General features: G+C 35.1%; 2 protein-coding genes and 1 long non-coding RNA gene across 4 annotated transcripts; 1 reads left to right on the plus strand and 2 right to left on the minus strand.

Annotated features, from left to right (window-relative positions):
* The first annotated feature begins 12,582 nt into the window (after positions 1-12,582).
* LOC127543499 (uncharacterized) lies at positions 12,583-14,057 on the plus strand. The gene is made up of 2 exons (XR_007949244.1): positions 12,583-13,113; positions 13,614-14,057. It is a non-coding gene; the product is annotated as an uncharacterized LOC127543499 (long non-coding RNA).
* A 15,391-nt stretch (positions 14,058-29,448) lies between these two features.
* On the minus strand, positions 29,449-97,467 carry SMAD4 (SMAD family member 4). 2 transcript variants are annotated; one of them, XR_007949242.1, is made up of 13 exons: positions 97,349-97,467; positions 73,192-73,575; positions 72,384-72,558; positions 72,031-72,060; positions 68,521-68,733; positions 64,867-64,986; positions 64,657-64,773; positions 63,851-63,901; positions 48,491-48,674; positions 47,271-47,439; positions 33,789-33,927; positions 33,188-33,299; positions 32,237-32,333 (listed from the first exon to the last, which is right to left on the minus strand). XR_007949242.1 is itself a non-coding variant. In XM_051969623.1 (12 exons), exons 2-12 carry the CDS (start codon positions 73,438-73,440, stop codon positions 32,122-32,124), a joined length of 1,659 nt encoding a protein of 552 aa, XP_051825583.1. In that variant the 5' UTR covers positions 73,441-73,575; positions 97,349-97,466; the 3' UTR covers positions 29,449-32,121. The 2 variants fall into 2 exon arrangements, 1 of the variants encoding a protein (XP_051825583.1); XM_051969623.1 differs by lacking the exon at positions 33,188-33,299 and having other exon boundaries at positions 29,449-32,333; positions 97,349-97,466.
* Positions 97,468-115,322: 17,855 nt separating this feature from the next.
* On the minus strand, positions 115,323-138,991 carry ELAC1 (elaC ribonuclease Z 1). The gene is made up of 4 exons (XM_051969627.1): positions 138,901-138,991; positions 132,164-132,328; positions 118,914-119,381; positions 115,323-117,967 (listed from the first exon to the last, which is right to left on the minus strand). The coding sequence occupies exons 2-4, from the start codon at positions 132,318-132,320 to the stop codon at positions 117,486-117,488; spliced, it is 1,107 nt and encodes a 368-aa protein (XP_051825587.1). The 5' UTR covers positions 132,321-132,328; positions 138,901-138,991; the 3' UTR covers positions 115,323-117,485.
* Between the last annotated feature and the right edge of the window lie 5,188 nt (positions 138,992-144,179).

Below are 144,179 nucleotides of genomic sequence, written 5' to 3' on the forward strand. Positions count from 1 at the left end.
ACTAGGTGAAGGGGTCTCAGAAAACACAGGGCTGGGGTGATCACTCTGTTGAAATGGCTCTGGACCCCCAGGTCCCTTTCCAACAATCTCTTCTACATTTTCAGTAGTCCTACAATGTAAACTCAGATCTTCCCCACTGATGGATTCTACCAATTTTATAATGCCCAAGGAGTAAGGATTACAGCGATTACAGACTATGACTGGTCTCTTTCTGATTTCTCAAATAAGATATGATTCAAAGTCATCATTATGAACATCTATTATTGTATTTGGCTGAAATACAGGGCTGCCCATAGATCCTACTGAGTGAATAAATGAAAAAAAAAAGCACTTATTAAATGCACCAAACACTGTTACTTGAGCTAGGGATATAAATTCAAAAACAAAGAAGTTCCTGTCTTCTTCTTCTTCTTCTTCTTCTTCTTCTTCTTCTTCTTCTTCTTCTTCTTCTTCTTCTTCTTCTTCTTCTTCTTCTTCTTCTTCTTCTTCTTCTTCTTCTTCTTCTTCTTCTTCTTCTTCTTCTTCTCTTCTTCTTCTTCTTCTTCTTCTTCTTCTTCTTCTTCTTCTTCTTCTTCTTCTTCTTCTTCTTCTTCTTCTTCTTCTTCTTCTTCTTCTTCTTCTTCTTCTTCTTCTTCTTCTTCTTCTTCTTCTTCTTCTTCTTCTTCTTCTTCTTCTTCTTCTTCTTCTTCTTCTTCTTCTTCTTCTTCTTCTTCTTCTTCTTCTTCTTCTTCTTCTTCTTCTTCTTCTTCTTTCTTCTTCTTCTTCTTCTTCTTCTTCTTCTTCTCCTTTCTTCTACATTGCTTAGATTTGCCCATCTCTTGGAGAGAGCCATCGGAACTCAGAGAGAGGAGTTTGATTGTGGATCACAACATGGTATTTTCACTTTTTTGTTGTTGTTTGCTTGCATTTTGTTTTCTTTCTCCTTTTTTTCCCTTTTTGATCTGATTTTTCATGTGCAACATGATAATTGTGGAAATATGTATGGAAGAGTTGCACAAAGTTATCACTTGCTGTTTAAGAAAGTGAGTGGGAAAGGGAGGGAGAAAAAATTTGGAATACAGGGTTTTGCAAGGGTGAATACTGAAAACTATGCGTATGTTTTGAAAATAAAAAGCTTTAAAAAGAAAAAAGATTTGCCCATTTCTGCCCTTTCACCCTTCCCTCTTCAGATTCATCCTTTAATAAAATAATTTTTTTAAAAAAGGAAAAAATAAGTAAAACTGATAGATACATTGAAAAAAAATGACGTACAATATTCCATATCTAAGGACCCAGACATCTACAAAGGACTAGGTGGGAGGTAAAGGGACACAGGTGGTTTCTCTTATCTCTTCTTTGGGACCAAGCTTGTTCTTTTTAATTTCACAATCTTCACTTTTGATTGTCTTAGAGTAATTATTCTATTTACATTGTTGTCATCTCCCTTTATTTCACTTTCAGTTCATTTACAACTTTCCATTCTTTTCAGTATTCATTACACTCATTGTTTCTTAGTCCATTATATTCAAGTACCCTATCTATGAGTATTTTTGTTGTTTCTCATTCTTGGCTACTACCAAAAAATGCTGCTTTCTGGTTTTTCTGGTTTTCTGGTATATATAGAATCTTTTTTTTTTAAATAACTTTTTATTGATAGAACCCATGCCAGGGTAATTTTTTTTACAGCATTATCCCTTGCATTCACTTCTGTTCCGATTTTTCCCCTCCCTCCCTCCACCTCCTCCCCTAGATGGTAAGCAGTCCTTTACATGTTGAATAGGTTACAGTTATATATAGAATCTTGCTTTTTATCAACAATTTCCTCCTAGGGTATAAACCTAGAAATGAAAACTCTGATCAAAAGGTATGGACATTTGATAGCTTTATTTATGTAATTCCAAATTACTTTCCAGAATAGTTTTACTAGTTTATAACTCTGTCAACAGATAATTGGTGTCTATCTTTCGAAAAAAGCAGAAAAACTGATAATTCTCTCTCCCTCTCCTTCTTCCTTCCCCCTCCCCCATCTCTCTGTTTCTCTATGTCTCTGTGTCTCTGTGTGTTTGTCTCTCTCATCTTTGCAAATTTCCTGGGTATAGGCTGAAATCTCAGGTTGTTTTGATTTGCATTTCTCTAAATATTAGTGTTTTAGAGCTTTCTTTCATATGAGGGTTAAACTCCTCTTACAATTATTCTTTTATTTGTTCATGTCTTTTGACTCATTATCTTTCCCCCTAATCACCCCCTTCCCACTTAGGGACAATACCATCCTCCCACTCCATCAGGCAAAATAAAGAGTTATCCTGGACTCCTCACTATCTTTCACCACCCTTATCCCATATCGAAGCTGTTGCCAACACCTGTGGATTTCATCTTTTCAATATCTTTCCAATATGTCCCATTCTCTCCTCCCATAAGCCACTATTCTAATGAAGGGTCCTATTACTTCATGCAATGATTATTCAAATAGTCTGTTGGTATTTTTCTTTTTCTTTTTTTTAATTGAAGCTTTTTATTTTCAAAATATATACATAGATAATTTTCAACATTTATCCCTATAAAACCCTGTATTCTATTTTTCCCTTCCTTTCCCCTCCCTCCCTCCCCCAGTCAGTAAGTGATCCAATAGATATTAAACATGTGCAATTCTTCTATACATATTTCCATAATTATCTTGCTGCAAAGAAAAATCAGATCAAAATGGAAAAAATGAGAAAGAAAACAAAATGCAAGCAAACAACAACAAAGAGTAAGAATGTTATGTTGTGATTCACACTCAGTTCCCACAGTCCTCTCTCTGGGTATAGATGGCTCTCTTCACAAGATCATTAGGACTGGCCTGAATCATCTCATTGTTGGAAAGAGCCACGACTGTCAGAATTGATCATCTTGCTATTGCCATGTACAATAATCTGGTTCTGCTCTTTTTTTTTTTTCATAGTCACTGAATTTTATTTTTTTATTTTTTTTTAATTTTTTTTAAATTTTATTTTATTTAATAATAACTTTATATTGACAGAATCCATGCCAGGGTAATTTTTTACAACATTATCCCTTGCATTCACTTCTGTTCCGGTTTTTCCCCTTCCTCCCTCCATCCCCTCCCCAAGATGGCAAGCAGTCCTATATATGTTAGATATGTTGCAGTATATCCTAGATACAATATAAGTTTGCAGAACCGAACAGTTCTCTTGTTGCACAGGGAGAATTGGATTCAGAAGGTAAAAATAACTCTGGAAGAAAATCAAAAATGCAAATAGTTCATATTCGTTTCCCAGTGTTCTTTCTTTGGGTGTAGCTGTTTCTGTCCATCATTTATCCATTGAAACTCAGAAGAAATCCACTTCCATCAGAATACATCCTCATACAATATCATTGTCGAAGTGTATAATGATCTCCTGGTTCTGCTCATTTCACTTAGCATCAGTTCATGTAAGTCTCTCCAAGCCTCTCTGTATTCATCCTGCTGATCATTCCTTACAGAGCAATAATATTCCATAACATTCATATACCACAATTTATTTAGCCATTCTCCAATTGATGGGCATCCATTCATTTTCCAGCTACTAGCCACTACAAACAGGGCTGCCACAAACATTTTGGCACATACAGGTCCCTTTCCCTTCTTTAGTATTTCTTTGGGATATAAGCCCAATAGAAACACTGCTGGATCAAAGGGTATGCACATTTCGATAACTTTTTGGGCATAATTCCAAATTGCTCTCCAGAATGGTTGGGTTCGTTCACAACTCCACCAACAATGCATTAGTGTCCCAGTTTTCCCGCATCCCCTCCAACATTCATCATTATTTTTTCCTGTCATCTTAGCCAATCTGACAGGTGTGTAGTGGTATCTCAGAGTTGGGTTCTGCTCATTTTTAAGGAGATTTTTCTAAAGTGCAGATCTGACCATGTCACCCGCTAATCTGTAAACTCCAAAGATTCCCCACAGCTTCTAGGTACAGGGGTCCTCAAACTATGGCCGTGGGCCAGATGCAGCAGCTGAGGACATTTATCCCCCTCACCCAGGGCTATGAAGTTTCTTTATTTAAAGGCCCACAAAACAGAGTTTTTTTTTTACTAAAGTCTGGCCCTCCAACAGTCTGAGGGACAGTGAACTGGCCCCCTATTTAAAAAGTTTGAGGACCCCTAGGAGGAAGCCAAAAATCTTGTTTTGCATTTAAAGCCCTCATAATCCATCCTTTCCTACCTTTCCAGTCTTCTTACACCTTACTCTCTAGCATATGCTCTTTAATCCACTGTCACTGTCCTCCTGGCTGTTCCATGTAAAAAAAGTTTCATCTCTTCATTCGAAGGCATTTTCTCTGGCCGTCCCTCCATTCCTGGAATAGTCTCTCTCCTCATCTCTGCCTACTGACATTCCTAAATTCCTATAAGTTCCAACCAAAATACCATCTTCTACAGGAAGCCTTTCCTAACTTCTCTTAATTCTAATGCCTTCTCTTTATTATTTCCTATTTTCCTGTAGAAATCCTGTAGATATCCTGTAGCTTTTCCTGTAGATTGTATATAATTGTTTATATGTTGTCTTCCCCATTAGCTTGGGAGCTCCTTGAGAACAGGAACTGCTTCCTCTTGTAGTCTCTAATTTTATGTCATGCTAACACTTAGTAGACACTTAATAAATGTTTAGAGATTGATGGATTTTGACCATATCTTTTTGGGAGAATCTCTTTTGACTATTTATGTTTAATAGCTTATATATCAAATTCTTATTAAGGAGATTTGATACAAAGATTTTTTTTCCCATTTGACTGCTTCCCTTCTTTTCTATATATATATTAATACATCTAAGATGTTGATCCAAAACTTTTCACTTTCATGTAATCAGAATTATTTATTTTATCATTGGTTTAGCTAAGAATAACACATTCTTACCTATAGTTGTGAAAGATATATGATCTACTTCTCTTGTAATTATTTTATGGTATGATCTTGAATATTCAGATCACTTGTACAATTTGAAATTGTTGTCATATGCAGTATAATTTGTTGGTTTAAGCTTAATTTTTGTTATTCTTTTTTCCAAATTTTCTAGAAAATATTATCAATAAGGACCTTTTTCCCTTGGGCAGTTTATGTTCTCAAGCTTATCTAACATTGGGTTACTGAGTTCTGATTTTCCCTTGAGTTGTCTGTTTCTTTGATCTACTTTTCTGTTTTTTAACTAGTAGCAAAAAGTTTGTATGATTGCTCTTTTATAATGTAACTTGATATCTGGAAGTACTATTTCCCTTTAATTCCTACCTTTTTTTTCCCCTCTTGATATTTTATATCTTTGGTTTCTTCAGGTGAATTTGGTTATTATTCCTTTAAGCTATGTGAAAGATCCCTTTGGTAGTTTTATTATCATAGCATTAAAAGGTAAATTGACTTTAGTAGTATTGTCATTTTTTTATATTGGCATAGTTCAGCCATAAACATTGAATATTCCTCCAGATATTTAAGATGTTCATTATTTTTAGGAGTGTTTTATAAATGAATCTGTATAAGTATTAAGGATGCTTTGGTAAGCTGACTCTCAGTTTATGCATTTTGAAAAAGATTTCTCAATTATTTGTCCTCCTCCCCCATCATCAGTTTTTTATTCTAAAGGAATATAATCCAAGTCCCAAAGACCATTGATTTAAGCCTCTTCCTCATAACAAATATCAATGTCCTGTACCTGCATAAGGGATGGGTCAGAATTAGTGAGATTGAGATAGAAAACTATTCATTCTCTTGCAAGTCTATTCAATTATTTGGGGGGGGCAGTTTTTTGGGAGGAGTTCAGTCATTTTAGGTATTTGAGGCTTCCAGTTTTGATGAAGACAATGGAAGATGCCCAAAACCCACTTTATATTGCTGAGGGAAAAAACTCTGGGAAGAAGCCAACATAAAAATAACTAGCAGTCCTCCATGATGTCTCTGTCCCTAACTTGCTCTGTCCCAGCGAACTTAGAGCTGAGACTCTTTCTTGGTTAAACTGTTTTACGTTGATCCCAATCGAAGAGCTCCTCTACACTGTATGGTGTAATATATATTCTCATATGAATACTTTCTCTGATTTCTGTTTTGTTATCAACTTGGATATTTTTTTTAAAAAACTTGTTAGGTATGCTTATTATGGAATTGGGGCGTCTGGTGGGAAGGAAACTAGTCTTGGATATAAAGCTAGGTGTGCTTCTCCCCAAATTAATGAAATAGTAACTAGAAATTAGCTGAAGGGGTTGTTGATCCTTAGACTAATAATACTGAAGGGAACAGACCAATATAATTCTAGCTTGATACCTCCTCTTCTAAGGAGAACTACTATGACTCAATCTCCTGCTTCCTATTCTGGCAGAAAATGGAATCTCCCTTGGAGAAAAGGAGGAGGGAGGGTAGAAGAAGCTAGAAATATCTATTCTCCCTCCTTTCAAAATGTACAACAATACCCTATTGCCACAAGAAGTAATGCCTTCATTACATAAAAATGTGATTAGTTTTTAGGGGCATATATTCTAATGAGTGTGAGGAGGGTGTGAAGAAGCAACATACAATGGGGATAATGGCCAGGGAAGGACACTTTGGTCCTGAAAGATCCAAAGGTGAGTAGAAGTATTGGGATTGATAGGCTACTTTCAGAAATTGTACCAGAACTGATGTGATCATATTTCCAGAACTGAAAGCGTAGGCAACTGGTTGTCTTTAAACAAAAATTAGAGTAAATAGGCTCTGGATGAGGACCTGAGCATCTCTCCTAAAGTAAAAATTGTCATCTAATTTAGCTGCTCATAGGTCCCTTTTGAGTCTTTTTTAGGCCCAGACCATATTGTAGAAAGTTGAGATTATAGGATATCCCTTCTAGTTAAGTGAGTGGCACCCTTTCCCCAGTTTAAATTTCTCTGATTCCTGCACTGGTAAAAGTTATTGGGCTTCCTGGTCCACTCCTTAGTTCTGGAGGATAGATGATCTTTCATATCTTCTGTATGATTCTTTTTTGACTTTTAAAGTCCATTGCAACCTGCCTCCAACCTTCCAGACTCATTATATATTAATCTCTTTCTTATATTTTGCAGCCTGGCCAGAATAGTCTTCCCTAAAACTCACACAATATTTCATTTTTTCTCTCTAAACCTTTGCACTTCTGGACTCTATACCTGGAATGCACTCCCTCCTCAACCCTGACCTTTGGAATTCTCCTCTTTTTGCATGCACTTCTACATAAAGCCTCCCCAAAACCTCTATTAACTGCTAGTGCCCTCTCAAACTCCCTTTCATTTAGTTTTTGTGTATTTATTCTCTTTATAGTTATTGTGCATATAAATGCATATACATTTATATATGTGGTTGTTGTCTACCCCAATAGAATATGCATAATAATTGTTTCTTCCTTTTTTTTTTTTTAAGTCTTTGTGCCCTCAGGACCTAATACAGTGCCAGTCTATAAGTGTTTAATAAATGTTTGCTGATTGATTCTTTTTCACATCTTTCCATAAATGTTCAATAAAAAATTGAACCAAGTCTGGAAATTTTATTCTGACTCATTTAATGTTTTTATAGGTCTCAACATAACCCTGGGATTTTTGCTCTACTGCCTCCTGCTCTTTCCAGATAATCAGCCCATCTCCCTTTCTGGTCATGAGTACCTTTGATAATGTTGTTTTTGTGTCATTTTTCAAATAAGTTTCTTGAAATAACAAGCCACAAGCCCTTACATCCATTCTAGGTCTTTTCATTGCCTTTAGGACACCCTAAAGTTTCCTCACAATCATTCTGAGGTCTGTAGTCTCACTCACTTCCCATTGTTGCAGTCTTATCATTTCTCTACTCACATCTCTTATCAGTGCCCCTTCCCCTCCTCTCCACTCACACAATCACCCTCCTCCTTCAAGGCCCTCATGGCCTCTCATCTGGACTACACAATAGCCAATCTCCTTAACTTCGATCTCTCTGCATGCCTAGATCAGTCCTTCATCCAGTAGCCAAAGTGCTTTTCCTCTCCTATTAGAATGAGTTCCTGGAGGACAGGAAATAGAGTTGGGTTTTTTGGTTTTGGGGTTTTTGCCTTTCTTTGTATTTCCATTGCTTAGCATAAAGCCTGGCACACTATGGGTGAGCAGTTAATAAATGGTGGTCTCCTGATTGTCAACCAACCAGTATCCCAGGTAGTTCAAGAGCCTCAGTTTTAAAACCAATATTCTTAGATGTTCACAAATAATTTTTTAAAACAACTGTTCCCCCAGGAAAACCACAGGTCTCTTAAGTTCAGAAACCTCAGGGTGTAGTCTACCACTTCATTTTACAGAGTAGGAAATAGAAGCCTAAACAAGTTAAGTAACTTGGCCAGGAATAACCAGGTTATTAACTGGCAGAATCCTAATCTGAACCCAGATCAGCTGACTCCAAATTCCTTGATCTTTCCATTCAGGACCTATTATTAATATTCCAGCTTAAATTTCTCTGACTCCTGCCTTCTTCTCTCTTAGACTGGTGAAAGGTAAGGGCATTCCCGGCCCCCCTCCCTAGTTCTGGAGGGCAGCGGCTTTCCCAGACATGGCTCTGATGGAGCCAGGGTGCCCCATGCACTGGCAGGCTTGGGACAAGAACAAGAGAAAGGGAGTCCTCGAGTCCTGGGGTAGGCTGTCTTTGCTTTCAGAGGCAGGGCGCTCATGTAGCCAAAGCAGAGCAGGCTCCGGTCCCCAAAGAGAGAATCGCCCCCAAATCTGAGCACAGGATCAAAAAGCATTTCCCTGGGAAACTGAAGCTGGTAAGAAATTACGCAAAATGCGTGAGAGCGGGCTCTTGCTGAAGTCGAGCGAGCTCCCAAATGTGGAAGGACTTTGGGAGAGCCGGGGCAGGGGCAGGGTTAGGACCCTCTGATGTGGCTGCTCCCTAGAGGTTCCCTCACTCAGGGCGGCCTCCGCCTGGCTAGTAGCAGTTACCTCTCTTCTTAGAAGTCCCGGGAGGGCTTCTCCTCTGACCGGGGACTCCTGGTCCTTGGATAAGGTCACAAGTCCTGGTCCCAGCGGTTATTCCCCACCTCTCTCCCAAACCCTCCTCAGTGCGACCGGCACAGAGACTCACTACCCTTCCTGAGCAGCTGTCGGTGTCGGCTGACAACATTTCCCTGGAGCCCACCCGCCGTCTAGATACTTGATAGCCGCGCGTCCGGGCCAGCCGGGTCTGACGCTCCAAATCCGACTGATTAGAGCTGTTTCCCAGCGATCCCCTTTGGGGCCCTTTGATTTTTCCCTCTTGCCCCGCTCAGTGATCTGCTCAGCAGATGCTTCCTTGTCTCCTTTTTATTTTAGATTGATCGATGTGCTGAGTTTCAACAGCACAGTCAGTTCCTAGGAGGCTCCAAACAATTCTTCCCAGCGGAGCGCGTTCCCAGGAAAACGTTTCGTCCATCGTTAACAGAAGGGGGGGACGCGCCCCCTAATGGTAGTAGCGCTGTGCTAACCATCATTGTCTCAGGGTTTTATTTCTTCTCCCCTTTGGCTTCGTACTTACTAGCTGTGTGACCTTGGTCATTCCACCTCTGTTTGTCTCCGTTTCTTTGACTGTAAAATGACTATAATAAAAGCGTCTACCTCCCAAGGTTATTTTGAGCCTCAAAATGAAAATATAATCCAATGAAATAATAGCCACATAATAAGTGCTACAAAATACTAGTTCTCCTCCTCCTCCTCCTCCTCTCCTCCTCCTCCTCCTTCTCCTCCTCCTCTTCCTCCTCCTCCTCTTCCTCCTTCTTCTCTCTCTGAATTCTTCATGTTCACTATCCGAGGTATGTATCTAATTATTTCCAGATTTCCTCCATTAGAATAAGAACCCCTTAAGGGCACGTGAGTCTCCAGGTCAGCACAGTGCCTGTTAAATTGTTGTTCAATTGTGTATGACTCTTCATGATCCTGCGGACCATACTTTCCATGGATTTTTCTTGGCAAAGATGCAAACAGATATCAAGTGGTTTGCCCAAAGTCACACAAGCTAATAAGTATCTGATGTTGGATTCGAACTCAGGTCTTCCTGACTTCAGGCCTAGCACTCTTCACTGAGACAGCTAGCTTCCATCCTGGCAAACAGTAAGTGCTTAATATGTGCTTTTTGATTGATTGATTGCTCACTTCCAGCTGGGGATAATTGTGGAGTTTTTGATGGAAGAAGTCACATTTTAGCTGGGTCTTAAAGGACAAACAGTATTTTTGGTGGGGAGGAGGAATCAAGTGAGGACACCTTAGGCATTTGGAGCAAGGAAGGGAAGGGAGAAATTTTTAAATGTTATTAAAGATCCATGGGTGACTTATTAAAGATCCCTGAAATAAAAGGTTTTTTTGTTTGTTTGTTTGTTTGTTTTTAAGGCTAGAAAACTAGAGCAGTGCCAAATTGCAAAGGGCTAAGAAGTCTGCCATTGACTGGATCTGATTCCTCCTGATTCTTTTATTGTGTCTCATCAGGGCTTCAGCCTGTCTTACCCAGATCCTGACCCTCAGGAAGCTTACAATGGAAAATATGCAATGGATTCAGGAAGATAGACAGACTAATGAATTGATGAGCTCAACCCTTCTGGAAAACAACTGGAATTACCTGAGAAAAGTCATTTAGCCCTCAGACCTAGCAGTCCTAATACTAAGAACATGCCCAACAGAGTTTAAAAAAAAAAAAGAAAGAAGTGTATATAACATTCATAGCATAATATTCCCAGCACCTAGAAATACCTGACTCATAGTAGGCACCAAAATGTTGTTGATAGCACTTTTCAGCAGCAACACAACAAACTTTGATAGCTGTCCATTCACTGGTGAATAGCTAAAAAAAAATGTAGTATGTAAATGAAATAGAATATCATTATGTAATAATAAATAATGGGGAAGACTTGCATGAACTGATGTAGAGTGAAGTAAGCACAACTAGGAGAAAATGTACACAATTTCTACAAAAATATAAAGGCAAAAAAATTCTAAAAGACAACTGAAGCCAGAACAATTGTAATGGCCAATCTGGATCCTGGAGATCATCCCTCCTTTTATTAAAGAATTGGGCAAATGAAGGGGCAGAATGTTTCATGAGATATCTGATAAGATATGGTTTATTTGTTGGTTGGTTTGGGCTTAACTGTTTTTTGTTATAAGTAAAGGGTAAATTGGAGAGAATGAAATTGTTGGGAAAGGACTGTAGTCTAAAAAGCAAATGGCACCCAACAGCATTTGTATTGCTTGCCTTCTTAATGAGAGAGAAAAAGAGGGAAGAAGGGAAAGAATTTCAAATCATATGGCCCATTGAAGAATTTTCTGGTTCTTCTTTTTTTTGTGTGACCTAAGGTATGTAGTGAATTTCTGAAGCAGAATTTTAGTTGAAGGATTTTCTTCTCTCTTTCAATCACCTCAAGCTTCTGTAGGCTCATCCAGGGAGTAACCTTGATCACTGACCCTGCCTGCTGATTACATAATTGAGGAGCAGGGGTGCTGAGAATATGCAGATCTTGAAACATTTTTCATTGTTTATAGTTTTAGTGAAAAACTTATCTATAGATTTTTCACTAAAGGTGAAAAAGTAAGTTATTCACCTTATTAGTTCAAATGTGCCTTCTATTTATTGTGCATGCCCTTTGATCTAGCAATACCACTTCTAGATCTGTATCCCAAAGAGATCATTATAAAGGGGAAAGGGACAGTTATATACAAAAAATATTTATAGCAGCTCTTTTTGTGATGGCAAAAATTGGAAACTGATTCCATTTCCATCAATTGGGGAATGGATGAACAAATTGTAGTATATGAATGGAATGGAATGCTATTAAGCTATAAAGATGAACAGGTAGATTTCAGAAATACCTGAAAAGACTTACATGAACTGACTGAAGTTCATGTGAGAAGTTTCATGACTGAAATGAGTAGAACCAGGAGAACATCATACACAGTACCAGCAACATTGTGTGATCAACTGTGATAGACTTAGATATCCTCAACAACCCAATGATCTAAGACAATTTCAAAAAACTCCTGATGGATAGTGCTATCCACATCCAATGAAAGAACTGTAGAGTCTGAATGCAAATCAAAGCATACTAATCTCATCTTTTTTCTTTGTTTTTTGTTTTTCATGACTTTTGACTTTTGCTCCATTTCTTCTTTCACAACATGAATAATGTGGACACATGTTTAACATGATTGTATATGTATGACATCAGATTGCTTACTAATGCAGGATGTGAAGTAGAAAGGGAGAAAAATTTGAAAATCAAAATCTTATTAAAAATGACTGTTGAAAACTATCTTTACGTGTAATTGAAAAATAAAAAACAGTTTACTAAAATAAAATCTCATGGTTCCCTAGACACTTATAATTATGGTATTATGAAAAGAGATACTTCCAAGGAAAAATGGTTTCTTGTTGTGGCACTGCGAATACAGAATTGTCATTTGACAATGACAAATTATCTCAGTTCTCTCCAGGTCCTGTTTTCTTTTTTTATTACATAAGGGAGTTAGTTGAACTAGATAATGTCCCAAGTACTTCAGGGTCTAAAATTCTGTGATTCCTATTGATTCTGCATATATTCTTTTTGGTGAGAGGGCATATTCAAGGCTCCCAAAATCTTGAAGAATGAATTATTTTACTACTAAATCTCCATAGAGTTGAGACATGTTCAGGACATAAGAGTCACTAGCTTCTCACTTTAGTGTCTCTACTGGGTGGAGTAGGAAGGGCCCTTCTATCCAGACTGATGCCCACTGATCCTTGAATTTATTTTTTTCAATCTCCTTATTCCTCCCTAAGTACAACCTTCTATCCTTTCTTTTTTCCCTCCTTCCCTTTCTTTCCTCATTTCCTTCTTATCCTTCCTTCACATCTCCAGATCCATAACCTTCCTCATCCTTTCTTTGTCCAGGAATATCCTGTCTCCCTCAACCATCTAAGAATTCCAGAGTCATCAGAGGGCTGGAGCTTCAAAGAATGATCATTGCTGATGACACCATACCTCTTTTCACTTGAGACATCTCATTAAGATTTGCTTGCTAATCAGAGAAAAACCTGAATTGGGAACAAGGATATAAGCAAGACCATCCTGATTTCCAAAAGAATACAGACTATAATTGTCCACCCTTCAAAAGACTTATAGTCATTATACTTGGTGCCTATACAAAGGTAAGACTTACTCCCCAAACTTTGTAGTTTTTCAACTTATTCTAATTACAATACCTAAAATCATTAAAAAAAAAAAAAACTTACAAAACCCATTTCTCCATTAGACTGAAAGTATTTACAAGGTGTTTTTTTTAAGTTTGCTCCTTAGTTTGTGAAGTTGTCCCATTTTTGTCCTAAATTTGTCAGTTTCAAACTAAAGGGAAGTACCTCTTCTAGTAAGCTAACATGAATTGTTAATTATGCTCACCCTTCTACCCCCACCATCACCCCCACCCCTTTAAAGCCTTCTCCAATTTTATAGACTTTCATACTATTGCAATAGTATTCTAGCCTTATGAATTGGAGAATCATCATCATTTTAGCCTGAATTCAGAGCTCAGACTGAAATACCTGTGAATCCCATAAGCAAAGGGACCACCCAAAACCCAAGAAACACACAGAGCCAGACACCATCAAGCACTCTGACTACCCCAAGTATAACTATCTTCTGTCTCTTACAGGGCAAAGGAGCCACCTGAAGCTGAGTTCAGCCCTCATGGATTCCTTTGGAACCCCAGGAAAACAAGAAGAAGGAAAGGGGAAGGGAAATTCCAGGGCAATGTGTTTATTTTAGGCCCCTATCTTTGTTCCACTTAGGTCTGCTGCCTGACTTCCTAGAGGCTCATCCATAAACTGTTTTTTTTAAAATAACTTTTTATTGACAGAACCCATGCAAGGGTAATTTTTTACAACATTATCCCTTGCACTCACTTCTGTTCCTATTTTTCCCCTCCCTCCCTCCACCCCCTCCCCCAGATGGCAAGCAATACATGTTAAATGGGTTACAGTGTATCCAAAATACAATATATGTGTGCAGAACGGAACAGTTTTCTTGTTGCACAGAGAGAACTGGATTCAGAAGGTAGAAATAACCCGGGAAGAAAAACAAAAATGCAAACAGTTTATATTCATTTCCCAGTGTTCTTTCTTTGGGTGTAGCTGCTTCTGTCCATCTTTGATCAATTGAAACTGAATTAGCTCCCTTTATCAAAGAGATCCACTTCCATCAGAATACATCCTCAAACAGTATCATTGTTGAGGTATATAATGATCTCCTGGTTCTGCTCATTTCACTTAGCATCAGTTCATCCATAAACTATTAAGACCTAGAAGGTTGATGGACACAGTTGCCATCTTTAATTATTAACCTACACATATCCATGTCCCCATGCAAGAGTTTGTCTCACTTTTATTATGAAGTGGATTCCCAACTGGCTGCAAGGGAGGACCACTGAATGGGAACCTTTTCAGTGAAAACTGAAACCTTTACAAGGTTCCATGTATTGTTGAACGTGTAGGGTGAGGTTCTCTTGGGTTTATATACCTCTTTTTCCTCTTTAATGAAGTCAAATCAAGTCAACAAAGATTTATTAAGGCTTACTATGTGCTGGGTCCGATGATAAACATCAACAATCCTTGCCTGCTAGGAGCTTACATTCTAATGGGGAAAAAATAACACATAAAGAAGCCGAAAAACAGAGAAGGCAAAGGTACCCCTGTTGGGGAATGAAAAAAGTCTGGACTGTAGGAACAGACCTGGAGAAGAATGAATACATGGCTTCCTTGGGCATTCTCATTAAAATAATCAAAGAAAACAGGAATAAAGACCTCAGCCCTCTGGGAGAGCCCAGAGGAAGGAGTTTCAGGGCCACTGGCTTTTGTGATCCTTTTAATAGCTCCAAGTTTCCCATCATCCCCATATTAAATATAATAATTGAATATTAACTTGGAGCACAGGCAACCTCTGCTGACAACCAAAAACAAGAAACATTTCCTAGTGTTTAAAAAAAAAAAAATCAAACTCAACTTGGCCTTGAAGACCTTCCAATCTGTTTTCCCCACTTCAGCTCAGGACTCCTTTCTCCCCACTCCCAACATATTATTTATTTTTGCTTTTATACAGGATGACTTGCCATCCCCTGCAAACACATCCTGTACATTACTGCCTCCTAGACTTTGCTCCAGAATTGTTTCTTCTTCCTGGAATGATTTCTCCCTGTCCCATCTACTTGTCAAAACCCTATTCATCCTTCAAGGTTCCCCATAAAAGCCAACTTTTCCCAAAGCCTTTTCTGATGGCTATCCCAAATCTCCCTGCAACCTCTGTGCAAATTGATGATATAGTGTCTCTTTCTAGGGCATGTATCACAGAATGCTCTACTATTGCCCTTATTTTGCTCAAATTCCCCTATTTGACAGTAATGTTTTCCTTCCTCTCCAGGTTTTGCCCTGACTCTCCACACTTTCTCCATCATGCTAAGACATCCTTTTCATTCAGGAAGTTTACGCTAATCTTGGCCTTCTCCCAAGCCCTTGTGTCCCCTTCCTCTGGTTGATCTGTTTCTCCCAGAATCTCCATTTTGAGGAAAGTGTCTGAACCAGCCTTTTTTTTTTTTAAGATTTTTATTTTCAAAACAAGCACAGATAATTTTTCAACAATAATCCTTGCATAGCCTTGTGATTCATATTTTTCCTCTTTCCCCCCACCCCTCTCCTAAATGGCAAGCAATCCAATATATGTTATACATGTTAAATCCAATATGTGTAAACATTTATACAATTCTCTTGTTGCACAAGAAAAATCAAATCAAAAAGGAAAGAAAATGAATAAGAAAACAAAATGCAAGAGAACAACAACAAAAAGAATAAAAATACTATGTTGTGATCCACACTCAGTTCCCACATCTTCTCTCTGGGTGTAGATGGCTCTCTTCATCACAAGATCATCAAAACTGGCCTCAATCATCTTGTTGGAAAGAATCACGATCATCAGAATTGATGTTGCCATATATAATGATCTCTTGGTTCTGCTCACTTCACTCAGCATCAGTTCATGTAAGTCTCTCCAGACCGCTCTAAAATCATCCTGCTGGTCATTTCTTACTGAACAATAATATTCCATAACATTCATGTACCATAACTTATTCAGCCATTCCCCAGCTAATGGGCATCTACTCAGTTTCCAGTTTCTTGCCACTACAAAAAAGAGCTGCCACAAACATTTTGGCACCTACAGGTTCCTTTCCCTCTTTTAGGATCTCTTTGGGATATAAGCCCAGTAGTAACACTGTTGGGTCAAAGGGTAGGCACAGTTTGATAGCCCTTTAGGCATAATTCCAAACTGCTCTCCAGAATGGTTGGATTCGTTCACAATTCCACCAACAATGCATTAGTGTCCCAGTTTTCCCACATCTCCTCTAACATTTGTCATTATTTTTTCCTGTCATCTTAGCCAATCTGACAGGTGTGTAGTGGTATCTCAGAAGTGTCTTAATTTGCATTTCTCTGATTAATAGTGATTTAGAGCACCTTCTCATATGATTAGAAATGGTTTTCATTTTTTCATCTGAAATTTGTCTATTCATGTCCTTTGACCATTTATCAATTGGAAAATATGAGCCAGCCTTTTTTGCCCCACCCTTTTTTCAGCTTCTTATTGTACGTTGTCTTCCCCCATTAAACTGGTTCCTTGTGAGCAGGAACTATATTTCTTTTCTGCTTCTGTTTGTATTCTCAGTGCTTATCATAGAGCCTGGCACTTAATAAATGCTTGTTGACTTGACTTAACCTTGACTCCATGATGACAGGGACAATTTCTTTTTACTTTTTATGGTTGGAGGGCATGGTACAGGGCTATATTGGTAGCCTGATAATTTTTTTTCCAGAATTTAATTTCATAGTGCCAGTCCTAACCCTCAAGGAGTTACATTCTAATTGAGCAAACAAGATATACACATGGCTATGAAACAATTATGTGACCAGACCATATATAATCAAATGTTGCTTAGCATGATACAGCACCAGAATCTTGAAATCATCTTAAAAGTGGAGACCCTGGGCCCTTTGTTGCAAAGAGAATTAAGGCTAAATTTGCAAAACAAGACACATTTTTGGACAAGGTCAATATGGGAATTTGTTTTGCTTGTCCATGCATACTCATTCCAAGAGTGGTTTTATTTTTTTTTTTTCCCCAATAAGAGCAGAGGGGATAGGATAGTGGAAGAGAGAGAAAAAAATGCTTGCTAATTGAAAAAAAAAAAAACTTTTAAAAGACAGTTCAGGGTGAAAGAAGCCATCTCTAAGAAGGAAGGAAAACAAGTCATCCTCCCAAATCCTCTCAAGTTAGCAAGTCTCAGAGGAACTATTGAATGTCCCTTCCCTGGCTTAATGACTCTCTGCCCAATAGTTGACAAGCTGGGTGAACAGTTAAAAGCCTCACTGACACATTTGCCCTTTGTTTCAGAATCAAAGCTGATGTGGAATTGTAGTAAATTGTTGTCAGCTTCCGGGGGAAAGCTTGACTTAACCACTGAACAGACAAGGCTGTGACTTGGGGAATAGAGTGAGGGTATGCATTTCCATTATTCAGGGTCAGTCTCTGGGCAGAAAATCACTCTCCGGGTGTGTCCAATCATGGCAATTAGCCTGGCATGGAACCAGCACAGGGTGGGGAGGATCCTAAGTGGCTCACTGAGAGGCAAGGAAGTCATGTACATGAAATGAGATGTAATGGAGACCCAGGAGTATCCCAGGCAGTGCTTTGTCATGCAGAAGAGGCTTAGGAGCTTGTGTTCCCCAGGGTCAAGATGAGGTGGAATAAAAGCACTTTGGAGAGATGATAGGTCATTCCTGTACAGCCTGTAACTGGCTCTGCTGGCTAATGCCTTGATGAAGAGGGGCTTCTTTGGCTGGCTGCAGAGACATTTAAAAAGGCTTATCATTTTCTTCTACTTTCTCTTGTCCTCATTTGTTCCAAAAACAACTTTTATTAATGTCCTTCCCTCATGGCATCCAGTAAAAAACAAATACAGAAAGGCTGCAGGGCTTGCTCCCCTCGGAGGCTGTGGGCCTCAGGCCTTGACCCTTGTGTTTGTGCTTCTCCTGTTCAGATGGAGGGAGAAGACTGAGGTTTAGTTCCAAAAGCTCCAGAGAACACACCAACATTCCAGCACTCCAGAGTGAGGGGGGCCCTTTCATGCCCTGGCATTCCAAGCGGGGTTTTCCAATCAGCCTAGCACCAATGCCCCAGGGAGCAAGGAGTGACCATCAGGACCTCTTCTGCCCAACGGTGGTTAAGCAGAGATGTCACTTTTGGACATGAGCTTGAAGGAACCAGTTTTTGTGGGTACTGACCTGAAACATAAGCCTTCTCCCTAGAGACTGAGGTGGATTAGAGGGAGTACCTCCTTCCATCCCTCCCCAAAGTTTTGGAGAAAAGGTATGTTCTTGCTGTTTCTGAAGTAAATATCCTTTTGTAAAAGCCATATGATGTTCGATAGTTAAATAAAAACTGGAGACTAGTTACTGATGGCTTACAATGGGGAGAACACAGCTAATGGAGGCTCCAATAATATCATTAGAGAAAAGAAAATCCCACAAATCATGCATGGAACCCTGAGGGGCAGATGTAGGAGCTGGACTCTGAGAGAGAGACACACAACAGATTCTCCTCAGAGGGAATACAAATTCACAATTTCAGGATCTAAAGTTTTCTCATTTATTGAGTATTTATTGAATCCTTGCCATGTGCCTAGCACTGGACTAAGTGACCAAGGGAGAGAAGTGGTCTCTGCTTCCTAGGATTTTATACTCCAATTTTAACACCCATGAAAATGTGCTATTCAAATCCTGAAAGTGAAATATTAACCTAGGTTTAAAGCTAAACTAGGAAGTACAGAATGTGGGTGCTTTATGAATTTAGAGAGAGACAGAGAGAGAAAGAGGAAGGAAGAGAGAGTGAGAGATTTGAGAGATCCGTGGACTGAAATAGCAGGAGAGACTACATTCAAGACAAAGGACCAAACTGGGCTTAAAGAAGCACAGCATTAATATTTCCATGTCAGTGGAACATTATAAAAATACATAAAGAAGAAAAAAAGGAAGTTCAGAAAGGGACACAAGCAGGACCGAGTTGGAATTACAATGATAAAATTAATATAGACTTAAAACAAGCTGTACTTAACAGATTCTTTTATGCTTTTTTGTATAAGGAAGTGTTCATGATTATTAATATTATCAAGTTCATAACAATAAAAAAAATTAATTTTTAATTGCTGATTGTATTCCCCAGTAGAATATAAGTTCCTTGAAAGCAAGAGATTTTGTCTCAGTTTCTTCATCTGTAAAATGAAATGTTGTACTAGGTAATGCCTGCAGACCCTTTCCCCCTTCTAAATCCTATGATTCACTAGCCTCACTTTACAGAATCTGAGGCTCAGAAAGGTTGTGACTGACCTAAGATCACAGGGCTAATGAGTGTTGGAACTGAGAACCAGATCCTCTGGATCTCTGAGAATCTCAAAGAGCCATTTGCAGTAGATTTTCTAGGTAATATGGAGTTAACTCAGTTCTTGAGCAAGGGAATGGAATAGTGAAATCGGAAGAAGATGGAATAGACTGCTCCAAAAACAATCAAACATTTATTACTGTTTGCTGCTGTGTGCTAGGCTCCACACTGGGCACTGAGGATGTGAAAGTGAAATAGCTTTTATAAGGAGCTTATGGATAAACCTGGATTTAATGATGGCCAAAGAGGAGCCCAGTTTTACTTATTAGTGAATTTCATCAGTTAGGAAGTGTCCAGACATGGCCCCTGGGCCAGGTGGGCACCCAAAGCTCTTTGCTATCCCAGAGAAGCTGGGGTCCCCAGGGGAAAGGTTGTGGGGCAGGAGATGGGGGAGCAGGGAGGGAGGGAGACTAGCTTTTTTTCCTTTAGTTCCTCTCATCCTCTTCTTTATCTTCTTCCTCCCCAACTCCCATCCCATCCAAAAGACAATGTAGACAGTTTGGTGACAATGGCAAGAGTGGGGAGGTAGGCAAGTAAAGCAAAGAAAAACCCTTCATTGGGAGACAAGGACAAGATATTTGTGCATCCAAAGCATAGGATTTAGTGGGAAAGAGACAGACTCAGGATTCTCTGAGGATAAAACTGGGTCAGGATAGTCAGATGACCCAGATGTTAATCCTGCTTCTGTTGCTGTCTGCATGACCTTGGGTAAGTCACTTTAATGAAATCCCACTTTCCACAGGAAGCCTTTCCCCATAGTGCCTTCCCTTTGTTGTGTTCCTATTGGTCCTATATGTGGCTCACTTGTAGATGGTTATTTGCAAGTTGTCTCCTCCTTTAGTCTGTGAACTCCTCAAGGACAGTGACTGTCTTTTATCCTTCTCTGTATCTCCAACACTTAGCACTTAAGACAGTGGCTACTTTAATTAATGTTTATTGATTAACTAGATCCCTCTGGACCTCAGAGTTCCTAATTTGTAAAATGAAGAGGTTAGCCTGCTCTAGCATTTCTAATGGCCCTTCCTATTCTAAACCTATGATCTCACAATCCCACCAAAAGCATAAGTTAGGCATCCAAGGGCAAGGCACTTGAACGCTTTCTGCCTCAATATTCCCAACTGTAAAATGGGGGTGATACTTGCAGTAGAACTGCTTCACAATGCTGGGAGGCCTTAAATGAGATAAAATACGTACTTTGCAAAACCTTATAGTGTTGAAGAAATAATAGCTACCATTATTATTGCTATCCAGTGTTAGATAGGAGGTATAACTAGTCACAGACTGCACAAACATATTTACCCTATGGAAGGCCTGGCTAGGACCTGTTTAGTCCAAGGAAGAAGAAGCAGAAGATAGTTTTGGTCACAGAGTTTAGCCAGAGGAGTTTTAGGTCTAGGGCTAACCTTTGAAGTTGATGCTAAGTCTTCAGGGAGGGGAAAGAGCAATGGAACACAGATCTCTTGACTATTTATTATATTTTTATTAACATCTTTTTTTATATCACCTTCCTCTTCCTAGAAAGAAAAAAGATTTAAGAAAAAGATCAAAAGCGAGAAGGAAAAAAGCAGTTAGGCAAAACAGACCTAACACATTAACTGAGGTCAGCAGTATATTTAATGATTTACCCCATAGTCTTCCACCTCTGCAAGGAAAGGGAAGGGGACTAAGTTTTCCTGCTCCCTTATCAAGTATCCCTTTTAGCACGTCTGCCCCCCTTTCCTATAATCACAGGATCTAGTCCAATTCCTTCATCTTACAGAGGCAATTGAGGCCCATAGAGATCAAGTGAACACAGGGAGTAAATAGCAGGCTAAGATTTGAATCCTAATCCTCAAACTCCAAATCTCGTGCTCTGGACAACATGGTACACAGCCTCTATCCTCAAACAAGAGCTTAATCCTGATCTTCTTTCCCAAAGGTTATAGATTTAAAAGCAGGATTAAATTTTTACCTCTAGTCTCCTGATCACAAAAAGAATATGTGACTTAATAAAGCAAAAGGTTGCCTCTGAGATTTAAAGCTTCTCCCTTTGGTCAAGCGTGCTGCCTAGACCTTCAACATCCATCTACTTTAGAGAAATAATGAGAGCATGAATAAAATAGACTCCATTACAAGATACTCAAGAAAGATTCTACTGTATATCTCAGCAAAAAAAATCCAACTGTATAAAAATACAGATAGCAAGAAAGGCACAACTGAAAGACTTTTTTTAGATTCATTGCTCAAAAGGCCAGAATAATAGGGATGGTTTTCAACATTTTACAGGCCTTTAACATTTACTTCTTATGACCCAGGGCCCAACCACCAATTTAGCTTTCTGGACCAAACTCTTACCCTTATCAGGCTTCTTTCAGTAAGTGTTACTCATCCCTCCAGGTTCCATATTATGGAGCAGATTTAAGAATCCAGAATCTAGAACTCTAGATGTTACTTAAACTTTATTCTTGGTCAATTCAAATTCTCAAGTTCCTCTTGTCCAGAGTAAGCTGTGTCAAGCACTTTAAAATATCTCATTTGATCCTTGCAATAACTCTGTAAGGTAAATGTTATTTTTATCCCCATCTTACAACTGGGGAAACAAAGGTAAAGAGAGGTTGCCCAGGGTCACACAGCTAGTGTCAGGTATTCTTGACCCTAGACCCGGAGTTTTATCCACTACACAACTCAGGTGCCTCTATTCCCTCATATAAAATTATAAGTGTTACTTCTGCTTTTTTTTAGTTCACCTGAAGCATAATAAAATTATGTTTAACTCATATTTTAATTGTGTGAATCAGTTTTCAAATACATTTCATATATTGGATTCTGCTATTCTCTTCCATTTTACAGGTGAGCTCATCCATATACTCTTCCACTTAGAGTAGGTTCATCCACTTCATGTCCACAGTTATGATTAATTGTGTATACTCCTCCCTGCTATCATCTAGAACTTTTCCCTTTTTGCTGCCTTCCCTCTGTTTACAAAAAAGGTAGTAAAAAACTTTTGATCCATTATTGATCCATAAACCAAAACAGTGTTTCTGCTCTAGTGCTCCTCTTTCCCCCTTGCCTAGCTCCCAATCAGAGATTTTGTTTTTCTTTGCTTTTAATTCCCCCTTCCTGTTCCACTCTGTTTGCTTATAGTTAATCCCTCACTTTTAAACCTGTCTTCCCCATCTCATTCTCTGCCTATTTCCCAGTTGAACTGAATATATTTCAACACTAGATATGGTTTCTATTTCTTTTTCTGAGATGGGACTGTTTAAGATATTTACTTCTTCCTCTGTTAGTTTGGGCAAGCTATATTTTTGGAGGTATTCTTCTATTTCATTTAAGTTGTCGAATTTATTGGCATAAAGTTGGGCAAAGTAATTCCTAATTATTGCTCTAATTTCCTTTTCGTTAGTGACGAGTTCTCCCTTTTCATTTTTAAGACTAACAATTTGATTTTCCTCTTTCCTTTTTTTTAATCATATTTACTAAGGGTTTGTCTATTTTGTTGATTTTTTTCATAGAACCAGCTCTTAGTTTTATTAATTAATTCAATAGTTTTTTTACTTTCAATTTTATTGATCTCTCCTTTTATTTTTAGAATTTCAAGTTTAGTGTTTGACTGGGGGTTTTTAATTTGTTCCTTTTCTAGCATTTTTAGTTGCAAGCCCAATTCATTGACCTTCTCTTTCTCTATTTTATGCAAATAGGCCTCTAGAGATATGAGATTTCCCCTTATTACCACTTTGGCTGCATCCCATACATTTTGATATGATATGAAAACGATATTATCGTTTTTTTGGGTGAAGTTATTAATTACGTCTATGATTTGCAGTTTCACCCAATCATTCTTTAGTATGAGATTATTTAGTTTCCAATTATTTTTTGGTCTACTTCCCCCTGGCTTTTTGTTGAATGTAATTTTCATTGCATTGTGGTCTGAAAAGAATGCATTTACTATTTCTGCCTTACTGCATTTGAGTTTGAGGTTTTTATGTCCTAATATATGGTCAATTTTTGTATAGGTTCCATGAACTGCTGAAAAGAAAGTGTATTCCTTTCTGTCTCCATTACATTTTCTCCAGAGATCTATCATATCTAACTTTTCTAGTATTCTATTTACCTCTTTGACTTCTTTCTTATTTATTTTGTGGTTTGATTTATCTAATTCTGAGAGTGCAAGGTTGAGATCTCCCACTATTATAGTTTTACTGTCTATTTCTTCTTGCAGCTCTCTTAATTTCTCTTTTAAGAATTTAGATGCTACCCCACTTGGTGCATATATGTTTAATATAGATAGTGCTTCATTATCCATGCTACCCTTTAGCAAGATATAGTGCCCTTCCTTATCTCTTTTAATCAGATCAATTTTTGCTTTAGCTTGATCTGAGATCAGGATGGCTACCCCTGCTTTTTTGACTTCACCTGAAGTATAGTAGATTTTGCTCCAACCTTTTACCTTTAACCTGCATGTATCTCCCTGCTTCAGGTGTGTTTCTTATAAACAACATATTGTAGGATTCTGGCTTTTAATCCATTCTGCTAATTGCTTCCTCTTTATGAGGGAGTTTACCCTGTTCACATTTATGGTTAAAATGACCAATTCTGTATTACTTGCTATCTTGTTAACCCTTGTTTATACTTTTCTCCCTTCTTTCCCCTTTCCCCCCTTCCCAATATTAAGCTTGTGAGCACCACTTGCTTCTCACAGCCTTCCCTTTTTAGTATCCCTCCCCTGCCTTAGAGTTCCTCCCCCCATCTTACCCCTTTCCCTCCCAGTTTCCATATTCCCTTCCGCTTAGCTTACTCTTTCCCTTTTCACTTTTCCCTTCTCACTTTTCAATGAGGTGGGAGAAGTTTCACCATAAATTGAATATGTCTAAAATTTTTCTCTTAAAGCCAATTCTGAAGGCAGTAAGATACCCACTATATTCATCCCCCTCCATTCTTTCTCTCAGATATAATAGGTTTCCTATGCCTCTTCATGAGATGTAGTACCCTCACTTTACCCTTTTTCTGGTACAATGTCCTTTGCACACACTAGATGTGGTTTCAATCCTTCTTTGATTCAGATAAAAACAAGATTTATGTGATGAATGTTCCCCCATCCCTTCTTCTGGGTTTGCATAGTTTCCAACTCATTTTGTGAGAATTTGTGAGAATACATTCCCTCTTCTTTCCTTCCCTCTCTCCCTCCCTTTTTTCTTTCTTTCTTTTCTTCCTTCCTTCCTTCCCTCCCTCCCTCCTCTTCCTCTCTCTCTCTCTTTCTAAAAATGATATTTAAACAAGCCAAGACTATTTCATTTATGAGGAAATTGAGGAGGATCACATAGCCATTTTCAGAGGCAGGTCCTGAACCAAGTGTCCTGACTCAAAAACTAGCTCAAAATCTGCTACATCAAGCTGTATCTCAAAACACAGTAAAAGCATTACTACCAGCAGCATTACATCCTGTCTCTTTGAACTCCCTCTTTGACCCCTGAATATATAAGGGTTCTGAGAGGATATTTATTCTTCCCATTTTAAAATATAAGCACTTCATCACTGTGCAGCCCCTTTCCTTCTAAAATGCTCAAATGCATTTATTCTAAATACCCAAATTTATTTTTGTTTTCTTCTGAATCCTGTAATTGCACTTCAAAGATTCTATTCAGTTGCAATCTCTTCTTTGGAAATATCTGCAAGTTTTCCATTTTCCCCCCTGTAGAATTATACTTACTTTTTCTAAGTAAGTTATATTTGATTTGTAAGCCTTTATATTTCGTCTTTGGGAATGTTATTCCAGTATCTCATCCTTCAAATTGGTAGCTGCTAAGGCTTACATCATATTAACTGGTTTCTTACTGTTTTAACTTTTTTCCTCCATCCTTGGAATATTTTTTTCTTTAACCTGAAAGTTCCTGACTGGTTATGATGTTACTAGGAATTTTAATTTTAGGATTTCTTTCAGGATGATTACTTTGCCATCTAGTTCTCAGGGATCTGGGCAGTTTTCACTTATGATTTCCTGAAATATGGTATATAGAATTTTTTTGGTTATGACTTTCAGGTAAACATTATTCTTAAGACTGTTTTCTAAGTCAGTTTTTTTTTTTTCAGATTACATTCTTATGCCTTTTCATATTGATCTTGCTTTAATATTTCTTAATTCATGAAATCATTGCTTTAGTTTGGTCCATTCTAATTTTCAGGAAGTCTATTTCTTCATTTAGAACTATTCTAATATTTAAAAAAATCTTTTGGCCTTTATCTTCCAGGTACTCTTGTGGTCATATGTTCAGGTCATTCTTTCCTTTGACATTCTAATTGGATTTGTGGAGTTGTTTTGGCTTGCTTCCTTGGACTTTTCTCAATCTATATTGCCTTGAGCATTTTCTGTTTTCTCCTATCTTCAGACTATTTCCTGAGTTAAGATTCTGGTCTTTCTTAAATCTTTGAATCATTTGGGCTGGCTCACCTAAATGGCCCTGATCTCTGAAGGAATTCTTGGCTTTTGACAGTTTCCTGATAGTTTAGTGTAAGTTATGGTTTCAGCCTTTTTCTCTATAACTTCCTCGTACAAACCTATCATCCAGAATTGGCCCCAGCCCTTTCTATGATCTTGATAAGCTCCAAACAGATGGTACCAATTACATTGATAACAGAGTTCCTGAAAACAATCAACCAAAAACACTTCAGTGCTTTACTTTCCAGGACTGACAGTTCCCTTCTCCAGTTGTGGCTGGGGCATGGGCTTCTTGGATTCTGAAATGGCTCTGCTACTACATGGGCAGGATGCTTTGGCACTGATCTAGTCCTGTGACTAATGGTACGACTGAGCTGCTTTGTGTTCTCTGCCTGTCATCCATCTTGACTTGTCTCTGCTCAGATCCTCTCCAGGTTTTCTTGCTCAGTTGTGGACTCAATGGGGATTATAACTGTTTCTTTGCCTTCCTTTCTTTGTTCCTTCTGGGGCATTTTTAGAGTTTTACTGGTCTCTGTGGGGGATGAGGGAGAAGGATCTGAGCTCCTCTAGTCATCTTAGAAACTGACCTCAGAATATCTAGATGGATGTCACTAACATTAAAAGTCTCAAAGCATAATGAATTTTAATTTAATTTGTTAAAAACATTTGTTACCACTGGGGAAAGAATCATAAAATCGACAAAAGACAAGTATGTAGTACCTTCAAAAAAAAAAAAAAAGATTCAGGATTGCTTATTTCAGATGATGGAAAAAAATCACAGTACAAAAATTTAAAGATTCAGTGGAAGCCTTTTCTTGGTGTTATTTCTTATATGTACATGTGCCCATACCCTGAACTGTTAAGGCATGTAGTTGAAGAACTAAAGGCCTTTTGTTTCCATTAGACATGAGCTCCAGGGTGAGGACTGTCTGTGTATTCCCAGCACCTAACATGGTGCCTCACATATAGAGGCACTTAATGCTTATTGAATGCCAGGTGAAGAAATGGCAAGGCTAATAACATCCGCATGCTATTGCAAGAACCAAGCAGCAGAGGAAGAATAGGGACTTTAGCTAATGAGCCTAAGCTCCACAACAGGGAAACTGAGGGCCAAAGAGAGAAAACCATTTGCCCTCGTCTCACAGTTACTGACGGAACCCATTGCCGAACTTGTGGTTTACTGACTCCTCTCCACTCCCATTGCCAACTGACACTAAATACCAAAACCAGATCTGAATGAAGGAGAGAGGCTTCCTTAAGTGAACAGTTTAAAGTGCCAGAATTTCATCAGCTGGTCTTATATCTCAACATAGGAACTCAGTCTGCCTTGGCACATCCTAATATCTCCCCCCCAATAACACATTATCAATGGTCTTTTCATGGAAGGACCAATGTTGATGTTTGGGGGAGTGAGGAAGGGGGAGAAAAGAAGGGTTTTGCACACACTGGAAAGGGACAAACCTCTGCTTCTTAGACGCTGAGCTGAGGGAGAGGATAAGACTTGATGTCTCAGACACCCATACCCACATACTCTACCCCCTCCCATTTAAAACCATAATGGTTTCTTTGGCTGGTTAGTGTTCAATTTTTCATGTCTTTAGCAGGTTTAGCAGCATCACTTTGACACAGAAGGAGCAGGGTTCTTCAAAACACTCTGTATTTCAGTGGATTAGTGATTTCACTAAATATGGTCACTCCTTTCCTACAGTTCAGATTATAAGATCTTCTTCTATCTTATGCAATTCTTATCCATATTTTCAGGTAAATCCTATAAGGGGATCTACCCAACATGCCGAAATCCTTCCTCTAGATCCTGACATCATTGGAGCTTTAGATGATCCATCAGATGAACAGGCATCCTTTTCCAGTCATACTTGTCCCCAATAACACTGTCCTTTCTCCTGTATTGTCTTCCCTGTCAATGTAACTGCATATCACTCATGCCTATCATGACCCTCTCAATTTTGATTTTTGGAAATTGGCATTTCATAATTCCAAGTCACAAAATGTCACTGGAAGAATACTGATGCAAAAACAAAACAAAAACAAGTCGTTTCAGGAAGATCATTAAAACTAAGGCACAATTTCTCAAACCCAATTAGTACCTATGATGTCCAAGGCTCAGTGGTAGGCATTCTCTCTCTCTCTCTCTCTCTCTCTCTCCCCCCTTCCTCCTACAAAACATCACATTGAGGAAAAAAAATAAACATACAATACCATTGCATTTCTCAGGAAATCACTGCATGACAAGCTTAGGTGATATAGAGAATAGAGAGCGAGGCTTAGAGAGCCCCAGACACTTACTACTTGTGTGACACTGAGCCCCTGCAACTGTTAACTTGTGTGCCTCAGTTTCCACAACTGTAAAGTGGGGATAATAATAGCAGCTACTTCCTATGGTTCTTCTGAGGATCAAATAAGGCAATGTTTGTATAAAGTGCTTTGAATAACAGCTAGCACAAAATTATAAATGCCTGTTTCCTTCCTACCTACTTAGAACACAAGTGAGAACCTGCAAGAATAAGAAAATGGACCCAAGATCATAAATTCTATGCACTTTGTTTAAAAAAGTCTTTCAAGCCATTCAAGCCTATTTACTCTGTATGTTGCATGCAGGCAGGTTTTTTGTGATTCCTGAGTCCACAGCAAATCTGGAACTAGAAACATATTGAAAGCCAGAGAGAAAAATTATAAAACTGGCTTACGATCTCAAAATCCTACCATATTTTTGGTACAGGAACAAACAGCTTCATCTACCCATGACAAACCATTCTATTGCAGCCCTATGTAATAATTCATATTTATAATATTGACCCAGAGCCGTTAAAAAAAGATTAAATTATGTTTTACACTTTACATTTAGTGAGCCAAGAAATGTTTAACATATTTCCATTTTCCTTGGCTAAAAAATATTTTTAAATGTAGTGCTTATAAAAAAAGTCATAGGATCTTCCATTAAATCCTCTGATTCTAATACTTCATCATGGAATGGAGTTAACCCTGAATTCTTTAGGGCTATATCAACGGAGCACAAGCTCTGGCAGAATGGCTTTACCTCGGGACTTAATGTCCCAACTGAAAAACACAGAACTGAAATTCAGAGGTCTTAGCACCATTTGGTTTTCTCCCAGGTCATGAATTTTTTCAATGACAAAAATTCACCACTAAAGTGAGCACTGAAGAGTTACAAACTGCTTAAGGGCAAGTAATGCCCTCAAGGACACTGATGAAAACAGATCTTTAAATATTGACTTATGAATACACCAGCAACAAATTTATAGATCAGTGATTACTGTTCTAAATGACATAATCTGTGGCTATAGTTGTGGTTTTCTGGTTTTTTTTTTTTTTTTAATCAATAGCATTTTGGAAAAATGATATAACTTGTCAGGGAACAATGAATAAAGCCAGAAGAAAATAGCCTACTCACTATAATTTTTCAAACTACAATTTAAGAAGTTATAAGCTATATGTAGCAAGTTCAAAATCTTTAGCAAAAGGAGAAGAAAAAAGAAAAATACTGGTTTTCTCAGCCCTGTGTATTATCCAGTATATTTTAGACCACCCAAAAAAGTTCCTTAACCACAAATGGAGCTGTAATTGATGTTTCTTTTTATTACTTCCGATATAATTTGCTGCAATTCAGTAAGTTCATTATTATCCAAACTCCCTGTGGTATTTAAGAGAAAAAAAAAAAAAACTGGAAATAAATCTACCACCTGAAGTTGACAAACATTTAGCAGTAAACCGGATAAGTTAATTTTGGCCCCTGGGGAAAGGGTACAATTGGGTTAGCTAAGCTCAGCAAGTATTTATTAAATACCTATCCATGTGCTAGAGATCTGCTAAGCACTGGGGACAATGATAAAGGAAAAAACAGTCCCTGCTTTTAAGGAGTCTATAGTCTATCAATGAATGAATGAGAAGTTCTAATAATCATCAATGATAAGTTCCCCACAACAGGGACATTACGAGTCTGGAAGACTTGTTCTACTTCCACTACCTATCCCATTTCTCAAAATAATTATGAAGGCCCAAGAAGTACAAAATAAGGCAATGGATATAACGGCCACACAGAAAGGCCTTAAGCAAGACTATCTATTTCCCAAAACTATTTGAAAAATCATTTTTCTATATTCTTAAAACTACAGTAGGAGGGGACCTAGAGTCTTTATTTTGATAGATTAATAATAGGCACTAAATTCTTCTTAGGCATAAAGTAGAACCTAAAAGTAGCCCCCTCCTTTATAAAAGGATTTGAAAGCACTCTTAGAGACAGAATCTCAATGCTGCATGAGTTTTGTTTTGTTTTTTTAAAAATACTTTGCACACAGAAAGTGCTTATTATATCATGCTGTATGTCTATTATACTTTTTAAGATACATAGCTCACAGGCTTATGTTAAAATTCACAAGATTACTAATATGTTGTTTAATAAGGAAATTAAATGAACAAGAAGTTCAGAGAAGAGAGATATGGCTAAAGTAAGAGATGTTGACATTTAAAGAGGTTTCTACAGACTGTGGTACTCTATACCACTCTTGATTTGTAAGACAATATCAAACAATCTGTTTATAGCCTGCTTGTTTGTTAAGTTTATAGGGGCTGCTTAAACAAAAAAGTAAAACAAAAGGACCTAATGAAATCTGTGAGTGATACTATATTTTATTTCACATTATTTATCTTGTAGACAACCAGGCCTATTTCTGCTACTGCAAAAAGTTCACAGAAGATCTTGAACTTCTACACAATAGACATAACGAACAGTGAAGAAGTCTTGTATAAAGTATTAACAACCACGGTTGCTTATTTACTACTGTATTTTTGCCTGTCATTTAGTAGAAAAATGATTTACCATTGAATTAATGGACTTGAGTGCAAAAAATTTTTTTAAAGCAAACCTAGATTCCAATTTTGTATACTGAGATTTTCAGAGTTTTATTTATACTACTAGCTAGATAAAAAGCATACATATTGTGTCTGTTGTACAGTCAATACAATTGCAACTTTTTCTACTTAAATTCTCTATACAAATTCATTGCCAATTGATATGGTCATTGATGGCATAGGGCTTAGAATAACCAAAAGGTATAAAAAGCAAGTTTGCAGTCTTGCCCCAAGATACAAAAACTGAATTTCAAACAATGTCATAACATACATGATTTAAACTGTATACGAAAAATCACACATCAAATCAAGTACAAAAATAGTTAAACTACCCATTATGAACAATTGTAATGTTTCCATTATTCTGCACAGTATTTAACACAGATTTTAGCAGTTTCCAAAATACTAGTTATTCATTATTTAGTTTAAGCATCATCAGCTTTGCAGAACAGTGTGACATTTAAGTGGAGTGATAATACTCCTTTTAGTGTTTTAAAAATACAAAAGTTTTCCCTATGAATTAATGAAGGAAAGCAATTCCTGTCCCAGGCTTTTTAGTAACCAGACCCAATGCCCAGAAATTTAAAAAGAACATAGCTACTATCTTCAAAAGGGCAGAGAAATACCTCTTGTTAATCACAGTTATCAGACAAGAGCAAAAATGTAATTTAAAACAAGTTTTTGTCTAGCAATAAGGAATTTTCAAATATGTACATACATATTTGCCTTGGCAAATGTAAAATTGAAGCTGCAATCTAAAATGTGAATTAAAATTTTGTCTTCACTTGTTCAAGTTTCCAAGAAATTATTTTGGGAAGAGGTTACTGTGAAATTTTTGTGACCAAACTTCCTTAAATGCAGAGTCAAGTTGCTCTTAATATTATCAACTCACCCACATGGCACAGTATATTTGATTAAGATATATGCTTAACAGTAACCACTCACATACAGAATGAGATAGAGGTGAATTACCTTTAAAAACCTTCTCTGCATTTAAACATTAGCAATGATGAATTTATTCTGTAGAATAACATCTATAGATTATGTATATAGGTTTTGCACACAAAAGGCTCTAAGTATGTGCTAAAGGTTACATTTTCCAGCACTGGAATGATTCCTTCATATATAGCTAGTGAGGACTTCATCTGGATATGTTTTTCCCCTAACTTCAAGCTCCAAGTCATGTCTCATACCTGAACAAGTTTCTAAATGGGGGAAATTTTTAAAATCCAGTTTCTGTCTGCTAGGAGCAAGGCAGCAAACATATTTTCCAACCTTTTATGAAAAGATTAAGCAGAACAAAAGTAAAATATATCTTCAGGTTATAAACAAGAGTATTTTACAGTCCACCATGCTGACACTTGGCCACAGCACAAAGACCTCAATCTAATGGCTGTGGGTCTGCAATAGGCATGGTATGAAGTACTTCATCTAGGAGTTGGAGGGCACGGTGTAAATGAATCTCAATCCAGCAAGGTGTTTCTTTGATGCTCTGCCTTGGATAGTCGGGGCCCCAGCCTTTTACAAAGCTCATCCTGAGTATGCATAAGCGGCGCAGGTCATCCACGCCAATCCCAGCAGCTGCCGACAGACCTGACAGGAGAGAATGCAGTGTGTCAGATAGACAGGTTGATTTCCCCCCTCCTCCCCACATTCCAAGTTAAGTAAAATGACCAGTTTTTCTTCAGTATCTGCTCAGCATACAATCTCTTTGCCAAAGTGCCAAAAAACAACTGGAGACCTTCAATTGACAAAAAGGGTCTGAAAACACTTTGGGCTGAGGTGGCTTGATGCTCACAAGTGCTTCTAGTATCTACCTATATAAAATATCAAATGACCACAATCTAGAAACACTCCCCCTAACTTTGTCTTTAGAAGTGGAGGTAAAAGTGGAGACAACTCAAGTTTAGGCCACAGTAGTACAGATAATGGGGCTGGTTACAAGAACCTTAGTGTCTACATCTATCATTAACATAGCCTAGTTGGAAATAAAATACAGGGAGTAAAGAGATTGTTTCTATTTCTGGTTCCACTAGGATTTCTTTGACCCGAGATAACCTCTGTGCCTCAATTTCCCAGTAAATAAAGTGGACAAAGTGTTACTATGTTATTTAATGGGGGTGTTGGAATGAGAATGAGGATGTTGGTAACACATCTGAGATCTCTGGTGAAAATATTTTATGTCATCAACAATTACATTGATGGTTTTGATGCCTGAGGAATTAAAAAAGCCAAACTGTCATAATTCAAAATTAAATGCTAGCTAGCACTGAATTCTAAACTGAAACTACAATGGAGATTATTCTACATCTCATTTTCAAGTCAGAACATATATAGTCAATCAGAACCCATCAATATAACAATGAAACTAATGGGAAGAATTTGCATGTACTGTAGAGAAACCTGCAGGGCCACTGCAGTTTTCTTAGCCAGTGTGATTTGCTTACCACACTGAAGAGGTTAAGAACAGGGGTTGAATGAATCACTAGTTATGCCTTCAGACGTGGAAGATGGTGCCACGTGTTTCCATCATAAAAGTCTATAGTCAGCAGTTTAACTCTGCAGTAAAAAATTCCCCATCAGTGTGAAACCTGGCACACAGTTCAATTTTACCCTAAAATTAAAAAAAAGTTCTACACGTTATCAAATACCACCCTCACTCAGTTTTATCTCCATGCTTAGAATAACTTAACAATGAAAAAAACCCTGAGAGGTGCCTGATTCTGAAATCAGGTTTCACTTTCCTGCTAAAATAAAAAAAAAATCGCAGCCCACCCTGATAGAGCCTCTGGCCTGGTTTAATAGGAAGGGAGCACAAAAGGGTCAATGTGATAGTGCAGTAATTTTTATCATTTTGACCCCACTCTCCTCTTGAAATTAAGAAAAAATCAGTTACCATATAAAAAATTTGTAAACAAATTCATGTTATTTTCCTTAAGTATTATAATCCCAATAAGAAAGGTACTCATCACTTAAAGTAGTTTACGAGGACAGAATGCTAAGCAATTAGCCTTTTTTTTTTAAAGGGCAAATCAAAAGGCTACTTACTGATGGCAGGGGCTATTCCACCTACTGATCCTGGTCCGGGGATATTTCCTGCTACTGCTGCGGCTTGAGCAGCTGCTGCAGCTTGTGCAGTGGCAGCTTGTTGTTGCATCTGACGATGGCACTGACGTAAATCAAATACCTTTTGAAAAAAGTACAAATTTTGTATTACTGAAAATAGCAAGAAAAGGTATTTTAAATCAAAGCTAGTACATCTTTATACCATCTTAAATTTATACCCCTAATTGTTTGGAACATAATATGTAAAAAATATATTTGGTCTTTTATCTTGAAAAATTGGTATAAATTTACTTAGGAGAGGTGGTGGCCCATAATTCTTGTGTGTATGTTCCCACCTTTAAGTTAGCTCTAATCCTCCTGGATACATATTCTTATACTAAGAGGAATAGAGGGAGAAGGGAAAGGTATTCTCTCCCCTTTTGTTCTTCCTTTCTCTTGGCAGCATTAAAAAACATATTCAAAAAACCCAATAAAAATGGGTTAAAGATAAAACCAGTTCAAGTAAGTCATAACAAAAAACCACAATGGCCCTTTTTCCAGCCTAAGATCATAAAGGCAGGTGGCTAGAGGAGAAATTGTAGAACAGACCTGTAACTCTGTCACTCAAACCTAGGATATAAGATTGGAGTATATTTTTAAAATTCCCCAAATATTGAGTTATTATATAGTTCCAGGGACATCCAAGACACAGACTAAGAAGAAGAAAATAATTCCAAAACACCTATGTGCAAAGCAAAAAAAAAGAAAAAAAAACCAGCTTGGCCAAAAGGCAAATACAAAATCCTAGAAGAAGTGAATCATGGTTTTTTTTTTTTTTGTTTGTTTGTTTTTTTATTTTTAAAGATGTAAATATAATAAGTGTGCTAAAATAAATAGTAGAAAAGAAATTAAAACAATGGAGTAAGGGCTCAGGAGACTTAAGGAGATTTGTACTAACAAGAAGCAGCATGTGCCAGGCAAACCAAACCAGTACCAGCACCCTGACCACCATCTCCCCTCAGATAAAGACAACCCAGGACCCTGAACCCAAGAGCTCTGAGAACAGCAATCCTTCTAGTTCATTGGCCTCCACCATCTACCTGGGAAGCAATCCCTATGGAACTTCCTGGCAATTGCTCCTGCAGAGGCTATAGCTACTGAAATCATAAAGCAAATTCTTGCCACCAAAGTTCTTGGTACTATCAAATAACTGAATATCAGTAACTAATATGATTTTATCAGTGTAAATGATATGAAAGATGATGAGCTGCCATCTGTTTTGCTGCCATATGCTGAAGACCATGGGACTTTTCCATCCAACTTGCAAATGAAACCAACCACTCAATGTGCTGTCTCTCCCATCAGCATATGAGCCCCTTAAGACCAGGGGACTATCTTAATTTTCTTTACTTGTACCTCTACTGCTTAGTACAGTGTTTTGTATATACAAACTTTTTGATTTATAATTTGTTCATTCATTTAATCAATAAGTATAAAAGCTTACCCAAGTAAACAGATGCTTTGAATTTAGAACAGACCAAATAGAACACAAAGGCTCAATAGGAAATATTAAAATCAAAAGTTTGAAAAAAGAAGGAATAACAAGACATTTCATCAAAAATGATTGGCCTAGAAACCAGATCAAGAAGAGATTGTTAAAAACCACTTGATTTATTCAAGTTACACACCGAGTTAAAGCCATGACTAAAAAAGCAAAACAAATAGAAAAAGAAGATTTCAAGAAATTATAGACAAAACTGATGTGAAGTGACTATATTCCCCTGTCAGGAAGAAGCCCAACCAGCTATTATTATCAAATATAATCAAATTCCAAGACTATCCTATTTTTTATAGAGTTATTGCTGAAATGGAACTCTTTTGTCTATCCCTCAAACCTTGGTGCATCTTTAAACAACTTTTGAGATAACTTTAGACAGGTCTAGGACCTGGTCTGCTAGATATACTCAATATGGCTCCTTGATTCCCCTATTTTTGAGCTCCCTAGGACTTCTTTGACCCTCCCTCTGAGTTCCTGCCTTTATGTCTCTGGTCTCCCTGAGAAACTTCCAAGGCTATATTTTCCCTATAAAGTATCTCCTTATGATGAAGACCTTTACTAAATTCTTTCTAGGACTAAGCCTACTATGAGGTTACTCTCTCTCTCTCTCCTTCCTTATAGTACCTTCCTTTAATGGCATCTTTATCCTTACTCTAGCCAACTTTGATTAGTCTGCTAAACTCTTCTATGGATCTAACTTGCCAATCAATGGCCTACACAAGCCTCATGGCAATATTTCTTTAATGGATTCTTCCAAACTCCTTTCCTTTGTAACTCTATTGCTTTCCCAACTCTATTTCATATTTGCCATTTCTGGTGCCTATTTCATCTCTTATTTTATCTGTAAACTCCTCGCCTAAATAAACCTTTCTTTTTGGCAAAGAAAATGGCCTTTGTGAATTTTTCACATGTTTATTTTGAACTAGGCAATCCCAATATCATCAAAATTATCCAAACTTATTAGAAACAAGAGGATAAAGTAAAACTAGAAAGAATTCAACAATCAAAACAGAAGTCAAACATTATCCTCAAATCTGATGATAAAGAATGCTACCTACATGTTGACAGAAAGGAGGTAGAGAAAATATGCAGAATAAGACACATTTCTGGACATAGGCAATAATGGAATTTTTTTTTTTACTTGATTCTGTATATTTGTTACAAGGATTTTTTTTTTTTCTTTTTCCTCCTTGCCATGGGGAAAGAAAATAAATGTTTGATAAAATTATGAAAATTGGAAAAAAAATTTTAATCCACTGATAACTTTCTAAAAAACAAAAACAAACACACTAAAAAAACTCAAAATGAAAACTCCTAGGAATATTAGAGCTAAAATCTAGAGCTTCTAGGTCAAAGAAAATATACTACAATCATTCAAAAAGGAAGAGATCAATATGTCAAATTAACAAGCACTTATCAAACACTTACTATGAACTTGGCACTAAGAAAGCACTGGGAATACAAATACAAGTAAAAAGCCAGTCCCAGAGTTTTTGCATTAGAATGCAAAAAAGACAAAATATAAAAGAAAATTAAAGAGGAAGGGGACAGCAGGTTCAAAGAGTCAGGAATAAAGCCTAAAAAGGAATTAAGAAATAAATATATCTTGTTGGGAACAATCAGAAGAAAGCACAATAGGGGTGAGAGATCTTTCAGACAGGCAGTTGGGAGAAAGAAGTGAAGATCAAAACCCAGTGAGGAATGTGAATATTTTGATATACAATCAGAAGAGTATATAAAACACTTGAGAACCTAGGTAGCAAGATACACATAGGAATTATATGAGTACAAATACCAAGCACCATTTACAAAACTATAGATCAGAATGATTGGAGAAATATTAACTGCTTGTTTATTGACCAAAGAAGGGTGAAGAGAACAAATATTTACACAGTGCCTGCTACTTCTAAGAACTAACTATTCTAAGTGCTTTCCAGATTTTATTTCATTTAGTTAATACACCATGCAAATATAATTTTAAAAAATCCAAAATTACGTAAATTAATTTACTTATCCAGCACCGTGCCAAAACATAGGATTACTTTACAGAACTAGAAAAAAATAATAATGAAATTCATCTGAAAGAACAAAAGGTCAAGAATCTCTAAAGAAATAATGAAAAAATTGGGGTAGAAGTGACCCTGGATGTACCAGATTTCAAACTATATTACAAAGCAGTAATCACTAAATAATTTGAAACTGCTTAAAATATAAAGAGGATCATCAATGAAATAGATTAGATATATAACATATTAAAACAAACAAGCCAGATAAAATTCAGACCCCAACTACTATTCCACCAAAAATTGCTGGAATGGCTAGACAAAAGTCTTGTAGAAATCAGGGTCAGACTAACTTCTATCACCACACACCAACATAAACACCCACATGACCTGAATATAAAAGATGATAAATATCATAACCAATTTAGAGGTACAGAGAAGAAATTATCTGAGATTGATGGATAGAGGACTAGTTTATGACCAAACAAGGGACAGAAACAATCAAAGAAGTTAAAATGTATGTTTTGGATTATATAAAATTTTAAAATTTCTACACAAAGTCAATCCAGCTAAGAGTAGAAGGCAAATAGTTAACTGATAAAAATATTTTTGTAACAAATTTATCTGCTCAGTGTGTCATTTCTAAGATATAAAGAACTGATTCAAATGCTTAAGAGCCATTCCCCAAATGATAAAGTCAAAGGATAGGCACAGGCAATTTTCAAGGGAAGAAATCAATAACTATATGAAAAAATGTCCCAAATTATTAAAATTCTAGAAATGCAAATTAAAGAAATTCTCAAACCCCACCTCATGTTCATCAGATCAGCAAAGTCAACAACCCCTAAAAAAAAGAAAATGGAATGTTGCAGGTATTAAGGAAAATAGGCACACTGATACACCGCTAGAGTTGTGAATTTGATAAAGCCATTCTGGAATGTCATTTGGAACTATCTAAAGAAAGTTTGTTAAGCTGTGCTTAATTGACCTAATGATGCCATGCATTTACCCTAAAAACATTTTTTAAAAGAGGAACAAGATATAGTATAAAAATATAACAGCTATTTTACAGTACCAAAGACCAAGAAGTTAAGGGAATAGGGACACTTACCAAATGCCGAAAGAACTAATTATGTCATATGACTATAATGGAATATTGTATCATGAGAAATCACAAAAGGGGTGGTGTCAATGAAACCTAAGAACACTTGTCTGAAATTATGCAGAACTGAAGTGAGCAAAACTAGGAGAATAATTTATACAATAACGATAATATATAAAAACTAATACCTCTCCAATTGATAATTGGTCAAAGAATATGAATACACAATTTTCAGATGAAATTAAAGCCATCTACGTCATAGAAAAAATATTCTAAATCCCCACTGATCAGAGAAATACAAATTAAAACAACTCTGAGGTACTACCTCACACATTTCAGATTGGCTAGATGATAGGAAAAATAATGACAAATGTTGGGAGGAAATGTGGGAAAACAGGAACACTAATGCATTGTTGGTGGAGTTGTGAACTGATCCAACCATTCTAGAGAGCAATTTAGAACTATACCCAAAGGGTTATCAAACTGTGACCTTTGATCCAGCAGTGTTTCTACTGGGCTTGTATCTCAAAAGGATCTCAAAGGAGGGAAAAGGATACACATGTGTGGTGACAAAGAATTAGAAAATGAGTAGATGCCTGTCAACAAAGGAACAGCTGAATAAGTAATGGTACATGAAAGTAATGGATTATTATTGTTCTATTAAAAAATGATAAACGGGCTGATTTTAGAAAGGCCTGGAAAGATTTCTATGAATTGATGCTGAACAAAAAAAGCAGAAGTGGGAATACATCATACAAAGGAACAGCAAGATTATGCAAAGATCAATTATGATAAGACTTGGTTTTTCTCAGTGGCTTAGTGATCCAAGGCAATCTCAATAAACTTTGGATGGAAAATGCCACCCACATCTAGAGAGAGAATTATGGAGACTGAATGTAAATCAACAAATGCTAAGTTCACTTTTTTTCCCCTTTTTCCTCTTGGTTTTCCCTTTTCTGTTTTTTCTATTTCAATATGATTCATAAGGAAATAAATTAAAAATGAATGTACATGTATAATAAAAATGGCTTTTTTATATATAACTAGAAAAAATAAAAATTAACAAAACAAACAAACTTAACACTACTGAAAGGCTAAGAATTTTGATCAAAATACTGATCAACCATGATTCCAGAAGAATGATGATGAAGCAAGCCACCTACCTCCTGAACAAGATGATGGATTCACTGGCAGAATAAGACATACTTTGGAGATGGCCAATGCAGTAATTTATTTTGCTCAATTATGCATTTTTTTTTTTTTGACAAACATTCTAACAGTCGGGGAGAGTGGGTAAGGAGAGGAAGAGAAAAGTGATTTACAGTTAACTGAGACTAAAATAACATCTGATTTTTAAATCCCCCCAAAAAAGTTATTTTGGTGTTTCTCCCCCACCCCCACAATAACGAATGATTTATGGTGAGCCTTCAAAACTGTGCTGCCTAGACTCTCTTATAATAAATAACATACATTTACTAGGGTATAAGGCTATAGTTAGACTAGGAGTCATGGAACAAAGCAAAAGTCATGGATCCACTGAACACTTAATTCCATTACTTATCTACTTACTAATAAATCACCAACTAATGTTCATTAAAAATTCCCAACTCGGGGGCAGCCTAGTTGGTGCAGTGGGTAGAGCACCAGCCCTGAAATCAGGCTGACCTGAGGTCAAAAATCTGGTCTCAGACACTTAACACTTCCTAGTTATGTGATGTAATGACCACATTAACAACCAAGGTACTTTTTAATCAGCCGGAGTCAGGATCAGCAAAAGTCCTTGATCTTTATTCTTTGTGGAAGTGAACGGGAATGATGAAAAGAAGTGCGAGGAATCGTGACACAAATCCGGCCAGCAGAGAGTCTGGGTCTCTCACTCCACCTCCTATAATCTCCACCCAATCTCCTATACAACAGATCAAACTTGCACAAAGAGTGGGTCGGGCCATTCTTTCTCCAAGCATATATTAATAGAGTATTGTCCAATTGGTAACTAGCCTTAAGTGCTCCAGCCTCAGTGCATCTGCTCAGGTTCAGCCCATTACAATGTGACCCTGGGCAAATGACTGAACCCCAATTGCCTCAGCAAAAAAAAAAAAAAAATCCCAACTCAACAGTATAACCTTCCTTCTCTCTACCCTAATACATACCCATAGTAACATCATTTTGATATGCTAGATCATAATTAAAAGGGAAGTGGCAGAGGCAGAAATTAACCTTGAAAACAAAAGATAACATATTTTTTTCCAGACTTATATTGAGTTAAGAAGCAAAGTGTTAAAATATAAATAGAAACTTCTTCATTCTATATCCATAATGGATATGTACTTAGTTTGGTTTTTTTTTTTTGTTTGTTTGTTTTTTGGTATGTACTTAGTTGACTAACTTCAGTTACAGTATCACATATACAAAACCCATCCACTTCATAGTTGCTACATTATTAGGAAAGAACCAAAGTAAACTAGATAAAATCTCCCTTCCCCACCTGAGTTTCCAATTCAGGTCATTTATACACACACATACACACACACACACACACACACACACACACAAATAGTCTTCATATTCCCAAATGTGCAAAATCACAAATCCTCCCACTGTGTAACATCTCTCTTCAAGACATTCCTTTTCTAGAAAATGTTCACTAATAAACCAGTGAAATAAAAGACACAAACTTTTATTATATATTCATATATTTTCTGCTATATAATGTTCACTCTAATTCCATTTTTCTCTGCTTCATAATGAGGTTGAATTCATGTTCATTATAATTTCATTTAATTTCAAATACATAATTAGTTGGCAGAACCTCTGCAGTGATAGAATGAAGCATCCAAGACATTAAGTGACACATGCTAATATACCTGTCAACGGCCTTAATAACATTACTTTCTTGTTTTTCCCCAAAATAAAATGTGATTTTAGTCAAAATGAAAAGCAGCAAAACTTAGTAAATCCCCAAAACTAAAAGAACCTGATCTAAAACCTCTGGAAGAGACAATAAAAATAACATAGGTGACTTTATCAGGTTGCTAATTACACTTGGTTTCACAAGTTGTAAACAATTTTAGTGTTTTAGCCTAAATCTACCATGATATCAATAATGAACGAAGTAACTACAATGATAAAAGTTGGTGACTGAAGTACTGATAATCAAATGCAAGAATATCAGTAATGCTTTTTCTCTGACAAGAGTTATTTCTTAAGTTAAAGACATCAAATCCAAAAGCCTGACAATTCTTCCCAACTACATTGATGGGGGGAAAGTTGCTCTCTTCTGTCAAATTTTAATTCATCCCTTATATCATAATGGATTCCATCTGCAAATGTTAGAACATATTACTAAAGACATCATTAAAATGCTACATTCCATTACTGATAATTTTTAGTTATAATTTAGAATAACTAATAACTAATAAATAGATTTTGTCATGGGACTAAAAATACTTCTGAATAGTTTTGAATTAATAGGCAAACTTCATTTGAACTCCCTTTGTTTGGAAAGTTTCTAATTAGCTCTGAGATGTAGATAAAAGTAACCATCTCTGTCACAATTAAGTGTTTCATAAATATCACCAATGACTAATGTTGGTTGATTTCTCCCCAGTGTTTGAATTTAAGTATTTCCTTAAAAAAACAATCTAGTGATAAACCTTTATGCCAATGCTTTCATAAATCACAATATAAACATTAAGACATAAAAACCTAAACTCTCAGTTTAAAAAATGAATTTAAAATTTAAAAATTTCTACTGGGAAGTGTAAAGGCATTCTACTGGAAATATGAACATATGATTCAAATGCCTACTATGCCCAAGGCACTTAGACAGTAGATATAGAAATTCAATACTAAAAAGATGACAACCCCTTGTCCTTAAGAAAGTTATATTCTACTTATATAGACAAGTAATATACATAAACAAGTACAATACAAGGATAGGCGTGATGCCAGAAAAAGAAGAATTCAAAGTATTTTAGGATAGTAAAAAAAGAACACTTTCTTTTGAGAAAAAGAGGTTGGAGAAAATGTGGGAGAGTCAAAGCCAAATTATTACAAAGTGATGTTGTGTTGCTTGTTTTGCAACACTAATTTTTTTCTTTCTCTTTAAATTTAATAAGCATTTATTAAGTGCTTTTTAAGCCATATTTAGTCATTGGGCTAAACTCCAAGAATACAAATGCAATCTAAAAGTGCCTGCCCTCAAGGAGCTTACATACTAATGAGGGAAGGCAATGCAAAAAGCAAAGGTGAAAAACGAGATGATGGAAAGATGAAAGATATCATCAAGCACAGCTACATGATAGGGAAAATCCAGTCAGGATCACAACCTAGAGAAGAATGAAAATATGGTGAATTGGGTGTCCTGTGAAACAAATTCTAGGAGGAATCAGCCAATGCGAAGAAGCAATAGGCCATATTCTAGTCCCATGTTCAACTTCTCCAAAGGCCTCAAATAATGCACTGATAATTCTATTTCTGCAGAATTCCAGTAACCAGTCTTAATTAGCAGTTCGTGTTAGATTACTAGTGCTTATTAAATATACATTTCCATCCTCGTTCCTCCCAATTCCAACTATATAATTTCCTGCAGATGTTCCAGCTTGGCATATCTAGTCATTATGCTATGGAGAAATATAAGTGTCTCATACCTAGCACTCTTTCACTGTTGACATTCAGCACTAAAGAGGTTTGATGAAATCCTAAAGAATACAGAGAATTTCAGTCAGCTCTCAGGATGAATTTTCAGACAGTAAAGATTGGTCTGTTTTCAAATGATTTACAAAAGAAGTTCTGAGGTCATAATTTATGTTAGGTAGCAATGGAATGGCGGCTAGGATATTATAACTAGGAAGCAAGCAAGCATTAGGCCTCCAGTTTAGTTGAGGTACAGGTTGATTTGGCATTAAAGAAAATATCCTAAATGATTCTTCTTTTTTATAATCCTGTTTCAGAATTCCATGATAAAGTCCTCAAAATAGGTCTCCCCTGGTAAGAGATTTATATAGATGCATCTCTCTCCCTTTGTTTGGAAAGTTTCTAATTAGCTCTGAGATGTAGGTAAAAGTAACCATCTCTGTCACAATTAAGTGTTTCATAAATATCACCAATGACTAATGTTGGTTGATTTCTCCCCAGTGTTTGAATTTAAGTATTTCCTTAAAAAAACAATCTAGTGATAAACCTTTATGCCAATGCTTTCATAAATCACAATATAAACATTAAGACATAAAAACCTAAACTCTCAGTTTAAAAAATGAATTTAAAATTTAAAAATTTCTACTGGGAAGTGTAAAGGCATTCTACTGGAAATATGAACATATGATTCAAATGCCTACTATGCCCAAGGCACTTAGACAGTAGATATAGAAATTCAATACTAAAAAGATGACAACCCCTTGTCCTTAAGAAAGTTATATTCTACTTATATAGACAAGTAATATACATAAACAAGTACAATACAAGGATAGGCGTGATGCCAGAAAAAGAAGAATTCAAAGTATTTTAGGATAGTAAAAAAAGAACACTTTCTTTTGAGAAAAAGAGGTTGGAGAAAATGTGGGAGAGTCAAAGCCAAATTATTACAAAGTGATGTTGTGTTGCTTGTTTTGCAACACTAATTTTTTTCTTTCTCTTTTAAATTTAATAAGCATTTATTAAGTGCTTTTTAAGCCATATTTAGTCATTGGGCTAAACTCCAAGAATACAAATGCAATCTAAAAGTGCCTGCCCTCAAGGAGCTTACATACTAATGAGGGAAGGCAATGCAAAAAGCAAAGGTGAAAAACGAGATGATGGAAAGATGAAAGATATCATCAAGCACAGCTACATGATAGGGAAAATCCAGTCAGGATCACAACCTAGAGAAGAATGAAAATATGGTGAATTGGGTGTCCTGTGAAACAAATTCTAGGAGGAATCAGCCAATGCGAAGAAGCAATAGGCCATATTCTAGTCCCATGTTCAACTTCTCCAAAGGCCTCAAATAATGCACTGATAATTCTATTTCTGCAGAATTCCAGTAACCAGTCTTAATTAGCAGTTCGTGTTAGATTACTAGTGCTTATTAAATATACATTTCCATCCTCGTTCCTCCCAATTCCAACTATATAATTTCCTGCAGATGTTCCAGCTTGGCATATCTAGTCATTATGCTATGGAGAAATATAAGTGTCTCATACCTAGCACTCTTTCACTGTTGACATTCAGCACTAAAGAGGTTTGATGAAATCCTAAAGAATACAGAGAATTTCAGTCAGCTCTCAGGATGAATTTTCAGACAGTAAAGATTGGTCTGTTTTCAAATGATTTACAAAAGAAGTTCTGAGGTCATAATTTATGTTAGGTAGCAATGGAATGGCGGCTAGGATATTATAACTAGGAAGCAAGCAAGCATTAGGCCTCCAGTTTAGTTGAGGTACAGGTTGATTTGGCATTAAAGAAAATATCCTAAATGATTCTTCTTTTTTATAATCCTGTTTCAGAATTCCATGATAAAGTCCTCAAAATAGGTCTCCCCTGGTAAGAGATTTATATAGATGCATCTCTCTCTCTTTCTTTCTCTTTCTCTCTCTTTTAAATTATAGCTTTTTATTGACAAAACATATGCATGGCATGGCACTGACCAATGCAAAAACTTTAGTTCCAACTTGTCCCCTCCTTCCTTCCACCCCCTCCCCTAGATGGCAGGCAGTCACATACATGTTAAATATTTTAAGTATATGTTAAATACAATATATGTATACATATTTATACAACTGTCTCGCTACACAAGAAAAACCAGATTTAGAAAGATAAAAATAACCTGGGGAAAAAAACAAAAATGTAAGCAAACAATAACAGAAAGAGTGTAAATGCTATATTTGTAACACTAATTTCAAGTGTGGTATTCTTTTTACCATACTATATTACTTCCCAAAAAAGCTCCTAAATATCTAGAGAATTAGTTATGAAAAGGAAGGAATTTGAGGGTAGAAAGAAAATTATGACTTCCTGTTGGTAGATTCTAGTTAGTATGACATGCAGTTTTAATTCACTATTGAAGGAATTATACATAATACTTGCTGATTTATTTGGTCTAAAAGATTGAAAAACAACATTGGTACTAATAATTTTAAATGAATCAAAGGAGAGGGATCAAGAAAAGACCTGTGATTTCACTAGTATAGAGAAATTTCCAGCTTAGTCTACCAATCAATGCACATTATCATGTACCTTGCAATCTACAGTCTTAGAGTTTCTACAGAACCAAGTGGTTAGGTGACCTGTTCATAGTCACAGTTAATATGTGTTAAAAGCAGCATTTGAACCCAGGTCTTCCTGGTCTCAAAGCCACCTCACTATCCATTACATTAAACTTCCTCTTTGTGAAACAAATGAGGATTTGTTTATTAAATTATTTGGAAATATGGATTGCCATATATATATATATATATATATATATATATATATATATATATATATATATACACACATACATACAAACACACCCCTTAGGTTCTATTGTCCAAATATTGTTAATAAATAAAATGCAACTGCTTAGATTTTGTGCAAGATACTTTTTTATTCTTGACTAATAAGTTGAAGAATGGACCGAATACATATTTGCTTAAGTATGTGAACTTTTTTTTGTCAATTAAAAAAAAAAAAAAAAAAGGAATAGTGCTCTTTTTGCATTGTGCATTTAAAATGAAATACTTCCTAAAATTTATTCACTGCTAATAAGAAAAGCTTGGGATCGCTGTAAAAATGGTCAATCACAGTGCTGATGGATGTCTATCTTTAGATAAAGTGCCACACTCTGGGTATTCAAGTATGATACTTTTGCTCAAACATTAAACAAAGCTTTCACTTTTATAGCAATTCAAAAGTGTAATTTATACCAAAAATTAAACCTTAATATAAAAAATGTAGTTACTGCAGAAATGATCTATCATTACATAAACCCAAAATTTTAATGACACAGTAGGTTATAAGCAGACCCCTAAGAATGTGGCTTGTAAGGACCACCATTTCTACACTAGACATGTTTGACTCAGTTAATATGGTACCTTAAATAACTTCTCAGAAACTAAAGAAACCTCCTCAGTCACTTTTAATCAGCATACAGTAAAACATCACTAAATTCATAAAAATAGTCACAATTTGCTAAAAAAAAAATCCTACAAATTATTAAATTATCATTCTTTTTATGTGAAATGGATATTATTAAATGTGAATGAGGTTCATCTATACAAAAGTTAGTAAAAACAGGGAAATTTACAATAGGCCTAAATTACACAATAATGAATCAAATATAAAATTCCTTTAACATACAAGATGCTGAAGACATATTGAAAGATTTTTAATTTTTTTCAGTCCTTAGTTTGAAATATAATTTTAGACTACATTCCCATCACTTATAAAATACTAAAAATTTGTGGGAAAGAAATTTTTAACTTTTTTTATTCAATGAGAACCAATCACATAAAAATTGTTTTTATTTTTACAAACTCCAAATGAATATAACTGGAATTTATAAGGATCCACTGCATTTAAATATTTTTTATAACTAATAAGTTTCATGTTACCCTAAAGTATAAATTTTGTAAAAGTATCAACTACCAAGAGCCTGTTAACAGAAGAAAAAAAATTACTAAACAATTAGCTCACAATTGCTTCTACAAAAATCACTACATTCTCAGAATATTAAGCATTACTTTTGTAATAAATCCACACTTATTATAAATAAGCAGAAAAACCAATTCATTTTCTATGTAGCCCAAATTCTTGTAAGTGGTAACAATTTTAAAAAGCAATAAGTCCACAAATTTTAAAACGCTAACCTTTATATATGCACTTGGATAAATTTTATGAACAGCATCTCCTGGTGCTCTTCCAGCCTCTCGGTCTAAGTAGTAACTCTGCACAAACACTGCATGATCACTGAGGCACCTAACCCAAACATCACCTTCACCTTTACATTCCAATTGCACACCTTTGCCTATGTGTAACCTTAAAAGAGAGAAAAGAAAATTAAAATTTAATGTTCTTGCACATTTTACCAAAATTTGTTAACACATTTAATTAATGATTCTTTTATCTTATTACTGAGAAATTATTTCTCATATTAATAACCAATTATTATTGAGATTAAGATTTTTTTCTTCTATTTTCTCATACAGAAATTAAACCCCAACAATATTAATGCAGCTAGCCTTTGAAGGCCATTACTAACTTTGCTCCAAAATTTTCCCTAGACAGACCATCTTACTTACATGGAAATGTTAACTCCACTTAACTAGAAAAACCTTACAAAAATAATCTAAGCTAAGTGAATTCCAGCCCATTGTGAATTCCAGACTTGAGGGGGTACAGTTAGGCTGGGGGGCAGATTTTGCAAAGTTAGAGAATACATTCCAAATATTCATATGGACCCTCTGTGCCCAATCAATGGCAGAGCATTCTGAACTACATTTGGTTTGATCAGTCACTGATCAGACACACTGTAACTTAACTCTCAGAAAATTTGGCCATTTGGTCCTCTTCCAGAATGAAAGACGCAAACCACCACCACCACCAAGCCTGGGGGTGGTGTAAGAATAAAGAGCAATATAATCAAAGTAAGTTTGCTTCTCATTATAATATCCATTCTCTTACTGTTAATCAATAAGAATTGTTTCCTCCTTTGCCCCTGTTAGGAAAGTTCACTCTTTCAAGAGGCCTTTAAAGAGGTCTTCCCTTTACAGAGAAGGTCAAATGACCATCCTTCTAATAATTATTTACTAATATAATTAACAAAATGATTAATTACTCAGAAATTCTGTCTTTTGAACTTTTTATACATCACATCCCATCACTTAACCTAATAAATTAAACTATAGAATTACAAATTATTTAGCCACTTAATGACAGAACTAAAATTGCAAAAACAAAAACAAAAATTTGCATTACTCCTCTCACTACATAAAAGCCTATATAATCTATATAGGATCATATGCATTAGAAAAAAACATGACCAATTTTTACTTTGCCCACACATTCACATTCGTTTTTGTCATGTTACCTTGCTCTCTCAATAGCTTCAGTTCTGTGCACGTTGGAGAGCTGACCCAAGCAAAAGCGGTCTCCTCCAGATGGGTCCACATATCCATCGACAGTAACTATTGGGCAGCTTGAAGGAACTTTAAATGTCTCTCCTACCTGAACATCCATTTCAAAGTAAGCAATTGAACACCAATATTCAGGAGCTATAGGGAAAAGCAAATGGAACTTGAACATAAGAGATACTGGAATGACTTCCACATCCACGAAGTAATTATGCCTAAAACTCTTCCTTAGAGCTTCTAGACTACTATAAAATTCATTCAAAGGAAGGAATATTAATAGTACACAACAATGTGGGCATTTTTACCTCTTGAGATTATTAACAAAAAAAATTTTTTTTATTTCCAAGCATGATTTTGTACAATTATTGAGCAACCACTGTGTATAGAGCACCACATGTGCTATTCTAATAAAAACTGCTCCTTAGAAGACTGTCCATTGATGGGTTGGAGTCAAAGGTTTTCCATATGGGTAACCTTCTTAGAGATTATATTCCATTGGCTCATTCTTCAAGAAACCAAGATCACCTTCCTACAACAATGAGGAATCAGAATAGGACTCTGTTGCAGGCTAATACCAATAGAGTCACAACATATAAATTCCAACTATCCAGGATTGAAAAATTGGCATTTAAAAAAAATGATCTATCAATAGGCAATAGAGATGGGAGATTCTGAAGGTGACTTTGATGTTAAATACACAATGGCTAAATGTGATCATACCTTTATTGAGGTTTGTTAGATAACCTCAATTAACTGAGAAATCTGTTAACTGCTAAAAGACACAGGGATGATTGAATGATAGGAGGAAAAAGCTTTATACAAGGTCTAGTCAAACTCCTCATCAATTGATAGTCAGCATCTAAGATCAGCAGTCTCAAGAACTATTTGAACAATTTTGGAACAATATCACTGAGTCCACTTCATCATAATTATTAGGAAATCTTTCATTATACTGAGCTGAAATCTACTTTTCTGTTAACATGGAATCCACTTGCTTAGTTATGCTCTCTGGATTCAAAGAGAGCAAAAACTATTTCTTCTATCCAAAAGATACCATACTTCCTATAACTAATGGAGTAATGGGATGTGTAATTAGAGAACCTGAATTTGGATGCTAACAATGTTTCTTGTTGGCTATGTGATCTTAAGGAAGTGGCCTAGTTTCTCTATGTCATATTTCCTTTATTAGGAGCTTCCACTGAACTACAAGGAACTAGTAGGTTCCTTCTACCAAAGAAATAAGTCTTCTCTTATCCAAGATAAAGACTCTCATTCTAACACCAGTCTTGTTTAAGTTGTTCAACTGATCTTCACATAACATGGTTTTTATCCCTTTTGTATCCTAATCATCCTCCTCTGGAAGTTTGAAAATATTCTCCTTACTGTTGAATATTATCTTCTACAGGCTTATAATAGTCAGCTTTTTTTGATAGCAAAATCATGCTATTACTTATACTAAGCTTAACATTAAACCCCCAAAGTCTCAGATGAACTTTTAAGTTGGGTTCTTCTCACCTCACACTTTTGCAGTTGATTTTTTTTTCTAATATGAGGTGTTTTCCAGGAAGGAGTTAATTTCATTCTATTGTCAAAAAGGAATAGCCATTTCTCAGAAAAACTTGATAGTAAAAGGTAACTCGCATCAGAACAAATTTCAAAGGAACTGACTAAGAATGTTTTACTATTGATGAAGTACAAGAAGTCATAAAAGTGTGGAGTCATCTGGAATGAATTCACAGACTCAAACCATTTTCAAGTCAAGGAATATAGCTTTATTGTGTTATTTAGCAAGCTAGCAAAGTTCTTAAAGAACTCACAATTAATAAGAGAATGGTGAGATCTTTTATAGAAAAGGATCCTAATCAATGTATGCTAATTATGCTGATGTATGCATCAGCAAGGTTACAGATCATAATAAGTACAGATTAGGTTTATGTGAGATAGCCCTTGATTTTTGACACATATAGCTTGACCTACTAAATACATATAGTACCTGTGGTGCCAATACAAGGTACCTCTGTCTGTACAAGACAATTCTGTCAAAACAAGAAATTCTGCAGAGTCAGTTTGTTTCCACATAAAGAGGAGATAGGAGGAGATAGTATTCCTCCCTGGATCCACTTAGATGCTGGACTACAGTCAGGGATTTAGTATTTTGCTAGGGTTTATTCATTCTATCAGTATGAACACTGTTTGAAATAAGCAGAATTTAGTAATCTATTAATTTCATAGAGCTCCGCACAGTTTGCCAGGATTTCTAGTTTAAGTGATAACACAATTCAATTCAAATGTCTACCATGTAGAAAGTACTGAAAATACAAGGACAAAAACAAAACAGTATCTGCCCTCAATAAGTTTACTACATTCACAAGGGAAAATACAACCTGAAAAAATTTGATAAACAAAGTATATAAAATAATACAAAATAATTTCAAAAGTTTTTATAACTGAAGGACAATCAGAAGAAGTAAAAAAAAGTAAGAAGTGGCACCTCAGGTAAAAGTTGAAAGAAGCTAAGAACTTTAAAAGGAAGAAGGGAAAGGAATACATTCCAGGACAATCTGCTCAGATGCTATTTGAGTTGAGTCTTAAAAATGGTCAGAGAAAGTAATAAGAAAGAGGTGAAGAGGCATAGTATTTCAGACATGGAAATCAATCAGTGATAAAGAGAAATGGGAATATCATGTGCAAAGAATAAAACGAGGGTTTGCTAGTTTAGGGCTTCTTAAACTTTTTCCACTCAAGACTCCTTTTTGCCTGAGAAATTTTTATGTGACCCCGGGCACATAGATATATAAAATAGGTATACAAATGAAACATTTTTGTTTAAGAAGCTTTGTGCTACATCTTAATGGAGAGAGAGAGAGAACATACCCTTTTGTGTGTGTGTGTGAATATGCACTGTCCACCCTAGAACTAAGGAATGGGAGAGGAAATCCCAGAACTATAATTTACCACTTTTGATGTTCCAAATAAGAATTCTGGAAAAGAAAGGATATATATAATAAAAAGTTATTATTGTCCAGAATCATTGTTGCCTCACTCTAGTCCTAAAAAAGAACTTACTGTTAAGCAGCCACACTCCCAGCACTTCACTGAGTGATAACTCCAGCAAATGCAGATAACAAGGGAAAGGGGAGAATAGTCAAGGTGGGAAATTTTTCCTAATCTCTCTGACAGAGAAGGTGAAGATATATGCAAATAAAAGCAAAACTATGCATTAAGAGACTACAAGCTAAAATTCCAGAAGACAATAATTATGCAACTGATAAAGAAATGTAGAACTCTCAGCATAAGAAAAACCTGGGAAAACAAATAGCTTATAACAGAAGATGGAAAATTTCACTCAGGAAGTAGGTAGCCTATAAAACAGAATAGAGAAAAGAAAACTAAATAGTTTAATAAAAAATATTAAAACAAAGTCAAAAACCAAAACAATTAAAATAAATGCGTTAGCTATCAAAAACTTTCCTGAGAAAGAAAATTAGGAAAGAATTTTAAAACCACCAACTTCCTTAAGGATTGTGACAAAAGAAAAAAACTGGAACTACAAAGCAAATCCACTTGAAGGAAACATCAAGTTTAACAAAATCAAAAATGTTATTGTCAAACTCCAGAACTTCCAAGTCTGTGGGAAAAAAATATAAGCAACCAACAAAGACCAAGTAGCTAGGAAGTATAGTAAAAGATAACACAAAACTATATAGCAAATATAAGATACAGCAAATATATGAGAATATAAGCACTAATTATACTAAAGATTACACAAGACTATATAGCAAATATAAAGCTTGAAATTAGATACAGTAAATGGAAAAGAAAAAATCTAAAACTAAGATTAACTCATCCTATTATAATCAATAAAAAATAGATTTCTCCAAGAGAATGATAATTTTGAAGCACTCCTGTGGGGGGATGAGGGGAGAGAAAGCTACACAGAAAATGCAAATTCAGAAAATAATAGAAATCTAAAATAGCAACTTGGAGAACTAAAAAGTGATCAATTCCCACATTCTATTAAAAGAAAAATAAATTATCACTTCATAATCTCACTATCTTCAAAGATCAGAGGAAACAAAACCAAAAAGATCTAGTTGAGTTTTATGTTTTTAACTTAATTTAATGTTAAGAGAAGAAAAAAAAGAGTAGAGGGAAAAGATATATAGTAGGAAAAGACTGAGGAGAGGAAAAGTGAAGGAGACGGCAGGGAAGGAGTAGTAATTTCATGATCTCCTGGTCAAAGTTAGGGATAATTGTGAATGAAGAAAGTATAGGAAAAACCTGGAATTGAGCAGCAAGACAGATCAGTGAGTTTTAATAAGGTATAAGAATTGAGAAAGGCATCAATAAAAGTAAAATAAATCAGTAAACATTTATTAAGTGCCTACTACATGCCAAGCACTTGAGTTAAGCATTAGGGATACAAAAAAAAAAAAAAAAAAAAAAAAAAAGCAAAAGACAGTTCTTGTTTTCAAGGAACTCATAATCACATAGAGGAGACAACATGCAAATCAATATATACAAATAAATTGTATTCAAGAGTAATAGAAAATAATTGATAGGAGGAAGGCACTAGAAATAAGAGGAGTTGGGAAAGGATTCCTGTAAAAGATGGGATTTCAGTGGAGACTTAAAGGTAGCCAAAAAGTCAATAAGCAGAGTTAAGGAGGGAAAGCATTATTGCAGATATGCAGAACAGCCAGCAAAAATGCTTAGAGCCTAAGGATGGAATGTCTTATTAGTGGAACAGCCTGATGGCCAATGTCACTGGCTCAAAGAGTACATAGAGGGAAATAAGGTGGGAAAAAAAAAAAACCGGAAAGGATAAAGGATTTAGGTTATGAAGGGATTTGAATATTAAACAGAGTATTCTGTGTTTGATCCTAGAAGCTATAGAAGCTACTGGAGCTTATGAAGTAGGGGGAATAACATGATCAGATCTGCAGTTAAAAAAAATTATTTTAGTGGCTGAATGGAAAAGAGGGAGCAGAGGCATACAGACTCATCAACAGGCTATTGCAATAATCACTCATAAGATAATGAGGGCTAGAGTAGTGACAGTGTCATTAGTGAAAAGGGGAGCAGATCTGAAAGCTGTTACAAAGATGAACCTGAGAGACTTAGAAATAGATTGGATATGGGGGTGGGGAAAGAAAAGGAAGAGGATGAGGGACAGCACTGAGTCAAGGATAACTTCCAAGTTGTAAGCCTGTGACAGTAGGATGACAATGCTGCCCTTTACAGTAAGAGTGGAAAGGAGGTAGGTGGGTGGATGAATAAAGGTTTAGGTAAAAGATAACAAGTTCTGTTTGAACATGTTTAGTTTAAGACATCTACTAGATATCCATTTTGAGATATTCTAAAGTTAGTTAGAGATGCAAGATTAAAAGTCAGCAGAGACTTTAGGCACAAAAAAGATAGATTTAAGAACCATCAGCATAAGGATGGTAATCAAATTCATGGAAGCTGATAAGATTACCAAGTGAAGTAATATAGAGGGAGAAGTTCTCTCTATATATAGTAAGGCGTCCTGAGGGAAATCTATGGTTAAAAGGTATGATCTGGAGAAGCAAAGCAGACCAAGAAAGAGCAATCAGAGAGGAAGGAGACTAAACCAGAAAGAATGGTGTTCCAAAACCTAGAGAGTAGAGAGTATCAAAAGCAGAAAGAGTGCTCAGTAGTATCAAAGGCTGCAGTGAGGTCATGGAGAATAAGAACTGAGAAAAGGCCACTAGATTTGGCAACTAAGAAATTACAGATAATTTTGTAAAGAGAAGTTTCAGTGAAATGATAAAGTTATAAGTCAGACTATCTGGGTTTGAGAAAAGAGTGAGAGGAGAGAAAGTAGAGACACCTATATAGAGAGGTTTTCTTGAGATGTTTAGCTACAAAGGAGAGAAGAAACATGAGGCAACAGTAAAGGTAGAAGGATCAAATGAAGGTTTTTTTTTTTAAATAATAGAGGATACATAGGCATGTTTGTGGGCAGAAGAGGATGTTACAAAAAGAAAAAACAAAGTCAAGAATCAATGATAAAAAGAGGGAAAAGAGAATTGAAATTACATGATTCAGATGACAGATTATTAGTACCAAGTTCATTTTCTTTCTTCCCTCATATTTGTTTTAGTAGAGAGAAGTCATAAAATATGCTTTTCTTATAACATAGATCTAGAGCAATAAGGTACCTCAAAAGCCAATTCACCTAATTCCCTCATTCTGTAGACAAGGACATTGAAGCCCAGAAAAGTTAAATATCTTCCAAAAGATTTGACATGGAAATTGAAGAGAGATGGGAGTTAGGAATCATGGATTAGATCATAAGCCTGAGTGACTCTGAGACTGGTGGTGGGCTCAAAAGTAAAAGGAAATTATGTAGTTTCAGAAAGAAATATAATGGGTTTTATTTTGATATGCTGAGTTTGACATATCTATAAGACATCTAGTTCAAGAGAAAGGATAGGGTTGGATAAACAGATCTGAAAATCATGAGCACAGAGTTAATTCTTAAAGAAGAAGAGGGCCTAGGACAGAGCTTTAAGGTACACCGATGGTTAGTTGTCATAACATATTAGAAGAACCATCAAAGGATACAGAAAAGGGACAGTCAAAGGTGGAAGGAGAATCAAGAAAGAGCAATCTGCAAAAACCTAGAGAAATACAAGAAGGAAAGGGTGATCAACAGTGTTAAAGGCTGCAGAGGTCAAAAAGATAAGAACTGAGAAAAAGCTATTGGCAACTGTTGGTGGCTTTTTCATTGTATTATAAAGCTAACCTGGAGGGAAAAAAAAATAGACCCAAACAACAAAAACTATAAATGTAAAATAGATGGAATTTGCTCATGGAACAGGAGAGTGGCAGAATGGATCAGAAGAAAATACAAAATGTTTAAAAATGATTGTACATGTATAACCTATAGCAGATTACTTGTTGTTTGAGGGATGAGGGAGTTAAAGAAGGGAGAAAAAAATTGAAACTCAAAATCTTACAAAAATGAATGCTGAAAATTATCTTTACATGTAATTGGAAAAATAAAATGCTATTCATAAAGAAAATCCAATACAATATTGTTTATTAAAAAAACTTAAAATAAATATTCACAAAATTAAAATAAGCTGTTATAATAGTCCCTATAGACCCACATGTGCAAAAATGTGTGTGGCAGCCCTTTTTGTAGTGGCAAGAAACGGGAAACTGAGTGGATGCCCATCAGTTGGAGAATGGCTGAATAAGTTATGGCATATGAATATTTTGGGATATTATTGTTCTATAAGAAGCGATCAGCAGGATGATTTCAGAGAGGCATTGGAAAGACTTACATGAACTGATACTAAGTGAAATGAGCAGAACCAGGACATCATTGTACATGGCAACAAGATTACATGATGATCAATTCTGATGGACATGGCTCTCTTCAACAGTGAGATGATTGAGGCCAGTTCCAATGATCTTGTGATGAAGAGAGTCATCTACATCCAGAGAGAGGACTGTGGGAACTGAATGTGGATCACAACATAGCATTTTCACTCTTTTTGTTGCTGTTTGCTTGCATTTTGTTTTCTTTCTTATTTTTTCCCCCTTTTTGATCTGATTTTTCTTGTGCAGCAAGCTAACTGTATAAATGTGTATATGTATATTGGATTTAACATATTTTTAATATATTTGATATAACTGGATTACTTGCCATCTAGGGGAGGGGATGGGGAAAAGGAGGGGAAATTTGGAACACAACAAGGTTATGCAAGGATCAATGTTGAAAAATTATCCATGCATGTATTTTGAAAATAAAAATCATTAATTAAAAAAATTAAAAATATATAATAGTTCCTATAACATCTCTGTTAATATAAAAAAGCAGGAATAGGAACCATGATTTCAAAAAAGCTGATTTGAAAAAAAAAATGTTTAAAAAATTAAATAAGTTCAGAAGCAAATGATAATTGTGTGGATCTGATGCCATGAGGACAGTTCTTAGTTCCAGTCTCTATCTCAGGATTTAGCTTGCAAGAGAATAACTAGAACAGGAATCCCAGATCAAAGGAGAATCCACAGTTCAGATATGAAGTTGCAGAGCCTCTTAACAGGTTAACAACAGTCAAGTTCTGGAGTAATCTCCTAAAACTTTCAAAACTTTCAAGCATGATAACCCCAAACCTGAGTAAGGAAAAAGGGAAGGGAGAAGAATTTGCCCTGTATCATATACTTTTAGAATACGGAAAGCTTACAGGTAACAGTAAAACAAAAGCTCAGCTAAAACATTCCCCACAGAATGAATCAGTGCACAGGCTCAGCCTAACACAAATTCTAATGTCAAGAAGTTGGAAACACAAGCAAAAAAACAAAAACAAAACTATTATAGCAAGAGGGAAACAAAAGGCATAAATCCAGAAGAGAATGACTTGGAAAAGAATTACAAGCAAAGACTCAAAAGAAAAATCCAGTAAATGACATTAATTTAATCAGAATTCTAAAAAAAAATAAAAGTTTTAAAAAATCATTTTAAAATCCAAATGAGTATGATAAAGGAAAGAATGAGAAAAGCAACAGCATTAATGGAAGAAAAATATGAAATGCCTGTTAACAACTTGAAACAAGAGATGCAAAACTTTACCAAAGAAAACACCCTGAAAATTAGAATGATTCATATAGAAGCTAATGAATCAATGAGACAATAAGAAACATTTTTAAAAACTCAAAAGACTTGGGGAGGGGAAAGAAGAAAATGCCAGGTAGTCAAGGAAAGTCAAGGAAAATAGTCAAGTTTAAAAAAAAGGAGGTGGCCTGGAAAATAATCTGTTAAAATTCATCAGACTACATACATCCCATGACCAAATTAAAAGTGCAGATATCATTTAAAAATTAAAAAAAAAAAAAAGAGCCCAGATTTTTTTTTAAAGCAAAGGACAAAGGAAAAGTGGGAAAAAAAAATTTATCAGTCATTTCATAAAACAAATTCCAAAATAAACACTTCCAGGAATATTACAGCAAAAATCCAGTTTTTCCAGATGAAAATAAGAATTCATGTACCAAGGAGCCACAGTCAGTATCACATAAGATTTAGCTAGCACCAATATATAAAAGCAAAAAGCTTGATATACTATATTCTGGAAAGTAAAGGATATGAACTTACAGCTAAGAATAGTATGCTAAACAAAAATAAATATAATCCTATAGAAGAAAAATGACCTCTAAGTATTCCTGATGAAAAAATTAGAGCTGTATAAAAATGATATGTAAACACAAGTCAAGAAAAGCATAAAAAGGTAATCAATCATGAGGAAGCAATGATAAAAGAGTATAAAATAAGCTAAGGTGCTTACTCTTATATGGAATACATATCTCTCCCCTCAAAATTCTATCATCATGGTAGGAAAGTTTTTGGGGGAGGAGAAAGAAAAGAAGAGGGATTAGACAGTCTAATTGGACATAAGACCTGAAAGTGATTTGTTATTGCTTAGTTGATCTTAAAGGAAGAATGAAAAAGATGGGACATGTGGGAAAAGAGGAAGAATGAGAAAAATTATATAAACAGGGTATACAAGTAAAAGTCTATTCAACAAGGAAGTAGAGTGAGGAGTGGGTCTAAACCTGAATTAGTCAAGGAGTTAAGAATACACATACATACACACACAGTTAGGTTCAGAAATAAATTTCACCCATCAGGGAAACAGGATGAAAAGGAGTTAAGAGAAAGAAATGTGTGGGAGAAGTAAGAGACTAGGATAGATTAAGGGAAAGATTAGTCAGGTGCAAAGTAAACATTTAAAGAGAGGGTAGGAAACAAAGAGAAATAAAATATAAGAGAAGTGTGGAAATGAGTTCATTAAGCACCTACTATATGCCAGGCACTGTATCAAGTACTTTACAAATATACCATTTGTTCCTCTCTGACTTAGGTGTTATTATTATTCCTATTTTACAGTTGAAGAAACTGAGGCAGAGAGCTACTAAGTGTTTGAAGATGGATTTGAACTCAGGTCTTTTTGACTCTAGGTCTAGCACACAATTAACAAAAACATAATTAACAATTATAATTGTGAATGTGAATGGGATGAACTCACACTCAAAATGCAAGAAGACAACAAAATGGATTAGAAACTACAATTCAGCAATACGCTATTTTTAGGAACCATACTTGAAGCAGAAAGATACATAGACTTAAAATAAAAATCTGGAACAGAACTTATTATACTTCAGTTCAAGTAAAAAGGGCAGGGGAAGCAATCATGATCTCCATCAAAGCAAGAGAAAAATTAACTAAAATAGAAACTTTACCAAAGAAAACTCCCTGAAAATTAGAATGGCCCATATAGAAGCTAATGAATCCATGAGACAATAAGAAACATTTTTTAAAATTCAAAAGACTTGGGGAGGGGAAAGAAGAAAATGCCAGGTACATCATAGTCAAGGAAAAAAAAGGGAGGCGGCCTGGAAAATAATCTGTTAAAATTCATCAGACTACATATATCCCATGACCAAATGGGTCACGAAAAACTACATTTTTCTGGCAAATACCATAAGCAATGAAATAATACCAATGCAGAATATGTGCACAGAATGGCAAAGCATCTAAATTCTTAAAGGAAAACTTAAATGATTTATAGGAAAAAAACAGTAAAATCTCTAATGAGATTTAGTTTCTTCTTAAATCCGATCAAATCTAATCCCAAAATAAAGAAACAAATCAAAAACAAACATCTGAAGAACCTAAACAGAATACGTATTTCTCAGCTATGCAAATTTCATAAAAACTGATCATATAATAGCACATAAAAGCCTCACACAATAAATGCAAAAAATAAAAATATAACCATAACATGTAATAAAATTATATTCACTAAAGGATTTTTTTGAATTGGAAACTGAATTGAAAAATTGAAACAAAGATTAAAAATTAATAGAAAATAAAATAGCCCTAATGAGATCAAAGAACAAATAATAGAAACAAAAAATGATAATAAAAACAATGAGACAACATGCCAAAATTTTGGGGATGCAGCCAAAATATCAATGCCAAAATTTAAAGTTAAACATTAGCAAGCAGAGTAATATAGAATATAATAAAAATTACTTACACATATGTAACTTGTGACAAAGCTAGATTTATACTAGGAATGAAGAGTTGCTTATATATTTGGGAAATTAGATATAATTAACCCCCCAAAACCTCATATGATTTTACCAACAGATACAAAAAAGACTGACAAAATACCTCCCTTTTCTGTTAGAAATACTAGAAAAGGATAGAATCTTTCCTTAAAATGACAAGCAATCTCTAGCTAAAATCAAGAGCCAGAATTATCTATAATGAGAATATGTTAGAGACTTTTTCAGTAAGATTAGAAGTAAACCAAAGGTTTCTAGTATCACCATAACTATTCAAAATGTTGTGCTAGAAATGCTAGCTATAGTAATAAGAATATAAAAAGAAATAGGAGGAATAAGTATAGCCAATGAGAAAACAAAATTATCCCTTCTTAGAGTTGATAAAATGTTTTACTTAGGGAAGCCTAAATAGTCAATTACAAAACTAAATTAAAAAATTAACAACTTCAGGTAAATTGTAGATTGTGAAACAAATAACCACAAATTCAAGAGAGATTACATTTAAATTACACACACAAATAGTATAAAGTATTTGAAAGTCAGTGTCAAAATTCATATAAGAATAATATGAACACAGTTAAAAAACAAGTCTTTATACAAATAATGACAGATTTAAATAACTGGAGAAATACAAATCCTCATGGGCAGGCCAAGACAATTAGAAAAAATTAACAATATTACCTTAATTAACTTACTTATGCAGATCTATATCAAATAAACTACCAAACGATTCTTTATAAAACTAGGGGAAAAAATGACAAAATTCATCTGGAGAAACTAGACAAGAATGAAGAGAGGGGCAAAGTCATTTATATAACCAGAAACTATGCTAACCATTTTCTAAGTATTATCTTCATTTGATTCTCATAACATTGGAACATAGCTACTGTTATATCCATTTTACAATTGAGGAAACTGAGACAAACAGAAGTGCAGTGACTTTCCCAGTCACACAGCTGGCAAGGATCTGAGGTATTATTAAGTCCAAGCTCAGCACTCTATCCATTGTGCCACCTAACTACCTCCATTATCTCTCTTAATGAAATGACATAATAAAAATAATATCAAGTAAATTAAAGGAAAAAAAAGGAAGATAGCCTAGCAGTGTTGAATTTTAATTTATTCTATAAAATCATAACCATCAAATCAATTTGGGTAAGAAACAGAGTAGTTGACATGACATGAAGAAAACAAGCACAGGAATTCCCATCTATTGGGGGATGGCTAAACAAGTTGTGATATATGACTAAACTATTATATTGTCAAGAAGCAATGAAGTTGATTTTACAAAGAAAAAAAAAAGAACACTTACATGAGATAATGAAAACTGAAATGATCAGAACCAAGAGAATGCTCTATAAAATAACAATACTATTCAAAAAATAAAGGTGAACAGCTAAGTTATTTTGAAAATTATAAATATTTAAAATCAAATACAAAGGATTTATGAAGGAAGATGATAATCATCTCCAGAGAAGGAATAATGGTTTTACACATACACATATGTATGCACACATGTGCATACCTGCATTTGTGTCTAAAGAGAGGGGGAGGAAGAATAATGACTTTCTCTAGTGAGGCTAGTAGGAAGGGAGGGAGTCAGTTCAGAAATTAAAACATAAGCAAAAAATTTTTATTTAAAATAAAATAAAATGTAACCTGCAACATTTCTAAGTGAGCTCAACCCAAAGTATGAACAATTGAAAAATGAGAGAGAAATGAAATGAAGGCAATTAGGGAAGGTGGTATTTATAGTCACATAAAAAAATGCTCTAAATAATTATTGATCAGAGAAATTCAAATTAAAACAACTCTAAGGTACTACTATATACCTCTTAGATTGGCTAAGATGACAGGAAAATATAATGATAAATGTCGGAGGAGATGTGGGAAAAACTGGGTCTCTAATAGATTGTTGGTGGTTGTGAACTGATCCAAACATTCTGGAATGCATTTTGGAACTATGTCCAAAGGCTATCAAACTGTACAGACCCTTTGATCAGCAGTGTCTCTACTGGGCATGTATCCCAAAGAGATAATAAAAAAGGGAAAAGGACCCACATGTGGAAAAATGTTTGTAGCAGCTCTTTTTGTAGTGACAAGGAACTGAAAACTGAGTGGATGCCTATCAGTTGGGGAATGGCTAAGTAAATTGTGGTATATGAATGTTTTGGAATATTATTGTGCTATAAAATATGATCAGCAGGATGATTTCAGAGAGAACTGGAGAGACTTACATGAACTGATGCTAAGTGAAATGAGCAGAACCAGAAGATCATTGTACGGCAACAACAAGATAATACAATGATCAATTCTGATGGACTTGGCTCTTTTTAACAGTGAGGTGATTCAGACCAGTTCCAATAGACTTGTGATGGAGAGAACCATCTGCATCCATCTAGAAAGAGAACTATGGGAACTAGATGTGGATCACAACATAATACGTTCATTTTTGCTGTTATGGTTTGCTTGCATTTTGTTTTCTTTCTCATTTTTTTTTTGATCTGATTTTTCTTGTACAGCACAATAAATGTGGAAATATATATAGAAGAACTGTACATATTTAACATATTCTGGATTACTTGGTAGGGAAAGGGGTGGAGGGAAGAGAGGGAGAAAAATTTAAAAGTTTTGCAAGGATGAATGTATATATATTTTGATTATAAAAAGCTATTATTTAAAACAAAAGTTTCCTAAATAGAAGTTTCCTTACAAAAGAAATATAAAAGAAATCACAAGTTCAGTCCAAACCAACAAATAAACAACAAATAGTCAAAATCCAATTAAGGAAATGAAAGTAACTTTATGGCAGGTCAAGTTGATCCTGTGTGACCACCACAAATCCAGTTGCTCAAAAGAAAAAGCAAATCTTCACAGAAATCAGATGCTTTATCTTAAGTTAGATCACTCAGATAGACAATTTAAGATGTTCACCATGGCTCTTTTCAATAATGAGATGATTCAGGGCAGTTCCAATGATCTTGTGATGAAGAGAGCCATCTCCACTAAGAGAAAGAACTGTGGAAACTGAGTATGGATCACAACATAGCATTTTCACTCTTTTTTTTTTGTTGTTGTTTGCTTGAATTTTATTTTCTAATTTTTTAATCTAATTTTTCTCATACAGCAAAATAACATATATATATATATATATATATATATATATATATACACACACACACACACACACACACACATATATTGTATTTAACATATACTTTAACATATTTAACATATATTAGACTACCTGCCATCGAGGAGAGGGGGTGGGGAGAAAAAGAGGAAAACTGAAACATAAGGTTTTGCAAGAGTCAATTTTGAAAAATTATTCATGCATGTTTTGAAAATAAAAAGCTTTAATAATAAAAAAAATAAGATGTCCACAAGTTGGCTGTCTCAGGGAGCTAGCAGTTTATCTAAAGTGAAGATCTTGACACAGAGACTGAGTTAGGGTTGTTACAGTACAATAATTCCGGTTCAGAATTTGCACCACTCAAAATATTTACTTACATTTACACCTCTTCAAAATGAAGCATTTTCATTTTAGTTAGCAACAATATCTACCTAGTAACACTGATTCAGTGTGAGGACCACAACATAGCATTTCCATTCTTTCTGATATTATTTGCTTGCATTTTTGTTTTCCTTCTCAGGTTTTTTTACCTTCTTTCTAGATCTGATTTTTCTTATGCAGCAAGATAACTGTATAAATATATATACATATATTTTATTTAACACATACTTTAACATATTTAACATGTATTGGTCTACCTGCCATCTGGGGAGAGAGTGGGGGGAAGGAGGGGAAAAGTTGGAACAGAAGGTTTTGCAAGGGTCAATGTTGAAAAATTACCCATGCATATGTTTTATAAATAAAAAGCGATAATTAAAAAAAAGCAATACTACTGTGAACTTCATCCATACCTAACTTGTCACATATTTACTCATCACAATTACTTTACAGAAACCACTTTATACTCTTTTGAATTAAAATGTGAGTCTAAAATGCACCAACCCTTGCATATAGTAACAATTTATGTTAACTAAGAAACTATTCCTTTACCAAAGTAAAAAAAAAAAAAAAATCATTAACAAAAGGCAGATAAGTAAAATTTCTTATTTATCTCTGAGTCTAGTCACAGATTGATTGTGTAATATATCTGCATCTTTTAAAAGCCATAAAATTAACTAAACATATTTTAAAATATACTTACCAGGATGATTAGAAATGGGAGGTTGGAATGCAATCTCATTGTGAACTGGCCCTGGAGAAACAATAACAAAATTCCCATACCATTAATTTTCCCTGTGATCTAAAATTGTGAATAATCCTTCTTTGTGTATAACTCATAGACCCAGTGCATCATCCAAGAAATGAATTTGTTTCATTATTGAGTAAATATTTTAAGAGATTTAAATTTTGTTCCTTTATATTTTCTCTAATGACTATCACAAAGAATGATTCAAATAATATAAATTAGTTCTAAATATAAATTCACTGACTATTAAGAGATCAACTGCCAAAGCTTTTAAATATTCACATTCTTGTAACATTAATCCTAACTACTCCTCGAGGTCTCACTGATATTTGGTTGAGAGCTTTGCTAGAAATGTGCTTCTTAATCATATCTATGTTCAAGAATATATCTTGGCAGTCCACATCTGAAATGTTCGTTCTATGTTGATGACTAGTAAGGCAAGCACAGCAGCTTAGCCCCTAGTACTCCAGGATCTTACAATCTAGTTGTTAATGTGTAACATATAATTTATGAAAAAGACAAAGACCAATAACAAAACAATAAAATGAATGGAAATTAATATAGTGTAAATAACATTATGTGTTGATACAGGACATGAATTTAGAACTACTAAAAATAAGTAATGCTTACAAGAAATGTCAAAAAGTAATTATAACAAAATTATAAGCATTTTAGTCATTAAAAAAAAATCCCACGACTGAGCAATTAAAGTTAAGAAAATATCCTGTATCAAAACAAACAAAATTTTCAAACCAGCTTACAGTAATGTCCAGGATGGGGTGGCATAGGCGGATGATGCTGAAGATGACCATTTTGGTGGTGAGGTATATTAGGCGTATATGCTGCAGTTCTACTTCCAGTCCAGGTGGTAGTACTGTCTAAAAATTAAGATCCAGAGGGATTAACTTAGATAACTACCTATTTTCTGAAGAATATGAAAGTTTTTTTTAAAATAGTAACAATGTACATACTATGATGATAAGTAGCTGGCTGAGCAGTAAATCCATTCTGCTGCTGTCCTGGTTGAGGTCCTGAAGCTATCTGCAAAAGTCCTTCACTATGGCTGCCTGTCAATATACTGGTAGGCTGACCTAAATAAACAACAATTTTTATTTTTACAAGACAAAAATTATTTGTCACTGATTTTCTAGACTGTATAAAAGATGTATTTTTAACACTATAACTTCAGAATAAAAAGTTCTACTGATAATCACCACTATAAAAACAGGGAAAGAAAACCCTTAGCAATCAACTGCTGTTTTGACTATTTAATAAAAGAACAAAAATCTGAAATAATCCATAAGTAAAACATTCCTTGTGTCTGAAGTAGGATAAAAGAGAGTTTTACATTATATAACATTTGGAACAATTTATGGTGGCCTATTTATTCAGAATGCTTTTAAAAAAAAACTATTGCTATACAGTCCAAATGCCATAAAAATCCTCCCAGTCCCTCTTTTATCCACCATACCTGATCCATTCTGATAACCCCTCTAGAAGCTCGCCAGCTTGCTCCTTGCTCCACACCTGGCCATCTGTTCCAGTTTCCTCAGGACTCTTCTGAATAGAACTCCAAAGTCCCAGGATCAAGGAAACTATGTACTGAGTTGCCAATTTTCCACTTTGAAAAACTGACAAAAATTAACTCTTCTAAAATTCTGATTTTGCTTTGTTTCAGAGTGGTTGGGTAAACTATGAAAGAATATTAGGAGGATTAAATATACTGCTGGTACTGGATTAATCATTATGGCATAGTTTGGTGTTAGCACTAAAGTTGCAGAATTAAAAATTACAGGTAAGTAGAAGAAGTTGAGCTATAGGAAAGGAGCTAAGCTTTTGTAATCAGTGGACTTAGAGGCTACTAAGACCTATATAGCAAGGTTTTGGTGAGAGATAAAGAGAACTATTTCTAATGGGAGATAAGAAAAGGTAGAGAGAAAAAAGATCAAGATTATGAATCATAGCTTACTCTCCTACCAAGAGCCTACTAATAGCAGCTGTTGTTTAACTACACTACTAAATTTGACTACACCAGACTATTTTAAGTACTGATATATGCATTTAAAATTGAGAAAAAGAACCATCTTTTTTTTTCCATTTCCTTTTTTTTTTCAGGAATTTTACTGTTTCTGGGTTTAAAGCAGTCCAATAAAAAGACAACTGTATCCTTCCAAATCCATTTCCTGAAAATCTGTCATTTTCAGTACAGATTTTTTCCATCCTAAGCATCCTCATCCTAGATGATGGTAATTGTAATGCTGAAGAACTACCAAGGATTTCCCTTTCCCTGCCACCAAAAAAATGGCAATGGTAACTGTTTTCTCTCAAAAGAGAGAAAGAATAATTCTCCCCAAAAGAAATATCTTCCCCAGCAAAATACAACTTATTAACTTAAGGATCTGCTTATTACATTGAAATTTACTACCTAGTTTATTAAAAGATAAATAAAGATTGTCTTTGAAACATACACATATATTGCAACTTTTGGGGGACATTTAAAAAAGGATGTAAAAATGGTTTAAAATTTCAATCAAGAAAAAAAATCTATTTTTCCTATGTGAGTAGTACTTTAATTCTTTTAACTTCTTACCTTGTAGTATTTTCTATTCAACTAAATCAGAGTTCTGTGAAGTTGGAGAGAATGAAAGGCCCCCTTGTTCAAAGTGTCAAAAATGCAGGCTCCTTCATAATGCCACAAATCACAGTCCCTCAACCCCAAGTGATTAAATTCACAAGGTAAAAAGAGGAAAATATTCTTTGTATAAAATGAAATTATATTAATACCTCTCCTTTAAGTAAAGAAATATTTTAACAGTCTGAATAAAAAATAAAAATCAGTGAGAAATTTTTATACCCAACTGGGCAAAAAAGCTACTTTGTTCCCTTCCAAAGCTCAATTCTTCAACTACTCCCAATGGAAAGAAAGAACATTAATAATAATGACATTAACTGAAGTTGATATTTAGAGAGAATCAAAATAACTAAAAAATTTATTTTCAGATTATTAGCAAAAATTTCTCTACTGCTTGTGGTCTGGGATGTTTTATTTTAACACTATTTTTAAACATATGAAAGAGATAATTAGCCTCATGGTCCTTTTTTTCCCCCTTATTTATCTACAAGTTCCATAAAAATGCCTTTTGTTTTAAGATTCAAATGAGTTTCTTCTTCATCCCTTATTTGCTATATTTCCTACAATTTTTCCTTACTATATTCACCAATTTAAGTATGAAGCAAGTGGTTTCAGGGGAAAAAAAACCTATTTTTAAAAATGTGAGCAAAAGTAACTATTTCTCACAAAATGAATTGTTTTAGTCTTCAAGCAGAACCAAGCTACTCCACATCTGAGTTTTTTATGTTTCAATAATTATAATTATAATAAGCCAAACCTCAAAAGACCTCCTGGAAAGCAGAAACTATTTTTTGTTTTTCTTGTATTCCAAGTTTTTAGCAATGTGCCTCGTACATAGTACGTTAATAAATGCTAGCTGACTGACAATAATTAAGGATGAATAAATTCAACTTGGAGATTTTCTGAATTTATGAGATTTTCTGAATTAGGTAAGTCAGATGTGGAAGTGGAGGCAGAATATTACATGATGTATACTGTTTTTAAAAAACTTTAGTGCTACTATTCTTTCAATACATAGCAATCCCACTATATCAGCAAATTGGTAGGCTTGCTAAAGAAGGAAGCAAATTCAATGTTATGTAAAAACTCACAAGTGCAACATTTTTAATTACAAAAATCAAATTTTAAAAAAATTTTTATGAGCAATCAAAGAATCACTCTCCCGACCAGATGATGGCCTTTAACAAAGGGATAGATACTATATTTAGATGAGGTACTTTTTTCTTGATTCTCTACCTGCCTGGCAGCAAAGCATTGTGGGCATACAATTAATAATGATACTAACTAAATTCAGAGCAGCAATAATAAACTTAATTTAAATTACTTTAGCCATTTCACCATCATTTATCATTTCCTATTCTTAAAATAGGATTAGTGTAAGTACAGAATTATATGTAAAGAGACTTTTGCTTTACATTCAATTTCATCAGAAAAAGAGGTACTTATATTTCAATAATCTGTCAAAATCATCTAGTTTTTTTCTCAAGTGTGTTTTTTGAGAAGAGCTGAGATTCCAATTAATATGTATTACTGAATATTCATGATTTTTCCCAAATAATAATAAGCAAATTAGATCATTGACTATTCAATGTTCAATGTTAATATTTCTATAATATAAATAACATCAAAACAGTTAACAGCTTTGAACAATAAAAAAGTTCTTTAAAAGAATGTTTAAAATCTTGAGACTTGTTAATACCTTGCCTACAACATTATATATTATATTAATAGTGTCATTAACACAAAGCTATAATTCAAATAGAGTCTTACTAATATTTACAAATGTCTTTGGCTATATTATACATTTTACTTTATTTTCCAGGATCAATCTGTAGACTAATGAACACGTTAGATGGGCAAGTGCTTATTAAGGATACCATGGCAGTTCTTTCATTTTAATTTCTTAGATTTCATATGGAAAATCTGATTACATAAAAGTAGTCTAATTTAGGTAATTTTTACTTTCTAATTCTACATTTTGTATATCACTCACTTGTGGAAGCCACAGGAATGTTGGGAAAGTTAGTGGTGCTGGTAGTATTAGACTCAGATGGAGCTAACATGGCTGGGTTGGTGTATGTCTCTGAAGATGCACGGTTACTTGGTGGATGCTGTATGGTCTGAATTGAATGTCCTTCAGTGGACAATGATGGCTGTCCCTCAAAGTCATGAACATATTCGTCCTTCACCAACATACTTGATGGAGCTGTATTAAAAGTTAAACAAATTCAAAATCTATCAAAACAGCATAAGCATTTTTAAAAACCCATTAAGTTCCTTTGGTGAAAATCCTAATCCCAATTGGGAACCATCTTAAACTCAGGAAAAATTACTTATTTACTTATTATTTTGGATATGGAAAGGCATCAAGTATTATCAATGTATAAACTATTTGCCTGATCTGTGGGATATCCGAAAGCTTCTTACTGCCTTAAAGATAAGCACTGTAGGCTGTGATTTTAGCACTAAAATTATTTTTTTTTAATTTAATTTTATTTAATAATAACTTTGTATTGACAGAATCCATGCCAGGATAATTTTTACACAGCATTATCCCTTGCAATCACTTATGTTTCGCCTTTTCCCTTCCCTCCCTCCTCCCCCCCCCCAAGATGGCAAGCAGTCCTATATATGTTAAATATGTTGCAGTATATCCTAGATACAATACATATTTGCAGAACCGAACAGTTCTCCCGCTGCACAGGGAGAATTGGATTCAGAAGGTAAAAATAACTCGGGAAGAAAATTAAAAATCGAATAGTTCACATTCATTTCCCAGTATTCCTTCTTTGGGTGTAGCTGTTTCTGTCTATCATTTATCCAATGAAACTCAGTTAAGTCTCTTTGTCAGAGAAATCCACTTCCATCAGAATACATTTAGCACTAAAATTATAAATAATATTAAAACAATTTTTATATTCCAGAGCAACAAAAGAAAGCTAGAATTTAACTAACTAACTGACTTGCAACTTCCACCATAAGAATAATATGCTTAATTGTTATAATGGCACAAGTCAAAGTTTGGGAAAACATTTTTTCTTCGTCTAACTGGTAAGCCCAATTTTTCAAGCCACATTCAGAAAGAGAAATGCATAGTTTTAGTACTTCATTTTATTACTTGCTAGAGAAGACAGGTAGTGTTAACACCTAATATCTCTTATGTTAAATAAAATTCCAGATGAATAACTTTTTTAAAATTCTTAAATTTAAAAAACTTCAGATTATCACTACTGCAGAGATGTGCTGGTGCCAGGTCAACCATGGAGCCAAATGTTAAATTTTCAAACATGAGCATTCATAAACCAGGACTTGGTTTATTGTTCTGTTGATTGTCTAGACTTAAAAAGTGATAAAGAATATGTCAATAACGCAGACTAAAATTAAACGTGATAATTAGCAGAAGCAATTACTAAACATTTACTAGCACACTGTCTGGGGAATCATATAGCCCCTATATAATAGAGAGGTCAAACTATTATTTCTTCCTAAAAGTTAGATAGACATGATAAACTTATGTATGGTGTTATGAACAATACAATGAAAAACAGCTCTCTGGATGAATGTTCTTTTTTTTTTTTTAATGGAGCTAAAAGGGCTACCTAGTTTTTGATTCTTTAGATTACATTTCTCATACACATTCAGATTTAAAAGTTTTTCTTTTAAAATAATAAAATATAAAATATTTGCCCTATTTTTCCTCTCAGAGTCATTGTTTCCCTATCAAGAATTTTCTCCACACTAAAATCCAAGAAAGGAAAAAATGGCAGTCTGTATCAGTAAGAAGATTGCAAAGGAAATTAAGGATACTTTGAGGGGTGGCAGATCTGGATCTGTTACTACTATAGAAAACAAGTGCACTCATAGTTGCACTGTTATAATTTTCTAAGAGGAGCATGGATAGCATAGTATCACAGATCTGTAATGTTTTCACCAGATTTCCCCTTCGATAATTATAAATATCACTTAAGTATAGTAGAACATATCAGCTAGATAGTACTGCTGAGCAAGTCATCCAGTGAAATCTCAGTGGAGAAGGTAAATGGAATTGTTTTTAGACTTCTTTGTTGAGGTCAGGAAGATTTGTATGTTCAATGAGGAAGAGTCCCAGAAGGCAACATTCAGAGGACCAACACTAGAGGGAGACAAAGTACAGTGTTATCAAGAATAATTTGAGAAATGCCCCAAAACTTCTTGCTCCACAAACTAAAAATAAAATTTGAAGAGGGATGTTTATGTCCTTCTACCTATGATCCTACACCATGATGGTGGGTAGAGAATAGATTTGAAAAATCTAAAGCATATAACTTCAAAGTTACTGAAGTCCTACACTGCATCTGCAATGGGTGACATGGAAAAGAGTTGTCACCTGGTGAGTAAAAAGGTTAAATAATCCTTAAAGGAGATGAAAGGACTTTAAAAAAATATATACAAATATAAAATTCCTAGAGAGGCAGACCAGTATAAGTGAAGGTTGGAAATAGCAAGATCTAGCTTCTAGTTTTACCTTTGACACATACTAGCCATGCAACTATGGGCAAATTACTTAAATTCAATGTCTCCAGTTAACTCATAAATTACAGATGAGTTGCTCCACTGAACAGGTAGAGGAAGTTTCTGCACTGGAAGTTCCCTGTATCAAAAAAATCAAAGGTACAGATCCTTCCTCCCAAAAGACAAGTAATCATTTATATATTAAGTATTTTAAAGTACATTTTCCCCTTCCATAACAGTCCTATGAGGTAAATTAATAGTCATTATTACAACATTTGATAATGAAGAAGTGAAGGCTCAGAGAAGAAAAGCAATACACTGCTACTAAATGGCAGGCAGGACTTTAAATTACATCTGATTCCAACTCTAGATCTCTCCTATTTCAAAAGAGATAACAATGAGCCACTATCAGGACAGAATATAGTTCTGAATTACCCATACCTGCCCAATCTTCCGTCAAATAACAGTATATATTTGTATCATGAAATGAATCAAAAAAACAATTTATTCACAATATGTTAAGAATTATACTAAATGATATGAATGCTTCTCAAGGAAGAAGTTTAATCCTCAAGTATAAAAAAGTTTATTTGTACAAATTTACCTGGTCCATGTGACCATAACATCATTAGCAACAGGTGCAAAAGCAACCAATCTTCAGTTCTTAAAGCAAAACCCACTTGCCAATCATATAATGACTCAGTGATTCCTTCTATAACTCTAGGGAAAAAAATAACCCATCTGTATTTCAATTTTCCTACCTATAGGAGAGGTGGGTGTGCTGATAAAGGTTTAACAAAGAAAAATGTGCCCAGGATATATTTTTAAGTTTAATCAGCATTATTATTGTTTTCCTTAAGTCTAGACACCCAGCAAAACAGTAAATCAATTCCTGGTTTATAGAATTTGTGGATTTCACAAAGGTAAATGCTCACACTAAAAATTTATCTATAGTCAAATTAGGAGGGGGACTATAGAAAGCAGAGACAATGATTAAAAACAGATTACCTACCAGAACTTTGCAATGTCAATCCTGAGAGATCTTAATTTGAAAAGAGGAGAGGACAATAGAGAGGGGAAAAAAAGGAGAAAAATATATTATCACCATGGAACAAGACAATAAATTTAAAAACCCACAATCATGTATTACAAAATTGACTAAATATATATTCAACTATAAATACTATAAAACAATCTTATTTTGAAAAGTTTTTAAAATATTAAATACATGGATTTATTTGAAGTAACTAAACATTATATAAGAACAATTTTTTTATTGGATTCACAATTGGGATAAACAAAGTTATCCCATGCTCTCAAATCTTTCGATAAATAATTCCATTAGTAAAGGATCGGTCTACCTACCAATGCCAGGCGATACAACTCTTTCATAATGATATGGATTCACACAGACACTATCACATTTTAGATCAAAAGCGTACTGACAGTATTTCACATGTTTAAGTTCATTTTTGTGAAGATCAGGCCACCTCCAGAGACGAGCATATATCACATGAGGGAAACCTTTCCGACCAGCCACCTAAGGAAATTTTAAAATAAGACCATTTATAAATGTATATTATAAATGTAAATTGTCTGAAACCATCTAAAATACTGAAGTATAAATTCAAGAAGATAATAGATTCCATAATGCTCCTAGAGAAATTTTAGGTTTAAAAGACTGATTGTGATAGTCTACCTCTAAAATTTGAATGGTAAAAATTCACTGAATGGTTACAAGAGATCATGCAATAAGAACATCTAATTTTATTATCTCATTAAATAAATTATTTACAAAATATATTTAAGACTATGGAATAAACTCAATACTAAGCTCCTTAGCTTATAAATTAAAGAGAAAAGTTTTCTAGTTTTCAATATAATTCAAGTGCTAGATGCATGTCATACTTTAGATAACATTCTAAGATAGTAAGATATACAATAAAGAAAAGCAAGTTGGTTTTTTTTTTAAGTCAAAATTCGGTTTAATTTATAGTATTAAAGTATCTTTTTGAATATATTCTTATAACTTTGTCTTTCAGTAGAATAGTATTTGAAGTGGAAGAACCAAACAATTTATTCTGCACTCACAAATACATCTCAGAAAGAAATAACAAGAATAGAAAATCAATCATCCTAAAAAACAAGAGTAAGATTGTTGTATTAAACTAACCTGAAGCCTGCCATCCAATGTCCTCTGTATCGTGACACATTTGCTGGGATGGGCACCATTTGTAGTTATAGCTGTTATTAAAGAATCCAATTCATCCTTCTTCTCCTTCAGCTTCTTTACCAAACTTTCAATTGCTCTTTTTGCAAATGTTTCACTTTCTCCACCTTGTCTATGGCACATCAAACTATGAACAATGCTCAGACAGGCATCATTACTTGTGGGTGTGTTAGTAATAGACATATTGTCCATTTGTTACCGTTTATTTCTTGAATCAATTAAGTCCAAAATTTCTAGAGCAATTCTGATAGTGTTCAAGCAGCAAGGAACAATTCCTAATGCTGCCCACAGGCAAAACAGTTACAGACATGTGGTATACAGGATAACCTAGGAAAAATATGAGAGAGGACAAAAAAGATTAGGAAAGCTGTTTTTTCTTTCATTTTAACTAAGTATACTGTAATAGTGAGGAAGCACAAAACTTGTTCTCATGAAGTTCAAGTTCAGTTCCCAATTCAGATTTATAAAACTTGGGACTTTTGTTTAGATACTTATAGATATTTAAGGTATTTTTTAAAATGTCAAGTCAAAGACTACTAGACTGCAATTCTAACATCCTGCGCTTTTAAGATAATATGTTTAAATATCAGAAAGACAAAAATTGTCAAGATGTTACTACTACTTAAAAGTGTATTTATTGTAAAATTTATTTAATTAGTCTTTTGAAGGGGTTGGGTAAACTAAAATTCACAAAAAATTAATAATAAAATATAATTCAAGAACAAAGATTAAATTCAATAATTATAATGTCACAAAAATGTTAATAAAACTTTGAAGAGTAGGATTCAACCACATTCTTAAATACTTCAACCACAATCGTTAGTCTAGTGAAGTAAAAATTCCACTGGCTTTATACTCCAAAGAATTGGTAAGAAGACCTCATAATGCTCCAAAACATTTATAATTTCACTTGTTATAATAGCTAAGAATTGGGGAGGGAGACAGGGGAGAACAGATGTCCATAAATTGGAAAATGGCAAAACAAACTGAGGTACCTAAATATAATGGAATATTAAACTATGCTATAAAAATGATGTGATAAATATAGAGAAATAGGAAAGACTTATATGAACTGATACAGTCAAGAAAGCAAACTCAAGAAAACATCTATAATAACTATAGCATAAATGGAAAGAACTAGCCACCAGAAAATTAAAAGTAAATGGAACAAAATTATAAAGATCCCGCAGGATGCAAATTAAGAGATATGAGAGGATATCCCCAACCTATACCTTCTTGAAGGTAGAAAAACATTACATGTTTTTTCAGAATTTTTCAATGTATTGATTAGTTGTGCTGATTTTTCTTCTTTTCTAAATAATTCTAAATAATTTTCTAAATATTACAGGGGATAACTCTCTGGGAGGGAAAAAATGGATGAATACCTGTGAAAATTATATGATATAAACTTATATTAAAAAAAAAAGATAATCAACCATTTGGCACAAGTTTATCATTCATTTCTTCTTTGTTTAACTCAAAAGGGAAACCACCAGAAAATAAAATTAACTACTACCTCGTCCATGGTGCAAAATACTGCTTATCAGCTATTGATATAATAACCATTTCAAAAGGAAAAAGTTTCAAATTTTTCTAAATTTCACTTACAAAAAACAACGGTACATACTTTAACACTTTATATGATCAATGATTAATGCTTATACTAATAGGAACACAAGCCTTCCAACCGGTATTAATTACCACTGGAAATAATTATTGGCTTACCTCCTATGCTTTCTGTTTCTAAAAAGTGACAAGTTATTTTGCAATTCTCTATTTGTTTTCTTTCATTCTTACTATATGCCTTACAGTGACTTAAGAATCTCTTTTACCTTACTCCATGTATTCATGCCATCACTTGTAACATGAAGTCTGATGTCCATTCTGATCTGTGTCATGTATTTTATCATTGACCTGAATCGTTTGCAATTTTATTTCTCCTGAGATTATTATATCTTTTAACTTGAAGCTATATATCATCCAAAGAATAATACTATCAAGAAATTGTTTTTCAAATTGCATGTAATACAATCATGTGCCATGTTCACAGTTTTCCATTTGCCAATCAGGCTCATCTCTTCTTAAGTAATTCTGGACCTAGATCATTACCCATGTCTAATTCCTTCTCTCAAATAGAGACATAAATACATACAGATTAATGTAAGGGGACACACATCTAGCACAAATCTACATTATAAATGACATGTTGCGAGGCTCCAGGAAATTATTAAGATGCCATCTGTGAAGAATAACAATTGAAAAAGTACCACCATCCTTTGTTTGGAATTTGTATAAAACACCTTCCAAAAACATTACCCAAATATATTTGGTGAACACATTTTCACCTTCTTTAATATTTTCTCCAAATGACAATACTTAGTGGAATAAAATACCATCTGTAGAAACATCCATTGTGGAGACTTATACAATTTTGGCACAAGAGACACCTTATCTGAGCAAAAGTCTTTAAAGCGATACTTCACTCAGAGCCAAATGCTTTCTCAAAATCAATAAATTAACAAAACAGAAACCATATCTATCAGTTATGTCACCATAAAGGTATGATTTGCTGAGAAATATCAACTGCAAAACTTTCCCAGTTTCTGTCTTATGTCTTTAGTGACAATGATTCAATAGATGGATGACTCACTTAAGATTTTATATAGAGATGAGAAAGCAGTAATACAAATAGAAAGCAAAAATATGGACTTCTAGTTGCTGATACCTTCTTGATAGTATTAAAAAAAAGTTTCTGGTAAAGAAACAGTCATGATCTTCTCCCTTCACCTTTCCTTATAATATTTTTTTAAAACTTATCTCCACTTGCCATTGTGCATTGCCATATGTGAAGCACTTGCCAGCTTCACTTTCTTAAGAGCCATTTCTACTTCAGGTCATATAACCACCTCTATACCTACAATGGTGTGTCCAAATGTGGTGGTTTTATTATGATACTATTATTGTACTGTAATTATAATTCTGACAAAATATGTCACCAAAAAAATGTTGTCAGTTTGTTTCTATTACAGATGTTATCATAGGAATTTCAGCTATTATGGGATGATCAAGCTTAATTTCTTATGTCGAGTTATATGCCTGGTCATTTTCTAAATTGTTTTTAATAACAATATCTAGCATTTATATAATGCCTTAAGATTTGCAAAGCATTAAAAAAAAAGATTATATGATGATCAATTCTGACTCTCTTCAACAAGGAGGTGATTCAGGCCAGTTCCAATGGTCCTGTGATGATGAGAGCCATATGCATCCAGAGAGAGGACTATGGGGATTGACTATGGATCACAACATAGCATTTTCACCTTTTTTGTTTTTGTTTGCTTGTTTTTTTTCTTTTTCATTTTATTACCTTTTGGATATGATTTTTCTTGTGCAGCATGATATTTGTGGAAATACATATAGAAGAATTGCACATGTTTACATATATTGGATTACTTGCCATCTAGGGGAGAGGGTGGAAGGGAGAGAAAAAATTTGGAACACAGGGTTTTGCAAGGGTGAATGTTGAAAATTATCCATGCATATATTTTGAAAATAAAAAAGATTTAATAAAAAAAAAGATTTGCAAAGCATTTTACAAATTCTTGTTTTACCGTTATAATAAATCTGATAAGTAGATGTTATTATTCCCCCCTCCCATTTTACAAGTAAAGAAACTGAGGCAGATTTGCCTAGGATCACACAGCTACCAAATGACTGGGGCTGGATTTAATTTCAGGTCTTCCTGGCTCTAGGTTCAGCACTTTATCACCTGCACCACTCAGCTTCCTCTAACACAAAATCATACTTTTTAAAAACCATTCTTTAATACAAAATACTCAAAAGTATTTAGTAGTCATATGGTCCAAAGCGTCTTAAACTGTGACTCATGACCCCAATATGGGATCCAATGAAATATTTGGCAACAGTAAAAGGTTTCTGAATGCTCTATATCCTGCAATATCAAATATTCCACCAAGATAAAATTCTTTATGTAAAAATAAATAAGCTCATCTATCTCATTAGCATGAAAATTGGCTTTCATCTTTAATAAATGGCAAAAATATATGTAGGCCACAGAATTGCTTTAAAATAAGATTTTTTATGATTAATTATCAGTAAATATTTGATTTGTAGACATTTTATATACCTAAATACCCAGGGCGTAAAAGTTTTCTCAGGCAAAAAGATGTCATGAATGAAAAAAGTTTAATAGGTCCAACTAATTTTTATACCCTTTCATAGTATCTTGAAATGAACTTTATCCCAAAACTGTAAAAATATAAATAAATACAAACACTGGCCCTGAAAAAAAGAATCAACCAAAGAGCATTAAGTGTCTACTATGTGGAGATTCAAAAAGAGTTTGAAAAAAGACTCAGTTCAAGGGACTTTTTAACATGTATTTCCCATCCCCTAAAAAGTATTAAGCATAACCAACAGATATTGTGTACCTACTAACACACATAACATTCTACATTAAAAATTCTCTAATATTCGAAAGAAAAAAGTCATCCTAAATGCTATAATAGCTGAAATTCCTATGGTACCATCTGCAATAGAATCAAACTTGACAGCATTTTTTAAATGACCTATTCTGTTAATAACAATAGTAGAATTACCACATTTGGACACACCATTTTAGGTATAGAGGTGGTTATGTGACCTGAAGTGGAAATGGCTCTTAAGAAATGGGGGGCTTCTTACAAAAGATAAGATTGTAACTGGAACTTGAAGGAAGCCAGGAAAAGTAGATAAAGAGAGAATTACGGGCATTGAGGAGAGCCAATGAAAATGCTCTGTTGGAAGATGGAATGTCTTGTTCAAGGTTTCACTAGATCTAAGAATATTTTGAGGAAGGAAGCATTTATGTGGCAGTATTAAATAAAAAGAATGGAGGAGGACAAATGAAGACCTCTGAATGTCAGAGCATTTTATATTTGATTTTGAAGGCCCAAGTAGAAGACATTGGAGTTTACTGAGAAGAGAGATGACATTGTCCAGACTAATAATACTATAAAGAAAATCACTTTGACAACTGAGGGGTAGATGGATTGAAGTGGGTAAAGACTTGAGGAATAAAGACGAACAAGATTACAGCAACAAATATGAGGATATATGTATCACCTTTTTTTCATGGCAAGGTAGAAGAACTATGTTGCATCAGGTACAGTTATCTATTGACTAGTCTTAATTCTTTTTCTTTTCTCATTATTTTTTATTCATTTTGAACTTTAATACAAAATGATAAAATTTCCATGTACACAGCACAACACAGAGGATTCAATATAAAACCATGACTTCCCATTTTATACTTTATTTAAAAAAAACTATTTAATGAATAATATATATCATTTTTAAAGCTACCGTGTTTTGCTATGCTTTCTTCTCAGTTTTCTTTTGTTCTCAATGTTGTGTACTTTTTTCTCCCTTTCCCCACCCTGTCCTAGAGAAGACTGTCATTAGGGGACAGGGAGAGAGGGAGAGAAAGGAAGAGAGAAGGGGGAGGGAGGGGGGAGAGGAAGGGAAGGGAGGGGGGGGGAGAGAGAGAGAGAGAGAGAGAGAGAGAGAGAGAGAGAGAGAGAGAGAGAGAGAGAAAGAGAGAGAAAGAGAGAATGAGAATGAATATGTATGTATGTTGTAACCATACTATACCTACTTCTATTTGTCAGTTCTTTCACTGAATGTGGACAGCATCTTCCCTCATAAGTCCTTTGCAGTTGATTTGAGTATTTATGATACTGAAAATGACTTAGTTGTTCAAAGTTGTTCTTACGGTTACTGTGTATATAACATTCTCTTAGATTCTGGTCATTTTGCTCTTCAATCTTTCAAGCAAGTATTTTCATATTTTTCTAAAATCAACAAGCTCATCATATCTTATAGCACAGTAGTATTCCTTCACAATCTTATGCTATACCTTATTTAGCCATTCCCCAGTTAATGAGCATCTCCTTAATTCTCAGTTCTTAGCCATCACAAAGAGAGCTTTATAAATATTTCAGAACAGAGTTCTTAAAACTTTTTCTACTCACAATCCCTTTTTGCCTGAATAAGTTTTACCTGACCCTAGGTATATAAGCATATAAAATAAGTATACAAATTAAACATTTACTGATAATAAATCATAATTTCACAATCCCCACATTCAGTTACAAGATCTCATATGGGATCATGAGTGGTTTAAAAAGCTTTGTTTTGGAACAAATAAATTCTTTTCCCTTTTCCCTGATCATCTTGGGATGTTCTTCTAATTTTTTAATGTATCTTTTTATGATTAACTTATGACTTAGTTCTTTTTCTTAGGAGATAAAAAATACATGGAAATTATTTAGATAAAAATAAAAAACTATCAATAAAATAAATTAAAAGAAAAGGAATTTGTGTTCCAAATAGTCATCCTTAGCTACCCACTAAGCAAGAATAACAAATATTTTTTAGCTAAGGCATTTTCTGAGAACTTTTAGCCTCATTCTGGCAATTACTGTGCATAAATTTCTCTTGGAAGGGGTAGAAGAGTTAATCTATTCAATTTTATCCATTCCTGATCTTTAAGCTTCAAAAGCTTGTTTAACCAGGTTTGTGCTGGAGTTCACAGTGACTTCTTTTATACTTTTTCCCCCTAGTGCAACATTATTACTCTGACCTTTGCTATATGATTTGACTGTACAGACACAATGTGTTCCAAAGTAACAGCTACATCCACAGCTTGTTACTTTTTGCTTCTTAGTAGGATATAGTTGATTTCATTTTTTTTTGTCAGATGCTCTACACTCAATTACTTTTACATCTTTTCTTAGAGAAAGCATAATACAAAAGTATAGTTTCAGAGCAATTAACAGGTCTTTAGCCACTCTTTTATCTCAACCTTGAACAGACAATCTTTTATAGAATTTTTGCTATCTTCCACTGCACTCACTTTCAAGCTGAGGTCTAAATATGTGTTGACTTAATTTGGAGAATACAAACAAGTTCTTCAGCTAAGTATTCTGTCCGCACACATACTTCTACATAATTTCCAACAAATACTGTCAGTTAAAACAATATGTTCTAAATAATGCTGGTTATAAAAACCTAGGCAAATAAGGTTAACACCAGGTTAACTCCCTAAAACTAAGTGCTGAGTACAAATGTTTTCACTGGTTGAGTGAAATGTTCTTTCTGGGAGTTTAATCAATGAAATAATAGATCCAGACCAAAAAGAAAAAAACAAAGCAATAATATCTGGCTAGTGATCTGATTATGATTATTTTAAGGATTGCAAGATGTGATGAAATGTCCCAACAGATATATTTTACCCTTTGGGAGTATAATGAAATCACTTATGCCAATTACTTTGAAGAGAACTTCTAAGCTATACTTCACCTGGCTATGGCTTATGTGTCTTTTAATTTTATTTACAACAATAATGCTGATGGTAAATATGGAAATGTTTAGAAGAACTGCACATGTTTAACCTGTATTGGATTACCTTCTGTATAGGAGAGGTAGGAGGTGGGGAAAGGGGAGGGGAAATATGGAACATAAGATTTTTGCAAAGGTAAATGTTGAAAACTATCTTTGTATGTAGTTTGAAAAATAAGAAACTATTATAAAAACTTTTTTGATTCTAAGCACTCTTCCCTACAACAAAAGACACATTAATTTTTTTTTGGGGGGGGGGGTTGTTTTGTTTTGTTTTTACTTTATTTTTTAATATAACTTTTTATTGACAGAACATGTAGTTAGGTAATTTTTTACAACATTATCCCCTTATACTGCAACATATTTAACATATATAGGACTGCTTGCCATCATAATGTTGTAAAAAATTACCCTGGCATGGGTTCTGTCAATAAAAAGTTTTTTTTATAAAAGGAAAAAAAAATTATCCCTTGCACTCACTTCTGCTCTGACTTTTCCCTTCCCTCCCTCCACCCCTTCCTCTATATGGCAAGCAGTCTTATACATGTTAAATATGTTATAGTATATCCTAGATACAATATGTGTGTGCAGAACCGAACAATTCTCTTGTTGCACAGGGAGAATTGGATTCAGAAGGTAGAAATAACCTGGGAAGAAAAACAAAAATGCAAACAGTTTACACTCATTTCCCAGTGTTTCTTCTCTGGGCATAGCTGCTTCTGTCCATCATTGATCAATTGGAACTGAATTTTGTTGAAGATATCCACTTCCATCAGAATACATACTCATACAGTATCGTTGTTGAAGTATATAATGATCTCCTAGTTCTGCTCATTTCACTCAGCATCAATTCATGTAAGTCTCTCCAAACCTCTCTGTATTCATCCTGCTGGTCATTTCTTACAGAACAATAATATTCCATAACATTCATATACCACAATTTACCCAACCATTCTCCAATTGATGGGCATTCATTCATTTTCCAGTTTCTAGACACTACAAAAAGGGCTGCCACAAACATTTTGGCACATATAGGTCCCTTTCCCTCCTTTAAGATCTCTTTGGGATATAAGCCCAGGAGTAGCACTGCTGGATCAAAGGGTATGCAGTTTGATAACTTTGGGGGCATAATTCCAGATTGCTCTCCAGAATGGTTGGATTCGTTCACAACTCCACCAACAATCCATCAATGTCCCAGTTTTCCCATACCCCCTCCAACATTCATCATTATTTTTTCCTGTTATCTTAGCCAATCTGACAGGTATGTAGTGGTATCTCAGAGTTGTCTTAATTTGCATTTCTCTGATCAAGAAATCATATGAGTGGAAATAGTTTCAATTTCATCATCTGAAAATTGTTCATATCCTTTGACCATTTATCAATTGGAGAATGGCTTGATTTCTTATAAATTAGAGTCAATTTTCTATATATTTTGGAAATGAGGCCTTTATCAGAAATTTTAACTGTATAAATGTTTTCCCAGTTTGTTGCTTCCCTTCTAATTTTGTTTACATTAGTTTTGTTTGTACAAAGGCTTTTGAATTTGATGTAATCAAAATTTTCTATTTTGTGATCAATAATGATCTCTAGTTCTTCTTTGGTCACAAATTTCTTCTTCCTCCACAAGTCTGAGAGGTAAACTATTTTATGTTCCTCTAATTTATTTATGATCTTGTTCTTTATGCATAAATCATGGACCTATTTTGATCTTATCTTGGTATATAATGTTAAGTGTGGATCCATGCCTAATTTCTGCCATACTAATTTCCAGTTTTCCCAGCAGTTTTTGTCAAATAACGAATTCTTATTCATTATTTATTCATTATAAAGTTGGGATCTTTGGGTTTGTCAAACACTAGATTGCTATAGTTATTGACTATTTTGTCTTGTGAACCTAACCTATTCCACTGATCAACTAATCTATTTCTTAGCCAATATCAAATGGTTTTGGTGACTGTTGCTTTATAATATAGTTTTAGATCAGTATAGCTAGGTTACCTTCATTTGATTTTTTTTTTCATTAATTCCCTTGAAATTCTTGACCTTTTGTTCTTCCATATGAATTTTGCTGTTATTTTTTCTAGGTCATTAAAATAGTTTCTTGGGAATCTGATTAGTGTGGCACTAAATAAATAGATTAGTTTAGAGAGTATTGTCATCTTTATTATATTTGCTCGGCCTATCCAAGAGCACTTAATATTTTTTCCAATTATTTAAATCTGACTTTGTGTGGAAAGTGTTTTGTAATTTTGCTCATACAATTCCTTTCCTTTGGTAGATAGATTCCCAAATATTTTATGCTATCGACAGTTATTTTGAATGGAACTTCTCTTTGTATCTCTTGCTGTTGGATTTTGTTGGTGATGTATAAAAATGCTGAGGATTTATGTGGATTTATTTTTTTCCTGCAACTTTGCTAAAGTTATGAATTATTTCTAATAGTTTTTTATAGAATCTCTATACCATCATATCATCTGCAAAGAGTGATAGTTTGGTTTCCTCATTACCTACTCTAATTCCTTTAATCTCTTTCTTAACTCTTATTGCCAAGGCTAGCATTTCTAATACAATATTGAATAATAATGGTGACAGTGGGCAATCCTGCTTCACTCCAGATCTTACTAGGAAAGGTTCCAGTTTTTCCCCATTACATATGATGCTTACTGACGGTTTTAAATATATGCTCCTGACTATTTTAAGGAAAAGTCCATTTATTCCTATCCTCTCAAGTGTTATTATTAGGAATGGATGTTGGATTTTATCAAATGCTTTTTCTGTATCTATTGAGATGATCATATGTTTTTTGTTAATTTCGTTATTGATATAGTCAATTATGCTAATAGTTTTCCTAATATTGAACTAGCCCTGCATTCCTGGTATAAATCCTACTTGGTTGTGGTGTATTATCCTAGAGATGATTTTCTGTAATCTTTTTGCTAATATTTTATTTAAGATTTTAGTATCAATATTCATTAGGGAGATTGGTCTATAATTTTCTTTCTCTGTTTTCAAAATACCTGGTTTAGGTATCATTACCATGATTGTGCCATAAAAGGAATTAGGTAGGACTCCTTCAATTCCTATTTTTTCAAATAGTTTATATAGCACTGGAGTTAATTGTTCTTTAAATATTTGGTAGAATTCACATGTAAATCCATCTGGTCCTGGGGATTTTCTCTTAGGGAGCTGGTTAATGGCTTGTTCTATTTCTTTTTCTAAAATGGGACTCTTTAGACTATTTACTTCTTCCTCTATTAATCTGGGCAAGCTATATTTTTGAAGATATTCTTCCATTTAAGTTATCGAATTTATTGGCATAAAGTTGGGCAAAGTAACTCCTAATTATTCTTCTAATTTCCTCTTCATTAGTGGCAAGTTCTCCCTTTTCATTTTTAAGACTAACAATTTGATTTTCTTCTTTCCTTTTTTTAATCAGATTTACTAAGGACTTGTCTATTATGTTGGTTTTTTCATAGAACCAACTCTTAGTTTTATTAATTCAATTGTTTTTTTACTTTCAATTTTATTGATCTCTCCTTATATTTTTAAAATTTCAAGTTTAGTGTTTGACTGGGATTTTTTAATTTGCTCCTTTTCCAGCATTTTTAGTTGCAAGCCCAATTCATTAACCTTTCTCTATTTTATGCAAGTAGGCTTCTAGAGATATGAAATTTCCCCTTATTACTACTTTGATTGCATCCCACACATTTGGTATGATGTCTCATTATTGTCATTTTCTTGGATAAGTTATTATGTCTATGATTTGCTGTTTTACTCATTCTTTCGTATGAAATTATTTAGTTTCCAATTATTTTTTGGTCTATTTTCCCCTGGCTTTTTATTGAATGTAATTTTCATTGCATCGTAGTCTGAAAAAGTTTGAGGTTTTTATGTCCTAATATATGGTCAATTTTTGTATAGGTTCTTGATGAGAAGTGAACTCCTATCTCCATTTAGTTTTCTCCAGAGATCTATCCTATCTAACTTTTCTAGTATTCTATTTACCTCTTTGACTTCTTTCTTATTTTATGGGTTGAGTTATCTAATTGAGAGTACAAGGTTGAGATCCCCCACTATTATAGTTTTGCTATCTATTTCTTCTTGCAGCTCTCTTAATTTCTCCTTTAAGAATTTAAATGCTACACCACTTGGTGCATATATGTTAATATTGATATTGCTTCATTATCTATGCTACCCTTTAGCAAGATATAGTGCCCTTCTTTATCTCTTTTAATTTGATCAATTTTTGCTTTTGCTTGATCTGCGATCAGGATGGCTACCCCTGCTTTTTTGACTTCACCTGAAGCATAGCAGATTCTGCTCTAGCCTTTTACCTTTAGTCTGTATATATAGCATTACTTCAGGGGTGTTTCCTGTAAACAACATATTGTAGGATTCTACCTTTTAATCCAGTCTGCTAACCACTTCCTCTTTATGGGAGAGTTTACCCCATTCACATTTATGGTTAAAATTACCAATTCTGTATTACTTGCCATCTTGTTAACCCCTGCTTATGCTTTTCTCCTTTCCTTCCCCCTTATCCTCCTCCCCAGTATTAAATTTGTGAGCACCACTTGCTTCTCATAGCCCTCCCTTTTTAGTATTCCCTCCCCCTATCTTACCCCTTTTCCTCATAATTTCTGTATTCCCTTCTGCTTAGCTTACTCCTTCCGTTTTCACTTTTCCCCTCCCACTTTTCAATGAGGTGGGAGAAGTTTCACCATAAATCGAATATGTCTAATGTTTTTCTCTTTAAGCCAATTCTGATGACAGTAAGATACACACTATGTTCATCCCCCTCCATTCTTTCTCTCTGATATAATAGGTTTCCTTTGCCTCTTCATGAAATGTACCCCCACTTTACCCTTTTTGTGGGTACAATTTCCTTTACACCTCTAGTTTCTAGAACAAAGTATACATGTGTTCTTTATATAGCTTTATAGCAGAAATATAGTTCCCAAGATTTCTTTTTACCTTTGTAGGTTTCTCTTGAGTTATATATTTTTGGATCAAACTTTTTGTTTAGTTTCAGGTTTTTTCATTAAAAATGGATAAAATTCACTTATTTTGTTGAATGTCCATCTTCTTCTCTGGAAAAAGATGCTCATTTTGGCTGGGTAAGTTATTTTTGGCTGCATACCAAGTTCCTTACCCTTTCAGAATATCAGATTCCAGGCCCTTCAATCCTTAATGTGGACACTGCTAGATCCTGGGTAATCCTTATTGTGGCTCCTCTATATTTGAAATGATTTTTTTTCTAACAGCTTGCAGTATTTTTTCCTTTGTCGGATAGTTCTGGACTTTGGCCACTATACTTCTTGGTGTTTTGATTTTAGGATCCCATTCTATAGGTGATCAATGAATTCTTTCTATTTCACCCTCTGTTTATATAACTTCTGGGCAGTTCTCTTTGATAATTTCCTGGAAAATAGTGTCCAGGCTCTTTTTTTTCCATCATAATTTTCTGGGAGTCCAATAATTCTCAGATTGTCTCTCCTAGATCTATTTTCCAGGTCTGTTGTTTTCCCAAGAAGGTATTGACATTTTTTTCCCATTGTTTCTTTTTTTTTTTTTTTTTGTGGTTTTGCTTGACTGATTCTTGGTGTCTCCTCAAGTGGTTCAATTCCATTTGTTCAATTCTGATTTTCAATGAAGTATTTTCTTCACTCACTTTTTTTATATCTTTTTCTAATTGTCCAATTGAGTTTTTAATGAGTTGTTTTGTTGTATGGAATTTTTTTCCATTTCACCAATTTTACTTTTTAGGGAGCTATTTTCTTTTTCCAACTCACTAATTCTGTTTTTCAAGGATTTGATTTCTTTATCCACTCTATCTTTAAATGAGTGGGATGACTCATCCAGACTCTCTTATCAAGCTTCCCTTTCCTTTTCCCATTTTTCTTCTAGCTCTCTTGTGAGAGTCTTTTTAATTTCTTCTATGACAGTCTTATGTATTGAGGACCAGATCATATCCCCCTTTGGGAATTCATCTGGAGACAGTCTGTTTTTAGTCTCGTCAGGGTTTAAAGTCTGCTCTCTATCCATATAGAAGCTATTGATAGTTGAATGCGCTTTAATTTTTTGCTCATTTTGTCAAAGAAGAGTCAAAGAAAACAAACTAACAAGAAAAACAAATGGTCTGCCTTTTTTTTTTTTGGGGGGGGGGGGACTGGATGGTATTACCGATCTTCCTCTACAGACTGAAGAGGGCAGCAGCAAGGCACTAACAGGAGAGCAATGGCTGTGCTGCGGCTGCGCTCTGAGACTCTGAGAGAGTGCTGAGACACTGTGGGTGGGTGTGGCCAGGTCCCGAGAGACCCTAGGCTTTGGGGGGTTTATAGTCTTCACCCCGTGTTTTTAGCTTCTCTGCTTGTCTACTGGCTTGCTGCCAGGGCAAAGTAGCCAACACTGTGTTAAAGCTCTCTCCACAGAAATGGCTAAGATCACTCTCCCCCCTCCCCCCCAGTCTGCTCAGCTGTGAGCTCCTGCCTTACTCTGTCTGCTGTGCTGCCGCTGCCTGCCTTCAGTTTGTGGCCAATCTAACTGTCCCCACCCTTGAGCAAAAACAGTTTTCTGGTGAATTTTGAGAATATCTTCTCTTGGTAATTATTTGTGGGTTTTTTTTCAGTCAAGCACTAATTCCGAGGCTTGTCATGAAATAAATTGTTCTGAGAGAAAACACGGAGCTTAAGTAGATGTGTGAGTCCTCTCTGCCATCTTGGCTGAAAGTCTCCACATTATTTTTTAAACAAAATATACAATCTTTTTTTTACAGGTATATAAACAGAGAAATCCTTACCTGAGGCACAAGGTAATACCCTTGATTTGTGTCTTTATTATTCTCATAATTCCTTGACTATGAAAACAATTTGTTAAAATTGTTAAAAATTTTGTAAAATGATTGTTAAAATAAAAATCTGCAAAGAAATTTGCAGATAGTTTCCATTTTTCCTGTATTTAAAAAAAAATTCCAACACTATTTTATTTTTCCAATTACAAGTAAAGATAGTTTTCAACATTCATTTTTATAAGATTTTGCATTCTAAATTTTTTTCTCTATCTGTCCCTTATGTTTCCTCTCTTCAAGACAGTAAACTATCTGATATAGGTTATACTTTTATAATCATTTTAGGCATATTTCCACATTAGTCATGTTGTAAAAGAAAAATCAGAACAAAAGTAAAAAAAGAGAAAGAAAAAGCAAGTAACAAAAAAAATGTGAAAATAGTATGCTTCAATCCACATTCTATCTCGATATTTCTCTTGATGATGGCACAAAGTATACAATATCAACTAATATTTTAAGAACTAGCTACCATATCTTTGGCACTACTCTAGATTTTAGTCAGACAATCCTTGCTCTCAAAGGCCTAACATTCTAAGGGAAAATAAGACCAACATATCACTCAATTTCCTCATTTGCAAAATAAAAAGTTTGGATTAATGACTTCTAAGATTCCAATTTTATGGTTTTTAAGTTTTCCAATTTTAACTTTATACGATTCTTTCTTCACTGAAGATTCAATAACAATGTCAATAACAAGGAAGAATTATTAACTAATTTATGAATTATTTCTATTTCTCCCTCTATGAAATGTCCAAGAGCTTTTAGTCTTAAATAACCCTTAGAACCTACCTACACTTTATGTCTGAGTTTTATATGTCATACATTTTAAAGGCATTGATGAATAAGGGGTAGAATGCTTAATTTCATCTTTTATAATCATAGGTGGGAGAAAAATTCATAACCAAAGAATAGAGGAAAATTACAAAAGACAAAACAGAATTTTAATATAGTATGCAATTAAAATTGGGAAAAATCTTTGCAAAAATAAATCTCTAATCGGTCACATATTTTAAAATCTATAGAAAACTGACAAAATCTGAGAAGTCTAAGAATTGTTTCTCAATAAGTGGTAAATTATATGAAGTTTTCAAATGAAGAATTACAACCAACAAATGTAAAAGCGCTTCACATCACTAATAGTGTTCCTTACTTTTTAGAGTCAAACGCCTAGAAAGTCATCTTTACAAGTTGCTCCCACTTTCTCTCATTCTTTTATTAAAACCACTGTAATCTGGCTTTCAAACTCAATACTGAAATGAAATGAATGAATTCCAAATTGTCTATAATGTTTTAGTTGCCCAACACAATGGCCTTTTCCAAATTCTCATCACTCTTGACTTTAAGGGTCATTATTCTTTTCTCTCATAGTTACATTCTATTTAGATTTATGTGACACTGCTCTTGCTTGATTCTCCTATCTGACTGCTTGCTCTTACTCTCTTTTGTTAGATTGTCATACAGTGTGCCTCTAATTTGAATATATTTCTACATATTCTTTATTGCCTTTCTCTTCCCTTTCTATAGTTTTCTTAAGTATTCAAATATTTCAATGGATTCAATTATCAATGCTGATTACTTCCACAACTATTTATCAACCTTAGTTCAAGCATTAACTGCCTATTGAATGAACATTTAGGAACTAAGTGTTTGACAGGTCTCTTATGTCCAAAACAAAATTATCTTTACTTTCAAAACCCAAAGCACTGTTGTAGGTACCACTATGTGAACAGCTCCCACATTGTTCACTTGTCTTTTCAGTCCCACAGTCACTTTTTTTTTTCTTTTTTGGACTACTATTCCAAAAGGTGACTAATTGGTTTCCCCTCATCTTCCCCCTCTCCAATCCATCCTTTACAAAACTAACAAAAGTAATTTTCCTAAAGAGCAAGTGTGATCTGCTGAAAAATTTCCCAATAGCTCCCTATAACCTCTGATATGAACTACAAACTCTTGTTCTGCATTTACAGCCCTTCATAATCTAGTTACAACCTACCTTATTTTATATTATTATCTTCTTCCCCTTCAAGAACCTTATGGTCCAGGGGCAGCTAGATGGTGCAGAGGATAGAGCATTGGCCCTGGAATCAGGAGGACCTGAACTCAAGCATGTAATAAATATTAGCTGTGTGACCCTGGGCAAGTCATTTAACCCCAATTGTTTCACCAAAAGAAAATTTTAAAAAAGAATTCTATGGCCTAAATAAATTGACTTCTCTGTTCTTTCCAGGTCATATTTCTTCTTCCATTTCTATACAGGCCCATTCTATACCTTTATACATTCCCATCCCTGGAATGCTAGCTTTCTGCAAAGCTCAACTCAAGAGCTATCTCCTATATTAAGTCACTCCAAGGGGACTAATATCTCTATCACTCCCTCAATCAAAAAACATTAAGAACCGACTATGTGCCATACATTGTGCTAAGCAGTTGAAGAATTACCTTATTTCCAAAGATACATTTTGGTTCTCCTAATAGAAAATAAACTCCTAGAGGGCAGAATAGTTTTTGGCACATAGCAGGTGCTTAACAAATACTGACAGAAATGTCAAATATTAAAATACGACAGAATTCAAGTCAAACACAAAAATGACAGTATTGGTTCCATATGCCCCAGGTTAAAACGTAACTTTTTCTTTCTATTAAGAAGGGGTAAACTACAAATGACTTTTTTGACAATATTTTTTGTTGTTGGCTTTTTTTTTTGGACAATATTTTTGATTAAATATTTTAGGGAATGGTATTATTAACTGATTTTAAAAATATATTATATTATTATATATAGTATATAATTATATATTATAACTGATTTACAGAAAATATATCATTTGCTTTTCACAACCCTCTGAGCAGATAATAACAGTATTTCTGTATCACTTTAAAATTTGCAAAGTGTTTTATATATATGTTAATTCACCTATAACAACCCTGAGAGGAAGATGCTAGTATTAGTCCCCATTTTATGGATGAGAAAACAAAAGCTTGGAGACTTAAGTGACTTGCCTAATATGTTGTCAGAAACAGGACTGAATCCAAGTCTAGCATTCTACTAGTCCACATTGGGGAGAAAGAGCGTTCCTTATAATGTGATGTGCCAAATTAAAGTACATCTTTTTTTTTTTTTTAAAGTAAAGTTTATGGTTATCTATTACACATTTACGTGTCGGGCAAGTTGCTAAACTCCATATATTCAAAGAATGCAAAAATAATCTCTATCCTCAAAGAGCTTATAATTAGAAAATGGGAGAAACAATATGAAAATAAACAGGCACCTTCAAGATACACAGAAAATAAATTAAGAATAACTTAAGAGGGGAAGATTCTATTAACTGAAGGGATCAAGAAAGGCCTACTGCAGAAGATGGCACTTAAGCTAAGCCGTGAAGGAAGCCAAGGATTCTAAGAGATGAAGATAAGGAAAAAGAATATTTTAGACAATGGGTATAAGCAGTACAAAGGCAGAGATAGGATATGGTGTGTCATGAATAAGTTATCAGCAAGTAGATCAGAAATGTAGACTCTGTCGAAAAGTAAAATGTTGGAAAGTTAAGAAGGAGCTATGGTTGTGAAGAGCTGTAAATGCCAAATGAAAAACTTTAATCCTAGAGATCAGAAGGAGGAATTATTGAAATTTATTAAGGGGAAGTAAGGACAGGAAAATATGGTCAAACCTACAATTTAGTAAAATTACTTTTGGCAAATGTATGGAGGGTAGATAGGAGTTGGGATAAACATGAGGCAGAGAATCCAATTGGAAAGTATTGCAATATCCGGACTGAAGGTGATAATGATCTCAACCAAAGTAGTGGCACTGTGACAGAAGGTACATTTTTGAAAGATGTTGTGAAGAAACAACAAGTTCTAGAAACAGATTAGATAGCTGAAGACTGGATGAGGTGGTGCTCTCAACAGTAACTTTGGAGGAATAGATGAGTTCTGTTTCCAACGTTTTGATTTTAAGAAGCCTCCTATGATACACACAGCTCCAACTGTTGAGGAGAATTTGCTTAGGAAAAGAACTGTAATCAGGAGCAAAATTTATGGTTTGTCCTGCATGGACATTAGCTACATGGAATTTAAAATTTATCATTTAAAAACATCAAACAACAAACATTTATTAAAACACTTATTATGTGCCATTGATTGATTTTTACTTTTTTTGGATAAGTCTTATTTCCCCAACTAATTAGAAATCCTTTAAGTTTAGAGACCTGTCTAATATCCATTTTTGTATCCTTAGTGATTACAAGAAATAGATATTTGTCATTTATAACCAAATACATATCACTTTAAATATACAACTTTAAACATTTTTATGGAAGTCACTGAAATGCATTATCTATTTCTCCCTTTTCTTAAGTACTTGGGGTCAACAGAACTACTGTATTATAATAGATCTTAAAGGTATAAATGCTGTTTTAATTCCTGTGCCTAGTTTATATAGATTTTTCCTCTTCCCTTGTATTAGAAACTACATTTCTTACTGTCATTCCTATGCCTTTAACAATCCACCACTTCTACAGTATTAAAACTGTGACTGAAATGAAAATATATCACAAAACTTCAGAAAATTGCTAGATTTCTAATATTAAACATTATATAATGAAACATTTCATTTCATAAATAATTCAGTTTATGTTTCAAAAGAGAACTGAGATTTAAGGGGGAAAAGCACCAGAGTGTTAAAGCAAAGGTTCATGTATTTAAAAAAAAAGTTTCATGTTTTGACAGACATAATAACATCATAGATTTAGAGCAGAAAAGGAGCTCCAGCTAGTCCAAAAATCATTATTTTATTGATGAAGAAACTGGGTCCAGAAAGGTTAGGTGACTTTCCCAACGATAATTAGACAGATAGTGAGAAGAGATGGAAGTGCATCTGACAATTTAACTGGAGGAAATTTATTGTTCAGTAGTTTTTAGTCCTGTCCAACTCTTTATGACCCAATTTGAGGTTTTCCTGGCAAAGATACTAGAGTGGTTTGCCATTTCCTTCTCCAGCTCATTTTACAGATGAGAAATTGGGGCAAACATAGTTAGATGACTTATCCAGGATCACACAGCTAATATGTGTCTGATGCCAGATTTGAACTCAGGAAGATGTTTTCCTCACTCCAAATTTAGTACTCTTGTCCACTGCTAGGTGTAGCTGCCTCCTTGCTGCATCTCCCCCTTTCCACACTCCCCTTCCAAAAAGTAATAACTAAAAATTTAGAGAATTAGTTGTTATGAGATTGAAAACAAAATTTTAAAATCTAAACTTCAAATATAATTTGAAATGAAATTAAATGAAGAGTGTTTCTCTTTTTGGAATTCTATATTAAATTGAAAATAGTTTTTTATGAGCATGGAAAGTAATATCATAGTTAACACTTTGTATCTTTAATACCTAACAAATAGTGCTCTACATATACTAGTATATAATACACGTTTAGCAGAAAATATTACATGTTACATAGCTAAACACATCCGATTTCACTGGATAGCTTACTTACTATTCTATTCTGTTTAAATAACTAGCTACATTATTTCAATGTATTATCTCATTAAATTCTTTTATGAGGAAGAACTATAATAAATCTTAGTGCTATAAAACTGTTCTGATTAAATATGATATGGATGCACCTGTAGAATATTTGTCCTGATTCCCTGCAGATTTTACACTGCTAACTACAATTCCTTACATTCTCCAACCAGATGACTCAACATAATGGGTTGGATAAGCATCAGTAGCTACTAAATTTTTGCAGTATACGCTAGCTAGGTTCTAGAATCATATTATTACCATAGTCACAGCAACTCACAAAAGAGGTAAAATATGTCAGTATTAAAATTTTATTTCATAATTTCAATCCAAAAATTATTTGGATGTTTCAATTTTTTTTATTAAGGCTGTAACAAATTATCCTACAGAACTCTACAGAAAAAGCAATCTTTTTATTATAACAAACTAACAAAAAGAAAAACCTATTAAAAAGTAAGATACAGTTTCAAAACAATTGTTTATGGGGTTGGAAGAAGTATCATTACAAAACACATTCAGAGTTAGCAACTCTCATAACAACTTTAGTAAATAAAGACTTTAAAGTCATGACATAATAGTAAAAAGGAGTTATTCTCTCACCTCACCAAAGCAACAAAAAATATAATATTTAGGCATTCTAAATATTAACAATTAATAATCAAACCCCAAAAGAGGAAGAGAAAAGAAGGAGAAAGATGATTTTAAAGAAAATTCAATGTGCCCCTAGATCACATCTAGAAAATCAGTGAATGATAACTGGCTTTAGTTTTCTGTAGATTACAAAAGAAGCCTGAAAGTCTGTTATACCCCTTTGATAATAACTGAGGCACATTTCAAAGAGATCTAGATGGATAGATATAAGACAGAGAGACAGACAGACAGACACAGACATATACAACACACACAACACATTTGTATACACACAAAGTCAGTTAGCATTAAAGATTCTTACTGAATGATATCACAGTTACTTGAGAAACTTAACATAGTTCTCAAGTACATCTCACACCTAGAGAGGATCTACAATTTGCGCTAGACACCTAAATGCTACCTTTTACACATGGTTATTAATCTCTAAAATTTATGACCCACGTATAATTTTGAGCACTGTATTGCTTAGGTACTTTTTTAAAAATCATAGTTAATTGTAAAAACATCAAATTTCCCATTCTGACTCTCAATTTCCTTAAATTCGATATTATCAGACTGGGATTGTTTCATTTTATTTTTATCCTTAACACCTAGTATGATGTCTGGTACCTTAATAAATGCTTATTGATTGAATATGTTTTACAAGAAAGAAATAGTTGTAGCACAAATCACACAAAAGTTGCAATTTTTTTTTTTACAAGAAATGGAATTAAAAGGTATAATGATAGCATTTATTGAATATTTGTGTTGCAATACTATCCCAAGTGTGTAAAAGTAACACAGGAAACTAAAATCAATTAAAAGGCCTTATAACACAGTACAGGATAACAACCACAAAACTACATAATTAGACCTTAAGTTTTTTGCTCTGCAGAAATGCATTTAAAATTTAAATAATGGGAAATTTTCTTCAGGCATTTTGAAGCTATAATATTGATAGAATTCTTAAAACAGCTATGAAGGTCTTTGGACAATTATGCTAAAGATAGCTACAAGTGCTTATGAAATACATAAACATTTATTCATTTAATCAAACAGTGCAATACCAGGGATTCAAGACTTAAAGTTTCTTAGCTATAAGAATCTACTTTCCCATGATTTTATATATTTCTACACCATACTAATACTGGAAACAAACTCATTTTAGGATATGATTTCATATCCCATGACAATCAATTTGAAAGAACCTCAAGTTCTACTTTATAAATTTCCTATAATCAAAACTGCAAACTTCCTTCAGAAATGATAAAGGGAGTATATAAGTTTCACAATTACCAAATTACTGTTTAATACTACTTTTAACTGATAAAGAACTCCACAAGGCATGTTTGTAAACTGCTTCTTTTTTTTGATTTAAAAAAAAAAAGAAGATAGTATTCATTTGAATGCTTTAAGGACAAAATTGATCACTTAAAGTACTTGAAAATAGTGTTATTCATCTTTGTCAAATACTATTTTTACTTCCTACCTCACAAGGTAATTATGAGGAAAATACTTTGTCAAAATAGATTTAGATTTTCCCATTTCTCTTGGTACGTTATTTAATCATTTTAAAAGTATTGTTTGCTATATGCAGAACACTGGATATAGACTATTATTTTTTAAATTTAAAATTAAAAAGTTCATTAAACATACAGGTTAAATTTTATATTGCTTTAAATCACTACAAAAATATTGGTTTTTCCCCCCTTTTACTACATTTCCTTAATTCCCCCCTCCAAATTTAAAAAAAATAAATAAAAGGCCAATAAAAGTATTCTGCTGACTAGTCTCTGAGCCCTGCCAACAATTCATTAAATAGAAAAACTGAGAAGTAGCATCTAAAATAATGAAGAGATATGCTATGTGATTACTCAAAAAGAAGCAAAAATTTAGCCAATACATATATATTATTCATTTTCAAATTGTAAAACAATTAGGTATGAGACGGAGTTGACTGCCCCAGCAACTAGGTGTCCAATTAGAATAATGTTTAATGACATCACTGTAACATTGGTTCAATCAGAAAGGGCAGTTTCCTAGCGGGAAAGCTGGAATGAGACTGGAGCAGAAGGGCTTAGTGACTTCCTATTTTATCTAGAAAGATGTATTTTGAGAGCAAAAACCTATATCCTGAAGGCACAGGAATGGCAAGTTCTTTTATTAAGCTAAAAATCTAATACACTGGGAAATTTATAATATTTCTAATTTTCCATATGTGATGTAAGAAACCTGTTTTTTACTATTTCACAAAGAAATGTTAGGGATGATATTGTTTAAATTGACAAATGTAGACAACATGTAATGATTTACTAATCCATATTCGGTCTTTCCACTTCAAGTGGAATAATTGAAAGAAAAAGTTCATGCTAAATTTAAATTTTAGTATTTCAATCAAGTAAAAAAAAAGCCAATATATAACATCAACATTTCTTGTAGACAACTAAAATAGTATCTGTTAAAATAATCCAGGATTGAACAAAAATGCTAAGAAATTTTGCATTATACTTTGATATGTAAATTAAATAATGCAAGGCCGATCTCTCCACAAAGTAGATTCCTTTATGTTTCCTATTTTTAAAAATCCTAGGCATTATCTAAAATCCTAAAATGACTTAAAAAAAAAAAAAAGCAACCATCATGTTAAGGCTCAAAGGTGCTAACCGGCACAAGTCAGAACGCGTTAACTAAATTAGCCTTAAATTCACTCACAAGTCTTTCGAAATTATCTACTTAAAATTACTCACTTTTTTTTTCAAATAGGTGTTTTTGTTTAAGCTTTGCTGCAAAAACTAAAGACAGAAATCACCTGCAATTTGTTTTTCAAATGTTGAAGAAATAAATTTGTTCATTGTTAATCCCAAAAAATAACCTAAATTTCCTGATTGAACTTTTAATCAAATCGTACACAGTACAGGAAGCCACCACCCCACACTAGACTCTCCACTAAACTTATAGCCTTCGATTATAATGAACCATGGATGTCTACAAATAAAAACTATCAAGAGTTAGTTGTCAGTTTCAGATTTTTCTTTACAGCTGCGAGAGATAAATAAATGTTATTTCTCCAAAGCATCCCCAACCACAGTATTCGAAAGGTATATGAATTTAAAAAGTAAAAGTTTAAAAACTAGAAAAGGACAACTGCGAAGAGGCAGAGGAAAGATAAGGGAGGAAAAAACCAGGACGTGAAACAAACTTAAAACTCTTCCGCAACTTCCAGTGGGAAATTAGGTTTCTCGTTTTTCCAACCCAACATGCTTTGCACGGCCAAATAGTACAACTACCGAACAACAAAGAGTTGTAGGAGCCAGAGGGAGAAAGATGTTGGAGGGGGCGCTTCGTCACCCAGCATTTATGCACTAAACTCCAAGGGAAAGGATAGGAAGTAGCCCAAGGCGAAAAAGTGCCCAGAGGGGTCGGGGAGAAAGGGATGGGGCCGGCCATCTGTTAACTACAACTGAGCGACTCCGGCACAGTAGTGGCGGCAAGTGGCCGGCCCTGCCCAGGGCAGTCCGGGGATGTCCGGGACACTGCTGGGTGTAGCCCCGGCGGACGGGAGGGGAGAAAGCTCGCAGAGGCCGAGCCGGCTCCACCTGTGGCCTGGGGAGGAGGAGGCCCACGTGTGCTAGGATGGGATCCCCAGGGAGGGGTGAGCTCAGCCGGGAGGGGGTAGGGTGAGGATATGGCGCTGCTGTTACCTGGGTTCCGGCCGCCTCGGGTAGGAGGAGGCGGCGGCGGCGGCGGTCCTCTCCCGCCCCTGAGCTCGGGCGAAGGCTGGGCCGCCGCCGCGGCCTGGCACGGGGCGCACAGCGGACTCCCTCCCAGCCGGGCCGCCACCGCCGCGGCCCCCGGCCTCCCTGCCCCTCCGCGGGGCCGGGCAGCCCCCCTCCTCCTCACGGGCCGGGCCGGCTCGGGCTCCCGGGCGGCCAACCCGCGGCGGGGCCCTCTCCCAAGACAACACCGGGCTCCGCTCACCCGCCGGGGCGCCCACCCTTTCCCGCCCCCCGGGCGACGGCCGAACGGAGTACCGGGCGGCCGAGGCCTCGGGAGGAGAGCAAGCGGGAGCACGGTCTCTGCCACCCGGGACGCTCCGTTAAGGCGACGACGACCGGGGCCGTGTTGTTGCTGCCAACTTGTCGAGGGGGGCACTGGGCATGCGCAAACGCAGACCACATCCGGGTAATTTTTTTTTTTAAACCAGAGCCTGTGTGGCTTTTTTTTTCCCCCTTCTCCTTTCTCCTCTACTCGCTCCCTACCCCCACCCCCACCCCCACCCCCACCCCGCCTCCCTCCTCTCTTAGTTCCCCCGCCACCAGGCCTCCTCTGCTTCTCCTCCCCCTGCTTCTATCTCGGGGAGTTCGGAGCACTCTGCAAAGCGCAGGCGCATGCTAGTCAGATTGTTCTTTGGAGTCGAACGCCGCCCTGGACTTCAGGCCTGGAGTAGGGAGGACAAGTTTAATGAATGGAAGCGGAGGAGGGGCCGGGAGCGAGGAAGACTCGCTATGAGGTTGCTGGCGCTGCCCTACCCGAGACCCAAACAGCCTCACGCTCCCAACTTTGCTTCGGGAGAAGTGACTTTGTAGTTTCCATAGCAATCTCCCGGCTACTTTTTTTTTGCTTTTTCTCCAGAGGTGGAGAAAAGGGAAGTCGTCAGACACTTTTTGCAACGATGGCCCCGACAAATGAGAGTTCATGAAGACATAGTTTGGGGCAAAGTTGGAATAAATAGCCCTTTATTCCTTTCCCACCCTCACCCCAACTTCCAAATTCATAGACTCATAAATGTCCAGTCAAAACTAGCTGAATTCCAAGATTCTCCACTATGAAAAGTTGGGGAGCGGAGGAGTTAAATGACAACACAGTGATTGGAAGTTCCTTAAGGCCAAATAATGTGAAGACACCCACACACACATATATATGGACATTACTTGGCCTTAAGGTATGTATGATACATATATGATATATTACTATAAACTTATATATGTTACAGTGTATAAAGAGGTCTATTCCTATACTAATGATACATGTATCATACATATATTAATATATACATGTGATACATGCAATATACATTGCAATCATCAAATATGAGCTTCTAGAATGCATATGTATTTGTTGTACATCCATCGTGCACATATGTACCCCTCATTCCTTCCACAAATGATCATTACATGTCTATATGCTGGGCACCAAGTTGGAAATATAAAAATAAAAATGGAGTCAGCGTGTCACAGAGATTTACCATTTATAAAAATAAGTAAAAGATAATCTTTTGTATGTTTCTTAGTACCTAGTACAGGCCTTTACACATATTTGAATCAAGAAAAAATGAAGAGGATCCCTTCCCACATCCAAAACTTTGGACAGAATTTAACAGAAGAAAATCAGCTTAAATCTAACATCTGACACTACATATGAAACATTGGATTGACTTCTAAATTCCTTTTCAATTCAAGCACAAAATGTGTAGGGTATGAAAGATGGGTTCAAACAAAATTTTTAGAGGGAACTTCCTTATCAATGACATAACAGTTCTATTTGAACTAATAAATTAATCTTGGAAAAAGTAAAAGCAAGTGTCTCATTTGAAATTGATCAGTGATAGAGCCAAAGTGTTGTCCTATTAGCCAAACACCTAAAACCCACCACAAAGATTTAGGAAGCAATAGACATGTTACAAAATAAGTGACTGAGCTTCAGAGGGTTCCTTCAATTTTTTTTAATTGAACTTTTTCTGTCTTTTTCTAAAAAACATGCAGAAACTAGTGTTCATTCCCCACCAGTCATCCTACCCCCACTCCCCCAAAAAGTTTAAACTAGACTCTTTTCAGTTCAACTATCAAATATAAGATTTCCATTCAGATCCTTTCTTAGGTATTTAATGTAGTATCCCTGAGTCTCAGTTTTCCCATCTGTGGAATGGGGGATAATAACACCCATTTCCTAGGGTTGCTTAGAGGATCAAATTAGAATATGTAAAGAGCTTTACAAAATTTAATAGGTTATATAAATGTTAGCCTTTTTTTAAGTGTCTATAAGATATGGAGACTTTTTTAAATGTAAGAATAGATTTCTATTCAATTACTCTCTCAAAATCTGGGTGTATATAAGTATATAACCTAGAAATGGAAACAATTACTAAGTCCCTACTGTGTGTAAAATAAAAAATTTAGGTAAGATTTGATCTCTCCATATATATTTATATAATATTTATATTTGTATTTATATAGTCATGGAGGTTTTAAATAGACTGAGCCCATGTGAATAGTCCTTCAGTAGATAATAGGAAGCAAAAGAGTTTGTGTACATTGGAAAGTGAATAAAGCCAATGCAAATTTAGGAAGTAGAGAATTTTGTAAAATTGTAGTTTAAAAAACGGTACCTTTTATAGGGGGGCTAGAATGGAGAATTAGGATAGCTACTGTCTGATGCTATGAAGCATTTTATAAATAGCAAAGGGGAAAGGAAATATTCATGTAGTGCTTGCTATGTGTCAGGCACTATGCTAAGAACTTTTACAAATATCTTATTTGATCCTCCAAACAACCCTGGGAAGTAGGGTACTGTTATTATCCCTATTTTATATTTGAAGAAACAGGCAAGCAAAGGTTAAATGATTTGCTCAGTCACATGGCTAATAAGTATCTGAGGCCCAGATTGTTAAATAATTACAGAATGAAAGTTTTAGACTTAGATATAAATTGTCTTTAATGATAATCTAATTTCTTATTTTGTAACTTTTACAAGTTACAAGTTAACAAATAGTTAACTAATATTTAATTAAAGGTCATACAACCAAAAGCAGGATGAGTACTAAAATCCAAATCCCCAAGTCTCTCAGTTCAAGATTCCCTCTTATTGCATCTCTTATCTATTTATTTAATATTGGTAACTTATTAAGATAACAGCAATAGTTCAACCAAAAAAAAAAATGCTGACGTAATTCTAAATAGGAAGATCTGTACTAAGGATGTGGAATGTAATATACATTGTACTATTTTCTTCCCTTTGCTTACTCTTTGTTTATTTGTTTCAAGGAAGACTTTATAATGGCTTAATAGGATAAAAGGGGAATAACTGTGGTGTAAAATCAAAAGTCAGCAATAAAACTTAAAAAAAAAAAAAAAAGAATTCTTGTTTGGGGTGATAATTCCAGAGAGATTGAGATAAGGATTTTAAAAAATACAAATGTTTCAACAAGTGACTAATTTCACATTTAGTGTATTTGATGTCTTATCTACTTTCGGATTAAATACTCAAAATAAGAGAGAAATTAAGTAATTAAATGGTATCCTGTCTTTACTCCTGAGAAAACTAGATCAGTTCTGATCCAAAGCTTGGGACTCAAAGTTCTGATGAGGCAAAGATAATTCTCAATTGATTCATTTTAAGTTAGCACAGCCCTGGAATAATAATAGCAGAATTTATATGTAGCATTTAAAGGTTTGCAAGATGCTTTACATATATTATCTCATTTAATTTTCAACCCAGATTTTGCCCAATGTAGTAGAACCAGATCTGATGATAATAAACCCAAGAATATGCAAATCCTAGATAAATAATTAATATGACCCAATTTCTTAAGAAACCCCCAAATCAGTTCTCCATGATGAAAAGGATTTAGGTATATAGATCACTGTCTTCTTCAACATGCCTCAAATATAGCAAGCATGTAAGAGATATTGTTGCATTGAATCAATAAAGACATGTTAGAAATCATGAAAATTGAAGCTCATATTTATATAGCACTTTAAAGTTTACAAATGTTTTCCTTACAGCAAGCTGATGAAATAGGAAGTAAACTGAGTGTCTTATTTGATTTCCTTTCCAGACAAATCAGAGAAATTGGTACCAAAATTCAAAAGCCCACAATTTCTGAGTGACCAATGTTACAAAAAGTGCTTTCCAGTGGAGTGGTTAACAATGACTTTCAATAAATTTAATTTTCTTCAGAACATGCAGAAATGAGAGAAGGGAAAAATTATTTTGCTTTTCTCTTTTCTCCCAGTAGGCTCCAAAGCAGCCTAAAGTAGACACCTTTCTATTGAACAAGTGCACTTTCTGACAATCTTACTATCATAGACATAAAAAAGAACATTGAAAGTGCTGTAGAGGATGGTTTTGTCATTTAAAAAATCAAAGCAAAATAAATACCCAGAAGTGACATGTGTTGTTTCATCATCCCAGTGACAAAAATATCTCTTAAAGAATATTTGTGGTTGGGATTTTTGTTTTAGCATTCAATTTTAAGAGAGAAAAAACCTTACAGTACTAAATTCTGTTTGCCTTTTTCAAAAGGCAGATGATCTTTATTTAATGTTGTACTTAGACCAAAAAAATCACAGTTATCATCTAGAAAGTTTGTGGGTCAATCAAGTATAACCTTTTAAACAATTAAATTGCAAGTAATAGGCTTGACATCAGGATTTCATAGACACACACACATACATACTATAACATATTCCTTTATGTGGAGCCAATGTTTAAAAAATTATATTGTCTAAATATCTTGGAGAAGAAGGAAAAAATAGTACACCTTACACAAAACAATCCTAAAAGAAGCATCTGATTTCCTTTTGGATTTCCTTCCCTACTGCAAACACAAATGTTTTTTTTTTTAATTGCCATAAGAACTTAATTCTTAAGCTATCTGTTTTTCACTCTCTTTTCCCCTATTCTCTGAGAATTTCTCTTCTTCCCTTTTCCCTTTCCTCATTCACTTTCCCTTGCCTGACATTTCTGACAAGCTTCATCCAGCTGCTGTTTTTCCACTGTCAAAGAGCCCCCCCGAGAGCTTTCCGTCCCAGTACTTCCTTCATTCCTGTCAGGCTTCCTGAACCCCTGTGGAATTAGTTAGAACCCTTTGATTCTACCACAGCATCATCGTCTCTTCTAACAGAAGAAAATGCACAGAAAAGAGCCCATAAAAGAAAATCACTCTTCAAGATCCTCTTTCCCATTCTCCTGGCAAAAACTGAGATTTTTCCCCTTTTGAGTTGTCAGCACCCAAATGCAAGCATTTTCAAACACGAAAGAGAGGTATGTCACATAGCCACCCACAGTGTCACTGCTCCCTGAATTGCTGGTTGCTGAAATTTTTCTAGAGCCTAGGTTCTCATGCTAACTAGGGTCTGGCATGTGCTGGTTAGATACAAGTCACAAATTTTTCTTCTCTAGATGTGCATTGTGGGAGAGATCATGGGTACAGGGCAACTTCTATTTACTTCAGTGGAGCCCAAAGAGTTCAGAAGTTCATCTAAAAACCCTCCAATCAAAAGCTGTCACAGCAGATCCTAAGTTAAACTGTGGATCCTGATTCCTCTAAAGTCATACTCTGTCTGGAAAAGTCTTGGAATCTAATAAGGAGCAAGAAAGGGGAAGAGTGAGGATTAATAGAGTGATCCTTTTCTTTTTAAAAAAATTTAAGTGTTTTATTAAAACCTTGACTTTGTCAATATAGATTATAAAATTTACTTAGTAATTTCCATCTTTAAAAAAAATGGCCCCTGCATTTTCAATAGACTTGAGAAAAAAAGAGCCATCCACCTTCAGAGAGAGAACTATGGAGACTGAATGTGTATCAAAGCACAGTATTTTCACTTTTGTTGTTTATTTGCTGGTTTTTTTTCTTTCTCATGTTTTTTTTTTTCCTTTTTGATCTATTTTTTTTTTTTTGCATAGCATAACAAATATGGAAATATGTTTAGAATTGCATATTTTTAACCTATATCGATTGTCTTGGGGAGAGGGGAGGGAAGAGAAGGAGAAAAATTTGTAACACAAAGTTTTGCAAAAGTTGAAAACTGTCTTTTTTTATGTATTTGGAAAAATAAAATATTTTTTAAAAGACAAAGAAAAAACTGTCTTTGAAGTTTTCAGTGAAAGAGGACCTTAAGTTACTCTTTTGGGACCATAGGACTTTAAGTTATTCTTTTGGGACCATTGGGTAAGCCAAAGGGGCTGGAAACTATGATCTGGTTTATCTTTTATGTGTCCCAATCTTAACCATCCCCCTAAGCTGAGTTGCTTCCTCAAAGAGTCATTATGGGATATGTACTTTGTAAACCTTAGCATAAATTGAGTTATTATGATCTTTCTCATAATAATAGCTCACATTAATATAGTATTATAAAATTTGGAAAGTACTTTATTTATAATCATATGTTCTTAACCTGAAGTTTTGTGAACTTTTTTCCTTACATTTTGATAACTTTTTCAATATAATTGATTTGGTTTTTATATGTAATCCTACAGTATTTTACTTTATGCACTGAAAACCATTATTCTGAGAAAAGGTCCTTAGCTTAGTACATACAGACTGCCACAAGGATCCATGACACACTCAAAAAAGTTAAGAACCCCTGAACTACATTATCTCATTTGATTCTCACAACAATGGGCAGGTATTTGTTGTTGTTTAGTCATTTCACTGTGTGCAATCCTTTGTGATCCCATATTAGGGTTTTCTTGGCAAAGATACTGGACTGGTTTGCTATTTCCTTCTCCAGCTCATTGTACAAATGAGAAAACTGAAGCAGACAGGTTTAAGTGACTTGGCCAGAGTCACACAACTAATAAGTATCTGAAGCTGGATTTGAACTCAGGTTTTCCAGACTCCAAGTGCTAGGCAACAGCTCTTCTCCAAGGTTTCTAGGGAGCCCTAATTATTGAGTGATCTCCCCCTTTGCAGCACTTAAAAAACTCTGTCCCACATATCAGAGCACTTCATCATAAACAGCACAATAGTGATTCCTATGTTCCTTCTAGTAACATCAGTGTGGTGCAGTAAGGAGAGAGATGGGGGAAGAGGGATTGGTACCACAGGCCCTCACTTAAATCTAGCTGTGTGACCTTGAGAACCCCTTAGGCTCCTCTCATATAACATGGTGAATTAATGATCCTTAGATCACAAACTCCTTTAGTGCTGAGACTAAGTCTTATTGCAGCCCTTCCCTCCCCACGGTCAATAAAGCACTGTTTTGAGTCATAGGCTTGTAGACATCTTAACAAAGATTGCCTAGTTAAATTTCTTTTCTCCAGTTAAAACTTTTCCAAATGATTTCTTATGCTACTTATGGTTCAGTAACTTGCCCTTTAAAAAGCCTTTGCTAGGGGCCAAGTTCAATTAGTTCCTTATAGTCCAAGTCAGACTTTTAAAGGTGTCATAAAGAGACAATTCTGAAGGGCCTATGATGAAAAATGCTATCTACCTCGAGAGAAAGAACTGATGGGGTCTGAGTGTAGATCTACTGTGCCCTCAGCAGTTCCTAAATGAGATATTTACAAAACGTTTTTACTTTGTTTTGAGGTGGGTTTTTTTTTTTTTGGGGGGGGGGTTCTTTCACAGCATGACTAATCTGGAAATATGTTTTGCATGACTGCACATGTATAACCTTTATCAAACTGCTTGCCTTCTCAATGTGGGGGTGGAGGTGGGAAAGAATTTGGAACTCAAAATTGTAAAACATGAAGATTAAAATTTGTTTTTACATCTAATTGGAAAAAATATTTTTGAAATGAAAATAAAAGGCATCATGGAGTGGTGAAAAGGGGACCAGCTTGGGAGTCAGATAACCTAAAACTGAATTCTAGCTGCAGAGTTTTGGAATGAGTCTCTTAATTTCTCTGGATCTCACGTTCTTTCTTTGTAAAACAAGGGGGCTCAATTAGATGGTCTCTAAAATCATTTCTTCCAGATCTGGATCCATAATTTTATAAGTACTGTGTCCTTTGGCTCTGTTCTGACATTTGGTCTTCATAGCAACCCTAAGAGATAAATGCCATTCTTATTCTCACTTTATATTTGACAGAAATTAAGTGATTTGCCCAGGATTGCAGAGCTAGTGGCTTGAACTAGATCTGAACTCAGGTTTTCTTGACTCTAGGTCTAGCATTCTAACCACTGCATCACTTTTCTGTACTTTTCTTTTTTCATCTATAAAAGGAGGTTGTAATTAGATTATTAGTACTAGATGTGGATTTAGAGATAAATTATATATGATATGCCTAAGATATCACATATAATATATAGTAATTTAGAGCTGAAAAGGACTTTAGTGATCTCCTGGATCAATGATTCTTCAAATATGGTGTAAGGATTCCCAGAGACTCTCATGGTATCCATGAGGTCAAAAAATCAGCTATCTTCCTAATGACATTTACATTTCTAATATGGTAAATATTGATAGTTATAACCCACATAAACAAATCTATTGAGGGAGAAGGGGCCTCAAATGATTTTTAAGAGTATAAAAGGATCCTGAAACCAAAAAAAGTTTGAGAACTACTGGCCTTGGTCATCTCTTATTTTACAAACAAGGAGACTAAGACCAAAGTGCTCATTCAGGTACTAAAGGGCAAGGCCAGTATTTTAAAATCCAGTCTACTATTCCAAAATCTCTTTCTAATATACTTCTCACTAGCCTTGTATGGTACCTTTTCATTTTTTCCTCTCTATATTCATAATTAATAATTATGTTAGAAGCATTATTAATAGAAGAAAATTTTGCTTACTCCACATGATAACTTGTTCAATTGTTTTCAATTGTATCTCACTCTTTATGATACCTTTTGGGCTTTCTTGGCAAAGATACTGGAGTGGTTTGTCATTTCCTTTTCCAGCTTATTTTACAGTTGAGAAAATTGAGGGCAAATAGGATGAAGTGATTTGTCCAGGGTCTGAGGATCTGAGGACAAATTTAAACTCAGGATTTCCTGACCTGGTGCACTATCCACTGAGCCTTCTCACTGCCCAATAACTTAGTTTATATCAAAATGAAAAAAATATCTAGTTGATTTGATCAGTGAGAGCCAATTTATATAATTTTCAGATAATTTTTTGGGGGAGAAGATGTAATCAACTTGGTCATATTTCTGCTTTGAATAGGATCATACTCCTTTGTTTCTTCTTCATAAACTTCGCACTTCTTATATTTACTTCTTGTGCTCCTGTAATCTGATAATTTTCATTACATCTGATAAATTTCATTACCGACAGGCAGAATATTAGAGTCAAGAAGACACTGGATTTGGAAGTCAGGAGAGACTGGATTTGAATTCCACTCCAGATATTTGCTAGCTATGTGACCATGGGCAAGTTCACAACTTTTCCGATTCTCAATTAATTCATCTGTAATAACAACATCAACCTTATAGTGTCATTAGTCCATTAAGATAATTTATGTAAAGTGCTTAATTAATGTTAAAGCACTGTGTAACCATAAGGGCAGCTAGGTGATTACAATAGATAAAATTCTGAATCCAGAGTCTGGAAAGACCTAAGTCTGAATATTACCCAAGATACTCCCTCTAGCTGCGTGACCAGGAACAATTCACTTAATCAATTAGGTGTGATTGTCGAGTAGTGTCCAACTCTTTGTGACCCTATTTGGGGTTTTCTTGGCAAAGATATTGGAGTGGTTTATCATTTTTTTCTCTGACTCATTTTACAGATAAGGAAACTGAGGCAAACAGGATTTGGTGACCTGCCAGCAAATCAATCATTAAGCATTCATTAAATACCTACTACATGCAAGGCACTGGCTAAGTAAGCACCAAGGATACAATAAAAGGCAATTCCTGTTTCACAGAAACAGTTCACAAACTAATAGAAAAACAACTATGTAAATGCTAGATAAATGCAGAATAAAGTGAAGATAATCAACAGAAGAATGGGGTCATTCTTACAGGATGGATCAGGAAAGGCCTGCCTGTCTCAGTTTCCTTATCTATAAAATGGGAATGATATTAGCATCTATTTCTTTAGGTTGTTGTGAGAAACAAATGAGATATTTGGTTGTTTTGATTTGTTTTTGAGGCAATCAGGATCAAACGACTTGTCCAGGGACACACAGCTAATAAATATTTGAAACTATATTTGAACCCAGGTCCTCTTAACTCCAGGACCAGTTCTCTATCTACTGTGCCCTCAGCAGTTCCTAAATGAGATGTTTACAAAATGTTTTACAAACCTTAGAGCTCAACAGAATTAGTGGCTTCATTATCATCATCATACCATGTAAGTGAATACCTCAGTGATTTCTAAACAATGTAACAAAATGGTATTAACTAAAAGTTGTCATCTCTGAGGTCTCCACCAACTATGGTCCAATGATCCCTATCATCCTTTCACATTTGAACCTATAAGTTGAATATCTCAAATAGGTGGTTTAAAATATTGGCTAATGGAAAAATAACGCTGTACTCAAAAATAAAAACAAATTTGTAGTTTTCTGCTATGTGCAATTGCATGAACATTTTAAAATAGATGGACACAGCAACAATAATGTTATACATTGCTGCAAAACACACCTAAAAATGGCCTCCAGCAACCAACTTCTCTTCATTCCAGAGGATTACAGTTATTTTAAAAAATATTCAAATATGAGCCAGTCAGAAGTCTCTAGTCCCCCACCCCACCCCCATAACCATCTGTGAATAAATTTAGAGCAGATGGGGAAATTAAAGAGCAGGACAATGCTTACATCTGTTAACAAATTAATACAGTGAAGTCAAATAAAATATATTACTTGTCATTGACAGAGTACCTACAAAAGTACCAGATGAGGTAAAAAGCATCAGAGAACCAAGGAATTCCAGTCTCTAGAACCTGATTATCTAAATTAGCCTGTCTCAACCTATTCTTAATTCCATTACCTCTTCTCAGTAAATTTTTTCCTATTTATCTTGTATACAAGTTGCTTTATATATATTTGTTTACAGGTCAACTCCGCCATTAGGCAGTAAGCTCCATATTGGCAAAAGTTGTCTTTTGTCTTTTTTGTATTCCCAGTATTTAGCACAGTGTCTGTAACACAGTAGGCACTTAATAAATGTTTGTTGATTGATCAACTGATTGAAAAACATTATGCATGTGGAGAATAGCCATAGGGCTCAGCTTAACATTGTTATTATAATATATACATGTTATAATAATGTATAGCATTATTAACATCTCTCATGTTCTCTTGGGTTTACATTTGGCACTTAGCGGGTATTACTTTGCATTATAAACATGAACATCCCAATGGATGGAAATATGATTTTTTTTTTAAATTCAGGATCACATCTTTAGGTTTGAGAGACTGAGAACCACAAGATGGTTCAGTAGAAAGAGAGTTCTCGCTTTGAAGTTGTAATTTCAAATTCTGCCTTGATATTTTTTATATCTGTGGTCTCAGGCAAATATTTACCCTCTCTGGCTCTCAGTTTCTTCCTCTGTAAAACAGCAATGATGCCAGAGAGATTACTGTGGGGACTGAGTGTATATCACAATGTAGCATTTTCACTTTTTTTTTTGTTGTTGTTTGCTTGCATTTTGTTTTCTTTCTCATTTTTTCCTTTTGATTTGATTTTTCTTGTGCAGCATGATAATTGTGGGAAAATGTACAGAAGAATTGCACATGTTTAACATATATTAAATTATTTGTCATCTGGGGGAGGGGGTAGGAGGGAGAAAAAAATTTAGAACAAGGTTTTGCAGAGGTGAATGTTGAAAACTATCTATGCATATGTTTTGAAAATAAAAAGCTTTTAAAAAATGACAGTGATGAATCACAGGCCTTCTAATCCTATACTGATAATTTTGTGGTCATATATTGTCTCCCCAAATAGATTCAAGTACTTTTAGAGCAGGAACTGTGTTTTTGTATCTAAGAAATCAACTGTAGTGCAAGACAGTGAAAAAGTACTAGAACAGGTAAATACTATATGAGAGGGAAAAGAAAAATCCAGCAATTCTTGACCATAGTAAATAGAATATTATGCTGAATGGTTTTTGAGGTAATTTTTAGGAAGTGGCATTTTTAATGAAATATTTATACCAAGTTAAAAGATGACTGACCAATCCAGAGGCTCCCCTGCTGACAAATTGGCATTTTATGTCTGTGGTTTTTCAAATTAAAAAAAATTTTTTTTTACAACATTACATTTCCACTGTTTTCTTAAAACTAGAAGTCTTCTAGAATCAACATCCCATCTGGGGAAATGGCCTTTCCTCAACAAATGAGATAATAATAATTAAAAAAGGAGATATTATTTACAAAGTGCTTAGCATTGTGCCATAGTAAGGGTCATATAAATGCTTACTTCCTTCCCTTACTCCTCCTCCCCATTATTACAATCCTAAGAAATATCGGTAGAAAAGTGACTAGAGATAGCCTGATGCCTTGGATCTGCTGGATGTCCCCCATAACCCCTAGAGAGTTAATTACTTTGATTACCTCCAGAAAAGTGGAGAAAACAGGCAGCAATTTCTGGAGATGTAAGAAAGGGAATCTGCTAACACGGAGACAGCATCCTATTAGCTTGCATCTTTGCCTTCTGAGACCAAAGGAAGGTCACCCAGGGCAGGACTGTTTGGGGTAAAATCAGAGATAACATAAAGAATGCTGCAGGGATTAGTTGTCCTCAGATTGGCTTGGAATGCTTAACTCCATAATCTTCAATGTGGCCTGCAGGTTCCATTGTTCCCAGGCTACTGGAGAGCCCTCCTGTAGCCTACAAAGCCAGTGTTCTCTGTGCTTTGCTGTGCCCTCCCCTTTGCAGCTCCCAATCTCCCGTTTCTTCCCTAAGACTGACTCTTCTTCCCTTTTGGGAGTCCTTGTGTACAGATGTTATGATGTATTTCTCCCTCTGGTTCTCCTTACGGAGAGAGAGAAGGAAATCTTTTGATGGGGGCTGTGGATTGGTTCAGCATCAGGATAGCATCCTGCTTGGTACATGCACACCTGGCTAATGCAACTTTAAGTGGCACCTCCAGGCCAGGTATCGCTGCCCACCCAAGGGCTGGTAGGAAGGGGCTACTAATTGCCAATGGATCCTGTGTATCCTTGGCAAACATCTCTTCCCATGGAAGTCACTTCCAGCACCTAGAAATTTGAACCCAAGCAGTGATCTGCTGGTGTCCATCAGGCTTATACAGCTGTCGCTGATACTGGTAAAGCAAAAAGAGTGACCCCGGGTGAGGTAGGCACAGATCCATTTGGGTCCAGTTCTGGGAGGGTTTGTATTGAACACAAACGAGAATCAGACAATCTCCATTCCGGTAACGGCAAATTTGGTCAGGCTGCAGATACCAGTGGCGGGGGGGAAGATTTGTAGAGCTGGGACACTGAATCCCAAGCCATCCCCCCTTTTACTTGTATGGAAGAGAATTCAATCTCCATACCTGCCACGTCTGCCGAGTATATAATTAGAATGCTGACATCTGAGCAGCAGGGTATCTCAGCCAGCTTTATTCAGAGGAAAGTATTTTTAACATTGGATAAGCTTGGAGATATATCTGAGACCCCTGATTTCCTTTTTTGTTATACTTTTTACCCACCCCTACCCTCCATCATAATTTGTTAAATAAAAATGAGAGCTCATCTTTAGTTAGGCAGTTTGGGGTCACAATATTATGATAAAGGACTGGGGCTGGGAATCGATATTTTTCCTGAGTTCAAATCTGACCTCAGACACTGAAGTATCTGTGTGAACTGTGTGATCCTGGGCAGGTCACTGAATCCTATTTGCCTCAGTTTACTCTTCTATAAAATGAACTGGAGAAGGAAATGGTAAACCACTTCAGTATCTTTGTCAAGGAAACTCCAAATGGATTCAAGAAAAGTTGAACAAGAATGAAATGTCTCAACATCAATTAAACTGTCATAACCTTTTATAGAGGAAGGGAAAAATACATTATTTTGTCCTTTTAAAGAAAAATCTTATGTATGGTTTGGTTTTGGTTTTTTTGGTATTTTTTTTGGCTTTTTTTTTTTTTTCAGTCTTTCCTGTTTCTTTATCTTTACCTTTACAGTATTCAACTAAAAGGTCCTTTTCTATTATAAAAATCCCAAGATTCCTTTTTTCCCACTACCATTACCCAGGGACACACAGCTAATGTGTGTCTGAGGCCCTATTTGAATTCAGGCACTCCTGACTCTAGGGTTGCTACTCTAGCTACTGCACCATGTAGCTGCCCCTACCTATTTTATTTCATGAATACAGAATTTCATTTCTTACCTCTGTGCCTTTGTTTTAACTGTCTCACATGTCTGTAATGAACTAATTCCATCCCTACCTCTTGGAATACTTTTCTTCAAAATTCACTCAGGAACCAGCTGATAAGGGAATCCTTTCCCTATCTCCCTGTTTGCTACTGCTTGTAGGCATCTCAAATTATCTTAGACTTAAGTGCTTAGATGTCTTATCTCCCAGCAGAATGTGGCCTTTTTGAGGGAAGGCATCATCCCCCTCCAACCCATATCCCCAGCACCTTGCATGGGAATAGGCAATTTACTGATGTTTGTTGAGTTTTATACATGAAATTCATTGCCCCAAATAATATGGGCAAGTAAAAAATGCAAATAGTCTTGAAATTCAATGAATTTGTGGAAAATAATCATAAATGATTATTAGGAAGTCAGAAATGGTCTGGGAGCATTTCTGACAAGAGATTAAAAAAATTATTAATTTAATATTTTCCCTAATGACTTTTAAAGCATTTTTTTTACATTTATTTTTAAAACATTTGAGTTTCACATTCTCTCCTTTATCCCCATTGCCAACCTTCATTAAGAAACCACATGTAGTTGGAGGGGATGTGGGAAAACAGGAACACTAATACATTGTTGGTGGAATTGTGAACACATCTAGCCATTCTGGAGAGCAATTTAGAACTATGCTTAAAAAGTTATTAAACTGTGCATACCCTTTGATCCATCAATGTTACTACTGAGCTTATATCCCAAAGAAATCTTAAAGAAGGAAAAGGGACCTGTATGTGCAAGAATGTTTGTGGCAGCCCTTTTTGTAGTGGCCAGAAACGGGAAACTGAGCGGATGCCCATCAATTGAAGAATGGCTGAATGAATTGTGGTATATGAATGCTATGGAATATTATTGTTCTGTAAGAAATGACCAACAGGACGATTTCAGAAAGGCCTGGAGAGATTTACATGAACTGATGCTGAGTGAAATGAGCAGGATCAGGAGATCATTATACACTTCAACAACAATACTACATGATGATCACTTCTGATGGATGTGGCCTCTTCAACAATGAGATGAACCAAATTAGTTCCAATAGAGCAGTAATTAACTGAACCAGCTACACCCAGGGAAAGAACTCATAGATGACTATGAACCATTACATTGAATTCCTAATCTCTATATTTTTGTCTGCCTGCATTTTTTATTTCCTTCACAGGCTAATAGTATCCCATTTCAAAGTCCGATTCTTTTTGTACAGCAAAATAATTGTTTGGACATGTATACTAATATTGAATTTAATTTATACTTTAACATATTTAACATGTATTGTCAACCAGCTATCTTGGGGAAGGGATGAAGGGAAGAAGAAGAAAAATTGGAACAAAAGGTTTGGCAATTGTTAATGCTATAAAATTACACATGCATATAACTTGTAAATAAAAAGGTATAATAAAAAAATAAAAAAAGAAAGAAACCACATGTAAAGTTGTACAAAAGATTTTCTTAAAAGTCATGTGAAAGAAAACCAAGATTTCCCCCATCCTAAAAAAAAAAAAAAAAATCAAGAAAAATAAAATAAATTAATAAATATATTTTTTAAAAAGAAAGATACAGAAAGTATATGCTTTAATCTGTATTCAGACACAATTAGTTCCTTCTCTGGGTAAGGATAGGATCTTTCATGATATGTCTTTCAGAGTAGTCATGGATCATTGTATCGCTGAGAATAACAAAGTCATTTACAGCTCATCATCCATGAATATTGCTATTATTTTATACACAGTACATTTCACTTTGCTTAAGTTCATGGAGGTTCCAGGTTTTTCTGAGAGCATCCTTGAGCAAGAGATTTTGGAAAGAAACTACTGGACTCACCCTTGTTACCAGTGTTAAAGAGTAAGACTGGGACAACAAATGAATCTTTGGGTTCTTATGGAGAATGAATATTATCACATGTAATACTCAACATAAGCCGATTGTTTTGTGTTTATAGGGATACAGTTAATTTCAAGTGAAAAGACCTACAAATAATCCTAGGAATAACCACATCCTAGGAAACCCAACAGATAATTCTTTTCTCACAATCATAAGTACAGAACAATTCTATATGCATGGCCTCAGCAAGCCACAAATGAACTCTGGAATGCTCATAAACAGCGCCAGGCCATATGAGCAACAGCTTTAATAAAGTGTGCTCTCATTAAAAGTAGCTGTTTATTTAATAAATGTTATTCAGCTGTTTTTCAGTCATGTCCAACTTTTCATTACTTTATTTGGAGTTTTCTTGGCAAAGACATTGGAGTGGTTTACCATGTCATTCTCCAGCTCATTGTATAGATAAGGAAACTGAAACAAACAGGGTTAAGTGACTTGCTCAGGATCACAAAATTAAGTGTCTGAGGCCATATCTCATCTCAGGAAGATGAAGCTTTCCTAATACCAGGCCAGATATTCTATCATCTATACCATCTAGCTACCCAATAATAACTGTTACAGCAGAGTTATTGCTTATCTTTTGTTCTCGAAGAGGACCATGACATCAGGGAGATGATGCCCTGACATGCAGGTGAACTGGGTTTAAGTGAGGGAGGGCTGTGCAAGGTCCCCTGTCTCACTTTCCCCTCCAGAGCCATCTAGGTGGCCAGATATAGATCAAGATGACTGGAGAAGACCCTGGATGAAATGCAACCAAAACAGCTAAATGCAGAAGTGTGTTCTCTGGCCAGTTCATTAACAGCCCCACGTCACTTGGCCTACATATTCAATAAATGCTGTAGTTGATGAGTATAATTTGGAATCTACTCTTCAAATCTATATTAGTTCTATAGCCTAAGAGATTGAGAACATGGAATGGAACATGCCCAGGAAGAAACCCATTCTAGGGAAATTTTACCAGACTCGTTGGACCCTGATCAAACTGGGGATCCCAGAACTAAGGGCACTCCCCAAGGAAGCCATAGGCCTATGATGCTGTAAATGCTTTGTGCACCACAACATATGAAACAATTACCTGTCAACTGGATTGGAATGGGCCTTTAACCTGGGGGTGGCCAGGATCAGGAAACAAATAGAAGTTTAATTAATTTCAAAGTGAGGGAAATGACTCCTGCAGGTGGAAGACCCCTGCTCCAAAAAGGTTAGTATGGCCACTAAGGCAAGGGCCACTTATATACGTGAAAGGCTCACAGCACAATCATTCTTAGATCTTGAGATAGTTCTCATGATTAGCATTTCTTGGGACAACACAGGTGTTCTTGAGTCCCATGGGAAGTCACTATCTCAAGTCATGGGGGTTGTGGCCCCCCTGTGGGGCACAGAACCAGAGTAATGTGACGAGAACAGGAGTGCAGTACCTATCAGTGACAAGGGATGAGGATTGTGAACATGCAATGGACGGCCCTGGGAAATAAGGAGAGCTAAATTCTTCAGTGAGCACCTGGTGCTGGTCCAAACAATGCACTCTGACAGAGGTGAGATCATTCCAAGGTGCAAATAATTGTTATGCTGAACTCAGGGCACATCCTGCTTGCTGGATCTTAGCTCTGGGAAACAGGATATCTCCAAAATATTTTGACACCAGTATGAACTATCAATCTGTAAAATCAAATCTGTAAAAGATGACAAGTTACTGGCAAAGGTGTGTGGAGGTGACTACAAATATTAAACAATGAAAATTCCAATACAATAGTAGGAAAGAGGACTCGATCAACAAACATTTATTAAACAATTATGTTCTGGGCTTGTATCACAGACAATTTTTTTTAAATGCATAAAATACATTAAAAAATAAAACAATTCAAAATATTGAATTACAGTTATCAAAACACATATACACAAAAACAAGTTTACAGACCCCAGATTAAGAACTCTGGTTCTAGGTTACAAAATCAAAAACTCACAGTCCTTACTCTCAAAGAGCTTAAAATCTATTTTGGAGAAACCACACATATTTCCAATATACAAAACAGTTGATTTTAAGAAAAAACAAGGAGCTGGGGTAGATAGTATCAGGAAAGTTTTTGTGTGGAAGGTAGCATTAAGAGCTAAATCTTAAAGGAAATTGGTACTTCTAAGAAACACAGGGAAGGAAGGAGTGCATTCCAGGAAAGGAGGACACAGAAACAGCATTTCAAGGGTCACAGATGAGGTACAGCAGACATGAAGGAGAATAAAATGTAAAAAGGTTGGAAAGATATGTTGGCGCCAAGTTATGAATGGCTTTCGATGCCCAACAGAAAAGAGTTTATATTTGAGCCTTAAGGCAAGCAGGAGTCTGGAATTAACTGAGGAGAGTAACCTCATCAGTAACTTGGATAACTGTGTGGAAGATGCATATAGCCTGGTGATAGAAAATTCCTCTGCCCACCCCTTTCACCTCCCCAAAAGGCCATAAATACAGAAGAGCCAGAGAAAAGTTGGTCATAACTCATGGGGAGGATCATATGGTTGCCTCCTTTTTAAAAATTTTTTATCTTTGAATTTTCTTTGGGACTCTCTAAAACCTATTCACCAGAATATTAGAGACTCCTGTATAAAATATATATTTAAATAAATATTTACAATTAATATACTAAAGAAACTTATAGGTCAATCTAAGTTACACATTAGCATGAAATTTCTTGTGGAACTTTTTTTTGTTATATAATCTGCAGCAGAAAAGTAGTGTTCAAATTCCATATTTTTAAAAGGTCTATTAGATAATGCATTGCAAAAAGGAATACAGGGCCAAAAAAACAGTGATTGAAAGGGAAGCAGATTTTTGTTGCCTCCCAATGCTATTAGATAACAAAACTGATAACACAGTTTTAACACATTGATAAATCTAGTTTTAGGGGATGTACTTAAAAAGAGAGAGATACAATTTCTTTCTTCTTTAGCTTGAACATTACAATGACACATAATTTCATTTCTGTTTTTTCTATTTACATTGTTGTAGTCACTATAAAGATCAGGTACCTGGTTCTGCTTACTTTACATAAATTCAGATTAAGTTTTTGCAGACTTCCTTATAGTTACTTTTTATTACATTGCAGAAATATTATATTATATTCATATGCCATAATTTATATAATGATTTCCCAACGGAAATGCATCTACTTTATTTCTAGTTTCTTGCAATGAACACCACAAATGTTTTAATGCACACTGCAACCCATTTATTTCAAGTAATATTTGATTACATGAAGTATGCCAGTCTAAACAAAGAATTTGTATAGTCTCTTATGCTTTATTTATTATAGAGATTGATCCAGATATTAATTCTAAAACCATACAAGTTAGCAGTTTTGAGTATAGTCCAGATATGGATTTAAATTGTAACCAAGTTAAATGAGAGATAATTATCCCAACCTTGCGCTAAAAACATTTCAACTAAAATATAGCATTTTTTAATTTTTATATTCAGCCTTAAATGCTTTTAAAATTGTCCTCATACCTCCTCTCTTTTTCTGCTTAATCCATGGTTAGCTGAAAACAGAATTTTCCTATCTTTGCATATATTTTGAAAATAAAAAGCTATTAATTTTTAAAAATTAATTGAAGAATGAAAGAAAAAGAAAACAGTTTTCTCTGCGTTTCGGAAATGACTGAATAAACACAGCTGGTAAGGGGAAAGTACGGGATCATATTCAAAGAAAACAGTTAAACTACATTAAGTATTTATCTAATCAGGTTATCATTTAATCAAACTGGGACTTTTAAGAAGGTTGCTGGTGTTAAGAGCCACTCTGAGCAATACCATTAAGGCCACACAGGTCAATTCAGCAATGCAGCCCCACCCCTCCTGGGATTATTGGACCCAAAATAATTTCAGACAGAAATCTGGAGAGTAGGCTCCATTACAAATTGGCACACAAAAACATGCTCAGGTAATGCTGATGGTTTTTTTCTTTGGAATGTCAATCACCATAAAATCCTCTGCTAGAGTCACTTCTTGGAAATCCAACACCGATTCTGCTTGCTTTTTTAATTCTCTAATATCATCTGTTTCTCCCTCTCCAGACAAGAGAAGTGGTTTATACCTCTGACTGAAGTGAGTTAGAACCAGTCTCTTGACTTTGCATAACTTGGCAAATTCCGCCGCCATACGTGGGGTGCTATGACCATATTCTTTGGCTTTGTCCATGTGTGCATCATCTAGGGTGGCTTCATGAATCAAAAGATCTGCCTCAAAGCACAGTTTCAATCCTCCATCACCTACAACCCCAGAGCAGTCGCCCAAAATGCATATTTTTCTTCCAGGAACAGGCTTTTCTAAGACATCCTGGGGAGAAACTTTAACTCCATTTTCCAAAACGACAGTAACTCCATTTTTCAGTTTCCCATAGGCAGGACCTGGCGGGACACCTAATGATGAAGGCAGATGTGATTAAATCACAGGGATGGTATTTACAACTTCTTAAGAATGTTCCGCTCTATCATCATCACAAATGTCAAAAAGAAAAAGCATTTAATTCTTCTCACAATTGTGTAATCATTAAAAAAAAAATACAATACACTAGGAATTAACTCTATATTTCGAGAAGCTCAATTCTCTTGTGTGACTGGCTTTCAGAACATAGGACAGGCTGTCTAGTTTGATTAAAGCACTGATCCTTCATCCCACAGTAAGTTATAGTCATCTAACAAACTGAACAGGCTGATGAATAAAGGCAAAATTCAACATCCTTTTGTTGATATACAAAACCAAACATCGCCATAAAGGTCACTGTCATACTAAATTGTTACGTAAGGCAAATGAGCATTCTTAATGTTTTTGCTATGGAATTAACCCCTGATTCTGTAACTTCCATTTTACCTAGCATCGTACTGTTTAGAAACTGCATAATGAAGTCAGATGAAGTGTATCTGGAATAACTATAAACACATATAGTACAAATACTATTTAAATGCTAGGAAGGTGAATCTGTGTAGTTTTTAAGCACCCTTATCTAAACAAAAACTGGGATGCAGTTCTGATAATGCATTCCCATAATTATATAGTTCACTGCTCCAAAGAGACTTTTGATTAAAAAAAAAAATTCTATGCTCTACATTTAAACTAACAACAGCCTCCCTCTCCCCATAGCCACCCTCCAATGTTCACACACTTTTGGCTTTTGCTCTGGTGAGTAATTTTGCCTTCTGGAATTAAGTTTTTAATCAATAAGCAAACTTCCAGTAAAGAATTTAAGTACATAAGATTTTGCTTGAATGCTTGGACAGCTGATAAGATAGTCTGGTTCACAGTTTAAACACTTTCAGTAGCATCAAAGATCACCCTAACACAGTTATGGGCAAAAAACTCACTTACCAAGGTCTTTTAGCTTCTGTGCATTGAGTCTCCCTGGACGTTCTTTTTCTGCCACTGAAAAACCAAAGGATGGAATTCGATGGAAGAGGCGAAATGCTTTTACAAGAAACTGCTCATCATTGACCAGAATATAAGAGCCTTCAACTGAGTCCAGGAGGATTGTTCTCCCTTGTATCTCTTTGGGAGGGCTGTCAGCTCCATCTAGGTAAGAAAAGTCTTTTAATTCTCCAGCAGGGCACTGATCTTCTGTGGGCACCAACTCATGGACCACATAGGGGAAGGTCAACTCTGAGTGGGAGAGCTCCATAGTCCTCCAGATGAAGTTCCGAAGGCCCACAGGCCCATAGATTTCCATAGGTGTTTTGGAAGCAGTGGGACTGCTCTGGAGACTGATAGTACAAAGAAGTCCAGGAAGACCAAAGAAGTGATCCCCATGAAGATGAGTTATGAAAATCTTTGTAATTCTCCCTTTTAAAATGAAACAGAAAAAATAGGATTGTGATTTTATTTAGGAGGGATCAAAACAAAATGACTTGGAAGTTAAAAAGCATACAGAGCAGTACTGTATAATTAAGGGTTCTATTTCCCATGATCTCATTCACTGAAGTTAATCAAATGATTCAAGGATCTTTTTTGTGATAATTATAGCATACAGCACAGAATAGTGGAAGCGATGCTTGGAGTCCAAAACATATGGGTCCAAGTTCTGTTGTGACACTTAACCAGCTCTCTGAAGTTGGGCACATTACTTAACCTTGGAGCTTCAGAAAGCTTTCTAATACCATCAGCAACAGACAGGTTTCAATTTGCCTTGGTGGAAGAAGCTGCCATACCAATGAAATTTCAGACTACTAACTATTTATTCTAATTTTCTTTTTTTTTCCCCTACAAATATTTTTTAAATCAAAATAATTTCAAATTGTCAAGCATTTATTCTTTTTCACTCCCATTTCCCTACCCACAGGGGGAAATGGAGAAAAAGAAGGAAATTTTTTGCTCTAATTTTCAAAGTTCCATCATAGTTTGGATCTAAAAAACAAACAAACAAACAAAACATGAAATTTATCTGTGACCTAATATGGTTTAAAAGTTTTTTCAGATGAACACTCCAGATACAAGAGTTTAACATCCAACTCAGTTTGTTCTCTAGATGCATCTTTATGAAACTTCTCTATCACTAATAGCCAAACATTGGAAAGTGAGGGGAGAGGAATAGTCTAAGGAAGTAAGATAAATTGGGCCTTTTGACACAAATACTAAGTGATACTCATCTCTGGGATGTCTGTTTTCCCCTTCTGTTGCATAGGCATGTCTTAACATGACTTGATTCTTCTCAGAGGTGTACAAAACTTCTGAGGAGGTTGCTTAGGCTTGGTTTAAACCTCACCTCATCAATGATATTATCAGACCCTTCTTTTTCTCCATCTTCCTCAATAATAATAACAACAACAAATGAACTTAGGGCCACTGCCTAGATATCAAAAACTAGAAAGCCTTTTTCTACTAAATGAAAAACTATTTCTCACATTTTATCAAATAGTTTTACAGAAAATATAATATTTAATGGCAGACATAACAGAAAAAAGGTAAAGAAACAGAAGAAAGGAAATAGGCATGATAGATTGCAAAAAAAAAAAAAATCAGGACTTTCATTAGGAAAGATTAAACGAGTAAAAATACAATTAGCTTAAAATCATAAGAGGGATAGAAAAAATGAATCTGAACTTTGTCAACAGAGGTAGAAGGAAACTGAAATTTAAAAGAGATAAAGTTAAGACAAAAACGTTTCTATGGTAAGTAGCAAATTTATGCAAATTGTTACTGAAAAAGATGGGACAAGATGAAACAGGTTGGGACAAACTAATGGGCAGTACGTCCACAATGGGATATGAAGAGTGTATGTTAAAATGCTGAACGTTAAGTTTCTAATCTCTCAGAAAGACCATGGAAAACAATGATACCTTTCCACAAAATACCCTTGGTGCTTTTGTCAACAAAAGTATGAGTCACAGGGTAGCCTTATGTTCTCACATAAGAAAGGTTTTTCTATTCTTCAAGTAGAATAAATCTTCTGGAGAACAGAAGGTATAAGAACATAAATCAAAACATTTCTGTACACAAATCTTGAATCCATAAGGCAAAATTTATTTCTTGCCAGAAAGGTATCATACTGTAGTGGGGAAAAGATCTGGATATGGAGTCAGAACTTGGCTTTAAATTCAGTAGGTTTCTACTACTTACTACCTATAAAACTGTGGGCAAATTACTTAACCTCTCAATTTTTTTGGCTGTGAAATGGGGACTCTACTATTTATACAGAGGGTTGTTCGGGGAAAGCACTATGTAGATATTAAAATATTTCAAGGCAAATATGGTATAATGAAACTATTTCCTCAGCTGTACCATGGAGATAATATCTGTTTTATGTTTTACCTACCTCAAAGACATGTGGTAAGAATCAAAGGAATTGATGGAACTAATTCTGTGTATAAATTGGAAAAGGACCATGTAAATGTGAGTTGTTACTAGAAAATATCATTCAACCAAGATTCAGAAGGCTTACGTGCTAGGTATAAAATCCTAATAACTCAGAATTTGTGAAAAATACTTAATAACTCAGTGACTACTGATGTGTAATTAATAATAGGCAAGTCTGAGATTTATGACTTGAATTATCTGTTAAATGGGAAGAATAATCTGAGTATTTGCCTAACTTAAAAGGATTTTTTGGCTACAGGAAATCTATATGTTTTGAGTTCTTCTGAAAGAAGGAATTATATCACATATGCCCAACAGTCTCTGATCACAATCTCCTCCTTGCAGCCTCTGGGAATCTAAAAACTGACTTTAAAAGCCGATGATCCTCCCAGAAAGTTTGGAGGCAGTGAGCAGAGCTTTATTCAGGTAATCAAAAACCCCAAGAAGTAGCTCCAAATGTCTAAGAAATAAAGAGAAGGCAGGGCATAACTCAGTACCACAGGAATATGGATGACCATGGGGCAAATGACCAAAGACTGATGTGTTATCACACCTCTATAACTTGGAGACTAGAGTTCCTTAGCAGCATTTTCTTTTCTTTTTTTTTTTTTTTAATTAAAGTTTTTTCTAAAAACAAAACCAAGAACTGGTGTCATTGACCATCTTCTCTCACTAGTCTATGGGAGAAGAAAGATAGAAAAGATAATATTCTGCATTTGAGAAGGGAGGGAGGCTGCAACCGAATACTTAGCCTATATAAGTATTTTTTATTTTAGGTTATAAAAGATTTATTAAGTGCCCCCCCAAAAAAATTTCATTAATTAAAGTTTTTTTTTTGTATTTTCAAAACATATGTATGGATAATTCTCAACATTCATCCTTGCAAATCTTTGTGTTACAATTTTTTCCCTCCCTTCCTCCCACCCCCTCCTCTAGATGGTAAGTAATCCAGTATATGCTAAACATATACAATTCTTCTATACATATTTCCACAAATATTATGCTGCATAAGAAAAATCAGACCAAAAAGGAAAAAAAAAAGAGAAAGAAAACAAAATACAATTGCTAGCATTTTCTTGGTGCAACACCATCACTTCCCCTTGTCCCCCAAAATATCTCAGCTGAGGCTCCTCCCCATAAATCTACAGTACAGCCAGACCAGCCACTTCTCCGTGGCTCACACATTGTCCTTCATTTTTCCTCTTTTCCTTCTTGTAGTAGTCATCTTCCATCCCTGGAGTGCACTTCTTCTCTGTCTCTCCTTCAGGTTGCAACTCAGACACCACCTGCATGAAGCCTTTTCCCCACCTTATCTATCTACTTTGTCTTTAACTACTTTACCTTTATTTCTATTTTCATTTTATGTATATACATACATATATATATATATATACATACACACACACACACACATATATATAATATATATATATATATATATATATATATATATATACTGCTGTTTCTCCCATTAGAAAATAAGTTTACTTTAACTCAGGCATGTAAAGTACTTAAAAAGTAATGCTATCAGCCAAAAGACAAGTATTTACAGAATACTTATTACTTGGGGGCATTCCACTTTGGTACTGAAAAGGCATAAGACTGGTTTCTGCTATAAAGAAGCTTATGATCTATTTGTGGAGACAGAATTCACATAGAGAGCAATGCATGGCAGCATGTAATTAAGAGTAACTTCTTTGCTTTAGAATGGAAGAGCTGTAGGAATTCAGAAGATAGGGAAATCAGAGAAGACTAAAATGAGCAGAGAATGCTTGTCAGGTGAGTTGCTGGCACTCGACCTGGGTCTTGGAGGATGCAGATTTGTTTAGGCTGAATGTAGAAGGCATTCCAGCCAGGGAGAACAACATGAGGAAAGGAGAAAATCAATCTGACAAAAATAGAAAGTGCCACACTAGTCAAGTCAGGCACAATGCCCCCGACTAGGTGTAGAATGCCTTCCATGATCTAGGCTCTAACTGGCCTTTCTAGCCTTCCTGGTCATTACTATTTTATATGCATCTCAGCTGCAAATAAACCTGGCCTTTCCCCCACACCACTCCTTTGCTCATTAATCAAAAGGCATTTATCTGTTAAAATGAAACTATCTCATTTGAAAGGAACTTCTATTCCAACAGGAATTGACATATACATATATATAGGTACACACAGAATATAATGGAAATAAGAATAAAGGTAAAGTAGTTTAATAAAAAGTGGATGGCAAAGGTGGAGGGAATAAGGTGGGGAAAAGGCTTCATGCAGGTGGTATCTGAGCTGCAACCTGAAGGAGAGCCAGAGAAGAAATGCACTCCAGGGATGGAAGATGACTACTGCAAGGAGGAACAGAGGAGAGATGAAGGACTGTGTGTAAGCAATGGAGAGGTGGCTGGTCTGCCTGTACTATAGGGTATGAAAGGGATAGAGAAGGAGCCTGGAAATGTCCCCTGGGGCCAGGCTGTGAAGGAATGAACAGAAGAATGTGCATTTTATCCTGCTGGGGACAACAGGGGGCTGGGAGAATTGAACAGTAGCACATGTCTCCTGGCCTGTACTGGGCAGTCCGTTCTCTGTTCATCACACAGTGTCAATGTAGCTGCCAGGGGCTACTGTTCCAGGCTGACACTCCCTTAAGCAGCCTTCTCTGGCCAAATTAACTGGCCTATTGCCGGGTGCAAATAACATTCCGTACCCCTCTCTGCACAAACTACTCATTCCCTACCCTATCCCTGCTTCTAGGAATCCCTCGCTCCCCTCAAGGCTCAATAAGTGTCATTCCTTCAAGAAGTTTTTCCTAATGTCTCATTTGTAACTGTTCTCCCCTGCATTTATATATATGAGATTATATATTAGATTGTGAGCTCCTTGAGGATAGGGACTTTCTTTGACCTCTTTTTGTATCTCCAATGTTAAACAAAGAACCTGGCACATAACAGATGCTTAATAAGGGCCTACTGAATAAAATATGTCCCCAACAGAAAAACTCATTATATTCCTTCCCCACATCCAATTTCTCCTACCTCCAACTCTCCAAAGAGAGCAGAGCCCAACCCTAACAAAGTTAAAGTCAAAACACTTTGAAAAATGAACTGGAAAAATGAACAACAAACAACAACAATAACAACAAAACTTAACAACAAAAAGCTTCTCTGCTGACAAGGAAACGAAAGATACAAATTCAGAAGAAGGTAATAACTCGAAAACATCTACAAACAAGACCTCAAAGAAAAACACAAATTGAACATAAGCCCAAAAATAATTCTTACAAAAGCTAAAAAAAAGCATTTTTTTTTAAAGCAAGAAAAAAGATTTTAAATTCAAATAAAAAGCAGAGGTAAGCAATGCAAGAAAAGTTTAAAGAGTATTAACAGTTTAGAAAAACAAGGTTGTGGTGTTCTTTTTCAAATGTTGGGTTCTTTTTTCTTCTTTAAAATAATATATGATAGTTCTCTTTGGGGGAGAGGCAGGTTTCCCCATATATTATTTTAAAGAAGAAAAAAGAACCAACATTTTGGCGCCCAACGTGGGGCATGAACTCACTCCCAGAAAGAATCATTTTTATATTATTGTAAAGAAGAGAAAAGAACATAACACAAGGTACCAAAAAATACTGAAGAAAATAACTTCTTAAGAATCACAATTGACCAAATGGTAAGAGATGTACAAATTCTTCCTGAAGAAAATAATTCCCTAAATATTAAAACTGGTCAAGCAGAAGCTAATGACTCCATGAGACATCAAGAAACAATAAAACAAAGTAAAAAGCTGAAAAAAGTAGAAGAAAATGTGGAATATTTCAGAGGAGGAAAAAAAAAACTGACCTGGAAAAAAAGATTAGGAGACAATTTAGGAATTATCAGACAACTTGAAAGTCAGGATTTAAAAAAGAATCTAGATATCATATTTTAAGAATTTATAAATGAAAACTGTCTAGATATCTTAGAGTCAGAAGGCAAAATAGAAATTGAAAGAATTCACCAATCACCTCCTGAAAATAATCCCTAAATGAAAACTCCAAAGAATGTCAATTTCTAGCGCTCCCAGGTCAAAGAGAGAATACTATAAGTATCCAAAAAGAAATCATCCAAATGAAGTAAGACTCACACAAGATTTAACAGCTACCACTAAAAAGGATCAAAAGGGCTTGGAATAAAATATTCCAGAAGGGAAAGGAGATAGGATATCAACCAAAAATTACTTTTCCAGCAAAACAAAGTATAATCCAAAGGGAAGAAAATGAATATTTAATGAAATAGAACACTTTCAAATATTCCTAATGAAAATTGAGACTAGACTCAAATAGAAAATCTGACATTTAAACACATGACTTAAGAAGAATATAAAAAGGTAATCGTGAAAGAGAAATCATAAGGGATTCAATAAGGTTAAGCTATTTACATTACTATATGGGAAGAGGACATATTAACTGAAGAACTTAACCATTATTAGGGCAGTTAGGAGTCTATTCAGAGGGCACAGATAGGAGTCTATTTTGTTGGGATAATCTCAAAAGAAGAATGAAAGAGAGAGAGAGCAGGATGCTCTGGAAGAAAAGAAGGAAGAGAAAGATTAAGGAAAAGAATCTCACATAAAAGAAACATGCAAAACTTTTAAGGTGGAGGTGAAAATGATGAGGCAAAGTGGGCAAGATTTGAACCTCTCATATGAACTGGTTCAAAGAGGGAAAAATATCTATCTATCCATGTGTCTACACAGTTGTGGATAGAAGTTCATCTTACTCTATAGGGAAGTAGAAAGAGAAGGAGCTAAGAGAAAGGGAGGGAGAAATTAAGGAGGAGGATAAATTAAAGGAGGCAGCAGTCAGAAGCAAAAGAGACGAAGTGAGGATATGTAAAAAGAGAAGGATAAATACAAGAGAAAAAGATTAGAGTTATCAATCATAACTGTGAATGGGAAGGAGATGAACTTATCTATAAAATGGAAGGAGATAGCAGAGTGGATTAGAAACCAGAACCCAACAATATGTTCTTTACAAGAGACATACTTGAAAGAGAATGCATAGTTAAAATAAAGGGCTAGAGCAGAATTTATTAAGTTTTATCTGAAGCAAAAAAGTCAGAGATAGAAATCATCATTTCAGACAAACAAAAAGCAAAACCAGACCTAATTAAAAGAGGGAAAGTACATCTTGTTAAAAGAAATCTTAGACAATGAATTGGTATCAATACTAAATACATTTGCACCAAAATGACACAAAGCATCCAAATTCTTGAAAGAAAAGTTAAGTGATTTATAAGAGTAAATAGACAGTAAAACTACTAGAAGGAGACTTCAATTTATCTCCTTGCATATTAGATAAATCTAATCATTAAAAAAAAAAAGAAAAAAGTTAAAGAGATGAATAGAATTTTTTAAAGTTAGCTAAAATAAAGCTTTGGGGAATACTAAAAGGAAATAAAAATAATTATACTGTTTTTGTCAGCTGTACATGACACCTTCACACACACAAAAATGACCCTTTACAAAGGCATAAAAACAAACAAATGCAGAAAAGTAGATATATTAAATGTACCCTTTTTGAATCATGATATAAGAAAAATTAAATACAATAAAGGTTCTTGGAAACACAGATTAAAAATTAGCTGGAAACTAAATAATCTAATCCTAAGGAATGATTTCAAAGAACAAATTAAAGAAATATTCGTTAATGTTAATAAAGATTATAATAACAATGGGATGGCATACCAAAATTTGTGGCATGCAGCCAAAGCAGTCCTTAGGGGAAATTTTCTATGTCTAAATGCTTACATAAATAAGAGAAAGAGAGAGAATAGATCAATAAATCTAATAAGTAACTTATTTAAAAAAAAACAAACACCTCAAAAGAACATTGAAATACCCAATTAAACGTCAAAATAGAATTACTAAAAATTAAAAGAGAGGTTAGTAAAACTGAAAGTAAAAACAATAACATTGAATTGATAAATAAATCTAGAAGTTAATTTTACAAAAAAAAATAGACAAAATAGTGGCTAATTTGATTTTTTTAAAGGAAGAAGAAAACCAAATTTCTTTACCAAAAACAAAAAAAGTAAATGCACAACCAATGAACATGAAATTAAAGTAATTATTAGAAGCTATTTTGCCCAGTTATGTGCCAATAAAACGACAATCTAGGTGAAATGGATGAATATGTTGTGGTTCATTTATTTCAGTTTTGACAGACTTTGTGACCCCATTTAAAGTTTTTTTGGCAAAGATACTTCATTGGTTTGCCATTTCCTTATCCAGCTCATTTTACAGATGAGGAACTAAGGCAAAGAGAGTTAAAGTGATTTGCCTGGGGTAATACAGCTACTAAGTCTATCAGGCCAGATTTTAATTTGGGAAGATGAGTCTTCAGGTTCAGAACTCTATTCACTGCGCCACCTAGCTGCCCATAGATGAATATCTATAAAAATATAAATTGCCTATTTTCATAGAACTGAAATAGAATACTTTAGCCCTATCATTAAAAAAAAAAAAGCCATAAACAAGTTCTCTAAAGGGACAAAAAAACCTTAAGGACTGGATGGATTTACAAGCAAATTCTACCAAACCTCTAAAGAACAATAAAATCCAAAATTGTACAAACTGTTTGAAAAAGTAAGTAAAGAAATCCTACCAGTTTCTTCTATGACACAAATAGCTTAATAACTAAACCAGAGAAAACAGCAAAAGAGAACTATAGAACAATTTCCATAATGAATATTTATTCAAAAATCTAAATAAAATATTAGCAAGGAGATAACAGCAATATATCCTAAAGACCTACACCATGACCAACTGAGATTTACATTAAGAACGCAAGGCTAGCTCAATATTAGGAAAACTATAAGCATAACTAATCATATCAATAACAAAAACAAAAATATAATTATATCAATAGGAAAAAGCTTTTGACAAAATACACTATCTATTCCTATTAAGAACACTAGAAAGCATAAAAATAATGTAGCTTTTCTTTTTTCTTGTAAAAAAAATTTTAAAGTTTTTTATTTTTCAAAACAGTGGACAATTCTTCAACATTAGTTCTTGCAATTAAGACAACTCTAAGATACTACTATGCACTTTTCCCATTGGCTAAGATGACAGGAAAAGATAATGACGAATGTTGGAGGGGATATGGGGAAAACTGGGACACTGATATATTCTTGGTGAAACTGTGAATGGATCCAACCATTCTGGAGAGCAATTTGGAACTATGCTCAAAAAGTTATCAAACTGTGCATACCCTGTGATCCAGCAGTGTTTCTTATACCCCATAGAGATACTAAAGAAGGGAAAGGGACCTGTATGTGCCAAAATGTTTGTGGCAGCCCTGTTTGTAGTGGCCAGAAACTGGAAACTGAGTGGATGCCCATCAATTGGAGAATGGCTGAATAAATTGTGGTATATGAATGTTATGGAATATTATTGTTCTGTAAGAAATGACCAGCAGGATGAGTTCAAAGATGCCTGGAGAGACTTATCTGAACTGATGCTGAGTGAAATGAGCAGAACCAGGATATCATTATACATGGAAACAACAATACTATATGATGATCAATTCTGATGGACATGGCTCTCTTGAACAATGAGATGATTCACACCAGTTCCACTTGTTCAGTAATGAAGAGAGCCATCTACATCTAGGAAGAGGACTATGGGAACTGAGTGTAGACCACAACACAGCATTCTCACTCTCTCTGTTATTGTTTGCTTGCATTTTTGTTTTCTTTCTCAGGTTTTTTCTTTCTTTCTAGATCTGATTTTTCTTGTGCAGCAAGATAACTGTTGTATATGTATACATATATTGTATTTAACATGTATTTCAACATATTTAACACATATTGGACTACCTGCCATCTAGAGGAGGGCGTGGGGGAAAGGAGGAAAAAATTGGCTATAATAATAAAAAATACATTAAAAAAAAAATCAGCCCTTGCAAAACCCTATGTTCCAATTTCCCCCCCCTTCCCCTACGCCTTCCCCTAGATGGCAAGTAGTCAATATATGTTAAACATCGTAGAAACATGTTAAATCCAATATATGTATATTTATACAATTGAGCTTTTCTTAAAATAAGCAGTATCTATCTAAAAACAAGAGTAATCATTTCCTGGAATAATGACAAACTAGAAGCCTTTCCAGTAAGATCAGAAATGAAGCAAGGAGATAAAAGGTGCCCTTTATCACCACTTTATTCAATATTGTATTAGAAATGCTAGTAATAGCAATGAGCCAAAAAAAAAAAAAAAAAGAAATTGAAGGAAAAAGCATAGGCAACAAAGAAACAAGATTATCACTTTCTGCAGAAGGTGAGGTCTTGTGTAATTAGGTGGGGTTAGCAGAAGAAAGTCTGAAGTATTCATCACACTTAGAGAATTGAAGAGAAATGACTAAAAACTAAGTGAAACAATTTTAGCAGTTACAGGATATAAAATAAACCCACCCAAATCATCAGCATTTCCACTTATTTCCAATAAAACGTTGCAGGAAGACATGTAAAATAGCTGTAGAGTACAAAATACTTGGGAGTTCACTTGCCAAGATGTTGTTGTTGTCCTTAACTCTAGGAAAGGACCCTGACATCAGGCAGATGACGCCATGACTTGGAAGTAAATTGGACTGAAGTGAGAGAGGGCTGAGTAGGGCCACTGCCTCCCTCTCTCCTCAGGACTCATCTGGCAAAACGTGGATCAAGACAAGTGGAGATGGCCGTGCTTCCAGGAGGAGGCCTTGGCCTTATTCTAAGATCTTTCCCAAGTCTGTCTGAGGCAGTGCCCATTCTGTGATTAAAGCTAGGTAAGAAATGAGACAAAGAATGACCTCTTTTACCCAGAGGAAAAAAAATCTGAGAAGAGAGGATCCTCAGGGTTTCTGGCCAAAACTGAAACAAGTGGTATTTATACTCACTCTGAGCCATCAAGACACACAGAACAATTATGTGAACACAACTACAACAAACTTCTCACACAAATAAAGATAAACCTAAATAACTGGAGTATTATTAAATGCCTATGGGTAAGCATTAATAATAATAATAATGACAATTCTATCCAAGTTAACTTATTAACCCAGTATTAAATCAATTAAATTGCTACATAGAAATAGAAAAAAATAAGATTCATCGGAGAAACAAAAAGTTAAGAATTTCAAGGCAATCAATGAGAAAAAATGACACAGTAGCCTAGCAGTACTAGATCTCAAACCATATTAAAATTTGTTACTCTAAGAAATAGGTTGGTTGAATTCCAATAGACTTGTGTTGTAGAGAGCCATATGCACCTAGAAAGAGGTCTATGGGGACTGAATGTGGATACCAACAAAGCATTTTTACCTTTTTTCGGTTGTTGTTTGATTACTTTTTATCTTTCTCATTTCTTTTTGTGTAAATATGTATAGAAGAATTACGCATGTTTAACATATAATGGATAACTTGCTATCTATGGGAGGCTATTATTTAAAAAAAAAATAAGTTGGTTGATTAACATAATCAATTAGGTACATAATACAGAAGTAAATATGCACAGTAACCTAGAGTTTGAGATTTATTAATGATTTACCAGCTAGCATTAAAAAATTAATTACCCATAAACTGCCTCTTAGATTTTTCATTGATACATTAAACAAATGCAAATTAAATCAACTTTCAAGTACCACTTTACACCCTTCAAAATAGCTAAGATGACAGAAAAATAAACAAAAATGAAATAAAACTATCACATTTTGCAGAAGATATGCTATTCCTAGGGAATCCCAGATGAAAGAAAAACAAAATGACAAATGTTGGAAGGAATGTGAGAAAATAGGGATAGGAATGTACAGTTGGTGGGACTAATCCAAGTATTCTAGAGAACAATATAAAACTATGCCCAAAGGGCAATAAAATTATGTAAACCATTTGATGCAGCAATACTGCTACTAGGTCTGTACTTCATGGAGATCAAAGAAAAGAGAAGAGGACTTAATTGTATTAAAAATATTTATAAAAGCAATTTCTGAGGTAGCAAAAAATTGGAAACTGAATGGCTAAATAAGTTGTAGTATACAATTGTGATGAACTAACTATTATGTTAAAATGTGATGTATTAAGAAATGATGAAGGGAATGATTTTTTAAAAATCTGAGAAGACATATATGAACTGGCACAAAGTAAGCAGCACAAGAACAATTTACACAAAAATAAGCACTATTATAAGGAAAATCAACTGTGAAAGATTTAGGTACTCTGATCAATACAATGATCCATTATAATGCCAAAGGACTCATCCTATAAAATGCTATCCAACTCTAGAAACAGAACTGATATACTCAGAGTGTAGAACAAAGTATATATATATTTTCCTTCTGTTTTTTGGAAGAACATAGCTAACTGTTTCATATTTCTTGCCTTTTCAATGGATGGGGGAAGACAGGGAAGGAAGGGGTGAATGTAGAATTTAAGAAATTTTAATAATTCAACTCATCAAAATCCTATTTATTCTTTAAAGCTCAATACAAATCCCACTTTCCTTTTGAAAGCTTCCCCAATTGCCTCAGATACAGGCATCAGTATAACATTTATTTCAGGAATTCCATGAGGTCAAGGATTTTCTTACATAGCTTTATATCCCCAAGTAACTGGGCAAAGTGTCTTACAGGGAATAAGCACTTCATAAACATTTTGTGAATGAGAGAGTAGTCTGAATAGGCAACAGTCTGGGTTAAAGAACCTTGAAAAATAGACAAAATGATGGAATTTTAAAGAGATTCTCAACAATAAAAGAAGCACTTGAGATAAAATGACTGACCTGCTTTCAGTTGGCTTTTCATGAACTGTGTTTGCGTCCCTTCCCCACAGTCAAAGAGCCAGCAGCCACCTTCATATCGGAGAACTACAGCAGAAGCTCCCCTGGTAGGTGATGGGTATGCAGAGCCCGTTCCCAGGAAGGTGACATCCATGGCCATCTTCCACCCTGGAACAACAAAAAAGAATCCTAAGATCTCTGCATATCCTAAATCACTAACCTGGTAACCCTGTAAACGTTATTGCTAGAAAGTGAATGACATTCTGGGTATTAGTGCCTTCCATGAAGCAACCCAATATTGTAGTGTTACACACAAACAGAGGGTAAACTTCTAAATCATTCAGGGCTCAAAAAGTTCTTTTTTTCTATATATTTTTATTTCATTCAGTGTTTCCTAATTACATGCAAAAACATTTTTCTTTTTTTTTTTTATTATTATAGCTTTTTATTTACAAAACATATGCATGGGTCATTTTTCAACATTGACCTTGCTAAATCTTCTGTTCCAACTTTTCCCCTCCTTCCCCCCATCCCCTCCCCTCCTAGATGGCAGATAGTGCAATACATGTTAAAGTATATGTTAAATTCAATATATGGATACATATATTGCTGCAGAAGAAAAATCAGATCTAGAAAAAAAGAAAAAAACCCGAAAAGGAAAACAAAAATGTGAGCAAACAATAACAGAAAGAGTGGAAATGCTATGTTGTGATCCACACTCATTTCCCAGAGTTCTTTCTCTGGGTATAGCTGACTTTATTCATTACTGAACAACCAGAATTGGTTTGAATCATCTCCTTATTGAAGAAAGCCATGTCCACCAGAATTGATCATCATATAGTATTGTTGTTGAAGTGTATAATGATCTCCTGGTTCTGCTCTTTTCACTCAGCATCATTAGGTCTCTCCAGATTTCTCTGTATCCATCCTGCTGGTCATTTCTTACAGAACAATAATATTCCATAACATTCATATACCACAATTTACCCATCTATTATCCAATTGATGGGCATCCATTCAATTTCCAGTTTCTAGCCACTACAAACAGGGCTGCCACAAACATTTTTGCACATACAGGTCCCTTTTTCTCCTTTAAAATCTCTTTGAGATATAAGCCCAGTAGAAACACTGCTGGATCAAAGGGTATGCACAATTTGATAACTTTTTGAGCATAGTTCCAAATTGCTCTCCAGAATGGTTGGATGTATTCACAACTCCACCAACAATGTATCAGTATCCCAGTTTCCCCACATCTCCTCCAACATTCGTCATTATCTTTTTCTGTCATCTTAGCCAATCTGACAGGTATGTAGTGGTATCTCAGAGTTGTCTTAATTTGCATTTCTCTGATCAATAATGATTGGGAGCACCTTTTAATATGAGTAGAAATAGTTTCAATTTCATCATCCAAAAATTGTCTGTTCATATCCTTTGACCATTTATCAATTGGAGAATGGCTTGATTTCTCATAAATTTGAGTCAATTCTCTATGTATTTTGGAAATGAGGCCTTTATCAGAACCTTTGACTGTAAAAAGGTTTTCCCAATTTATTCATGCAAAAAGATTTCAACACTTCTTTGCTATTTAATTGTTTCATGAACATACAACTTTATTCCCCAACTAAACCTAAATCCCAAGGAACCACATATTTTTGTTTCTTTCAAATTCCTGTCACCTTTTAATGCAGTACTAGCCCCATTTCAGGAAGTATTAGGAATTCAAATTTCTAATGAATAACAACTCATGTTTACAAAGCCCTTAAAGTGTACAAAAATGCTTTTCTCAGGACAGACAACTAATTAAAATTCCACTTGACAATGAGAAATTTCGAAGTCAGAATGGTAAATGGAGTGGTAACTGGTAATACATGCCAGAATTTGACTCCAGAGGCAGAGTCCAACCCTTAGGATCCTTGAGACCCTTTTAGGGATCTGCAAAACTAATTCCATAATAATTGCTAAGATGCTATTTGCTTCTTAAAATACTCCCTTTTTCAACTAGTTGTGTGAGGCGAGGTTTTTTTCATATACTTCAAGCAATATTACAACAGATTGAATACAGAAACAGATATGAAAATCAGTTATATTCTATTAAGCCAGAACTAATGAGATTTGTTTGTAAAAAAAAATGTAAGATGGTTCTTCCCACTGATTTTTTGTTTTGGAAAATATCTTTCATTAAAATGTTATTTGCATTAATGTAATCAGCTTATTGTTATTTTTAAATGAATTAAGACAAGTTTTAAAAATGTATTCATTTTAATTTCTAATACAGTAAATATCAACAGATTGAACCCACATAAACCAAAGCTCTTTGGGATCCTAAAAATGTTTTAAGATTGGAAAAGGATCCTGAGACCAAAAAGTTTGAGAATCACTGTACTGTACCAAGTGGAGATGGTGAAAATAAACCATAACATACTGTATGTAAATTGTATGAATTACATTAAACTTGGTGTTCAATCATTTCAATTTCATCTGACTCTTCTTGACCCCATCTAGGTTTTTTTGGTTTTTTGTTTTTTGTTTTTTTTTGGCAAAGACATGGAATGATTTATCATTTCTTTCCCCAGCTTATTTTACAGATAAGAAAACTGAGGCAGACAGGGTTAAGTGACCTGCCCAGGATCATAGTAGGTTAGATTTGAATTCAAGATGAATCTTCTTAAATACAGGCCCAGCACTCAATACTATGGTATCACCTAACTGCCCGATTAAAATATTAGTAGTAATTAATAATAACCTAATTTCAGGTTGGACAGCTGGATAGTGTAGTGCATAGAGTGCTGAGCCTGGAATCTGAGTTCAAATTGACCTCCACAGTTGTGTGACCGTGGGCAAGATTTAATTGCTTTTTAAATTTAATTGCTTAATTAATTGATTTAATCCTATTTGCCTCAATTTCCTCATCTATAAAATGAACAAGAGAAATAAATGGCAAACCATTCTAGTATTTTTGCCAAGAAAACTTCAAATGGGGTCATGAAGGGTCAAATACAAGTGAAAAATGAATGGACAATAGCAATATGTTAAAGTTGAGAACGGAGGCATGAATAATAATTTATCTCTTTTTCCTGTCCAATCCCTCTTTTTTTTTTTAATAATTATAAATTTTTATTGACAGAATCATGCCAGCGTAATTTTTTACATTATCCCTTGCATTCACTTCTGTTCCAATTTTTTCCCCTCCTTCCCTCTACCCCTCCCCCAGATGGCAAGCAGTCCTATGCCACAGTATATCCTAGGTACAATATATGTTTGCAGAACCGAATAGTTCTCTTGTTGCACAGGAAGAATTGGATTCAGAAGGTAAAAATAACCCGGGAAGAAAAACAAAAGTGCAAACAGTTTATAGTCATTTCCTAGTGTTCTTTCTTTGGGTGTAGCTGCTTCTGTCCATCATTTATCAATTGAAACTGAGTTAGATCTTCTCTTCGTTGAAGAAATCCACTTCCATCAGAATGCATCCTCATACAGTATCATTGCTGAAGTATATAATGATCTCCTGGTTCTGCTCATTTCACTTAGCATCAGTTCATGTAAGTCTCACCAGTCCTCTCTGTATTCATCCTGCTGGTCATTCCTTACAGAATAATAATATTCCATAACGTTCATATACCACAATTTACCCAGCCATTCTCCAATTGATGGGCATCCATTCATTTTCCAGCTTCTAGCCACTACAAACAGGGCTGCCACAAACATTTTGGCACATACAGGTCCCTTTCCCTTCTTTAGTATTTCTTTGGGATATAAGCCCAATAGAAACACTGCTGGATCAAAGGGTATGCACAGTTTGATAACTTTTTGAGCATAGTTCCAAATTGCTCTCCAGAACGACTGGATTCGTTCACAACTCCACCAACAATGCATCAGTGTCCCAGTTTTCCTGCATCTCCTCCAACAATGAATAATAATTTTAAAAGTAGGTATCATATTTGTGTATCTACAATTCTCTTAAGATACAACATGCCTAACAAAATGCAAAAACCACACTGAAGTTGTAAAGCGTCTTGCTTCTTGATTTTCCCTCTTCCTATTCCCAAATGCTCTAGCCTTCCTTCTGTGCCACTTCACTTTGGAAATACCAATCTGAGAAGTAACAGTATGATCACAAGTAAATAAGAGTCAAGATAACTGGGTCTCTGTCCCTTTTATTACTAAAAAGATTTGTGACTTCAGGAAAATCATTAATCTTTTCTGTATCTTCTAGTACCACTGGCCTTGACCCTGGAAAGACTATTTCAGATCTCAACTCGGAGGCACTAGTTGAGTGATCTTGGGAGAAATCACTTTCTTTCTTACTTACTCTTCTTTAAAAAAAAAATGCAAAAGCCTTTTTTTACACCCATGCAAAGTCATGAAAAGCAAATTCCCACATTGGCCACATGCTAAAACTATCTGGAGTTCCTCATTTTTCACAGGGGAGCATTAGAGGGGCAATTAGATGGCACAGTAAATAGAGCACTGGGCTTGGAATCAGAAAGATTCATCTAAGTTCAATTCTGACTTCAGACAGTTATTAGCTATGTGACCTTGGACAAGTCACTTATTCCTGTTTGCCTTAGTTTCCTCATTTGTAAAATAAGCTGGAGGAGAAAATGGCAAACCACTTCAGTGTCTCTGCCAAGAAAAAACTTAAATAGGATCACAAAAAGTCCAAAACTAATAAAACTCTCAAAGATGCCTTTCCAAAAGTGAAGTTTTTAACCTGGGATGGGTGAGTGTTATTTTTCTAATTTCTTTCTTTTTTAGGTAGTATTGTCATCGTTATTATATTTGCTCATCCTATCCAAGAACATTTAATATTTTTCCAATTAGTTAGGTCAGACTTTATTTGTGTGGAAAGTGTTTTATAGTTTTGCTCATATAGTGTCTGGTTTTCCCTTGGCAGATAGATTCCTAAGTATTTTATACTATTAGTAGTTACTTTAAATAGAACTTCTCTTTGTAACTCTAAATGTTGGATTTTATTAGTGATATATAAGAATACTGATGACTTATGTGGGTTTATTTTATATCCTGAAACTTTTCTATTTTTCTAATAGCTTTTTAGTAGAATCTCTGGGGTTCTCTAAGTATACCAACATATCATCAGCAAAGAATGATAATTTGGTTTCCTCATTACCTACTCTAATTCCTTTAATCTCTTTCTTAACTTTTATTGCCAAAGCTAGCATTTCTAATGCAATATTGAAGAATAATGGTGATAAGTGGGCAACTTTGTTTCACTCCTAATCTTACTGGGAATAGTTCCAGTTTATCATATGATACATATGATACATATGATGATTATTGATAATTTTAAATAGATGCTACTGATTATTTTAAGGAAAAGTCCATTTATTCCTATGCTCTCAAGTGTTTTTAATAGGAATGGATGTTGGATTTTATTAAATGCTTTTTCTGCATCTACTGAGATGATCATATGGTTTTTGTTAATTTGGTTATTGATATGGTCAATTATACTATAATTTCTTTCTTTTTTGATTGCCCATAGCAAGACAATTTAACTCTTAAAAATAGCTAACATTTTAAATATTTTACGTAAATTATTTTATATCTCACATTATAACATAATATAAATTTTACAAATTTATAACATTTTAAAAAATATTAAGTTCTAAATTTTTATTCCTTCCTCACCCATCTAAATGTAAGCAATATATCAATTACACTTGTGAAATTAAGCGAAATATTTCCACATTAGTCTTGTTGCAAAAAAAAAAAAAAAAAGGGCAAGAAAAATAAGTGAAAAAATTATATTTTCTCCAATCTGCACACAGAGTCCATCTGGAGGTGGATAGAATTTTTTTTATCATGAATCCTTCGGGATGATCCCGGACTGTTGTATTGCTGAGAATAAGTCATTCAAACTTGAATATAATATTGCTGTTATTGTGTGCACTGTTCTAGTTCTGTTCACTTCACTCCTATCAACTCATTTAAGTCTTCCCAGAATTTTAAAATACATATATTTCGATAACTAAATTTCAATACTATTGATTTCCTGTACAATCTTAGATTCGTTATTTTATATATTTACAAACATTATTCTGAGATGGAGGTCTATAGATTTCACTAGACTGACAAAGAGTTTCATTACACAGAAAAGATTAATAACCTCTTCATCTAAAACTACAATTGCTAAGAAAGCAAAAGCCTGAACTGGGATGGAGGAGGAAAGGAGGGAGAAGGGAAAGTAATTTTCCTAACAATAAAAAAAATCAGATTCTCTACTTTTCCCTAAATCGAGGGAATTGAATTTCGAGTTTCTAAGTGCTATGGTTTTATGCAATACTCTCTGAACTTAAGGAACACAAGTTTTTACTACAACAGACTAGGTTTCTTGGGATCTTGTAGCTAATTGCACTCTCCCATTTTAGAGATGAGAAAACTGAGGAAGTCCCCAGTCCCACCCAGGTGGTTTGAAAGGTTCAAACCCCAGGAAGCCCAATTCCGCCCTGCGCGCACCGCCACGTACTTCAGGAAGAGAGCCTGGCAAGGCGGCGCCTGGGGCTGCACCTCCCGGGGAAAGCCTGCAGGGGGTCCATGGGATGGTACGTGGGCAGTCCCAAGCAGACACCCCAGAGCAGACGTACAGAACGAGTCCTAGGGCAGGTAGTAGAGCGCACGCGCGAGGGTGCAGGGCTACCGGCTGGGCCGGACTCTAATAGCCGGGGGCGGGGAAGGGAGGGTCCGCAAGGACCATGGGACCTACGCTCCAAGGCTCTACTCACCAATTCTCGGGGCAGCCCCGGGGCAGGAGTAGAAGGCGAAAAGAAGCACCTCACCTCCAGAGGGCCAGACCGAAGCGAGGGGACTAGTATAACCAAAAACCCAACCTCTTGAGATTGCAGGCAACCACGCTGGGGGGCGTGAAATAAGCAGTGGGCGGAAATGTGTCTCCGGCTTCTCTGCACCCCCGCGATCACTTCCGTGTCCAAGCCGGTAGGCCTGGGCTTCTCGGTGATGTTCTCGGGCTGCCCCACGCGCCTGGAGGAGATGCTAGCTTGTTTCCGGGTTGGCCTCTGATCAGTTCTCCCAAGTGGCCGAGTGAAACGCTTTCTCTTCAGAAATCCACATAAAACAAACCCTAAATTCATTGTGTTTAGAATCGGTAATGGAGGCTGGAGAAACCGCAGCTTCTCACTCCCTTTCCTGGATATACCTTCGCCCGTCCCCGGAGAGAACCACGAGAGGTCACAGCTGAAGGAGGATCAAAGGTTCTGACCTGCGTCTTTAAAAACCAAACAACATGTTTTATTGATGACTTTTGTCATGTTGGAATCTCTGATTTCACAGAAGAGGAAAACTGGGGTCCAGAGGAATTAATTTGCAATAAATTCCAATTATTTGGAAAGAATTGTCCAGAGAAGCAATTAAGTGGTAGAGCTGAAGTTAGAAGACACGGTTCCTAATTCAGGTTCTAGTGCTTTCCTATTAGGAAAACTCACCTTTATTCTCTTCTCCCAATCCCCCTTTTTTCTGAATATCCTTTTCCAGTTCTTGATTTTAGCAGTTCTTACTTGATTTTGCCTTTATTTGTGAGATAGAATGAATTATGAAAAGGATAGAACAAACTATAACACAGAAATGCAAAAACAAAAAAACAACAACAACAAACAAAACCCTGTCAAACAGGATTCTATGTGAAACTTTGCGTTTTATGTTTTTTAAAAAGCATGTAATTCTACCCATTACTTTCAAAACGGTCCAGATTGTCTAATCTTCTTTGTTCTTTTTTGTGTATTCTGAGGGAATTTGTTAGGGCAGTGGATAGTGCTGGACATTACAGTTCAAATTATAGCCTCACTTATAACAATTATTAACTCATTTAATCCTCAACAATCCTGCAAGGTCAGATTACCCTCATTTTACAGATGAAATTATTTTGGAGAGAGCAGTTTTGGTGGAATAAGGTTAGAAGCCAGGATGGGTAAGAAAAAAATGAGAAGAGTGAAGACACCAATTATAGGTGATCTTTTTGAGGAATCTAGTTACAAAGTACAGAAGAGATATAGGACAGTTAACAGGAATGGAAGAATCAAGTAATTTTTTTTTTCAGAATTGGGAAGATGCAGGCATGTTTGTAGGCAATAAAGAATGAGCCAGTATAGAGAGAAAAATTGAAAATAGATGAAAGAATAGAGATAACACAAGGGGTATAAAAGCAAAATATCTTATCAAGGAACTCACTGATGAATGCAGGAAAAATTTATTTTACATTCTTCAAGAATGGGTGCCTCGGTGAGTAGACACATCTTTGAAACATTTTATTTTTTATCCTTACAGGCAGCATTTTATTTCCTATCCATAAGCAAAAGACCTTCCCCTGATTCACCATTAATTGGATGTTACAGAAGTTACATGACATGAATCTCATTACATAGTCAGTCTCTGCTCCCAAAAAGCTTACATTCTAAAAGGGGGAAATTATCAGGCTAAAGGCAAAGAACAAAAGTTTCTTTTCAAATCTCAGGCTACCACCCCTGAATACAATTGTTAGTCCCTGCTCCCAAGGAGCTTACATTCTAGTAGGGGAAGATAATCTCCACCCTTTATTTTTCTTTGATTAAGTTTCATTTCTCCAATTTGATTTTCATAATTGTGGAAACCAAATGCCCATCCATTTCTCACAATTTCCCCCTTTTTTGTCTTTTTAATAATTTGGTTTCCACATGCTTTTCTAACCTCAAATTTGGCTAATACTTTTTACATCCCTCTTCACAAAATTTTATTAATCCCTGCACGGATCTCTTTACACCAGATGGATAATTTATCCCTGAATTCTCTGCTAATTCTTCCAATTATAATACATGTTCCTCCTCTTCCTCCTAACCTCTCTAGAGTCATTCTATTTTCCTATACCATTCTGCCAGTGGCATCTAACTCTTCTGCTGTTCCCTTCACTGCTTCTCTGGTGTTTCTTTTCTTAAAATATTTACCCACCAGAGTAGTGTGACTCAAATCCAGAACCAGATTCTTAGCCTGGAACTCATCAGTTACTCTCTTTGACTTAATTCCTCCTGATTCAGTCTTACTTTCTTCATCGTATGCCAAAATAAAAGGACTAGCCAATTGGGTCGGTGCACAGGTGCCCATTCAGTTCTTGGGCAAAGCAGGTTTGAGAGTTCTGCCTCCACAATTCCATCCAAGGTTTGCTTGGGGTATGCTCATCCCTGAGAGACTGCCAGAGCTACCCTTATTTACATCCAACTATAGTCCTTAGATTTGGGAATCTTTCACTCTGCCAAGAGAGGCAAGTTGATTGATCTCCAGAGCTAAGGGGTTGTTTAGCCTGGTTTATTCCCTCACAGAAAGGAAAGGTAAAACAAATCACTGCAATTCTCCCCAGAAATGTTATTTTGAGAACAGGGGGAATTTACTCTCATATTTTTCCATATCCAAAAGGAATGGTACTATCTGGACATGGGACAACCTATAGCACAAACACAGAAATTGCTTTTTATTCAGACTCTTTACAGAGTACTTTACTAACTCTACCCAGGCATTGGCATCTATCACTTGCATTAAGTCCTTAAATGGATGCCAAATCTTCCTAATAGAACTATACTTATTACACGTATAACCAACTTACTGTGTGATCTGCATTTTCTAAATGTCTAGTTGTAGCAAACCAAACATTATTCCAAATTGGATAGGCAGTTCATAAAAACTTCTTTCTCTATTAGGACACAATTGTACCAACTTGTCAAGGCTAGACAAGCCTCTACAATTCTATAATTTGACAAGCATCCAACTGAATTGTTTATGGACTATCCTTTTTCAGTAATATTAACCCAAATCTTAACCTGATCTCCCCATCCTAAATCCCAAATACTATTGCAGCAGGGGAATAGTATTAATCCTATATAACCTTCCCCCTTTACAGGATTGATGGACTTCTTACAGGGAGCCCACTCAGACATTGGGTAATTTGGGATCCATTCACCAACCAGTTCCAGTTCCTTCCCAAACAGATGGAGCCCAGAGTCCTTTGGGGTAAGGAGCTATGATTTCATCTTTTTTTTTTTTTAATTAAATAACTTTATTGACAGAACCCATGCCAGAGTAATTTTTTACAGCATTATCCCTTGCACTCACTTCTGTTCTGATTTTTCCCTTCCCTCCCTATACCCCCTCCCTCAGATGGCAAGCAGTCCTTTACATGTTAAATAGGTTACAGTATATCCTAGATACAATATATGTGTGCAGAACTGAACAGTTCTCTTGTTGCACAAGGAGAATTGGATTCAGAAGGTATAAATAACCTGGGAAGAAAAACAAAAATGCAGGCAGTTTATATTCATTTCCTAGTGTTCTTTCTTTGGGTGTAGCTGCTTCTGCCCATCCTTGATCAATTGAAATTGAATTAACTCTCTTTATTGAAGAGATCCACTTCCATCAGAATACATCCTCAAACAGTATCATTGTTGAGGTATATAATGATCTCTCTGTATATGATCTCATCTTCTGAAACTACTTTCTGTTGACAGTGAATATTGAGCTGGGTCATTCTATAGAATCCCATTTGAAGGGGCTTGAGGTGATTGAAGATCCAATGGGTTGAGCCAGGCCCCTAGAACTGGTCAATTCAGCTGTCTAGTGCTGGTCATTTGAAGGTATAAACCTTCCCTGAAGATTCTGTAAAAAGCCAGTTAAGCATCATCTTTTCTAATAGAGACTACATTATACCCCAAAAGCAATTTTAAGAGAGGGGGAATGCCATCAGAATAACAGAGGTATTTCCAAAATCATTATCCACACCTAATGCCTTATATCAAGATAAGATCAAAATGGGTTCATGATTTAGACATAAAGAGTGATATTATAAGCAAATTAGAAGAACAAAGGAACTCTCAGATCTGTGAAGGAAGGAATTTGTGGCCAAAAAAGAACTTGAGCATATTATTGAATACAAAATGGATAATTTTGATTATATTAAGTTTAAAAGTTTTTGTACAAACAAAACCAATGCAGACAAAATTAGAAGGGAAGCAATAAACTGGAAAAAAAATTTACATTCAAGGGTTCTGATAAAGGCCTCATTTTTAAAATATAGAGAGAATTGACTCAAATTTATAAGAATTTATAAGAATTAAAGTCATTCTCCAATTGATAAATGGTCAAAGGATATAAACAGACAATTTTCAGATGAAGGAATTAAAATCATTTCTAATCATGTGAAAAGTTGCTCAAAGTCATTATTAATCAGAGAAATGCAAATTAAGATAGATAAGAATTAAGATAGAGGTACCACTATACACCTGTCAGATTGGCTAAGATGACAGGAAAAGATAATGATAAATGTTGGAGGGGATGTGGGGAAACTGGGACACTAATACATTGTTGGTGGAATTGTAAACTGATTCTACCATTCTGGAGAGCAATTTGGAACTATGCCCAAAAGGCTATCAAAATGTGTATACTCTTTGATCCAGCAGTGTTTCTATTAGGATTATATCCTAAAGAGATCTTAAAGGAGGGTAAGGGACCCACATGTACAAAAATGTTTGGGGCAACCCTTTTTGTAGTGGCAAGAAATTGGAAACTGAGTAGATGTCCATAAGCTGGAGAATGGCTGAATAAATTAAGGTATATGGATGTTATAGAATGTTATTGTTCTGTAAGAAATGATCAGGAAGATGATTTTTAGAGAGGCCTGGAGAGACTTACATGAATTGATACGAAATGAAATGAGCAGGACCAGGAAATCGTTATAATGACAGCAGTGAGGTTGTACGATGATCGATTCTGATGGACATGGTTCTTTTCAACATAGAGGTGATTCAGACTAGTTCCAATGGTCTTGTGATGAAGAAAACCATCTGCACCCAGAGAGAGGACAGTGAGAACTTGAATGTGAAGCACAACATAGTATTTTCACTCTTTTTGTTGTTCTTTGCTTACATTTTGTTTTGTTTCTCATTTTTTCCCCTTCTTGATCTGATTTTTCTTGTGCATCATGATATTTGTGGAAATATGTGTAGAGGAATTGTACATATTCAACATATAT

Source organism: Antechinus flavipes, chromosome 1 (assembly GCF_016432865.1).
Source record: "Antechinus flavipes isolate AdamAnt ecotype Samford, QLD, Australia chromosome 1, AdamAnt_v2, whole genome shotgun sequence".
Taxonomy (NCBI): domain Eukaryota; kingdom Metazoa; phylum Chordata; class Mammalia; order Dasyuromorphia; family Dasyuridae; genus Antechinus; species Antechinus flavipes.

Bases quoted from the DNA above. Each gene is read 5' to 3' on its own strand.
- ELAC1 (XM_051969627.1), bottom strand. From the start codon at position 132,320: ATGGCCATGGATGTCACCTTCCTGGGAACGGGCTCTGCATACCCATCA. The intron at 119,382-132,163 runs GTCAGTCATTTT...TCATTTTAAAAG, and splicing joins GAAAAGCCAACTGAAAGCAG to GGAGAATTACAAAGATTTTC. The intron at 117,968-118,913 runs GTAAGTGAGTTT...CTTCATCATTAG, and splicing joins ACAGAAGCTAAAAGACCTTG to GTGTCCCGCCAGGTCCTGCC.
- SMAD4 (XM_051969623.1), bottom strand. From the start codon at position 73,440: ATGGACAATATGTCTATTACTAACACACCCACAAGTAATGATGCCTGT. The intron at 68,734-72,030 runs GTAGGTAATCTG...CTTTTAATACAG, and splicing joins ATTGACATTGCAAAGTTCTG to CTCCATCAAGTATGTTGGTG. The intron at 47,440-48,490 runs GTAACATGACAA...CTCTCTTTTAAG, and splicing joins GAAGCTATTGAGAGAGCAAG to GTTACACATAGGCAAAGGTG.